This window comes from Vidua chalybeata, chromosome 3, assembly GCF_026979565.1.
Source record: "Vidua chalybeata isolate OUT-0048 chromosome 3, bVidCha1 merged haplotype, whole genome shotgun sequence".
Taxonomy (NCBI): domain Eukaryota; kingdom Metazoa; phylum Chordata; class Aves; order Passeriformes; family Viduidae; genus Vidua; species Vidua chalybeata.
Genome location: NC_071532.1, coordinates 57,869,824 through 58,014,002, shown reverse-complemented (window position 1 = coordinate 58,014,002; position 144,179 = coordinate 57,869,824). Strand labels below are relative to the sequence as shown.

The window sequence follows — 144,179 nt, the reverse complement described above, 5'->3', positions numbered from 1 at the left end:
TTTCGTCCGTGCTGCGTTTTACAGAGCAGTATGCTCAGCTGTTCTGTTTTAAGCAGTGCATCATATCTTAAAAAATATAAAGGTACATAAATGAAAGCTTATGCTCTGGAGCTAAGTTCCCAGTTGCTTTTACTCATGCATTTTATGTCTGTTATACCCATTTCCTATGGTACTATGGACCTGATTCAGAAAAGCATATAAGCATGTGCTTAATTAAGTGCTTTCCTGAATAGGTATGCTTTTCTGAATTGGAGCCCATGAGTAACTGGCATGTGGGCTGTAATCTCCCACCTGGGACATTCTGGGGGTGGATATTAGAAGACAAACCAGGTTTTTTCCTGCTTTCTGGAAGTCTCCTCCTGCTCTAGATGATTTCAGATTTTGATAAAGTGCATTCATCTGTGAGCTGAATCAGGCTTTACATTTATGGTATTCATCATTTAAATCCCTTGGTTTTGAATAAATACAGGTTGTAATTGATAGAAAGTATATTTGCATTTCATGTTAGAAAGCTAGATGCCATGGATACTCTTAAAATAAATTAAAGAAAACTTCCTTCTCAATTTGGAAATGATTTTCATAGCCTTGGTTTTGGTATTTAGTACAGCTTAGGGTTTTTTTACAGCAAAATTAATTTAGTTATTTCGATGATCATGTGATCGACTGCCCAAAGTGTGTTCTTTGGCACAGGTCCAGATTCTTGTTCTCTTTTGGAAGTGTTACAGCTGCAATAAATTTGATTTCACCCTTGATAATTTCTATAATGTGTAGTAATAATGTATTGCTGATTTAGTGTTGTTGCCTTTCTACTAGGGAAAAAAAAGGTCACAAATCACAAAATTGCAGATGTTATTATATTTACCACACTTAAGTAGTTGTATATACATGAAATTCAAATATGCTTCAAGATTTGTTTGGTGTCTAATTTTGGGAGGTTATTCGAATAACATAAACTCTGCAGTTTGCATGTTACTTGTCACTTCTGAGAATTCTGGTAGGTTCCACTGTTTCCTTTGAGGTCTCTGTTGAGTATTTAATAGAAAAAATGCAAAATAATCAAGAAGATTTGCCTCTATATTCATGAAACACAAAATATTCTTTATACTTGGCAATGTAATAGAATATTACAAGGTATATATATGCAAAAGGATCTTTAGATGAGCGGAAAAAAAAACTAGCTTTTTATTTTGGTAAGTCATTTAATTTTTTTTTTTTTTTTTGGTAAAGCCATTCTGTGGTCTTGCTGAGGTTATGCTCATTTCATAGTTGTAAAATTTCTTACAAACTGCCTTTCTGTTACATAGTTAACAACCTATTGCATTGCTCACACAGACATATCTTCACATTGTAAGCTTATTTTTTTTTTCCTGGAAAAATGGTTAATACTTTATAAACTTTGCTAAAGAGATTGTCTCAGAAGAGAAACTTAATCTGGGAGCAGAGGGGAAGACTACAAAAAGGAGAGTGACCAAATCACCCCTCCCCAGGTCCCAGTTCTTTGTGGTAATATGGGACTTTCTCCATGAAGGCTGGTAGTACTCGCTGGTTGAACATTACCACCTCTGTGTTTAGTCTCATTAAAGAAAGTTTTTGGCAGGTGAGATGGATTATGTGCTTCCCCTAGTCAGCAGTTGTTAATGTATGGGTTTGGACACTGCTTTGCAGCCCTCTGAAGCACAGGTTGTTCAAAGGCTTGACACAGTCACTGGTCCTCCTGCCATGCCCATGCGCCACCCTTATGTGGTCATTGGCCCTTGTTTTGCATATTTAAACCTGTCCTCTGCTGGAGACCCCTATTTGTAGCTCATGTACCTGGTAGCAAAGAAAGGGCTTTGGACCCCTCCCTTTTCATAGTATTTCTACCTGCTACCTGTTTTACAACCTTTTAGGAGGAGGTATCAGTAAAGAAGATACAGTTTCCTTATACAACCTTTATGTATGAGATGCTTTGATCACACTGGAGCTGCAGCCTCATTTTTGCAACCCTTGAGGTGCAAGAGCTGCTAAATATGAAGAGGATCATGAGTCATTATAAGTCATCATAACAGGAAAAAAAATTATTTCCCCTCAGGAAGTAATTTATTACATAATGGCACCTCTGTGGCTTCTGTTTCACCTATTTTTTTTTTTAATTTCCTTCTTCTGTATAGAAAAATAAGGCAAAAGGCATAAAACAACCTTTCAAGGGCATCTTTCCTCAGCTGCCCATTCAGCCTGACAGGTTTTGTGCAACCAGAACTTTCCTTTGCTTCATTAGCTGCAAAGGAAGGTCCTTCTTTCCTTTGTTGTTCAGAGCACATTTTAAATAATTTAATAAGCACAAGTGATTAAGGCATTAAGAATTAAAGTAGCTTCAGAATGAGACTGTGGTAATGGAGAAGCATTGCCTAAATTCCTAGCTGAGCAGAAAATGGGAAAAAGCCTTACCTATTCACCTAACTCCTGTAAGAGGGGCAAGGGATTAATGGAAAGAACTTGACTCAAAACCACATTTTTAGAAAAGGTAATTCAGAACAATGCTTCTTGAATTAAATTTTCATGCTCACTTCTCTGTGAGTTCATCCTTAGAAAGCAGGACATATTTTCGGCAGCATATATTTTACTAGAAAATTCTAAAATCAAAATATCAGTCCTTACTTTTTCAAGATTAGGGTCATCAGTGTCACCCTAACATACTTTCAACTCTTCATTAATAATTAAGTTTTCTGAGTCTTCACAGAACATTGCTAAATAAATAATAGAAAGACTGTAATGAAAATGCTGGTTTTACTATTCAATGGATGCAAGAAAAAATTACTCTGTGGAGAAAATATTTACACAAAATGTAAATTAATTATTGTTTCACTTTGTGTCCAGTGGATGCAGAGCATTGTTCTGTCTGTAACACTGAATGTAAAAGCAAAAATCTACTAATTTCTTGGTCTGCTGCTGAATTAAGGTAATATGAACAATTCTATGAAGATATAATTTGTGCTAAAATAATTCCACTTATTTGCTGAATTGCTAAATGTCAGGAAAGTCTTCAAAGAAAAACTGGTAAGAAGGCAATCTATTTTTAGTTGTGGTCCTACAACTATATATAGTATGAAATAAAATTATTCCCAGGGAGACAAAATTGAAGGAAATTATAATCAATATCCATAGGAGATGGAAAGCTCCCAAGAGGTCAAATAAGCTTTTCTTTTTTAAACAGAGCTTTGAGAGACTGAGCAGAATTACAGAAGCAAGTACATCTCCTTCCTTTTCCTGTCTTTTTGCTCTTCCTCTTCCACCTCTGTTCCTACTAATTCATGACTCTGGAAGTATATTGGTGGAAAAGAGTTATACATCTCATTTGGATGACAGTGTTGTTTCATGTCACTGGTGAGCATTGCTCTCTTGCCTCAAAGGGCCTGTGGGAGGCCCTGTGGCAGGAGAGTTGGAACCAGGTGTTTTCTAAGGTCCCTTCCAATCCAAACCATTCTAATGATTCTATGATTCTAAAGGGAATAAGGGCAGGGAATGCCTAACAAACCCAAATCTTTCCAAGTAAAGCAACCTGAAGTACCAAGCATCAACTGCTGTTGTCCTTGTCTGACTGGTCCAAGAAATCACTTAGGTGTGTTGTCTAGAATGTGGCATCTCTCTTCTTTTGATTTTTTTCTATTATCAGTGTAAAATGGTTTCTGTGCAAGAGACAGCAATAATTGCAATTACCAATTTGAAGGCAGGGTGGCTATGGGCTCTGTAGTTCTTCTCCCAGTGTCTTTGCATGCTTTCTGTTTGTGTTCAGTTGCAGTCATTCCTTGCTGGAGAAATGGCTTTTCCATCAGAAAAAATACAAGTAGAGATAGAATCAAGAGCGAATGAGATATGTAAGGGAGGAAACAAATTCAGCTCTGCTCCACCTGGTTTAGTGACCAGAGTATAATTTTTGATACACCATTATACTAGTGATGTCCACCCATTTTGATCTACAATAATGTGGAATTGACAGAATTAGTCAATTAGCTGCTCTCTTAAACCACTGGTACAGAGTTCTAGAGACTGTGGGCAAAAAAAGACCATTGATTCATGCAGGCTCAAATAAGTGGGATTAATGCATTTTCCCCTAGCTGTACAACAGTTAGATTGGTGTTTAAGTATCATCGTCTTTAGAACTCCATATTAATACCTCAAAATGTTTTCTTAGTTTAGTGTGAGGATACCACAGGGAGGACTTGATAATTCTTCAAGAAAATAGGATGACATAGCCCTGAGCACACAACTATACATGACATTTTCATTTCTTTTTCCTACTGTGCCAGAGGAAAACCAGAAGGTGTGTAATCTGGTGAGTACAAAAGCACTTTTGCCAAAGGCTTCTTCAAGAAAGAGAAGAAAGAATATAAATTTGTCTGCTCACTACCACATTATCTTAAAAGCACAATAAGATGTAGAAAATAATTTCTTTGTGTGTTACCTTTGTTTTCATCTGCTCTGAAGCAGATTTTTTTTGTCTGGGTTTGCTGTCAGTCCAGAATGTCAGTTTTGTTTTGCCTTTATTTTTCTCCTTTGCAATGGCACTTTTTTAGAGAAGTTACCTCTTGAAAGAGCTGGGCATGCCTGCACCACGCAGTGGTACAAAGCAGGACTACACAGCAGGGTCTGGGGTAGTTAAAAGGCTGGAAGCAATATGCTGAGCCCTGCCTGGTAAGATGTGTGGAAAGGTAGATATAGTGTGAAATGGGAGACATGAAGAAGCAGCTTTAACTGCTTTAACAACTTTAATTGTGGTGAAAATCCCAGAAATGAAATGTTATTTTTTTTCTATAAAACTGCTAATAACTACTAATAAAATTTTCAATAAAATTATTGAAACCAGAAGAACAATTAAGTGGGATTTTCCCCACTCATTTTTCAGAGGAATAAAGCCACGAAATTTCAGAAAATACACATATCTGCCCCCTCCCTCCTTTTTTTTTTTTTTTTTTTTTTTGGTGGGTAGTGTTTTCAGCAGAGAAATTGTAACTTTGATAAAGAGATGCATATTATCATATTATATTATACATATTATAATGCTTAAAATTTGACAGTGATGATAATTTTTGATGATGAAAATGGTGATTAAATGAAAGTGTAAGTGAAACCAATGCTTCAGAATAACTAAAATATAGCTATAGGAAAAGAAGATGCTACAACATGCAGTGGAACCATGGAATTGACAAAATTAAACAGTGATTTTCTGTATTTCCCATTTTAGGTAGTAGTTTTTTGCTGAGAATCTAGTCAAAAGTGGTAAAGGGCTGATGTATTAATTTTGCAAATGGTAAGAGGGGGTTAGAACAGCCCATTTCACCTGATTTCCCACCAGGTAGATGATTGCAGCATGCTGACTGCCTTGGCATTGTCTTTCTACCCCTGTGGATAGTAGATGGAGCCCAAAAAGTAAATTAGGGCTCAAGATTCTACTTAATTTTAAAAATCTAAAATGGGTATTCTAAATTTAACTGTTTGTTACAGTTTTGGTAAAAGCCAGCAGGCTGTTCAGTAAGATTGTCTGGTGATCAAAACAGCTACCAGATTTATCACCTGTGAGTCAGTGCTACCTTGCTTATTCCCAATAAGGAACAGGAGCACTGGTGGTGTGTCCACTGAGGGCTTTGTTAACAGCAGTCCTGTGGCAGAGTTCAGATGGTTTGAATGGTTCAGGGGCACCCAAGGGAAGTATAGCTTTTTCATTCAAAGTGTTTTGGGTGGTTTTGTATCAGTACCAAAATGTTTCAGTTCTGAAGGATAACTTGCACCCTTATTTGGAGCACTCTGGTGTGAACAGAATACTGCTTCAAGTGGGGGCTTTGACTGTGCCTTCTCTGTGCCTTATTCCATGTGTCTGATATATTCAAAAATTGTTTGGTGATCATGAACTTAAACACATGTGGTGCTTTTCATATACTAAATTGTGTTTTGGTAGAGTAGTAATATGTAGCAGATCAAGAGCAGGCTGCTGATCATGCTTTAGGAAAACACAGTTGCCTAAAAGTAGCACTGCTAGCCCACAAATGCACATATTGGAGTGGTGGCATCCTAGTAATTCAGCTTCCTACTTCTTCATTTTTCCTTACACTAAGACTTTTTAAAAAGTTCTGTGAGGTTTTCTGGAATGTAAACTGTCACTGTGACATATAGGACACTGGAGAAATATTAAAGAAAATACTTGTCCCCTGTTTTGAACCTGCATGTCACTGCATTTGGTGTCATTACTTGCTCTTTGTTTTGTTTGCTCTGTGGTTTATGAAACACACCTTCATTGTCAGGCCTGTTCTGATTGTGCTGCTTCACTAGCAGCTGCTATTCCATTGGATTATTTTTTAATTAATTAATTATCAAAAGAAAAACTGCATAGCATTATGAAAAGGGTAGTGGGAAGTTTGATACAGCCATCTTCATATTCCTTTGCTACCAGTGACAATTTTTGTTTGCACTCATCTGTTTGCTGCAGTTCTTGAGACCCTGAATTTGGAAATTTAGAGTAATTTTCTATTAAACTATTGAAATAGATTTTTTTTTTCTCAGCTGTCTCAGCTGCTTTGTGGTACAAGGGAGAAGTGGCTTACAATACTGACATGTAGGATCCTCACAAGTACTGAGGTCAAAGTTCCTTTGAACAAACTTGGAGCTGACCTTGTACTTCCTCATGCCACACAGAGACATCCATATACCTTTATTTATATTTGGAAGTGCCCATCTCACCTCATGTGAATTATAGTTCATGTTGTCTGCTTTGCTTATGAAATTTCTATAAATCTGTTAAATAACCTATCTTTTCAGGTTTGGACTAAACTTTTATAAATCTGTGTCATCAGCAGCATTTTTTAAAAGATGGCATAAATGGTGACATCTGGGAGCCAATTCATCATTTAATTAAATTATCCTGTAATGAAATCTGCCTTAATGAGATTAATTTTAATTATTAATTGGGAGCTGACGTGGACACAAGGCACCATAAATAATAAATGGGAGCTGCGTCTGGTCTGTTTCTAAGAAAAGACCTACTTTAGAAGAGCAGTGCTTTTTGTGAAGCTGTGTTATGGGGGTTTTTGTGCTGTTATGATGTTTATTTTGTTAAGTTTGATTTCTGTTTCAATTTTTAAGGCAGAATATTAATCCTCTTTCTGTTGAGTAACCGTTCTTTTAATATTTCATTTTATTCAATCCTTATATAACCAACCACCTTCGTTGTTCAAGAAATAAATTCTTATTTCTGTACTTAATTATCATAAGTATATTTTAGAGGTAAGCAGGGTAGGTATAGTTTATTGATGCTCTGCCAAAAATGTGTGAGACTTTGGGCTAGTCTATGCTGTCACACCTATGTTTATTAATGTGCTGTCACCTGTGCAACTTCTCCCACTTTCTGTTGTAATGTCCATCTTCTTGTGGACTACATTTGTGTTTGTATTATGAATGCTGTTTATAAGGACTTTCATGCTTGGCCATAACAGAAGTTTATCAAGGAAGTATGGATGGCATAGGTCTTTAAGGGTACCAGCCACAAATGCTCCACAAGTCTTACATGAGTGAACTTTTTGCCTTTATCTCCATTAACAAGCAGAATACCACTGTGCACTCACTTGCCAATTGCAAACTGGTTCCACAAGTCCAGAAGTGATTATTTGCTGCTCATAAAGTTTTTTCTTTTTCCTTTGGTCTCCTGGGCTGGGCTCACCTGCCGTCTGTATTTGTTTTGAAGGAACTGCCATTTGTTTTAGTTCCAGCATTTAATGAATATTTGGTTTTCCTTCATTGTCTCTTGTTGAAAAATCATTTTTCTTCAGAAAGAATCAAAATACCAAAGTTAGTACAAAAGCTGTTGATGCTGAGGGGTGTAAGTAGCAGCCTGCCACACAGAGCGGCTCTTGATTGCAATTTTTGTTTGCTACCATTGGCCTGATAGCACAACCCACATTTGGGCCTCATTGGATGAGAGAAGGAACAAATACAGAATCCCCGAATGTTCTCAGTTGGAAGCGACCTGCAAGGATAATCAAGTCCTAGGCTGAGGTAACTATCAAATTCTTCAGTGGCACCCAGGACTTGTCCCCAAAGAATTTCTCAGCTTTGTTGGCAGTGGTGACTGGAGAAGGTAGCGAATTCTAGTACCACCTTTATGTAGCCTTTCCTTCCTAGAAAACTGCACAGTCACATGATAATTATGTGTTTTTTTAGAAAGGATAAAGGAATTTTTAATCAAGTTCTGTACACTGTTAGGTACGTGATAGAAGGTGGCTTTGTTTCTTCATCCTTCCCAAACTCACATAAATGTACCATTACAGCAGCTGGATCTTATGACAACTTATCACTTGCATCAAGCAGTGGAAAGAGCAGAAATAGATAGAAATAATAGACTGAAATTACTTCCTCTCATTTTAGGACTGTTGAAAATTATTTGTAACAGGAATCATTTGCACTGCAGAGATTTCTTTGTCAGTGTCCCATAGTATTCTCAAGTGCTAAGGATTTTGGGAAGGACAGTTTTCACTCTTTTGTCAACTTTCCTTAGATTCTAAGGGGACATAATTGTTTACATAATACAGTTACATTTGGACTGTTTTTTCTGTAGAGTCTATACTATATGATAGGAATAATTAAAAATATTATACAGCATAATTATATTATGTTTTAAATAAGTAGACTATGCAATATGATTCAGTAAAATTCTGTAAGATGAAAATTAAAGAAAGAAACATAGCATAAAAGAGTTCTTTGTCTCATTTAAAAATGAATCCTAAAAATTCTGGAGAATAACCATCAAAACTTGAAGCGTGCCAAACTCTTGATGAAATTATTGTTGTTTGTTTCTTTTTACTACAAAAAGATTGGTTTTGTTTTTTTGTGTGTTTTTATATTAAAATCTTACAAATTTCTCAGTATAAGTGACATATAGGGTATATGCATTTGTATACATATACATATAGCATATATGTATATGTATTTGTACATAGCGTATGTGTATATGTAATTCTTACTTTTTTCCCAGAAAGAATTTTAGGTCTCCTCTCACTCCCCAATTCCTCTTTTATGGAATTGTACAGAAGAGAGTTAAAAGGTTTGCATACCTCACTGATGTTTTAGAACCCTCTCAAGAGAAGGATCAGTTTTTCCTGTAGTTACAAAAGGTATACAGAAGTGTTCCGCATGGAACTGTTTGCTGAGGACATTTGACAGGCTTGGGAGGAGAGGGTAGGTTCTCAAATGGACAAAGTATTAATTTGAAGATTAGGAAACAAGTGAAATGATCAAAAAAGATTGGATGACAATGGAAAGAATTACTCTTTTTAAGTGTCAGTTTAAATAGTTAACATTTGAAGATCAGAGGATTGGAGAATATTTTGGGCAAACATCACTATGTGATTTCCTTGTTCTTACACATTTTCAGCATCTGCTGAAGGCAGGATGTTCAGCTCAATGTATATTTTTTTGGTATCTTGAACATATCTACTTAAGTTCTTAAACAGAGTTGACTGCAGAAAGGTTTACATTAATTTGGATGATGTCTGAGAAGCTCGTGGAGCACAATGCAACAGCAGTCTCCCAAGCAGACTGCAGGGAGATCACCAAGTTCTAGGAATGCAGTGTGACTCACCCTGCTAGCACAGTGTGTATCCATTTGGGATCTGCATGTGCCTTCAAACTGAATACCTTGTGCCTCATTAGAGGGTCTCATTTTGCTTGGTTCTGAGCCACTGAGCTCAGTGGCCAGTTGGCCCTTCAGTCACTGTGTCCTGCTGAAATGCAGGATGTACCACTGTGTGTCAGCAGACAGGTTTATTTTCTGCATCTGGTGGATTCCTGCATACATGTGTGCATTGCAGTCAAACTTTAGGTTGGCTTTGTTTTCCAGAAGCTGATCCAAAGCTCACTGATGCTTACAGGAGTCTTCCAAGTCACTGCTGTAGGGTCTGGAGCAAGTTGAGTATTATAATATAGGGCTGGGAACATTCAAAGAAGTCACAGTTTCACGCATGCACACACACACACACACACACACACAGACTTAGATTTGTTCAAAAGATTCATTATCCAAAGGCTGTGGAGATGATTCTGTTCAACAAACTGCACATAAAAATAATGCTGTCTAGTCAGATGAGAGAAAACTCACTTCTGGCACGGTGGCTTGGCAATATCAGCTTTGGAGGGTGGGTGTGCACCCACACCCAGTGTGTCTGTATTTGCAAAGTTGTCTGCTGATCCAATTCATCTGCAGTGTCCAGGGAGAACTACTATTGCAATATTTCAGTGATCTGTGGATTTATTTTAAAGGTTGTAGTTTTCTGTCCAGCTTCTCCCAGATGCATTCAATAGATGACAGATTTGAGAGTAATACTGGCTAGTCTTTATATATTTAACACTCTATCCTATTCTTTCGTCAGGCACATACTGAGATCCGGACAAATGTTTAATATCATTGTTAAGTTGCAAAATTAAACCTTGGCCAGTGGGACACCTTCTACTTGGAAGAGTGCAGCTCTGTAGAACATTCTGGTGTTCTTGGGCAGGACAGCCATAATGCTGTGCAGTCCCCTACAATTGCCTTGGCTCAAAGTCAAAGCAATCCCCATGCTGTTAACTTAGCCTTCCCTTAACTGCTGAGAAGTGCCTGCTCCCCACAGGATGTGGACCTAAACTCTCTGCATTTGGACTTGTACCCGTTTACCTTTTTTTCCATGTTCTGTAGTCCCAGTTGGCTCCTACTGAGTATAAAATATGCCATTTGAAACCATGTTTTCATTAGGTTTATCATGCTTGCATACTGATTTGCTTTTGATCTCACAGAGTCTGTGTCTGTTCCATAATTGGTTTGTCCACATTTCCTAATGTATAAATGGATAAGGAGATTTTAGGTGAGATGTCTAACTTGCCAAGAAATTGGAATTTTTAAGTTCAGCCAATCCAAATTTCCACCCAGTTTCTGCTGTACACATGTGAAAGTAAATTGGTTTCAGTCACTTTAATTTACATACTAAAGAGCCAGAAGGAGGTGTAAGTTACTATAGGAATGGATAACTAACTTATTAATGTGTGCTCCTTTTAGCTGCATTACCTGCTTATCCTTTCTCCTCACCCTACACTGTATCAGCAATATTTTTATAAGCTGAAAAAATACTTAGTAACTTGAATTCAGAAATGATACATATAAAGAAGTAATCTACAATTGGTGAATGATACAAATGGATATAAATTGATGATTGTAGAGTCATTTATACCAGTCTTAAGGCCTGTTCTGCCATCCCAAGAGTTAAGACAGGATCTGACCTATGATGTACATGGTAGATCTGCTCTTGACTTCAGTGATGGAGGATCAGATGTTAAAAATTTTTATCTTCTTGTTCTTTTATAAGACCTTGTAGAATTAACTCAAGTCATTCAGCTTCTCAGCATTGCCTGGTTTCAGTCAAAGTGTTTTAAAGAACAAGTCTAACTACAGTTTGAACCACCCATCAGAAAAAAAAAACAAAAACAAAAACAAAAACCAATACTTTATCTTGCTTTTTATGAGTATTTTAAAATTGGATTTTTCTTAGAAACCTTCTCCTTGACAATATATTCAAGAAATATGTACCTGTCTCACGTGACTCCTGAAAAAGAACTAATTTTGCAGTCTTATACAACCTCTGATTCTCAAGTTTAAATATTAAAAACAAGGATACTACTTTTGTTATTTTGTAGAAATCTAAAATTGAACTAATTACTTGGATCAACTTGCAGTTTGGATGCAAATCAGGGTCCAAATGCAGGAAAACAATATTTAATTTATTTTATTAAAATAGGCCAGTTGTAAATAGTTTGAATGTATAACAAAAATATTTTCATGCAAGTCTAAAGGATTTATTAGACAAGAAAATTATTAATGGCAGATACTAAGTGAACTAATCATCATATTTAGACAGATTTTCAAAGGCATTTGGATACATAAAGGTATTGAATTATATACAGGAGGATTTTCATATGTTACAAATTAAATTAATTGCTGACGTCTGAAAAAATGAGTTTGAATTGACAATTAGGTTTTTTTTCCTGCTTAGATGCCTTTGAAGAGCCATGTATCAGAAACCTTCAAAATATTAGTTTGACTAGTAAAGCTCAGCTCAGCTTTAAATTTTTTGTCCATTATATGGATTGGAAAAGGAAAAAAAAAATCCCACTTTTGCGTATCTTAATTGAATTCCTTTATATTAGAGGTAGAAGGAATTTATTTCCTTTGCTTTCCTGTCAGTCTTTTAAACTGAAATTAAAAGTCTCTAGGAAAGCTCATTTCTGTGCAGGTGACAACAAATATTTTCTGAAAAACAAGCAATTGTAAGGTGTTATCCATTGTGAATTGTAAAGCAGTTACCTATTGGGTATAGTTAAATTTGTAGTTTACTTCTTAGTCTTGAGGTATATTTAGAAATTTTCCTTCCTATTTGTGTCTGAGATTAGAAATGAAAGTTCTTGTTTATATATTTAATAATGTCTCATTAACACTGTTTTTTAAAAAAATCTATTCACTCAGTAATTGTAGCAAGTTTTGGTGTTGGTATGGAAGCATGTAATTACAAATATAATTTAACATACTTGAAAGCAAATGCAAAATATTTAAATGGTAGAAAATGCCTGTACTTTGAAATGTGGCTTCTTTGACAGTTTTTGTATATGGTGGACACAAGTCTTTTAGAATGTTTTGATACCTTTCATTATTTCTGCTACCTTTCCAGGTGCTCTAATAGCCCTTTGAAGAAACTGGCCATCACTTTAGCAAGACAGACTTGCAGAAAGACAGTCATATCCACCATGCCTTTGGGCAGTTTGCATGAGCGATATTGGTGCCTCTTTTCCTCCTCAGTCTTATCCTGGTAGACTTTCAGACCAACTTAAAGTTGGAGGGCACATGAATCAGCTCATGAATCAGCTCTTCATAACCTTTCAACCTTGCAAAATTTAAACATCAAGACAAAATCTGAAAGGTGCTTCTCTGTAACCTGTTGTATATCATAATATAGAACTGCCAATGGCAGCAGGTTAGGGGCTAGGGGGTTGTTAGGGTCCCTTAGAACTCAAGGCATTCTTTGATAATGGTTATCCTGATTTATGCTCAAAGTTAGTGCATTTTAGTTGTATTTTATCAAAATATGACATCTTTGGGGTTTTTAAGTTACTCTTCAGATCTAATTCTTTCATGTTGATTAAATTAGTTGTGTGTCCTTTTATTTAACAAAGAAGCATCTATGAAAACTGTTTTAATGACTGAAATGACAAAAAAACTGTGATTTAGTGCCCAAATTTCCTAGGTAAGTTTAAAAAATCTTCCAGACTGTAACATTTTTGTAGTAACCATTTTCTGCCTTTTTACTGTTAGCACAGCTCCTCTTTATTATATTAATTCTCATTTTTGTTCCCTTTGAGATGATTTAGCCATCTGAATTTGCTCTCTGGCCTTCAGAAAATGGCTTCTGTTTAACTTAATTTTGATGAAGAACTCCTCAGCTGATTTATTTATTAAAATCTGAAATCTAAGAATCTGTAATATCTTATTAGAAAAACAGAAATTTAATGAAAATTTCAATTTTCCATTTTCAACTTTTAGGGACCCCTGATTTCATCCTTATCTGTGCTGAGGAGGTACATATGATAAAGATCCAGAGAAAGCAAGACACAGAGTTTTTTTTCATGTGGTTGGGAGCTGTATGATCTTTTCACATAGTGTCAAATGGAAGGCATGAGTTTTTTCAAATGTTTTCCAAATGCTCAGGGTTGATTGTTCATTCATACATGTGTTCTTTGAAACAGTCCTTCAGCTCTTATTTCTGTTTGATTCCCTACATTCTGTTGTGTTGGTAGCTGTTTCAAGCTACTTGTCCCCCTCTCCCCAGAATTCCTCTTTGAGCTGCTGCTTAGATTATTCTTAAACTTGGTGCACCTCCCGGTCCTGTTTGTGTTCCTCTCTCAATAACCAGCTCTGAGACAATGTGTCCCTCTGAGCTTGAAAAACTAACATAGTAATCTGTGGTTGTCACTCCCTTTTTGTCTATATGGTAAATCTTATTATAGAAACCAGAACTTTAGATTTTGTTTAACTAAAAACTAAAGTATCAGCCTCGAGGTTCACAGTGTTGAGTTTCTTTTTCAGTAAAGAAAAAAATGAAATCCATGCCTTGTGTTCAATTCTATTTGCTCAACATGCTAAGTATTTGGAAGAATTACAAAATTCAGACATGGGAAATGGAAATTAATAAAGATATGCAAATCCCCAACCCTCCTTTATGGACTGTGACAGATATAGTTGACAGATGAGTGCAGTAATGTGTAAGCAATAATGACTACAATAGAGACAGTGGGTCAAGTGATGCAATATAGGGAGTATGAAGAGAAACTGAAATACATTTCAACCTAATAAAAAGGAATATTTTTCTACCAACACATAATAAAGATTTGGAATTCACTGCCACTAGAGAACACGGGTATCTCTATGCCTGAAATTATTTCATGAAATATAAAATATTCACAAATATTAAATAGTTTTGTTTTGGTCATATAGAAATATTTGTATTTCACAATAACAAATCCCTATATATAGAGGTAAGTTTGAACTCCTTGTCCTGGCAGATTGTTCCATAACTTCACCAGACCAAGGGCTGAGCCTTGGATCTACTTTAAAAATCATCAGTAACATCCACTTCCATAAGTATTTCATTGTATCCTGTATTAAACAAAGATCTAATCTGGTAATCTAATTCGTAGTAGAGACTGAAGGCGGAGATATCACAGTTGGTATCTTTTAAACTGAGCTCTCAGCCAGCTCTGGAGTGCAGAACTCACTGAGAAAAAAAATGAAGTCTATTCCTTTTCTGTTGGCAGTGGGTCTTGCTCCACTCTCACACAGGAATTCTGGGCAGGAGGACTGCGCTTGGGACTGTCTGTTTTCCTACCCTGCCCTTCTGTGCAGGCATAGCCAGGCATTCATATATTTTTTTAAATGCATTTGGGAGGTTGTTTCAATTTTCCTTTTATCTCTTAGTTGTTTTAATACAGCATTTGCACATTCACAGCAGAGACAGAGAGCAGAGCTGCAGTTACACCCAGTAACAGGGTAGTGGTTAGGGTTGTGCCCTGCTCTGTCCAGATGCAACAGTTTTGGGCCAAATCATCATAAACCTTGCATACATGCTTTTCCCAGTCAGCCACTCTGAAGAGGTGATACCATTTTTCTTGTAGTGAAACAGTTCTGCTTTATTTTAGCTACATATTTTCATTGCCAGGTTGCATATTTTCTCTCTCTGCTGTGCACCTTAAGTTATTTAAAATACTCTTTGGTATTTTCTAATATTCCCTTGAACTCTTGCTAAAACTGAAGATATTTATAGCTGATTCATTTTGAATTAATATATGTGTGCTTGAAATGTTTCAAATCTCTGAAGTAATATTTTCATCCACTATATGCTTTTTTTTTTAGTAATATCTCAAGGTGTTTGTACATCTCTAGAAATAAGTGTGAGCAGTTAAGCCTCATTTTTAATTGCACATAGTACAGTGCTATGTCTTTTTTGTTGAAAACAAGTATTACAAATCTGGAGAGAATAGGCTGAAATTCCTGGTAGAAACTTAACACTTTTTCAATTTAGATTCCATTCTTGTGGTGATTTACACATATGCCTAACTGCACATTGTGAATTAAACACTTAGAAAAGCCAGTGAAACAAATGACATGTGAAGAGATCATCACATGCATAAGCTTTATAATAGATTATGTTGAATACTTGTATTGACACAGAAACCAATATTTTTAAAAAGTAATTTGCTTAAATGTGTATCTCCTTGTTTCCAAAAATTGTCCAAATGTAGTTATGGATGTCTGAGAGGGAAGAAAAAGGTTTATTTGTACTCTCCTTGTTGGGCCAATGACCAGAATTACCACATTACTTTCAAAGTTGAGAGAAATGCTTTCACGTACTACAAGGAAATACCATCAATGGTTTTTACTTGTATTCCATTTGGGTTTAGTGCTTGGCTCCCAGTTTGGACAGAAAATTTGTTTGCATGCAAAATTTACTGGGTTTTATTCTTTAATTTTGTGTGTTCATTCTTTTGTTTCAGTTCATGTCTTCCTCTGCAGAATAAAAAAAAAAAAATGAAGTCTCTACATTTTATTCTCAGTTTTTAAGTTTTAGGACAATATAATTTTTAAACTATACAATAAAAAACCCTCATTGTGGGATTTTTTTTTTAATTTGAAGCACTGTGTAAGTAAGTTCTCATGGCAGTGACAGAAACCTGATTTCATTAAAGCTGCTGAATCATGTTACAAAATACTATGATTTGTGATATTTTATTCTTCATTTATATGTGCAGATCTAAGTAGTAGATAAAAGCAACTTATCTGCATTTCTGCACTTGTGTCCAGAAAGAGATGATGGTGATGTAAAACAAGTAGTTCTTCCAAATGCTTGTGCTGATGCTGAGAGATTTGTTATGATGATGGAGGATGTTTCCTCTCCAGCTCTAGTCACTTGTAAGATGATCCACCTTTGAAGTTGGGGTTGGGAAAAAATTCTGAAACACTATATTTTTGAGGAGGGTGGTGTTGAAATCTGTATCCTGATCCAGATTTTGTTCTCACAACAGTGCAACCCCATTAACTGTAGCAGAATTGCAAGTGTGATGAGAAGAAAACTGGATACAGTGAAATAAAACTTTATACACAGAAATTTAATTCTTTTTTACACAGAAATACTAGATTTAAAAAAAACCAAAACACAGCAAGAGCCAAATCTTGCTACTGTAACATGGATAGTTTTAGATGGACACATTACTCAAGGAGAGTGTTGTCATAAGGGGCCATTAATATCATTGTATTTCCAGTTGCAAATCCATATGTTTGAAAAATACCAAGGGAGTGTAGAATTCTTAGGTGTTTTACAAATTTAAAAAGCTTGTAATGTTTAGTAACACTAAGTTAGTTACTCACTACACTGTAGTGATCTGTTTAGTGCCATGATATTTTGGCAAAACTATCCACATTCTGCTCCTGATTACTGGGGTGCATTCCACCAAAAAAAAAGATGAATGCCTCTAAAGAACAGAATATGACCCTGTGTTTTGCTGTGTTTCCTAGGAATAAAGAAATTAACTTAGGCTTCAACATGGAATAGCTTAAATCAAAAGGTGAATTTAATAAAATTGAAGAGAGGGAGGATTGTATTTTGCTTAAGCAGTATGTTGCCTCTGGAGGAGAAGGGAATAAAAGGCTTAGCACAGCAGAAAAAGGAGCAAGCTGCTGAAAGCTTGGATTATTTGGGGATATAGAGATGTCACTTCCTCCCTTTGCCAGGCTGTGAAATTTTTTGTAATTCCCATTGGTAAAGTTGCCAACACAAACAAAGGCAAAAATGGAAACTTCTGTCCAAGTCCTCCTTTGATGAGTAAAAAGACATAGATATTCGAGGGAACAAATTTGTCAGCACCATCTTACCCAAATCAAGAAAGACTATAGAAAATTTATCTATTAATTATGGTGAAAGATTGTTAGAATTACACTTTAAAGAAATTATTTTAGTATCAGATGCATGTCTAAAAAATGTAAAATACTAATTTGTCTGAAAGTTACATTGTCATCTGTAGCATTGGGAGAAAGATGGCTGTGTAATACTAGAGGATTTTTTTTTAAACTAGCTGTTAGCCTCTTTATATGAAAAGACTGAGACCTCAATAGTTATTATGGCTCAGCAGGACTTTCAGAGTATGGATTCTTTATTAAAACATTCGTAACATATTGCATAAAAGCTATAAGAACATTGTGCCAAAAAATTGTTAAAATTATTTTTCTTATTTTTGATATAGCTTTTGTTCAAAATGCTAAAGGACATTGGTAGGACAGTGTTTGGTAATTGCCTGAGAAAAACTGTTTCCAGTAAAGGCTGAGTTAACCAACCTGTACGATATATATCCCCCTGGAATGTCCACACATAGGGATGGAGAAACCCAAGAATTTTCACCATGTAACTCATGCTTGCTGTTACTTTTTACTTAAGGCTCCCTTTCAAGTTTTGTATACAGCAAAAATAATTTCTTTATATAAGCTGATTGGCTTCTCTAAATTTATGAAAGATAAGCTTCATTCACTCACAACCAGAACTTTTCTCAGTAGAGTTTTTCAGTAGAGTTACTCTACTGGCAATTTTTTTTTCTTTCTTTTTTTTTTAATTTATTATTTTTACCAGTTTAGTTTTAGTGCATGCATAAATTTTACTTTTTTTCATTGAACATTTACATTTTTGAAAAAAGGAAAATGGAATTTTTCATACATACTTACATGTCAAGGGCAGTGCTCTAAGTAAAAACTGCTGACTTTATTAATCCTTTAAACTGAAGAAGGCCTAAAAGAGTTTATTTGCTAGGAAAGAGTCATAGAGCGGATCTTTTTCAAAGTCAGCCATTCCTTAATTCCCGTGTCTCCCAAGTCAGAACCTAAACATCATCTTTTCCATCATGTAAAAAGCACTTCCCCTACCACACTAGATTTTGCTGCAGGCACAAATAAACAGTGTGAGTCCTAGCACGGTGCCCAGAAAGGTTGGGATCTATTGCTGCTGCTCCCACTTTTCCCTGCCCCAGCACAAAAGTACCACCTTGAAGTGGTTTGCATACCACAGCATAGGAATCCCTGCTTTGGTTGTCTCCAACCTGATATTGCTCCAGCTTTCTACTGAGAAGGTCCGTGGTAATTATGGAGGTGCCAGCCAGCTTTCAAAATGAACAGTAAGTTAAAGCAAGGATACAGCTCTTGTCTTATATGAAAAATCCATCATGCCATTGCTCAGACCATCATTTTGGTTCATTCTGTGTTCACTGTAGTAGTCACGTGTGCACAGAGGGAGGGGGGATGAGGGAGGAGAGCTGGTCCTGTCGCAGAAGGAGAAGAAAAGCTGAAGGAAGTGCTCAGTACAGGCTGTGAAGATCATAGTGTCCATCTGAAAACATGAGAGATACAGATGGACTGCATTTTGTGTACTCAAACTGGATGTTACCTACAACGGGAGGCTTGGCTGAGAGCAGTCAGATACACAGAGACTCTTACTCAGTGTCTTTGAACACTTAATGGTTAAAAGGAGGCAAAATGGGGCCTGATGATAAGGAGCTCAAGTCAAAAAGTCTAAGTCGTTCAACCTCTTCCTTCTCTTGCAGCTCAAAAGTTGCAGATCCACTTAAAAAATTGAAACTCCTACTGAACTGTCACATACAGTCTCTCCTGTACTTACTTAAATAAACTTTTTATTTGGTCATAAAATAAACTTTTAAGATTATACTGGAGTTGACTCTAGAGCCACAAATAAAACTAACTTTAAGATTCCAGGGTTGAGATCATATTTGTGCCTAGCACTGATCACAAAACACGTTACTCACCTTGATTGTAGCCCTAGAAAATGTGGTGATAAAAACACATAATAATTAGCAGAGGTTTGAATGAATACTCTTACCATTTTTTTTCTCTTGGATGCCTTTGAGAGATAGAGTGTCATATATCAAATTTCCCTAACAAGAAACTATATGAAAAATATTTTCAGAAAGTTTGCACCTTGAACAATGACATGGATTTTGTAAAGCTCAGATTTTTTTTTATTTGTTTATTCCAAGTCAGAATTAATATCACAGATACTTAAAATGGTGGATGCAAATGACAGGTAAATGAGTAATTTTTAGAAAAAGATTCAATGAAAACAGTGGAAGTGGAGTGGAAGATAGAGACAAAATACTTTGTTTCCAGTTGCAACAATTTTATTGTGTTGGTCATTAATGTTTCAAGTTAAAGGCTTGATATTTTGGTTTGAAGGCTGAATTGCAAGACTGCAGAAATAAATCAGAAATTGCAGGTGCTGAGAAAGCAGAAGACAAAATAGAAAGACCTCTAAACTTTTATTTTAAAAGTGGTGTTTTAAAGCTCTTTCAGGAATGTTAATTGTAAATATGTACAGTTTGTTGCTCTCATAAATTTGTTTACTATGTGTAATTCTTATTTATGTTTATAAACTTTTTCAGTTACCACTAGAAATCTGATATGATCAGATGTCTATTTTTTCTTTGAACTTAAAATTTAGCTGGCTTCCATCTGGTTTTCAATTATTTTATTGAGATTTAGAATCATAGAATCACAGATCTTCCTTTCCATATGTTTTCAATTTTTTCCTCTGAGATTTACTCAGTTTTTTAGTTTTTGATAGCAGTTTCAGTTGTGGAAAAATGTTCATGTTCTTAAATGCATCTGGTATCCACTGTTTTGTTATTGTTCTCTGTTTCCAAGAAGAGTCTCTGCAAGGCCGAGGTGAACAAGGAGAGGGAAACTGGTGGGGACTGTGATGGAACCACAGACTTTGCTCTTAGAAGCCTCAGGCTGTTCAGTGCCCAGGCAGAACATAACACAGCTTTAGTGGTGGCTGGAGAGTCTAATAAATACAGCATCATCTATAGATAGAAATATTAGAATATGAATGATTTTATTTTGATCTCTTGATTTTACAGACAAGTCCTGGAGCAGGTAGGAGGCACTCATGAAATGAAATTCAAATGGTAGTTTTTCTTTCCATAAAGTCTGATGAATTGCCAAAAATACAGCTCAGATAAAACAAACAAACCTAAAGTTACAAGCCATCAACAAAGCCATCTTGGAGAGGGTTGAAAATTTAAATCTAATTTAAATTCTTGAAAAAGCACGGTAGTTTGGATCTGGGAATTTATCATTTATCTTTGAGCTAAAAATACAAACTAACAAGAAAAGGTAAAAGCAGTTGAGTTAGTTTTTTTGGAAAAGCTAGGCATGTTGGAGGTGCCATTATACCATTATCCGTTCTATGGCTAAAATTTGCCATCCCCAGGGCCTGTGGTGGCTTGCCAGAGCCAGCCAGCCAGGGAAACGTAGACAGACCCCAAAGAGGGGAGAATCAGAGCAGCTCACTTGATCAAAGCATCTTCAAACTCTCTGAATGCAAGATCCACTAAAGAATTCAGGAAGGTACCTACTTGTCGATGAATTTGATCTTCAGTTATGAAACTGTTGACCAACACAAGATCTCAGAGGCATCCTTTTCTCCAAAAGTATCTCTACTTGCATTCTCCTTTTTGTGTTTTTTATCATTCTATTGTTTGAAAAATATACTGACTTAAAGCATGAAGTGGTTGTGGTGGTTCTCAGGATGTATTTGAGAAGGTTGCTCAATGGCAACAAAATCTGCTGCTGCTGCTGTGTGTTTTTCCCTGCAATGTACGTTGAGAAATACTTCACGTCCTATGATGAAATCTGGAGGAATAGTAAAAAAGCAACTCACTTGCAACTTGGCAATGTCCATTTGTGACATTTCTTAAAATGTAAGGCTTGCTAAAAGGTTTTTGGTTTGGTAGTCTCTGTTTTGCACGCAAACAGTGAACAACAGCATCTAGTACAACGTTTACAACAGGAAAAAGTAAAATCAGAAGTAATTTTCATTTCTGTGGCTCTGAACCAAGCAGTTTTGGTTGCAGAACTAATTGAGAAATTCAAAATACTTAACATTTAATGCTTTCATATTTTCTGAAATTACTGTAATTTTTCTTTCCTAATGTCTGCTGTTTTCCCTTCTGTTACATTTGTGTCCTTAGAATAATGTTGTAAATAAAGAGCATGAAGAAACTTCTGATTGATATGTCGATAAAAAACATCTTCCCATTAGTAATTTCAGTTTGCAGAGAAGTTAATCCATCACAGGGATGTTGGGACAGTGGTTTCCCTGTCAGTCAGTCTGAGAAAGGAGCACATGCTGTGGATGTAATAACTTTCTCTGGTCATCTCTTAACGCTATTCGTTTGTGCACTAAATTCTGGCATAGAAATTTTTTATCACCACTATGTGATAAACACCTTTACAAGTGTGAGGGACTGTACTTTGCCTCCAGGCATCCAGACCTGACAAACAATAAAATTGTCTTGTGTAACTAGGAAAAGGAGGAAGGCTGGTGGTTGTTTCCTTGGTCCTTTGATTCTTGGTGTTTTTGTGGGACAGAAGACAGGAATGATATGGTGGCAGGGAGTAGCAAACAATCTGCTTTGGCTTGAAACTGCTAAGTGAGGACTTCCTGCACACAGAGGTGGGCAGAGGGAGTTGTGATGTGCTCCTTAACTGTTGGGGGGGTCCAAGCCCGGGCTGGTTTTCCTCTGCCTGATGCCTGGGAGAGGAAGAGACAAATTTTGTTCCTTATCTGCCACTGCGATGACTCTCCACTACTCTGAAGACTCTCTGCAATTCATTGAGTAGGACTGGAGCCTTGGAGCCCCCTGTTCATGTACATCCTGGTGCTTTCAGTCTTCTTTGGCAGCATTTTCTGCAATAGCTTTTTCCTTTGTTTCCTTTCTTTTGGTGCCAAAATCCCCAACCAATCTTGATTAGCCACCTTCCACATCTGATGTATTGTTTCAGCAGTTAAGAATGAGCTTATGCCCAAAGCTAATGTCAAAAACATCTGAAAGCTGATAATGTTCTCCCCAGTACTTTAAATATGCTTCAGTGGGTTTTCATTGTCAAAGAGGTGGGCTTTCATTATACCACACAATGCAGTAAAATGAGGATTACTTGGATTTCAGTGCATGAGATTATAGCAGCTGACAGGCATCTGTTTAAGGAAGTATATTGTATTTCTAAGCACAAGTATTTTATAAAAATGGAGTGAGATTTCACATGAAAAAAACTTTCATATTTAAACTTCATTAGTAGGTTTACGTACAAAAAAAGGCATCAGGGAATCAGGATGGATGTATTTATTAGTGGCCCGTATAGTCCTGACAGTCCATTCTAATAATAAAGCGTGGAACCTGTGAAATGATGGCACAAATATCCTAATCTGAACTGACATGGCTTTCTAGCCCAGTTCATCAATCATGTTTTATTGGCTTTAGCAGAGCCAAGCTGCTATCTGTCATTTTGAAGCTGCCGTGGTGACAAAAAATGGTGCCGAAAATGTGCTACAGGTGTAACTTTCACTCAAAGAGCATTTCTGAGCAGCAGTCAGGCTTGTGTTTGCATGGGGAGAGAGTGCCATCTTCAGTTTCACATCCTCACTGAAAGGAGGCTGAAATTCCTAGTGCTGCCCGATGGCTAAAGAGTGAGGAAAAGTACTGGTAGAAATTTGGAATTCTTAATTTTGTAAGACTTCTGAAGGAAAATACTAAACACCGTTTCCTTGTCCTTATTTTAAGATACAATTAATTTAGATCTATCTGTTGTGATACGCAATTTTCAGGTGGTTTATTCTTTTGGTTTGCAGTGCTGTATGAAGAAAACAACAACTGCCAGTTGGATCACAAACCTCTTGTTACCAGTAGCAATTGTATGCCTAGGAAATGAGAGCTAGGAGGCTCTACACTGCTGTGGATGTATTGTGTTTTGTAAGAGCCATCAATTCTGTGTATTCTTTCAGCCCAGAACTGTCTTGGTGTTTTCGCTGGGGTCCTGGCACTTGACCCTTGTTTTTCTTGGCTCTGTATCATTTTACAGCAGAGCTTGAGGACACTCCTCGTCTCTTGTTTCCAGCATGTTAACATATTCAAGTAAATATTATCTGGCACAGGCACATGCATTATCCTTCTGGGGAGTATTTGTAAAAGTTTTAAATCCAGATCAAACAATGACATCCATCTTCCTTCCTCTTGAATTTTTTTTATTCACAAGATGAATGTTGCTGGCAAAACTCTTTGATCTTTATAAAGACTTTCTTTTGCTAATATTCACAGACAAGGTAAGCAATTATAAATACCTGAATTACTTGCAGAATATATGCCCAGGTATGACTATTCTGTATATTTTAACACTTAATATGCTTTGCACAATAAGGAGCAGATGTGTCACAGCGACAGCAGGCGAGCAGGGACCAGGAAGGTGGTTTCATTAAGAGAGCCTTGGGATAAATGCAGCACATTAGATACCCACTGAAAGACAGGAGCTGTTGATGGGGTGACCTCTGAATGCAAGTCATCTTACTATAAACAGGAGGGTGTGGAAAGCCATTGGACAGAGCCAAGCTTGTTTACTATCTAGATCTCCTCCTAGTTAACTTAAGTAACTGGACTGTAACTAGGCTCGGCATGGCAGTTCAAGGAAGAACAAAGTGTCTTCAGTTTTCCCAAGTTTAAAAAATCCTAGCTGACTGATGCAAAAGCTTTTTGGTCCTGAAAACCTGCCTGCACACCTTAGCTGCTCTACAGTGGAAGTTAATTAGTGTGAAACGAAACAGATATTCTCTCTTTTTTTTTGTCCTGGAAACTGACTTTGCATATCTGGGGAATTGGTTTCTGTTCTTCAAAGACTACTGAGGTAAGGTTATGATGGATTTTAAGTTGCAATATTGATGCAAATGTTGTTTAATGATAAAATGGGAAATATAAAATAGATATTGATTCCCATTCAAATTTGGCTCTGAAAAGGAGATTTGATTTTAATTTCTGTAGTAACAGTTTTGAACTTGGTTTAGGAACAAGGTATTTATTCATGGTGGCTCTAGAGTGCAGGAGTTTAGATAGCTCACAGGACTGGATTCATCGGGCTCTTTAAGGAGCAGCTTTTGTTTTCCAAAGGTAAACAAAAAAAAGTTTAACAGTACTTGTTAAGTACTGTGAGAAATAAAATGTGTCATTCTATAATGTGCTGCAAATATCACATATTGTCAAATCTGTGAGCAGTTCCTTGGTGTGTTATTCAATAACATATTTATTTATCAGAGGCACTTAAAGGCCAGTAGGCTGAGACAAGTGACTAGACATAAGCTGAATTCAAATTAATTATCCCTAAACTACAAAAAATGTGGATACAATAAAATAAATTTATTTTCCTAATATTTGATTCAAATCCATTTATTTAATCTCTAAGTTGATTAGACATGCATTTGGAACAAATAAAGCTGAAGGGCAAATATGCTAAAGCATCGGTCCTACCTCCTCTAAAGTTTGCTGTCTCTGTAATGTCATCTATAATTTTAATGCACTTTGCAATTGAAGAGACCATTTAAAGCTTTCTTCAGGGAACCCATGTGCATGTGCTGCTGTTGTACTGAGATGCTGTTTCCTGCCGTGGGATCCGCGCAGCAGCAAGAGCAACAGCGCAGAGGCCACGGTGGGAGCTGGCATGGGGGTTACTGCTCCTTAAATGTCTGGTTCATTCAGGGAAACTCAGCCAGGGTTCACTCGGGGAGTGCTGTTTTATTATCCTAGAGCAGCAAGCAAAGTCCCAGGAAAGAAAGAGCAAGGCAGTTCGGTTCAGCTGTAAACAGGCATTTACAGCCTTAGGGATCTCTAATAGGTAGGGAACCTCTTTGGAAGAAAAATATAAATTCTTACCAGTAAGAGCCAGTAAGTTCTTCGATTTTGTTCCTGTGGTCTGGTAAGCAGCAAGCAGAAGGATCCAGTTACATCTTTCTTTTCTTGTTCTGTTCACTCTTTTCTGAAATACATTTCAGCTAAACAGCTTTCGACTGTCTGAGTAACTTTTGTGCCGTTACAATTTCTTCTAAAGTAAATAAAATGTAAATTTGAAAAGGGTATATAAACCAAGTAATATTTTAAATGCCTGAATTAAAAAATAGTTCTTGCCAAAGCATTTTTCCAAGATGATTTGAGATTTATAAAGGTATATCTTGTTAAATGGTACAGCAAATAGCAGCAACGTTGTGTGAATATGGATAACATCAAGCAAAAGAACTTGAATTTGGCTTTGGAAAACATCTGCATGTTTGTATGTTTGCATGATCACGCACACGCATATAAATGCATGTTAGAGTGCGCATACAAGGAAGTGAATTCATCTGTTACAGAAATTAGAAGTCAAGGTTATTTTCTTAAACAGAATGTGGTTTGTGAAAATGTCTGAACATATTGTTACATAGAAGAAGCAGATGAAAAACCACACTGCATACTGTCTCGTTCACATGCTTACCTATAATTTTTATCTTTTTTTTCTGTTCTTTACTTTGCAAACAGCTATACATAAATTTTATTGAATTTACATTTACTTTGGGAATATAGAGGAAATTATTAGCACTTTGTTCAGTTTTAAGCTTTGAATTGTAAAACTTATTTAGTAAATGTTATTAACAAGGGATTAAAAATTTAACATGTTGTTTCAGAATTTTTAAATAAAAGGAGGGCATGGCTTATTAAATTTATGCACAAAAGGTATGTAAGCAGTTTGCAGAATTTAATGCTGTAGCTAATATGCTACTTTCTTCCTTTTTCTGTTTAATTTTATTAAAGATATTTTCAATCATATTGCTGGAAAAAAATAATATACATTTCAGTAGTAGCTCAACAGGAAAGATAATATCTATGTGGTTTATTTCTCTTTGCAATATTCATTCACTGCTCTGAATTAATACATGATTAAACAGTATTCAATTATAAGTAAATATCTGCAGAAAAGGTGAAGATTTTTTTAAAAGCTGATTTTAAGATGGATCCCTTTTTAGCCCCAGAAGGATGCAGTTAAAAATACACATTGAAGAAGAACCTGGATTGATTTAAACAGCACAATTATTGTATTGTTTGCATTAGGTTGCACAGAAATCGCTAGGCAGAGTCCCAGGATAGTAAAATTCACATATTATTTTACATAGGGTTAATCGATAATTTGCTTCCTAGATATTGAAGAAAAGTCCTTTGCTTGTTCTCGTAGTAAATCTGTAATTGCTCTTCACATTAATTTCAGGGATAAATCATGACTTATTAGTCATTAAATGACTTTTACAGTCAGATAAGTTTGCCTGCTCATCTGGTATAACTCATAGTAAAACCTTTGGAAGGGAAAATAATCTGAAGTGATTTAACATAAACAGAGGTTCTGTGTGTATTATCTGTATTTATTTGCACACATGCACCAGAAGTTGCTTTTGTGTCTTTACATGAACAACTGAACAATTCTTTTCATCAAGGGTGTTCTGGTGGATAAAATGAATTGTCCCATTATGAGATTTTTGCTGCACCTGAAGTATTTGTACTGCTATCCCAGGTGAGCTCTGCATTCAATTAGAGCCACAGCTAAAAACCAAATGTCCATGTTGTTCTGAACATTCAAACTGTTAGCTCTACTGAAGCACAGTTTAACTTGATTGATACTTGGATTTTAAAGCAAATAAGGACTAACTTTTGCCCGTGGCAAAATATCTTTGAAGTTTTGTGCCTGTGCCGAGGCTGGATTAGCTAAGTGATAGCACTGGGGCTGGGACTGTGACCCTGTTGTGCTTGGCAGGTTGTGATAAATGGGGGAATCTTTCTTAACCTCGTGGCCAAAACATTCCAGGATCAGGTTGGGGAGACAGGAGAGAAGGGAGGAGAGTCTAAAGATGCAGGAGATTTGGCATGCTGAGCCAGAGACAAAGGACACTTGCTCACTTGTCTGGAATAGGGGTGAATGCACAGAGTCTTGTGGGAAGAATGGCTGCAGATGAGTTAAAGATATACTTTATTGTACTTTATTGTAACTCCCGGGCATTGCCCTGGGTACATGAAATTCATCTGTCACTATGACGCTGTCTCTTCATTTTTGTTTTGAATGCTTTGAGAGTTTAGGGAATCTTGGTTGTTATATTTTCCTAAACTAAAGAGGTTTCTTTCTTTAATACTTGAGATGGGTATATAAAACCATCCAAAATAAATTGGAAGAACTCCTTATTCCAAGTAATTGCCTGCTGGCTAAAGAATTTACTGGAGGACAGCAAATATAAACAAAATGGTATGAATTTGGAAAAACAAACCCCGACAAAGTAAATTGATTGCTTCTGGAAAACTAGTTCAACTATTTTGTATATAAAACACCTTTAAAATTAAAACATACTTTCAAATATTTTAAAATTATACATTTTAATGTAGCAGTGTTAATAATAATGATAAAAAAAGAAAATCTCTTTGGATGTACTAAAGACCTATAGTGAGACATTACCAGTCAAATTTTTAAACCTGAAAAAGAGACAAAATTGGCCTACATGTGAGCTGAAATATGATCTGTCAAGTGGTTCCTTCTTGTGGCAGTATTTTAAGAGCTGTATTACTTCTGATGTTGTCCCCCTTGGCTAATAAAGAAAAACCTATTATTAGCTGATAGTTTGAGATTTATTTACATACTTTATGCTGTAAATACAGCTATTCTGACTAGTGCTAAGAACTACAGCATAATGCAAGTGACAAAACAAAAATTAAATATTCTTAACGTAATTTCTAATTGTGGCTGTTGTTGTTACTAGTATACAACCAAATGCATGTTGTATTCCTGGGTATGGATACTATTAATCATTTATCCTTTTATTATTAATTTCACTGAATGGTATTTTAGCCCTACAATATTAACAGGGTTTTTAATGAATGTTGTGTTAGAAATGCTCATTAATATTTAAATAATCAAATCTAAATAATTTGTATAAAAACTAGTCTCACTACATAGGAGTTTGCTTCTGTGATGCTTAATTGCACATAGTAACTATAGTGCACAATAAGTGCAGTATATTTTCCTATGCATTTATTAGAAAGGATTTTATCTGTAGTTTGCCTTTGCTAAATTATTCTTCTTTTCCTTATATCCCTAAAAAAAAGGAAAAAAAGGGAAAAAAAAGAAAAAAAAAAAGGACTTTTTTTCCTAGCAGCATTTTCTTCACTTTTACTGACATGTTCCAAAGGCATTGAAAATTAAAGTAACCAGAAACAAAATAAATTTGGTTCCCTGATAATACAAATTAATGTGAATAGGTCTTCCATTTATATCCAGTGTTTGTGAGATTTTACACTGCAGCACTGTGTGTCCTTTTATCTGAAATTATTTTTTCACCAGTTGGATAACATTTGGGCCACAAAAAATGGATTATTTCATTTTCACCATAAAGTAGTTTGAATTACAAATAATCCTTTGCATCCTTACTATGAGAGAAATAGGCTACTGAAGTTCTTAGTTATCTGATGTAGTTTATAATTGTTAGAACAGCTGCTAGAAGTTGTTGCTAAAATTCTAAATAAATTAGCTTCAGTAATGTGGGAGAACATAAATGTATGAAGCCAGGAAAAAACTCAGCTGTTCACTGTTAGCGTACAGATTTACTTGGTAATTTTCTCAGTAGACTATGATGTGCACTTATTACCTTCTCCTTCCACTTTTTTCAAAAGTTTTGGACCCACTTTTAAAAATTATTTGTAGCATAGTCATTTGCATACATTTAAGCAGGTGGTTTTAATTGGAATAACCTCAATGCATTGTGCAAAAATACTAGTGTCGTACAATTAGCTGATGACTTCAGCTTGGGCTGTTTTCATAGACCAAATTATATCTTCATGATCAGATTCATAGATATTATCTGTGGAAAAGTCAGATATTTATAGCTGAATACCTTTGATCTACTACCAAGAGAAAAACTACCACAGAAGAGCAGAACCCTTTTTATTGTTGGGGCTTTGTGGTAGGTTTTTTCCAGTTTTATTTTATTTTAGTATTGTTTTAACATAATTCCCATCTTCCACAATGCTACAGGACTCTGCCAGCCGTTAATAGGTAGGCAGGTGCTGGGCTAAAATCATGTTCATATTACCTGCTCATATTACCTTGTTCATCTCCTTCCAACCTGTCTTATTGCTTTGTCCACCTGTTGCTTTTTTGGCATTAATTGAGCCTCCTGTCCTACTAAGGCATATTCAGACTGACCTTCATTATTCTGAATTGTTGCATTGACAGTAACAAGCCAAACCACCACGATCTGATTTAGGCCTAAGCTTAAATCTTTGTGGGATTGTCCCAAGGTTGGCAACCCCTCTGTGCTCAGGGACTGCCTTTTGCTGGAGGAGTGAATACAGCATCACCTCAGGCAGCTGTTGCTGAAGCCCATGCAGAATTTGGCAGAACTGGATCTCACTCTGCAGTCATTGCAGTTGGTCACAAAGAGCCTCTTTGCATCCTCAGGTCTCTGCACACATATTCAACATAAATGTGCTCTTGACTTTCAGGGTTGTGAAGCAGCACAGTGAATAACAGGTATTTTTACTGACAAAAATTATCATTGTTTAGATAATGAAGAAGTTGGATGTTCTTAATTATCTGTGAACTATGCTCAGATTCATTTTCTCATATTTCTGGTACTCTAGGTCAGTTACAACACTGTCAGCTGGATATGGTTGTCTCTCCTGAGACATGAAGGATCCAAAAAACAAAGAAGTGACTTGAGTCCTTCTTACTAGCTGCACACTGAGAAGTGTACTGAAAATCTGAAGTAGTTTCTCTCATTTTCTGAAGGACCTGTGCAACGTTACCTCTGATTCTGTATGACATATGTGTGATGGACAGGTCTCACAGGGTGGATTATGCTGGCAGACACTGCAGGTAATAACTGGTCTCCTAGCATTACATCTGGCTCGTACAGCTTGAGTAAGACCAAGAGTGAAGAAAAGTTGGCTGAAAAGCATCTGAGCAAAACTGGCAGCAGTGAACTAGTGGCTAAACTTGGAAGAGCTTGTAGGAAGAGCTTACCATGTTGTCTGGAATAATTCAAACCTCAACCTAGGAACTTTGGATTGCCAATAAATCCAGTTGTCATGTAGCTGAATCCATATACAATGCTTTCAGTGCGCCCAAACTATTCCATCCCATTCTGTCAAACCATGATCTGAGTCAGGTATTCATTCATTCTTAAATTGGTTGTACTTCTATGAGGATTTCAGTGCTTCAAAACGAATTAGTATAAAGGTCACATCAAGTAAGGGTATGGCGAACACATTAGAGCTGTTTTTCTCTTCCTGAGCTTTTTGAATATAGTTCAAAACCACAATCCTTGTCTTTAAAGTCCCTTAGCTCTGGGATGAAGAATGCAGCTGATGCGTATGCTTCTCCAAGACAGAGAAGGTAGTGAAACTGATGGTTTTTCAGACCTTGCTTACTTAACACTGACCCAGCACTGGTGGGCTAGCTCCCAATACAGCTATGAAACATATTTGACCAAGAATAAGGCACATTTTCTGGGGGCTGATCTCCTTTAACCTTAGCACACGGCAATATGTATATTAAAAACACAGAAGACAAACAAAAGAGTACAAGGAGAGTAAAATAAATTCTTTGGTAAATCAGAATGTTTTACATGTATGTATTTCATCATCTGTAGTGGAGATGAGTATTTGAGAGATGTGAGATCATGTTGTTTACTGCACTGGGGTATCAATATGCTCCTTGGTAAAAAACAGGATAGTGAAATACAGAAAGGAGATGATCGACAAGGCCATTTGTTTAAATTTCGTCTAAGTGAGGGATGGAAAAGTTGTGACAAGTGTTCTTTGATCTCAAGGGGAAAGAGAGATTATTTTCTGATGAGGCAAATGAGTCAAGAGAGAAGTTGTCCTTTGTTCCTGTGGGGGTCAGTATGTAAGCTCTTGGGTGAACTAAGGGGAAGCTGGATTCCAATGAGACACCAGCATTGTCAGAACAGAAAAGTGCCTTGAGGCAGAGATACTTGACTTGTGGTGGAGAGGTCTGCATTAGCAGTAGAAATACTGTACTGTTCCTCATACAAGTTGGTTTCCACATGAAAAGAAAACAGCATGTTTTATTATGCTTTATGGCACAGTACTACAGGCCTTTAACAAAATAGCTTGAAGTATTTGCATGATCTATTTGCAACATGGCCAAGTTAACACAGCCATAGGAACATTAACTTTTGAACTTCCTGACTTTCATTGCTTTAAATTTCAGCTTCAAAGTTTACTCTTTTTTTCTTTGCATTTGTTGGCCCTGGTTGGTTTTGAAAAGCAGGAGGAAAGAAAATAAGTTCAGGTTTTCTGAGGAGGTTCTGAATTTTATGTATATAACAGGGGATGACTTGGTATTCCTTTGAATATTAAATGATACCTCCAAAGCAGTTTCGATACATCTAGTGCTTACAATATTTCTGTGGAGCTGAGGAATCACAAGATGAAATCTAGAAAGCATTGCACAGCATAACTGATTGCCTGCATTTCAGTATATTGTTGTTTTGTTTTTTGATTTTTTTGGTTTTTTGTTGTTTTTTTTTTTTTTTTTTTTTTTTCCCTGAAAAAAGAGCAATTGTATTTGGGAATGCTGATATTTAAAAAGCAAACACTTAAAAAAAAATGTGTGATTGCAATAAAACTGCAGGACATCATGGGAGCATAATTGAACTAAAAACAGTAAGCATTTTTCCATGTCTAGATTAAGAATGGTATCTTCTAGCTATTGCCAGTTTGGAGATACCAGGAATACACCAGGAAGATACCAAGGGTGCACTAGCAGATCCAGCTTCACTGAGATATACTGTTGACTGGAAAAGGCAAAAAAAGCCAGAGGTTTGTATTTAGGTTTGTGTGGGCATTTTTAAGAGATTATGGGGGTGGGGGGCAGGGAGAGAGCTAGGAAAATAATGTGAGAGAAAGAAAAAAAAAGAGAGAATGAGAGAAAAACAGTGCTAATGCTTTAGTATTTTTTCCTGAATCTGAATTTGCTGATTAATGAGCTCCAGGCTGGTGGAGTTTCCAAACCTTTGAACATCTGAATGGGGAGCTAATTCCTTCCTTCCTTTCCTTCCTTTCCTTCCTTTCCTTCCTTTCCTTCCATCTTCCCTTCCCTTCCATCTTCCTTTCCATCTTCCCTTCCCTTCCATCTTCCTTTCCATCTTCCCTTCCCTTCCATCTTCCTTTCCATCTTCCCTTCCCTTCCCTTCCCTTCCATCTTCCCTTCCCTTCCCTTCCCTTCCCTTCCCTTCCCTTCCCTTCCCTTCCCTTCCCTTCCCTTCCCTTCCCTTCCCTTCCCTTCCCTTCCCTTCCCTTCCCTTCCCTTCCCTTCCCTTCCCTTCCCTTCCCTTCCCTTCCCTCTTTTCTTTTCTCTTTTTCAAAGGGAGCCAGGCCCACCCTCCCAGCTGCAGGGAAAAGCGTTCTCTGAGCTATTAGGTAACTCAGGCTGAAACAAAAAGTGCCATTGTAGTATGGCATTTGCCCTGCCTGACCCACCAGTTAAGGGAAGGCATATTTCCTTCTTTCATTGTACACAAACAAACAAAAAGAAAAAGAGAATGCCAGTTTTTCCCACAGTGCATGCATAAATGCTTTTCAAAATGTACAAGTTAGTACTTTATAGGTTCCAATCGCTTAAATCATGACTTGACTGTTACACTGTTACACCCTCTGATATTTTTAGTGCACTTGTGCCAAAGGCAGTTTAAAATGTGTTTTTAAAATGTTTGCAGGTATAAAAGATTTTTAAAATGCTTAGAGCGCTGAACTGTTTGGACCCATTAGTCATGTTGCAAAAACAAACACATGGGAAACCTTTCCACTAGGAAGAAATTACCAAGGAAGGAATGTTTAGTCCCCAGTGATAGCATATGAATAAGAAAATTGAGGAGTTACAGTTGTCTCAGATCTTATCAATCATGTCACCTTAATGATACCTTCATTCTCTAAAACTTCTCAATAGAAACAGAGTTTTATATTTTATATATATAAAGCTTTCTGATTTATGTTTTACAAAGGCTTGTGTTAATGATAAGACTGTGCAGTGTGCTCAAAAGAAATGATCATTATAGTCTCATTGGAGACATGAAAAAGGCATTTACCTGGATTGATTAAATTCCCATTAACTTCAATGTGTATGCAATGTGCACGCCAGCAAGAGTTCTAGTGTGTCACTGCTCATCATTCCAGCCTGGTGAAATAAGATCTAAATGAAATGCAGCGCCTCTTTGCAGCTCTTTGGGCTTTCCATGGACTGGTTCCTGGTTTGTCCAAACTGTTCTCAGCAGCAATTTGTACAGCTGAGGCTCTAAAACATGCAACTTCCATGGGAGCCATCTCTCTCCATTGTTATAATCATTGTTGCCAACAAAAAGGATTTCATGGAGGATGTCATGAGGCACACAGGCTTTGTCTCTCTCTTTTGCAACACCATTCCATTTCCTCAGTTTTTCCCAACTACCTGCATTTCAGCAGGTAAGTGGAGAGTAGAAGCCATTAATCACAGTTAATTTGGTGTAATTCCCCTCTGCCTGAAATGGATGACTACTCTAGGTCCAGTGAAATACATCTGTATCTTTCTGTTATATGCAAAGGAAGCCTTATGTGACAAGCCTAGACCGATTTAGATGCCTGAACTGTAGGTATTTAATACTAAATATTTCCCTTCTGGATTAGTTTTCCTTGCGAGTTAGGTGTTCCTCTCCTAGTGGTTCTGATCAAAGTTACTACTGTAACTTCATGATGCATTTCATCGAGAACAAATGTATCTCAGGAAAGGTTTGCATGGAAAACAGAAGTGATGGTGGAACAGCAGTGACTTTTCTTGTTCCCATCCCTTGCTTCACCCCTTAGTGGCATGGAAGCATATCTGATGTCTTTGAATATGAAGTCTCCTCTACTGTGCTACAAAAAAATGCAAAGGTCAGCATCAGCAGTCTGCTTTCATACCCAAAACTTTTAAATAATTTGCACTTTACTTTCATTAAAAAAATGTGTATTCAAACCTCAATCTTGTTTTGATTAGAGTTGTCAATTGTAGTTGATGGCATAATGATTTCATTACTAAGAAAATAGAAGAGACCACTGAATAGCTAAACCTAGTTTAGGTGGTAAGCAGAAATGTTGTTTCCCCTAGAGAACTAGCTCATATAGACTTTTATTAAGAAAAAACAAGCCAACAACCAAAAACCTCCTTTAAGAGTGAATTTTAATTTAATTAATGTAGCATATTTTTCCTCATTCTTCCATTGCAATCAGAACTCTTGTTTTCAGATCTGCTGAAATATGACAAACCTACTTGAGGGTGTGATTCAGATAAAGTACAGCTATGTACAGTCTTTGCACTGTAAAAAATAGGGGGGGGAAATCAATTTTCTATTGCTTCAAGTTCTTTCATTCAAGAGTAGGATCAGCGTTTTGGTTTTTAACCAAATGTAATAGAAATGTAATTTAAAATTGGTTGTGCACAACTATGTTGTCTTACGTTTTCATATGCATTTTAATTTCATTTAATATTGTATTTTAATACAAATTTTAAATTATATAATTTTATTATTGTCACTAGGTTTAAGTAAGTGAAATTCTTATGAGATTTATGGAAGTGTGGCAGAATAGTGAATTACTGTGGAAAAAAATTCAGAATTTGGGATTATTTAGAATTCTTTTTTGAGATGTTTCTCTAGGTCTACTCAACATATGTTTGGTTTTGCAGAAGCTTCATTGAGATTTTGTCTTCACAAGGCATACATAGCTGGAGTATTATTTGAATTCAGTCATCAAAAACTGCTTTACTTTCAAGAATATTTGTTGTTCGGTTGTGGGTTTTTTTAATTAAATCTAAAGCATGTGTGTTTTCTGCATGGCTACAATTTGTGACTAAATCCCAGCACTGTATCTGTAAGCAAAACCTTGCCCTGTTTTTGTTGGTCAAGCAAATGACATTATTTGTTTTGTGGTATCAATGACGTCATGGCAGCAAAAGAAATCTTTGACAAATGGTATATACAAAGGCATTGAAAAGACAGTCTCCATTAAGGTATTTGTTGTCAAGATGGTTATAAAACTCCATGTAAACACTGTCAAAGTCAGCATCTAAAAAACATTTCAGGAGAACCACTTTTCTTTACTATTCATTCTCATTGCAGTGTCACTAATACCCTGAGTCATATTCTTCTACCTGGTATTTCCATCAAGTTGTTCCCCTGCCTGTGCCATCCTCTCCTAGAGTTGTTCTACAGACATAGTCCCTTCCCTGGACAGTGAGCAGAGATGGGTCAACTTCCTCCAGAGTAATTCGCTGTAGGGAGTCATTGAGGCAGTGGAAGTGCACTTGCTCTGCCCATATTCCAGAGCAATCACGCAGGCTGAGGAAGCACAAAGATGTGATTTGAAGTTGTCCTTGGGTCTGCAAGAAGTACTTTTCTTTCTTCATTCTTGTCTCCTTGATGTTAGAGTCTCCATAGCTCCACCATGCATAACTGCTTCCTCCAGGCCCAAAGCATTGCAGGCTCTACTCAGCCCTGTTGCAACCCTACTGATTTAGGAGGGATCCTCAAGGCCATAATTGGTGCAATAGATGAGGGAACTCAGCAGATTCATTGCCAGAATAATTTAGTGCTGATGTGGCAAGATTTTTCAGCTGTAAGTGTTAGAAGGGATTTCTCACCTGTGTTGCATTACGAGTTTAATACCACCAGTGTGTGTGTGTGAGAACACCTCATGGAGCAGGACCATTTCATGGTTTAACATTTAGTGTAATGGGGTCCAATAAAATCATGTTAAAAGATGTTAATGTTGCAAAGAAAAACATCAGAAGCAAGGAAATGCCAGAATTAATATGGCCTGTGGAAATTCAGCTTCTTACATATTATGGTGCAGATCTTATTACCTGACATCCTAGGCTTTCCAGGGGGTGTCTTTTTTTCCAGTGAATGTATAGTTAGATTTTTCTTTTAATGTTCCTCCCTCTATCTTTGTTAAACATGAAGCATCCAAAGCCCAATTAATATAAAATCCTTCATCATGTAAATATTTATCATATACCTTTATTGCAGTTCTTTGCTGCCTAATAAAAGCATAGCTTTTTCACAGTGACCTCAAATTATCAGACACTTTTAACAGTGTTCATATTTGAATTCTGATGAACCAAGTCAGGTGAAAGTAGAAATCGTATAAAACTTTGATTATTTTAAATAAAAGTTTAAGCCAAATCAGACTTCCATTTTTCTACATAAAAGTAACATTTATACACAATCTTCTAAGTTCAAAGTAGATTTTCCCAGCTTGGATCATTGGTTAGGTCTTCTGAATAGCTGGAGTAGCAGAACTAGTCCATTGCTCTGGGCAGACTGGTCACTAATGACTTTTGTAATGAGTTTCACAGATGTCTGATGAGTGCTCATGTTTGTATTTGTGGTGTTAGTCCCAGATCTAGAAGAGAGGAGAGCAAACTGTGGTGTTCCATCTCAGCCAGTCCCAGTATTCTTCTGCTGCTCACACCACACCCCTACATCTGTCACATTTTTTTCATTTGGCTTCTCGTCTCCTCTAGTTTTGCCACCATGGAGAGCCCATTCTTCTTTTGTCCCCTGATTTCCGTTCCCTCTCCCTGTTCTTTTTTTTTTCTGGTTTTCCTCCCTTCATTTGAGTCCACAAGGTACTGCCTGGGTACCCTGTACCCAGGGTACTGCACAGTGGGAGATGGAACTGACTAAGCAAAGAGGGACAGTTTTGATAGTGTCACATTTACTGATGGCATGAGGTTCTCCTGGCACTCAGAAGTAATCCTAAGGCTTGTTCAGCACCAGCATCTTTGAGATGGAGAGTATTCAATGCAGATAGAGTCTTCAGAAATTCAGAAGCCAGACTGCAACAGGAGTTCACCAACAGTGTGACAACAGGCCTTTTAGAATCTTACAAACTGAAATAAATGTGGACATCATTTCACAGAAATTATAATTCCTCCCCCTCCCCTTTCAGTTTTGGGATTTTGCCTCCAACTTTCAGGCGCTGAAGCCAATCAGCAGCACGATGACGTGACATTCAAAACACAAACACAACAATCTGTTCTCAAAAATTTTTGTATTTAAAGGTTTTTAGCTGAAACTTTTCAAACATTTTGTAGCAGGCAACCAGAGCAGGAAAGTTCAGTGCAGTTCAACAGAATTCAAACTGAAACTTGAATCTTACTCTTGTGAATGATTCTCAACATGCATTTAACTAAAATGGTGAGAAAACCTGTGTAAACAGAGAGGGGGGAAAGGAAAACAGATCAGGAGTAAAGAAAAAGTTCTTTTTATAGCATTTAACACATGAGAATGTAAATAAATGTGGTGTTAGTGAAAGTTAATTATTTTGAAAACAGTCAGCAAGGCAGATTAAGAGGTAAAACAGTCAGCTGAAGACAAAGGAAACCATATTTAGTCTTTGATCAGACATTTTCACAGTGATTTTCTGTTCACCTTCAAGGGTGGCATAATTTTATGAATAACAGAATTTGTTTTGCTACTTGAGTAGCCTTGAAGAGAAATGGTGTTCATTCCATATGGCCACTTGAAAGAAAATCCCATGCCTGTTCGTCCTTTAAGAAATAACATTTTTATTTATTAAATCTTTTCTCTCAAAGAGGGACCCTAAAAATACACAATTAAGTTTACATTTAGTCTCAGAGGAAAAGCCAAATCTATACTCTGTGCTTCTGCACATTTCTTCAGATAATGATCATAGATGAACTGCATGACAAACCTGAAATATCCCCACTTTTTAAGCATTCTGCTTTCATTGCAATATTCTTAAATAAAAAATACTCACTTTTTTTTCTCCCCAAGTTTGTTACATCACACAGGAAGTGAGTGTTTTTGATACAATTGTTCGTGGCTTTTCTGCTATGACGTTTCAACTTTTATCAAAATTTATCAGTTGGGGTTTTTGTTGGTAGTTTTTAGGTTTTTTTTTTAATGTTTAATGTTAATTTAATGTTTAATGTTAATTTATACAGATAAATTAGATTGCTTTGTAATGTTGGTCAAAACAAAATGCAGTAGTAGCGTGAGCTATGGTAGGAAAACTCGTCTGTGAGTACCCAATTACTGCATCTCACATCCCTGCCCAGGAAAACCAGGGGTCTTAATATATTCTGTATATTAAAAGTGCTCGGATTATGTTAATGTGTCCTGCAAGTATCTTTGGGCTTCTGTGGTAGTTGCCCACCACAGGGTGTTGGGCTGATTAAAGTGAGTCATTGAACTTTCCTGACCTGGGGAATGCGCTCTGAGCCCTAATGCAAATGTGAGAGACAGTGCTACTGGTGGCAACCACAGAACAGAAAAGGAATTGGAAAGGAATGTATAAATGCCAGTAAATTTAAGAGCAAGGAGATAACAAAAATATGCTGTAAGTGTAGAGGGATGTGGAAAAAGAAGATCTATTAGGGTTTATACTGTATAGCTACTAGGCATATACTTATTTTTCTAATTAATTTTAATTATGTTATTGTATTTTATAGCTCTAAATACATTATGTTTTCAATCATTTTAAATTATATTTTATATGCGAAATGAAAATATTATTTTTCTGGTCAAATCTCTGTAACTTAGTTGAGACAAACTGCCCCTGAAATTAAACACGTCCTGTCAAGGAGAGGCTGTTTGTCATTTCAGTGTCTTTAAATGATTTTGAATATATTTTTTGAACAGTTCCCTCTGACACTGACACTCAGGAAACACTCAGTACAGTAATCTGAATAACTATTTCTCATGTTTGTGTATAAGGCATACTGAAGGCATTTTTCATGGTAGATGGTCATATGCTTTTTTATCTGAAGTACTTTACTGTATTTCAGATCTTATGCTACTTTAATAACAATGTGATTAACATAAAACTATAGCAATGGTATTTGCACCTGAGTGTTTATGAAATACTGCCTGTCAGGTTTGAGTGTCATGCTCTATGAGTGGCTCATCTCTATGAGTGACGTTCCATGGCATTCAGCTAAGGGAACCTATATATATATGATATTTAGCATTAGTCTAGTCCTCTTTTCTGTTTGGCCGGGTGAGAGTTTTGTCATTTGTCAGTAGCTTCACGTAAGTCAAAGTCACATTTTTTTTTCTCTGAAATACTTTTAAAGTAGCAAAAAAGTATAGAAGAGTTTCTTCATGCAAGGTATCCTGAAACTTGTCATTGAACTTGCTGGTTGTAAAGGGAATGGGTTTTTTTTATTGTGTCTCTCACACCAAGTGAGCCCCAGTGAGTGATATTTCTAGGTGGCTTTAAAACTGGAATTTCGAAACCTCCCACAGAGCCCTGGATTTTGCATTAGCAAGCTAGTGAGCAAAATGTTTTTTCCTCAGCTGAAAATGCAAGTAATTTAGATCACCAGAAGGTATAATTAAATTTTTTCTGGAAATCATGAAGATCCCAAGGAGATACCTAATCTGCAAAAGAAAAGTTTTATCATTTTTTTTGACAGTGATGGATTTTATCACCTCCAATCATCCTACAGCAGTGTATTGTGGAGATCAAATTGGAAGCTCAAATTCCTTTTATGTCCTTTTATGTATTGTAAATATGAGTGAAAACAGTGCATGTATTCATTGATGCAATAGGAAAATATAGTTAACATACAGTTAGCAGATTCACCAAATTAAAAATACCATATGAATTATTTAACTAATGGTGTGCTTTGCCCTAGAACCTGGTGTTTATTATTTTGAGCTTTAGCAGGAAACAGAAGCAGTATCAATTGGGAAAACATTTTTTGGCCAAGCTGAGAACAGTATGGCTTTCTCATTTCAAAGAGGGGAACCTGGTTCTTTGGTTTCTTTGTTCCTAGTTAAAGACTACTCCCCAAGCTATTTTAGCTGAACATTTAACCCACTAATGGAGCCTGGGGAAGTGCAGTTGGCAGCTGTTCATGGGATAATAATGAAACACACTGTTTAGTACAGCAAACTGCTGCTGTAAAGTGCGGGAAATATTTTATAGAGATCCCTGTGAGCAGGGCAGGATCCGCTTTAAGTTCTGCTGGAATGGGGGGCAGCAAGAGGAAGTTGTGTTTCAAGCGAGAGTAACCAGCACTGCTTTGCTCCTGCAGGTAAAGAAGCCGTGTCCAGAATCTGATGGTTCGGAGCCGCAGAATCCCAGGTATGGTGCTGGAGGGCCGACGTCGACTGACTGTGGTGCGGTGGCAGAGACCGAGGCTGAGCTGTGCCGTGGATGTGTAACATCAGAGCCCCGGAGTTACATTTTTCAAAGAACGAGTGGTTGGATCAGTTGTAATGGTTTTCACTCTGGAAAAGGTTTTTTTTTCCCTTTTCCTGGCCAAAGATGCAGCCTAGAGTCTGGGTTGTTGAGTTTAGATGATGGCAGAACACTGAATGGTCGCATTCAATTAAGAAAAAATTCCAATTATTAAATAGTGCAGGGAAATCTGTGTGATTAGATCTCACTCTATTCAGTTATCCCTTTTCTGCATATCTGAGTTTTGAAGTTTATTGAAAATATAGTTTATTTCCAGTGTGGAAAACGAATTATTTATTTAGGAAAATTTGCCCTTACCAAAACTTCATTTTGTTTTCACATGTGAAAAACATGCTGTGTTCATAAGCTGGAAAGAAGCCATACATTCCTTTCTAGCAGAGTCATTTCTAATATCATGTACATGGGAAAAAGGAAATGGATTTAACTTCCATGTTTTGCACATGTTTGTATGTGTAATGATAATTTTGAGCAAGTGAAGTAGTAGCTGTTTTAGAGGTGCATCTTCCTGGTCGTTAGTAAACTGGTGGATAGTTTTCTTCAGCATTTAGTGAGTGCCTTTGTCTTGCTTCTGTAAAGAAGACTATTTCAGTGTCATAAAAGCTGAGAAGCTTTCATTGTGAGGGGAGAGCCACAAAATAAGCCTGACATTTCACTAACATTGTCACTAAAACTCAGAAAAGTTAAATAATTCAAGGTTTGCCCCCTAAACCCATCCTTACCTATATCATAACTATATTCCTTAATTATTGCAGCAGGATTCTCTGGGATTCACCTGCAATATCCAAGGCCTTTATAGTATCTATGCCTTGAGCTGCACTGTGCACCATCTGAGTTTCTTGGATTAGGACATATCTGTTATTAATATGTGTTTTCATTTGGTTTGGTTAGAACTGAAAAGGGAAGAGATAGTTCAATGTCCAAGAATGCTTTCAGCATAGTCAGTGGCAGTTTTGACCTGGACTTCAGTGGAAACCTACTTTGCCCTTCAGTACTCATAACTTGTAAATGAAAAACTTACCTTCTGTGCTGCTACTTTGGATTAAAATTTATCATAAAGGTCAAGTTCTTTCTGAGTATTTTGACACCATGGACAATCCCAGCTTGGCATAGCACTCATATACAAGTGTGTAGTTTAAAGTGTTGTGATTGCCCAAATCTATGAATTCCAGTCTGATGTAATTTCATCAAAGTGTGATGAAAACAAACTGCAGCAAACCTGAGGACCCAGAATGCAATGTACTGTTACTATCTCTGCACATCAGGAAATTTCTTACAAGCTATAGTTAAATTCTTCATGCTGAGTCTGAGGAATAAGATACTTTTTTTTTTCTTCTGAACGTGCAAGAGAACCCATGTTACCAATAGTCGGTCAGGTAGTTTTATTTTTTGAAGTGCATTTTCCAACAGAAACACTTTTCATTTTGAGCTCTGCACCTCAGCTGGAGGTTATATCAGATAGAGTTGAAATTAGTGTTTCAAGCCTGAGTATATGTAATGCTGTGTATACAGCCTGAAGTGGGATTTTTTGGTTGCAATGTGACTTTTGGTCTTAGAGAGGAATGTCTGACAGACCTTGGGCTGGAGCAGCACTAGAGGGCTCTGTGTGGCACAACACACTTCAGAGCCTGGAGCAAGGTAATTCTTCTCTAAACAAGGCTTAAGTGAAAACACTGCACATAAAATGAAACATCAGCATAAAAATGAATGCTGGAGACACACAGCCTTACAGAATAGCTCCTGGCTTGGGACCTAAGGCCAATATCATTCATTTATTTAGCTAGCTTTATAGTCTGTTAGTTTTGGATTTGAAACTATTACAATAAATGCAGATGGAAAGTGTTTTTACAGTAGGGAAGTAATTAAATTGGGTGTGGGAACTTTGTCAGGAGAATTCTTGGAGTGACATGTGTGTATCAGCAGATTCTTTGTCTTGCTTGGCCTGGGTTTGTCTTTTAGAAAGAAGCAGTCAAACTGCAGATGTGACTACTAAATTTTTTTAAGGGATGTACTAACCTATGCAGCATATAAAAAAATGCTTTTCAGAAGTGACCAGCTATACATGCAGTAAAAATCAACCTTGCCAACATTTATTTAGAGAAAGTGCTTGTTGTCTTAACAGACAGGTAAATTGCACAGAGGGAGAGGGATCTGTGGTTAAGAATTGAGGTTATGGTGAGTAGGCGAGTTGTAAACACAAAGGGAAACATATGACTCTGCAATGTCGGTGACAGACATTTTGATTCACAAACAACTTGTCTTACAAATTCTGTCAGAGTTTCTTGGAATTTTTTTTATCAAATCCCTATGAAGGGGTTCTGAATATTTCCTTTTATACCTAGGTGGTGGCATTATACCTTACAGTGGTGGTATTGTGGCTGTATCAGTGTTATGGCATTCTTTCATCATCATTCTGTAGTAAAAGCCAAATTCACCCTTGAAGCCTGGATAGTCATCCAGTAATGCAAAATGCTTTCTGGGGATGTTGGTGTGTGACACAGAGGCAGTGAATACTTGGTACTGGCCGACTGTTCCACCACAAGTCTGGAGCAGGCAGGAGCAGCATGATGGACAACTCTGACATGCTGGCCTTCTATCAAATTCACTAGCAAGGTTAGGGAGAGTAGTTCCTGTCTTCACAGCCTATAAACATACATTGCTCTTAATTTTCTTATATGACAGGCAACTTTAAAATGGGATAAATCCTGAGTGTTCTGAACAGCTCCTACGTGAAATTTGATGTCGTACAAGAATTGCTGAAGTCTAGTGCAGTGCTTAAAAGTTAACTTGTTTGCAGTTATCAACGACCTTCCTTTTTACTTAAATAATAAAAAAGCCATTTTAATTCTAATAAGGAATAATTTTGTTGCCCTAAAACTTGTGAGCTGCACTTAAAACCTCATACCATGTGACCTTTGGAAATGCTAAAATTTGTGTTATTCTGAAGTCTGGTAAAATGGTAAATATGAAGTCTGAGATTCCTGCTCACACTCAGCAACAGCATATTCTATTTGGCCATGCACCCCAGAGCAGCATCTTTCTTTGACATAGCCGTCTGCTTGATGAATGCATCTCTCCTACCCCCAAATCCTCCTTCTCATACCACCGGGCCTGCCACAGATTCCACTCTAAGACCAAAGTCATGTCAGGAATTGAGGTATGGGAGTAAGTATTGTTTTTTCTGGGCTATAAAATGAAATAGGGAGGAGAGAAATGAAATGAGGGAGTGGAAGTCACTGCAAAAGGAAATTCAGCAGGGTCTTCTACTTCTTCCTTAAAGTTCACTGATTATAGGGGAAAAAAATTTGTTTTTTACCATCTAGAGAGGATGGAAGACTGCAGCAGAATGAAGAGATTTTTCTGACACCTTAAACACAGGGTTTTTTTTTCCTGGAGGGGTAAAGGAAAATGGCTGAATATTTCACATACTTTCCTTCTTTAAGCTATGATATTTATGTTGTGATGAAGCTGTCTATAGGAAGAAAGGGAAAACTTGAAGGTTTTGATGAGTAGTTTTGTAAGTTAGGGATAAATGCTGACAAATTAACTTAGGAATACTTAGGATACACAGTGTCAAAAATACATTTCTTGTGTATTTGCAGACAGGATATTTTTATTAGTGAGTTAAAATTAAGCCCTGTAGAGCAAGAAGCCCTCCACTTTATTGCATTATTTTTACTACAAACCTGTAGATCCAATATTTCCAGTAGTATTCATTCTTCCTGACTTTTCCTTTACATACTCTATAAAAAAGTTATAAAAGCAAAGAAAAAAGAAATTAAGCCAGTCTTAAGTAAATCCTCCCATTTAAAACTTTATCAGATGCTGTAAGAAGAGTGTAAATCAGGGGCACTACCATTACTGCATTGAAACTGGTTAGATGGGGTTCATCCCTATGTGTTACCAAACTACAAATTCCCCAGTGATGATCACTGGTGAATATTGAATCACATGCACAGATCAAGTTGCCAGATAAAGCAGTTATCCAAAAAAGCACACAGGGATTTTTTATGTGTTTAAAAAGGCCTTCAATATTTCAATTTAATATGGATTTCAGTGAGGTTCTTAGCGTAGATGGCAGCTGTTCATCAGATTATTGCTGTTCTGTTCTTCAACACCCACGCTTCTAGCTGCACCACAAAGTAAGATTTAAAAGATATGAATTCCTGTTTCTGTTTCATCTTAGAAGTCTTTCTTAAAACTTTTGAATGTGAAGTAGGCTTTCACATTTTCTCACTGGTCTCATTTTGATACCTACTCATGGTTTTTAATTGGTCAGGATACAGTGTACAGATACACATCCAGAGACAATTATTGTCATTAATGCATTCACCAGTAAATAGATGGTATTGAATGTTATGAGAGCTACCACAGTTTTCCCACAGTTTGTTTCCTCTGCAGTTTGGGCTCACTGTTGTGGATGCAACGTTCACTATGTTCACTGGATCTGAGCTATGCTAATGCTGCATGTATGCATTACCAAACAGTGTTTCCATGACCATTCATACACTTTAAAAAAAATTAAAATAAAAGTAACATATATTTTCTGCATCTTATTCCAAACAACCATCTTCATCCAACAAACAACCACTGAACCATCATGTTTCATTCTCATTGGTTTCAACTAAAATACACCTGAGATTTCTTCCACCAACTAATTCCCTCAACAAGACTTTAACAGTCTTATCTTAGAATGATCACAGTGATAGTTCATTCTTTCAGTCAGGCATTGCCTGGCCTGTATTTACCAGATCTAACACTGTAACTCCTGAGCCCAAATCCAAGATTTACAGGCACCTGACAGATTCTGTGATGAAGCTTTCATGCCTTTTCCATGACTTTGAAAGCAGCTGACTATCTGCATACGCCTTCCTAGTAGAGTGGGATCAGCAGTGCCTTCCCATTCATTTGCAGTTCAAGAGATGAGCAGCATTATTGTTACATAGTAAAGAGGGGTTTGCAATTGAGCTGCTGAGCAAGAAAAGCTAGCAATAGCTATGGAAATTGTTATTAAAGTTTCAGCAATTATAATACAAAAAATAAATAGTATTCATTGTACAGTAAAAATTAGCAAATCAGTCTACCTGGCTTTCATATGTGTTATATAAACACATTAGGCTTCCTAATTTTCTTCTCATCCATGTCTGAGAAGCTTTTTTAGAAGGTAAGGGTTTGTTGTCTTGTGAACCATATGTAGCTTATCTTGACCAGAGGATAATGCTTTTCTGAGTCAGAAGTGTAGCTCCACTGTATCCCATACTGAATAATCTGTAGATCATTATGACGTGATAAATGGGCTTCATATGAGGAAATTAGTTATTGAGAGGACTCTGATTTACACTTTGAAGGTGAGATTCCTTTGATCCTGAAGTAGACATGTAAGGTAGGCACTTTTGAAATGCCATTTATTTGAACTTCTTTCTACTGACACCTTACTGTATCCCTCTTCCCCTGGGAAGCCATGCAGACTCCACCAGCAATCACCTGTTGCTCTGCTGATTTATTGTAAGACCAACTAGATACACAATTTGACCAAAGGCAATGAAAGCATTTCTTTCTATTTTACAGATTCAGCATTTCTGCAAAACTGGTCAATTCCAGAAGGGAATACCTGCAAAAATAAGATTAATCTTTAGCCAGGAAAAAAGACTTTTTGACTGGCTTCTGGTATTTCTTGGACTTTGAGCAGGCTATAAGGAGAAACAGACACAGCGAAACAAATTTTCTATGAAAAGACAGAATAATTAAATTGAAAGATTGTCATAAGTAATTTTGGGGACTGGAAGAAAAACTAGTTAACAAGAGGGATGGTATATGCCAGAGTATAGCATTCATGTCAGTGAGGCCACTACAGTTACAAGCACTTCACCTAAGAGAAATGTTTGGCAGGATCAAGCATAAACTACTCAGTCAAGACACTGACTGACAAAAAACATACAACAATTTTCCAATTTTAAAATAACTACATTGTGGAATAAGATTTCTCATAAAGACTACATTCTGGGACACACAGACTTAGCTTGCAGAGAATGTTTTATACAAATCTGGTACTTATTAAAGTTTTGTGCACTCATTTAGTCTGCATGCCACTTAGGCAGTTGGAATCAATCAAAATAACGTGTTTGGGAGATGATTCTTCACATACGTGTAACTGAGTGACACACAGCAACCATGACAATTGTGCTACAGTTCCTACAAGGAGTAGTGCCTTGTTACATGAATTTTATTTTCAGGCATGTAGTTTTCAGGCAATGCAAGTCTCTTCTTTTTTTTTAGGTCAGTCTGTGTGGTGTCTCTCTGCCATCTGAGCACATTCTTTAACTTTAGAAATTCAGTCTTCTGATTACCCAAGGCCTATTGAAGCTGGTCACTGTCTGCCCATCAGGTTTTGTTGGCTCTGGTTCAAGCTCCCAAAGAGTTCTAAAAATGTGTATGATATATTTACAGAAATTATAATAATCTATTTAGAGTGCAAATACACGGTAACTGATGACATCACGGGGAAGTATTTTAATGGTTTATATTAACAGATCCCCATGGCTTATAACAATAAAAATAATGTATTTTTTTATATTTCGTGTCTATTAAAAATTCCTGGGGTTTTTTTAAATATTGGGCATCACATACTTTCTGTGATATTAATAATAATTTATCCCTGTGATCCCAAGCCAGATCATGTCACTGTTAAGATTTCCATTAACCTGAGTCAGTGATAGGTCAGACATCGGAATGAATGAAAGTAATAAAACCTAAGGGGTTTTTTTTTGTCTGTTTGTTTGGTCCATTTTGGTTTGGGGGGGTTTGTTTGTTTTATCACCACATTGAAAAAAAATTGGATAAACAAGATTCTACTAAAAGTGTTAGTGGAAGTAATCTGGCGATTTTGGAGATCAAAGTGCCTTGTGATTTTTGAGTTTGCTAAAGAGAGCAGGATTTCTGAATTAATTAATGTATCCATCAAACTTTTATAATGGTTGAATCTGCAGGAGTATCTTAGGGTACATACTGGTTTTGAATTAACAAAGGTAACCTAGGATTACACGTACAAATGTTTTTGCTTGATCCAGTAGTCTCTTAGAGCCTTGTCCTAAAATTTTAACTGGATTTTGAGGCATAAAATAACAGTGTTTGTTCTTCTTACCTGTGCAGCATATGTAATCACAATGAGAAGGAGCTCTGTTTCTTTCTCCCGTGGTCTATTTTTTGCTCTGTCATATCACATTACAGCAGTACACAGGAGAACTAATTCAGACTCTCCCAGCTTCTTTGACCTCTTGTTTACTCTAAATATATTTTACCATTCGTGAGCCTGGATAGTAAAAGTATTTGACTCCACTTACTTTGCACTTCAAATATAGCTGAAAAAATTCCAAGAAGAATGCAGACAATAAGAAGGAAACGGCCAATGAGATCCAAATCACCTGTTCTGAGATTGGTTTGCTTTTTACATGAATCACATTTTTTCTCAAATATTTTTAAGCGTAATTTCTTGGCTAGATGTTTCACATTTTAAATGTTATCAGTCAGTCCCGTGTACTCAGTAAGCATTTAACTAACACCATGCAGTTATTATGCTGTGCTCATATTTAACATACCAGAATTCACCTCTTTACCATCTTACATGGCCCTGATCAACCATTAGAGAAAAAATAAGTAGGAAATCAAAATAGAATTGTCATGGTTTATGCCCAGCTAGCAACCAGCTAGCACTCAACTTCACCCTCCACACACCCACCCCAGTGGAATGGGGAGAAGAATCAAAAGTAAAACTTGTAGCTTGAGATAAAACTTGAAACAAAGTAAAATATCTAATCATAGTAAATAATAATAATAATAATAATAATGATAATAAAAGGAAAAAAAAAGTACAAACAAGTGAAGCATAATAGAGTTCCTTACTGTTTGCTGACTAATGCCAGACTCTGTCCCAGAACCCAGATAATCCCCACTTCTGCGTAACTCCTCCAGTTCATAAGCTGGGCATGATATTCCATGGTGTGGAATATCCCTTTGGTCCATTCAGGTCACCTGTCCCAGCTATGCTGCCTCCCAGCCTTTTTTTGCATACCTCCTCACTGGCAGAGCATGAGACAAAAAAGAAAAAGATCCCTGACTTAGGGTAAACACAACTTACCAAAACCAAAACATTCTCATGCTGAATCCAAAACAATGCTGCAACAGCTACTGAGAAGAAATTAACTCTCTCACAGCTAAGGACAAGAATGAACAAAAAAAAAAAATCCAGATAAAAAGAGACCACATGCAAATAAGGTGATTGAGGCCTCATGTAAATAAGGTAATTGCAAGTTTGCTTTATTTTTTCCTACCATGTGCATCTTCCACACATTACACAAATGCATGTGTAAGCCTGCTGTAATATTTTAGGCTTTGCTTCCCCTCCTTATGTTAAGACAGCCTTATCAGAGAGCATTTCTGTACCTCAGCTCCCGCCACACTCAGCTTAGTCTGAGCACCAGTCAGTGTTGTTCTCCTCTGGGAGCAGAAGTCAGAGGATCCAGATGACAAGGAGGGAAAGAGGCTCTTCCATAAGCAGCATCTGGCTCTTTGGCAGATTTGTCAAGCACTTCTGCTAATGGGTTTGGATTTGCCCAGGGGTCTTTTATGTGGTTACATTGCAGATGGTCTGTCTGTTCTATCTTCTCCTTTTGAACACTTTTATTACAAAAAACCCCAAATTGATAAGGTTCTTTATAGGTCTCACAAGATGCCTGTGCAGGCTCTTTTCTGTTAGTCATTGCAAAGCTTTCCATATATCCAAACGTGTGTCTTGAGTTTTGTTGGCAATTCGGGATTTAGTTCTCCAGTTTAACTGTCAAGTGATATAATTTACTGTGATCTGAGTTTGTATTATTGTCAAATTTCTTTGGAAATTTTTTAATATCGTTTGTAGAGCAGAAGTAACTTTACCTCCCCTTAAAGCATGAAATATACTTGCCTTCCACTAGCCATCCACCTTTGAAAACATGAGTTTAAATCTGGTTTTGGTTAAATGTGAAAATTACCATGATGGTCTCAATCTAATTCATAGGGGATTTGTGTCTGCCATTTAAGAGAGGCCCAGGACTGAAGCAACAAGTCTGTGGGAAGGTATGCTTGGCAGAGCTATGGAGAAACGCACATCCAGTGCCCAAATAAATAAAGCAATTCCATGGATCAACTTTTTAACAGAATTATTTATTGTGTAGTGCGAGTGCAGAAGAGGGCAGAGAGGGAGGACATCCTGTTTGGTGAATTCCATTTAAGTTCTCTTTCAATTTATAACTAAATCTCTGTCACTTTAATTTTTAAGGGTTTTGGGATTTTATTTGCTTTTCAGTGAGGAAGTAATTGGCAGGTGACTAGACATAAGATCATGTTTTATTCCTATGTTATTTCAGGCTTATGTCTTATTTTCCTTCTAATTATATAGATTAAATTAAATAGAAAATAAACTCCTGTGCTCTCAAAGATGAAGTGCTTTTCATGAGTTTCTCAAAATAGTACCAGAGAAGCACTTTCATCCCTCTTAGCATTTCATTATTATACCATGTTTCCCAACAGCAATATTTTAACATTTGCTGAGAAACAAGAATAAATGTATTATAAAAAGCAGTCATGTTATTATGAACATCTCGCACCCTGCCCTGTCTCACAAACCAGCTTCTTGGGGAACCAGTGGGGAACGTGTGCTAAATGCAGTAAAGTTGCAATCTTGCATCTGCAATATAGATGTGGATGGACATAAAAACCAATAGCACTGTAGAGCTTGTTTCCTGCTACCTTGTTTTTCCCTCAGTACTTGGACAGAAGTGGACATTTAATGATTTTAAAAGACAAAGCATTATGCCCATTTGGTGTAAGCTGTGTTTTGAACAGAGGGAGCTCTAAAGGAGGGTAACCAGCAGAGAGGCTGGTTCCCAGGGCTGCTGTGTGTGTGCTGGGGCAGTGAGGGCTCGAGTGGTGGCTCTACTGGTGCCCTGCTCCTGTGGACCTGGCCTGGGGGCTGGGTTATCAGCATGCAGGCTGAGCTGGAAATAAAGGTGTTACAGATTTGCAGCTGCTACCTGCCCCTTCTTGTGGCCCAAGGGGATAATTCAGGCGAGGGGAACTGTGCCCCAGAGTTCTCAGCGACACGTATTTATTAACTCTTAGAAAAATCACCTACTTCACCCCAAATGAAAAAGGTGTGTATACTTTAAGTTTCAAATTATAAAATAACTTGGGGAAATCAAACAGCAAAGCAAAATGAAGTGTAGTCATTTTATATCAGTTGTAAAGAGCAGCCAGCATCGGTGCATTTATCAGAGCATCATTCTCTCCTTGCTCAGGATAATGGAATTTGTTTTGAGTGTAATTAGTTATGCAAAGTTCTTTTAGGTTCTTCCAGGCAATAAGGTCATCTTGGGCAAAATGACAAAGGATGTGTGCAGCACACCTATTGTAGCTTGCCATCCAGAATGGCTGTACCCAACTACGACTTACAGTGATCAGATGCTGAAGCAGTTAAGGCATCAGGCAGTCAACAAGTTGCATATATTTGTTTTATATTCTAAAACAAATTCATTGTTGGGACTGCGATTAGAGGACAGAAATAATTGCTTTTGACATAAACTGTTTTGGAGCCAAACATAATGTGCTCCACATGAGGTAAACTACAGAATATTTATCTTGGGAGCCAAGATTCAGATCAGGTTTAACTTATAAGGGGAACTTCACTGTTAAAAGTGAGATGTGTTAATGTTTCCCACGTTAAGACTGCTTGCCAGTAATTCTCTGTATATTGTATTTACCAAGAGAAGTTTCAGAATGTTTGCATTAAAATATGAATAGAACATGAAAATTAGAAGTTTTTGGCAACTCCTGTATTCTGCCTAGCCTGTCATCATAACCCATCTTTTCTGGAAGCTGATGAAGTTCTTACAGGGCCCCTGTACTGGTGGCTAAAGAAATTACATTGAAATGAGGTTTGGTCACTCTTCATGCAGCACACCTGAAAGAGCTTATTTTGCTTTGGACATTTCCTGGTGAAGAAGACCATGTTACAATAACTAGTTTGAAATGTAACAGACATCTCAGTTGAGGGTGAGTCAGACACAACCGACCCGCTGCTCTTTTTTTAATGAAAATATGAGTTCATATTTACATCATGCTGTCCAGGTTCCACTGAAGCCAACAGCAAAATTCCCAGCCCTTCATCCCGGATTTCCCACTTTTATATTTGCTTAAATATTGTTTGACATGAATACAGTTAACATTATTATATTTAAATTCATAATATTATCACTGCAGTAAGCAGTGACATTTTGAAGGCTGTGTTTTACAAAGAGCAGATTAGCAACAGGCAGAGCTGATCATCTCCACATTCCTCTGTGCATATGAGAAACAGTCTTTGTTGCTCAAATCAGACTCAAAACCACCACCAAAGGACTTTCTGAGATCCTTCAGTCACTCGATTTGTTACCTGTTCCTTATGTACAGCCAGGTCACCTGTCAGAGATATAGAAGGGACTCTCAAATTTCCAGCAGATATTTCAGATGTGACTCTGAGCAGTTGTTCTGCAGAAGTAGTGGCATAGGGGGGAAGGCCACAGGCTTGCTGTTTGCATTCCAGTCATCTCCACAGAAGTGTTTGTTATTTGTTTATGACACAGCACATTATGTTGTCAGAACTACAGCATTTGCAAGTGCCTGTCACATCTGGAAGCGATCAGAAGCTGTTGGGTGAACTACTCTTTGAAAATGTGGCCCTGGGATCCAAAGACTTGCATTTAGATCTTATGTATCTGTAAACTGGTAGTTTATATTTCGTGTAAGTTGGGTACTTGACAGCTCCCCATGGAACTGTGCTGTCATTATCACTTTTGATTTACTTAAATACTCGCATAAGGACTTCAAAACCTACTTTAGAATTTTGTTTTGTTTGTTTGGAGTGGGGTTTTTTTGTTTGTTTGGTTTGGTTTTGTTTTTGTTTTGTTTTGTTTTGTTTTGTTTTGTTTTTGTTAAGTAGCAGGTGCCTGCATATCTTTATGTGTTTTCTGTTCACATGCCCAGGCTTGGGATGGGCCAGTCTCTATCTGGAGTAAAAGAATTGACCACCCAGCCCCTCATTCTGCTATTCCTTCACTGGTCCTTGACCACTTACTAGTTTAGATGTTCTTTCTCTGGTTTCTGGAGTGGTTTTCTCCAACCAGCTGCCTTTTTCCTTGAGAAGATGCAAATTATCTATTCAGACACCACATTGCCTCTTTCCAGATATTTCCTCCAGTGATTGGAGCATAAACCCTAAGCCAAAATTGCATCCCATCAAAACTGTGACTGTCACATTAGGATAGCCCAGAAAAGATATCTGAAAGGCTGGGATCCAGCTGGCCAGAAGGATAGCTTTGCCTTTTGTGTGTGCATTAGTCTATTATATCAGAATGGAACAGTTTCCCACATAAAACTATCATTTGCTTTCATCAACTCAAACCAATTTTAAACTTCAGAGTGGAGAGATGATATGGAAGAATAGCATATAGAAAAAGAGCACCTCCCATTACTTACCTTTTCAGTGTCAGCCTGCCTCTTTCCCTATTCTGAATCTGTGTTTTGTAATTGAACAAATCCTGAGCATAGAGAGGGTGAGCTGGAAGATAATGCTGAGGCAAATAACTTAGTATGTTCCACTCCCCCTGATTTGTTTTGCTTTTTATTTATTTATTTGAATCATTGTTGTCTTTGGACAAGTCGGCTACATGCCCAAAAGTAGAATCCAGAAATGGCTCCTAGGTGTTCTGTGTTTTATCCAAAAGTATGGAAATCCAAATTGATTTTAGCTTGTCTTTTAATTGTGACAGGGAAATGACATTCATTCCCAATAAAAGTCAGAAAGCAGTGAAAAATGTTTGTAATGTGGATTTGTGTCTGACTGAACTGTGCTAGAATAGACAGTTTTCTGTGGCTTTTTGGAAACCACATTAAATGACATTAAACTGAAATAAAATGTCTCAGTCAATCAGAAACAAGGGGAGCCATGCAGTTACTGACTTTTAAGCAAATAATATTTTTCAGCAATTATGTAGTACAACAATCCAAGCCGTCCAAATTCATTGGTGTGTTTAATAATCATAAGAGCAAAGCTAAACTTCTCACTTTCAGGCACAAGAAGAAAATACCAGTTTTTCTTTTACGACAAAAATAAACTTAAATTTTTAAGCAATTATCTTTCAAAGTATTTAGTCATATCTTCTCACTAGAGTCACAAAGAACAAATACATATATCTTTTTCAGTAAAAAAATTAATATCAGCTTCTTACTAAAGCAATAGCCATATACTAGATTAACAAAATCTTCAACTTTTGGCAGTTGTCCCTACGGTGAGAAAAGAGGGAAACATAGATTTAATAAAGACAACAACTATCTGACGCCTAATTGTTAGGAAGCTCAGAGAAGCTCAAGGTGGCACAGGGTCAAAAAAGGGAGGGTGATAGCAAAAGCTTAACTGGGGAAGTGGGAATGGGGGGTGGGGAAGATGCTGCAGTGCTGTTTAAAGAAATGTCTTTTTCTCTAGCTGTGTACAGGGGCAAGCTACAATGCTGGCCTTTGTCACCAAACCCGCTCGCCCGCTTTCTCAGCTGAGCCCTCTGCACCAAGTACATCCCAGGCACTGACACTGTCTGCCTGTCAGACAGCTCCTGTAAAGTAATACTGTCTGCAGAAGGGTTTTTTCTCCTGGTATTAGTCTTGAATAGCCAGGTGAAGAACAATAGGCAGGAAAGCAAAACTGAGATACAATCACAACTTGGGCCCTTTTTTGCCCCAAAGAATTACCTAAGGAGTCCCATGCTCTCTAAGACAGGCAGTTTATTTGAGATGGAAAAATCTATTGAACAAAATTAGGCACTTGTGAATTTTCCTCAAATTATTGTTCCTATGTACTAAAAGGACCCTCTCCACAGTGCAGTTATTGCAATATCTGGGTATGGGTTCTTTTCCTGTGAGCTTGAACTCATGTGCTGGGAAGCTGCATGGTGATACTCAAGCTTATAACACATAGTCCGTAGAGATTCTGGTACAGCCCTTACTTTATACTTACAGTTTTGCAAAGCTCAACCTTGTGATATATTTTTTTATTATTATTACCTGTGTGGTATTCCTTAACATGGTAGAAAAACTTGGATGTTTTAATTCTTTGTTTTACTAAAGGTCCCTCTCTTTGATACCCTCTGTCTGACATTGGTTGTAGATTGATGGAAGTATTTTTATTCTTGGAATATGAGTGTGACTTTACTTTTGCCTTTTTCCATTACTTTTTTAATATGAATGTTGACACTGTACTTACAAACACATAAGAAACAGAAATTATACAGCTGTAATCCACCTCCTATCCCCAAATGATTGCAAAAAGTTTAGCACTTGTTTTCTGTATTCCTAAAAAAAAAAAAAAAGCTATAAAATAAAACTCTGAGGAGAATTTACTGGTTTTATCAATATAACATGACATTATTTTACTGCTTCTTAGCACTGTATTGCTTTGCAAGTTAACAAAGGAGGCCTCAAGGAGAGAGGGAAGGACGTCTTGCTAGTGTCCAGTACTATTATTTGCTTTTAAATCTGGCAAGCTTCCAGAACTTGTGTGTTGGAGGAGCAGCTTTTGCGATATTGTGCCTAGAATAGCAAAAGTTCTGCTATTTTGGCCATCTACTAAGCTTAGGGAGATCTATAGGTGGGCTATAGATGAGCCAGGGAAAACAAAAGGGGTAGTTGTCTTAACGGAACAAATTTATTTCATTAGTTGTGCTCTTCCTTCCTTACCTTTTACAGTGACAAAGAAAATTACAAAGGCTGCCATAAACAGCGTAAAAGCACCTGGAAAAGAAAATACTAACTTGTGTTTTGGGGTTGATAAAATGATTGGAAATGTTACTCATTTGAGGAGGTTTTTTTTGGCTGTGTGTTTTGTTGTACTGTTGGTGAAGACCGTGCAAAGGTGTTGGGAAATTTTTTGTTGTGTATACATTTAAACAAGTGCTTTTGTGTATATAGAGTACCAAAGAATTATTATAAGATTGGATGTATCTGTGTGTTAGTGCACATGAATTTGTATACAGCTGTATATTCCCTGGAAACCTGTCCATCATCCAGAATCTCTCTCTCTTCACCCTCTTTCTTATTGCCCGCTTAGCCTTTGAAGGGTTGGTGTAACTTCTTTTTAATTGCATTATTTACAGTTCTTGTAGCTGCAAGTAAAGATGAAAAATATCTGGTCTAACTATGAATATGATTAAATAAAATCAAACAAACTCAAAAACAAAACCCCAAAACACTAGAAAAAAAGCCTTCGTAATTGTGGTGTTATCTAAATTACTGATTGTTTTAAACTTTTTTGCAGATTTTATGTAGATTGGACAAATGACATTTGTGTATGTGCATCCATTTTGATTGTTTTTGTCAGAATAAAGGTTTGTAGAGCTAGTTCAGACTGATTATGAAAGACAGGTGAGCTCACTTGTCCTGTTCAGAACATGGCTGAAAGATCTGCCTAAAAAAATCTATGTGTGAAATGGAAAAAAAAAATAATCCACTTGTCTTCAAAACAGTGTAGTTGATCTGAGAGTTGAGCTGATACCAGTAGAAAACAGATTTAGCCAAGTTTGAACAGTGCTCTTATCCAACCTTCTTATTGCACTAAAAGTTAATTTGAAATAAAGGGAAAGTTTGCTTAATTTCAAAACCTCCAGGGTAGCTAATAACTTAAATGGACAAGAATCCACATTTCTGTGAGAAAATATGGAGTGTTTAAGAATTGGTGTTACAACAGGAGGGATACTAGTGAAACGAACCTAACCATAATAGTAATAATAGCAATAATAGCAATAATAATAATAATAATAATAATAATAATAATAATAATAAATGCATATTTGCCTCAGTGAATTTTCATGAGATTCTGCTAAAGAAATGTATGCGGCAAATTTCCTATCAAAGAATTTTAAATACTTTAAAATTTTTTGTTATGATTATTTACAAACTAAATTAAATTATTCAATTTTAAATAGCCTCCATCTAGTCCTTCTTTCAGTTCTCCTGTAATTTGGATTTGCTTCAAATTCTGCACAAGGAAATGGTATCTGTAAAATATTCTGGTTAGGCTGGAATTTGAAGTACTTTGTTTTCATATTAGAATATTTATTCTCTTATAAACTTTTAATAAATTATTTCATACTTTTGATCTTGTTGGTAAAAAGGGTTGAACTGGCTTATGAAGCAAAAAGTTTAAATTTTTAAACATCATCTCTTTCAAGAAAATTAGGTAAATATGTTCTACTTGTAGAATTAATAAATAATCAATGGAGCTACAAGCTGTGGAAGGACTCCGCTCTTAGTCCATCTTAATAATACTTAAACTGGAAATGCAGATGTATAACACAGTTATAGCAACCCAGATTTTCTGAAAATAAATTTTATGTCTGCTGAAGAAAAGCAGTGCACAAATGAATATGTGATTGTTATGAAGGGAGGGAAAAAAAGAGGCATTTTAAAAACAACTGTAGAAGCAAGGTTTGGGCTTTTTGCCTTTATAACAACACAAGTGAAAGCTATACGGAATTAAAGAGATGCAGTTGTTAAATGGGGCAATCATAATTAGTCCTACTTACACCTTCCTATGCAAGGTTGGGTTATGGTGCTGGGCTGTGCACTCTGGTGGTCTGGGATGGGGCACAAATTCTATTCATCCACACTTGTAAAGATGGGACAGAAGAGGGTGGAATTTATCTCTTTGGATGCTGTTCCTTAATTCACTTCTGAGCATAGGCTAACCCTTGAAAAGATGTAACTTCAAGCTGGGGAACAGAATATGCTGCAATGTGAAAGGTCCAGAATCCCCACACAAATGTATTTTTGATTCAAACCTTCTTCCGTTGTGTAGAGTTGTCTACAGGTTGGAGTTAAAGCCCACTGAGATCTGGGAGACTGTTCTGTGAAATGGGATGTTTTAGAGACTTTTCCAATAAGCCTCTGAAATGATGCACTAAGCATGTACAAATACCAACTTTCAAAGACTTTAAGCACAGCCAAAGTAGAATATAAGACAAATCTGTCTTGACAGGTTTCAGGTTTCTGCTCAGAAGCTGGGAATAATGCAAACCTTCTTCAAACAGTCAAGAGACAATTAAAACTTACTCTTATCCAATCTGTTTCTTGACAAAATGTATCTTTTTATACAATGTAGAATTTTACTTAATTATTCTAAATGCAGTTTGAGACATTACAGGAGGTGGAAAACTAAAGCTCAGTTATGTGCCAGGCAGAGAAACAAAATATGTAAAATACAATTGCACAGTGTAGTTTTTTAAGCACCTTTAACAATAAACTTTATTCCACCTAAATTGGATCACTCTACATTTACTAGAAAGCAGTCTTTTATAAATAGCTGCATAAACTTAAAAGTATTAATTACTCCTTCAGAGGTTTCTCTCCTTCAGAGATTTCTTTTAAACTTTTTTTTAGTGCAGGAAAGCACATACTGAACCTGCTTCTGATTAAGTCAGTGAAAGCAGGACTCTGATAAACATTTAGTTTGACAAAATGAATTCAAGATGTTGGAGTTACTTTGTCCATTTTACTAAGCTTTTTTCCTGAATCCTCCATTCACTAGAAGATAAGATTTTAGTAAGTCTGTAACATCTTCCTGAGAAATTTTTAGGCTAAAGGTAAACTAAATGCATCCAGAAAAGTGAATTGAGTTATATGTGTTACACAGAAGGTAACGTGTAAGGCACTTCTGTAAATGAATCACATAGGGATATATTAAAGTAATCCCTGTACTTGTTCACACAGGATGGAGCACCCAGGATAATACAAGGTATACACATGGTTTTGTGAAAATTTTATTGGTCTGGATATCCTTTTTATTCTTAATAGTCTACCAATAAGTACGAGATGTCTTTTACTCCTGCAGAAAAAATGTCTATTTGTGAAGGCACTACTTAAAAAATACTTTTAGTTAATTAACTTGCCATGTCTGCAGATGGGATGTCATTTGTTCCAGAAAATAAATTAGGGCGATAAAAATACTTCTATAAATACAAATACTGCACAGAAGCTTTCGTGCTTGTTTGGAACAAAAAGTATTCATTTTACAAAATTTGATTGTTTATATTCTTTGCCAAGAAAATGAGAGTTAGTGGACCTAGTTTTCTGATTAAAAAAATATCTGATTTGATTAAGAAAATCTGATTCATTTGACTACGAAAAGTGCTTAAAAGGGATACTTCTTAAAAAGACTAGGTAGGTGAACCAGTGATTTTGCTTCTAAAATGCTGCTGGAGTATTTGCATCTGTGGCAATGATATATGCCTGTCTGAAAAGAAATTGTTGTAACTTTTATGCAAACCATGGGAAAAAAACACGTGTGAATTTTCTAAGCTGGAACTGCCCATTAGGTATCTGTGTGCTGATCATACTTCAGCAGGAAATCATATTTAAAACTGCCAAGTGAACACGTGGGGAGCATTACACTGTATATGCAATGAAACACACATTGTTTATTTTGTGTCGCATTCTTCTGCTCCCTTAAATATATACAAGACGGAAACCCATAGACTTTTTTTAACCTTTAGCTGCTATACTTGTACAGAAACTGCTAAACAAAACCTACCAGACTTGTAAACAACCTGAGTTCATTTTATTTCATCTAACACTGATCATATTTCCAGTAGACAATAAATATAATGTACTGCTGACAGGTGTGTAGAAATGTATATACAATTAGATGAAGAAATTGGGTTCAATGCAGTTCAAATCTCAGTTTATGTCTTTGCATTTCCTTGAATATGGCTGTAAAATTCTTACCTGCTGATGCATGGCCTGCAGCAGTATCAGTTTTTTCCTGCTCATCCAAGAGTGCTGCTGGGCAGGCTATCCTGCCAGTGGCTTAGCCAGTGCATCTCATTGTTTACTCAGACATTCACTTGAGTAAATGGGATTCTTTGCTTCATGTGGCTTTGGGTAAATTTTCTATTTGTTTTCCCAGTAGAGATATAGTATTTCCTACATTTTCTTGAATATATTCAAGACATGAAAGCTCTGAATCTCTGTCTTGGGTTAAATTAATGTAATGTGAGGGATTAAATCATCCAGGAGATCAGCAGAATTACGAGTACAAAAGCCAGATAATTTCATTTTCTGGAGGGGAAAAAAGCCAGATGCAGCCAGCAGACCCATATTTGATGGAAAGGTAGTGGGGTTTTGTTTGTTTGTTTTTCCACAGAGGACGATGTGTGGAACACAGAAGATAGGCAGTTTAAAAATGAAACTGTAACTAAATTCTTAAGATGTTGGGTTTTGCCCTTAATGATTTGCCATAGATTGTCTTGGTCAGAATATGAACACCTGGGAGATGTTGTTGTAACTGAACTATTGCAACTGTTCATCTCTTTCCTCTCCATCTCAGCCTTCTACAATGTAATAGGGCTTTTACATCCTCTGAAAGTCAATCTTTCTGTTGGCCTTTGGAGTATACATATGGTAGATCGTTCTCTTGTTACACATGGGCTGGCAACTTTCCTTATATATAGCAAAATTGTTTCTCTGGGGAAAAAAATCTGTGTAATTAATATATAAATGAAGCAAGGAGTAGGTGAGCACACACTGCAAATTGGATTGCAATTACCAGTCTAACAAGAAATGTTCCTTGTCTGCTCTGTCTTTGTCTGAGAAAGGCAGATCTGTTGTCACTGCTTAAAGCCGTCTACAGGCCTCCAGTGTAACTGCGGGGCTGGAATTCATTGCAGTCTAAATCCACTTGAAATTTTGCAAGCTTCCCAGAAATTACGCAGAAGAAAAAAGTATCAAGAGATCCAAGAAGAATATACACATTTGTAGGAGTGAAGAATTTTCCAGATGCACATGAAAGTTCTGTTCATTCACTCATATGGGCTGTTCCTATAATTTAGTGTGGATGCAGTAACTGCTGGTGGTTGGAATACAGATAATGAGAGGCAGAAGTTCCTGTTCTGACTTCCTTATGCACGAACTCTGTGATGTGTTTCAGTGGCAGTTTCACAAGCCTGTGTCACCTCATAATATCTAAAGGAAAAGTGGAAAATTGTGGCATTGCTGCTGTTAACTACTTTCCCAGGTTTGGTAAAAAGCAAAAATTTCAGAGGAACCTGCACTGATTTGTTAATCTGCATTGCAAACTCTCAATATTAAATAAATAAATAAAATTATTATAGAAAAGGCAGATTATATTAGATACTATCACAATGCATTAATACCATCACCTTGGTTTTTAACAGGTCTATGGAAATGCAGGATCTAGCCAGTCCTCATAATCTTGTTGGAAGCAGTGATGCACCGGGTAGTTCCAAACTGGATAAATCAAATCTCAGTAGCACATCAGTCACAACAAATGGAACAGGAGGTAAGTATAAGTCACAGCTGGCACACAGAAAGTTTTGGCTTGTTTTTAGTCATATGCATTTTTTACCATAATTTCAAGAATGGCCATATACCTGTTTACAAATCCAGCAAGAATGATGAAAAATTGGCAGTTATACAAGTGTCAATTTCTAATTCCAGCATCACTTCTTTGATTTGTACCAACCGAAATAAGAGGCAGAACTGAAATAAGGTGCAGAGATGAAAAAAGGAAAATTTTTGAATGGTTGATTTGAGCACAGTGTTAAATGTTTGTTTATACCTGTTGATATACAATTATAAAATAAATTGTATTTTCTGTGTCATACGTCCTTGATGAGTAATAATTTACTCTTATACCCTGAGTTACATGTATTTATGTTAAATTAAAATCCCTATCAAGAGAGGTGCATCAAAATTAGATGTCTAAATCTAATCAAATTAGATTAATTAGATCTAATCAATTACCTAAGTCTAATCAAAATTAGACTTAGGTTTTTGTTTTTTTTTTTTTTTTGCTGATGAATTCCATTTCTCAGGAGGTAATGAAAGTTGGTAATAAAGAGATTGTTAATTTTCCTCAGCAGTAACTGGTCATTACTGCTGTAGGTTATACTGTAGCACTGCCATACAACTACAACGCAGATATTCCAATGCTTTCAGATAACCAATTCTACCACAGCAGTAGGAGGCAGGGTGCCACATTCTGAGGTGCAGTCCATGAAAGTGACACCATGGATATGAGTCAAACAGGAGTTCCTTCTTTAGAGTTTATGCATTACTGTCTATTTTAACAGTTGGCACTAAGAAAAAAATTTTTGTTTGTTCTTTCTGGCTACAAGGAAAATCCACTTACATTTTATTCACTTACTCTATTTAAATAAAAGTCTGTCAATGTCAATAACGAGTGGATGTGCCTGGGAGGGTAACTGAGCTCTGCAAAGAAGGGCTGAACCCTATTTTTAAACAGAATCCTTATTCCAGCATAAAGAGAAGAGAAAACTTCAAGCATGCTATTAAAGAATACTAGTAATTGGATGCCTCTATATTATATAATGTGCATAAATAAACCAGTTAAAATAATACCCATAAAACCAATACAGTTCTGTTAAAAGGCTTGACTTAAAGTACCAAAACATTGCTTTGCCTTGAAGACTGTTCATTTACACTGAACAGACACTGGGAAAATGAACTGTTGTACCATTCCTGTTCTCAGGAGACAACATGACTGTGTTAAATACTGCAGACTGGTTGCTGAGTTGCAGTACTCCCTCTTCTGCAACAAGTATGAGAGACCCTGGTACAGTGCATGCGTGTGTGGTGTGCCTCCCTGACTGCTGTGTGACATCTCTCTCCATTTGCTCTGATTTTTTCTTACGCAGTTTGAACGTTCTTATGGGGTTCCCCCTCACCCCAAGAATTTTTTCCCTACCCTTTCTCAAACGCTTTTCCCACAGCCAGAAAACTGTTAGGAAGTTGCCACAAGCAGTTATCTTACAATGCTTTGAAAGTCATTTGGTGAGCAAGGAGAATTTAACCCGCTTATAATTAGCTTAGCTGTCTACATGATCTGAGTGACTGGGATTGTCTCGTGGTGTTCTGCATTGCTGGGAATTGCCAGTAGTCAGCACTGGTGGAAATCAGACCGATGGAATTTTCACAGAATGCCCATTTGCTTTTCTTTTGTTTTTAAGTACAGTATTGCATGATTACCTGAGCACAAGTCAAGGTTGACAGTATTGTTCTTACTCCTACTAAGAGTTTAATTATTAATCAAAGCTTATGTCTAATGTGCTGCCACATGTAACTTGCCACTTTACAAAATTTTGGCCAAATTTTCCAAGCTGTTGTTTTCATTTATGAGTTTCCTGACATGTATTATTAATTGTCATAAATTGTAAGGATTAATAATAACTGTATTTATGACATCGTTGCAGTACATATGGGATTAATCATAGATGTAAACATGGATCACTCACGTTTCTCTACAAGTCATTACAAAGGTGCTTAAGTTGTGCAGGTTTAAGACTAAAGTTAGGAAGATTTGAAAAACTTGTCCTTTTAAAAAATCCCTAAGAATCAGCTTGCCATTTGTAAAACATATGTGCAAAGAAAATTTACGAAAAAACAAAGTTGACTTGAACACAAAAGATCATTTGCACTAGAATAAGTTGTTCCATGTGAATGCTTCTGCTCAATTACAAGATTTTAAGTTCAAGGAAGACTGAGATAACTTGGGCTGTCACCTCTTTTAACTGTTCAGCATGTTCAGGTAAATGTGGAAGATAACAATTTAAGTACTAATTATTACTAGTGAGGAAATACAATGTGTTACTTGTATTTAATCTGATTTTCCATAGGCAGTAGAATATTTAGAATTGTGCTTCTTGTTGAGTATATCCCAAGGAAAACTCTTAAGGCTTGCTAAAAGAAAGAGGAAAATCATTCCTGTGACAAGCTGTGTGGTTTATTGTTTTACATGAGCTTTTAAAATCAGATATATTTGCTGTAACTTCTGTTGCACTTGCTTGTCCTCCTTCATGCATAGTATTAGCACTTCTTCCCCCTAAAACTCTGCATTCATTTTCAGTCCTTAACATAGAGGAATGCTTTAGAGAAAATAAAAAAGTGCTCAGCAGAATAGCAGTCTAATCTGATCTGCTAAGTCATTTCATCAAGGTCTATTGTAGAAGTTGTTGCTTGTTGGGAGCTGTATTCTGATTTAGCCTTAAAGTAATGAAGTTTGGACAAGATCCCTGGAGGTCATTTGGGCCAAGAACTGCTCAGAGCAGAGCCAACATCGCTGTTAGATCATGTCGCTCAAGGCAGCATTGAATTTTCCTCCTACATCTAATTGGATTTTTCCCTTAGTGCAGCTTGTATCTGTTCCCACCTGTTGTTTCCCAGGGCACCTTTTGAGGTGAGTGTGCCTTTGTTCTTTGTCATCTTTGCACCTTCCCATTAGATAGCTGCAGGCAGCAATTAGCTCTCCCCTCATCCTCCTCTTCCTAGGACAGAACAAGCCCAGCTTCTTAGGTCTCCTTGTACACCACGTGCCCCAGCACCTGATGATGTTGGTATCACATCACCTGTCACTGTGTTGTCATGGTCTAAGCCCAGCTGGCAACTAAGCAGCACAGAGCTGCTTGCTCTATCCCATCTGAAAGCAGAACACGGGCTGTCGTCACTGCTAGCAGCATTCAAATGTATTTCCATTTAGAGGTTGCTTTTCATTTTATTTTCATTCTTTCAATACATTAAACAAACAAAAAAAAACCCATTTCTCTTAAACTGATGTTAGATTATTTTATTTTTCCTTAGTTAGCTTTGTGCTTTTTCCCTTCTTTATTTAATGACTTAAATCATAAAGAAAAATAAGTAATAGTAAAAATCTCCAGCTACACTGAGGAAGGACCTTCATGAATTCCTTACTGTCATGAAATCTGAATGCAAAAAAGTAGAACTGTTTAAAGTCAAGCACATACAAAAACAATTTCTATAGGTATTTTCCAACAAAATTCAATGCCAATATAATGATTTTCCTCAAGTACAGGAGAGTGTTTCTTTTGTTTTAGATTATTTGCTTGACAGGGAAAGAAAAAAGATGATGTCTATTCAAGCTGATGGCAGGGCAGTGCAACTGGCATTAACCAGAACTAGACACAATTCTAAACTAAACATTTCAATTAATGACTGAAGTTTTTGTTAAATATAACAGTTAAACACATACTGTCTTCTTGGATGCAATACTGAACTCTTGTAGCTCACTATGGAATAGTGAAATACCTTCTTGAACAGAAAGAGATAAAGGTACTAAAAAGTACTTTTTTTTCATGTAGGTAGATGCCCAGACTTTGCAGAAGTACATAGAAGCATCTGTGTGTAGTAATCAGCAAATAAATTAATTTAGATAGTTTTGATACTTCAGGCAACCATACATGTTCCACACGACTGAGAGGTTTAATGGAGGCCATCATTCTGTGACAAATGACCCTTGAACTTCTTGATATGTGCTTTATTGATATGATGAAAATAAAATCACATCCATCTCAAATAATTATAGAAATAGGAATGACTGATTACTCTATTGCTCTTCAGAATTACTTTTTCATTTTGGGTTGTTTTTGTCACAGCTTTTTTTATTTTAATTGAAAAGAAAATAGCTAGCAAAATGAGGAGTGCATGACAGCTTGAAAAAATGTGGCTAAAATTCTTCCCTAATGATTCCATATTGAATTAATATCCTTCTGCTTGCAGGGAGACTATTTGGACATGTTAGTTTTATGAAAAAGAAACAATAATGAAAAGAAGTTTACATTCAAAAGACACACATTCAAAAGTTTTTAATCTCAGACAGTAGATGGAAAGATACAACTGTATAACTGAAACCAGAAGGTATTACCTGGTTTGTTTGGCACTGGTGCACTGTCAATTCTGCAAGGCACTCTACCAGTCACAGAGACAAAAGCATCCCAATTTCTCCTGCTTGATCCAAACAGGTGCCCCTTTGACTTCAGCACAGGTCACTTTTACAGTTGTAGACGTCAGCAGCATCCCATGTGACTTCCTGAAGTAAGATCCATTAGGCAGTGTGGCTGGAAATGGGATGTGATTTTGTAGGAGAGGTAGCTCGCACAGGGCTTCTCACAGGCAGCTTTACTGGTAGCTGTGCAATTTCTAATGAACAATTCACGGTGCTCACAGACACAGGGAAGAAAGAATAGCAGAATGGGTCTGTAGGTGTAGTTCTGGATGTTTTTCCCATGAGGAAACAAAATCCTTTATTTATCTCATGTACTCCCTTTTCCTCTGCAGACTGTATGAGGGTTGGTGAGCTTGAGGGCAGCTCAGGCCCTACTTGGACTGAATCAACCTCTGGAAGTACCTCTCTGTCTCAGCTAAACATAAAGGGAGATTAGTAGGCACCTTTTATACACTTGATTTAGGTTACTTGAATCTGTGCCACAGTTTTTAAATACATTGCCAGCTCAGAACATGAAATTCCCCCCTTTCCCTTTCTGTTGCCAGTGCAGTCAAATGTGGATGCAGTGATGTTGACAGATGAGAGCTTTGGTCAGCTTAGCTGAGGCCTCTCAGCGGCGTCAGGTAACCAGCTGGCAGAGAAAGTCTTTCCTTGGCGTATGTTAGACCTGCTGGGGGGCTCTGCCAGGTTGGCTGTCACAGCAAAGGCTTCTTCACAAATCCCAGGCTGTGCCCTTGGAATTTGGATACCTGGCATGCAACTGTGGTAGTTGCTTGTGCAGGTCTTCATTGCCTCTTCACTCTGTGGCCCTGGGCACCAACCTGTGATATCCATAAGCATGTGATGAATGTCCATGCCCAACTCTAACTGACCTTCATGAAGAAATTGTGTTAATATCTTGAGGTTTCCCTATTTGCCAGTCAGACAGCTAATAGGACCTGCAGCGTATCCTCTACTGCTGTTTCTTACCACATCAACTGATTCTATTACAAAAGTCCATGCCAAATGTTCTGTCCAGGTAACATACTTAATTACAAAAATCTGTATTGGCTCTGTGGTGCTTTTTATGCTTTCAGTTACAGCTTGGATGGTAATACTGAATGATGATCCCTAAGAAATAAATTTGAGTTCAGAGTAGACCAAACTGTTTGGTAACCTCTGATTAAGAAGCTGACTTGTCATGGCTGTCATTTGTGTCCTACTCTAGTTCTTTGGCTTTTTTCTTTCAAACGTCTTTCTTCTGTTATGAAAAATTGCTTGTGGGTGACCTAGCTCAAAAAGGCCCCCACAGACTCTGTAAAAGGGGAAAGGGAAAGAAAACATGCTGGCACTGTGAAAATAATTTGCTTCTGTATTAGCATGAAACCATAATTGTTTGTTTTATATATAATTGTTTTACTTGTCAGGCAAAACTATTTTTGTTATGTGCTACATCCCTTGACAGCTCATGTTTCCTTCCTCTATGCTACTCTTAGGGTATTTTTAGAATCAATTAGATTTATGTTGAAATCTCCCCAGAAGACATTCCAGTTGCTAAAACCAATAGCTGGATGAGTGCACAGATACAGAGCTATGTAGATAAATGGGCATTCCTGTCAGATTCCTGTCGATTGTCTCAGTATGGTAATAGAGTGAAGGTTGAAGCTGTTGCACGTGTGCTTGTTTGAGCTGGACTGCCACTAGTGAGACTGGCATGAGGACTCCAGTACAAATCTAGAAGTCAAATCTCATGTCTACTTTTCTCATGTCTACTATTCTTCTATGTAGTGTCTCTTCTTGCAGTCAAAACAGAACCCATGAACAACAGTGAAACAGCAACAACAACTGGAGATGCATCGCTTGACACTTTTACTGGGTCAGGTAAAGCCATAATAAAATGACATTTTGTTAGATGTACATTAATGCAGCATTTAATAATCATCACCAATGAACATCTGCATGGAAGCAATCTTCACAAAGCTACTATAAAATTTTATAGTATTTTATACCTAAAAATAATGATAATAGTAGAAATAATAATAGCTTTTTTATTTTTGTAAATGCAACTCAGCAATTTATGTGAAGTGTGATCTTAAAGAATGCCTAATAATGATGCCTAAGACAACTGCTGTTTGCAAAAGTCTCAAAATAATACTGTTATTATGGTATATCTTTTATTATTACTGGAGATCTTTTTTCTCAGTGTTAGTCTTGTATGATATTAGGGGAAAAAAAGGGATTGTGTTTGTAACAGCAATGCTAATTTGAACAGTTTCAAATCTTAAGGTTTATACCTCAGTGCTAATCCTTTTACTCCTATTAGCAGTGTGTTAGTTTAACCACTGACCGACCAGATTGCCATGTTAGTCTCTTTCCACTGGGATGAGCTACTCATAGACTTCAATTACTTCTCAAAAAAAATCAAACAAACAGTGGTTTAAGAAGATCCCTAGAAATTATTAAAATGTGATGAACTGTGGAAAAGTACAGATAATCAGCCTTCTAATCATTAAGTTGAATCCTGCTAATAATAATATTAAAAAGGAGAAGAGGGAGAATAAGTTTTGCATCTGGAAATATGGTAATGGCCTGACTGAAAGGAAACACCAAAGCGACGAATCACCACTCCACACTGATGCTACTGTTATTTTGGTAGACTTAGGTAGTCAAGCCCTATTTAAAATATTTTGGAAATCAAAATGTTTCTGTGTAATTAATTATTTTTAATCAGATTTTGGAATTGTCTTTTAGCCATCAGTTAAACCCAAAAGTTAATTATTCAGAAAAGTATTTATAACTCTTAATACTTGAAGAAAATGTATTTTGTGAGATTTAAAGTGTTTACTATTTCTGATTAGAAAAATGCCCTCATTTTAATTTTCATTGTCCTCATTATAATTATACAGAGAGCAACCTCAGCTTAAAGGCTAGGAAGTTCCATAAAATTTAAATAGTCTGGGCAAAAATTTAGCTTTTCTTTTTCACTCTGTTTTCAGTCAATGCTAAAATTTTGTTAGTAATAATGACAAATCATATAATATCCAACTCTATATGATTTTTTCACTCTTGGTGAAGTTTTATCAGCTTCTGCCATGTATTTAAGGCAGCTGAGTTTCATTCTATGGCTAAGGCAACATTGGAGTGCCAAGAATTGCAGCCTTCAGCTCAGGTTTAGATAACTAAGCAACAGCTTGATTTCCCCAGGTACCACTCAACCATCAGCTTCCACTGACTTCAAAAGAAGTCTTGAGATCTCCTCACTTTGGATGTTTGGAAAGTTGGTGCCTCAAAAAATAAAGATTTAAAAAAAGGAGGAATTTGAGCTTTGCATAATCCTTTTTTGCCTGTTAGCCACCTGCGTACTCAAAAGAAATACAAACCTGATTCTCAATTTAGTGTGCAAACTCAAGCATTAAATGAGTACAGTCATTCTCAGTGGGAAATCAATAGTCTGCCTGTCTGGGTGATGTGCAGTCTTCATCATCAGAGCAAGACACAGAGCTGCCCTGATAATGCACTCAGCCTTTCATAAAGATTGAATATGTTACTTTTGCTTGCCTTTTACTTGTATTCCAAAATCAGACATTTTTTCCCCTCTAATCTTATGAGAGAAGTACTAAAGAGTGGTAAAAACTCAGCAAAACCAGGACTTCTTTGAGTTTTTAGCCTAATTGGTTAGTTGGGAAATTTAGTAGGTTGCCAAAACCAGTAAATGCTGACTAGTGGACAGTTGTTGTTTCAAATGAGCCACCTGTGACTGAAAAAATGCATAGCAAAGCCCAACACCGAACAGTTTGTTTTTTCCTTAAAATGAGGGACATATATGTGTTACTCCCAGCTATGGCAAAGTTACGATGCCAGCACTTCTCTGTATTTTATGAAATAATACATGGGTGAAAAGAGAACTCCTGGTACTGAGATGCATTTGAGAATCTGCCAGAAATCCTCTCCTTCAAACACTCTACCCATCAAAGTTGATGTCAAAGGCAGTCAAAACACGGGACCTGTCCTGGAACTTAGCAGAAGGCTCAACAAGCCATGGGGGGTGTAAAGTAGGCATCTCTGTCCCTAATGACCAGCTCTAAGTGATGGTCAAACAGATTGTGTCAGGTATAGGACAGGAGAGACAGATTAGACTTCACAGAAAACTGATTCTGTGAACTGTTGATTGACAAGATAAAGCACATAGATGTCTTGAATTTAGAGTGGCAGTTCTTCTGGGACTGGCTGTAGCCCATGTGTTGCAGCTCATGCTCAGGGCCCTGGTTCCCCTGTGCTGGAGAGATGTCCTTGGGAGAATCTGTGCCTCTGGGCATGGGTTAGCCAGGTGAGGAGTCACGTTGTGCCCCCCCTTTCCTCCTCCTTCTTCTTCAAAGAGGAGCAGTTGGTAATTAGTGTCCTCAGTTTGCAGCTCTGTGATTCTGCAGCACACTCCTACTGGGGTGGGCATTCACAGGACTGGGAGAGGTGCACGGCCCTTAACTGAGATTTCCATGCACTGTGAATTTCATGCACAGTACAGCAGCTGCTGTAATACTGTGTATATATTGCTTACAGTAGTGGATTAATTTGAGGACTGTTTTATCATTTTAGTGGAGTGGAGAGATATTTGATGTTCTCATAGTTTTTACTTAGTATTTATTGCACACATACATAGAATACAGTTTATAGATATAGAAAACAATTTCTGAAGATTATGAAGGTGAAGTTAGGAAATATTACTGCTATTTAACCTACATTTGGTTTCCTTGTACATAAACATTGTGATGTTACTTAAATTAGGTCCTTTTAACCTGACCTTTTTGCACAGAATTTTCCAGATGTGTAATGAAAATATATAAAAACTCCAGCCCATATTAATATACTGAACCCAACATGCTATTAAAACAGTTAATGGTTATTTAAATCCTGCACAACCACCTTGGCCATTTGAACTAAGAGAGTAACTGGTAAGAGCTGGCTGTCAGCTTGTCCCCTCTGTGAAACAACGTTAATGGGGACTGGAGGGATCAAGGGTCTTATACCTGCCCTGAAGGGCATTCCTCTGGTAATTTCAAGTTGTGAAGTCTTAGGAATATTTGAGTTTTTCAGAGAACAAACAATTTTTTTTTTTAACATAAGCAACACAAAAGAGCATTTATCCCTGTTTATATAATGCCTATATAAAGTGCCACAAAACCCACAGGAACCTGCTTCTACCATCTCCTCCACTGCCAGCAGACCTCAGAGAAGAGATGTTAGAAGGTATCTAAAATTTCATAATCCTTAGACTAAGCAGTTTCATCTTTGAGATACAGATGTGGTCCACAGGCTCCACTCAGTCATAATGTTCTCTTATGATAGGCCTTACACCCTGTAATGTTTTTCAAACATCTCACAGTCCAAAATGTAGTGGACAAATTGCAGGGACAAGCTACAGAGAAACAATGAAAAGAATGGATTTTTTAGCCTTGCCTCTTTCTCTTCCTTACAACTGGTAGTATCATCAGGGAAAAAGGGGGATAAAACCAAGGAAATTTAAAACCAGACACATTCCAAAAGTATTTTATTTTCTGATCTAAATTTTAAAAATAAGGAATATGCAGAAAGAAAAAAAAAGGCAGGCAGGACAGTTTTTGCTGAAAAGTATTAGGTTTTGATAGCTCAAGTGATTTAAATGAATAGTAATTAATTTTTTTGTAGTTTACATAAGGTGGAGTGGCATGGTAAATGTGCTTTAACCAAATTGATTAATTGATTGAGCTCTCATCCAGCAAATGATCAGACAAAAAGTGTGGCTTAGCAGTATGGCTAAAATGATCCGATAAGCCAATAATGGATCACAAAAGTTCCTTGCCCTGAGAACCACCAAGGTCACTCTGCTGCTATTGCTTGTCTTTAGAAAGGTCACAGAGCTACAACAGGGAAGATTAATTACTCATCAACCCTTAAATAACCAAGAGCATTCTTTAGAGCTCTATGAACCAGTTACATTGATAGAAACAGCAATAGGTTTGTCTGACTCTGGGAATAGCTGCCTGCACATGTAGCAGATTGCTCTAAACCATGGAAAGGCATTCTGAAAAAAACCCTCAAAAACAGTATCCACACAAAACGAAATTTAGCAGATTTCCATCACAGGCAAACCCTCAATATCTTTTCAGACAGCAACTCTTTTATGAAATCTAATGGCACTTCTTTTAAAAGTTATTATACAATTCTTTACTTTCAAGACATACTTGACTGCACATTTTAAGAAGTTAATTGTTTTTCTTCTAAAGTATTTTCCTTTTAAGTCCTACACATTCTAAATACATTTAAACTATCTTTAAAAATATGAAGTTCTGTGTGTGTTCAAAGCAATAGATCTGAGAGACATTAATTAGGGCTGGATGTAGAAATGTATCATGTTTCATAAAATAGTTCGGAACCTAAACCTATTTGTCACTTATAAAATTCTGAATGTTCATTTCTACTACCATTATGAATAACTCAGGAAGAGGGTACACTTTGAAGTACAACTATGATTGATTAGACTAAAGAAATTCCAGTGCTTCATTGTGTACTACTTTAATCTTTTGAAAAGTGAATGAACAGCAGATGGCCTAATAAAGACACTCTGTATGTTTGCCCAGTATGGATTTGCTCTGAAGGGATTGGTTCAACACTTTAGAGTACATATATTTGGAATACATCTGTCTTAGTCAAGACAGATGGCTAAAGGAAAGGGAAACTTCCAAACACTTGGAATGAATCCAGTGTGAGCACTGCTTCTGGATGAAATTTTAATGGGTTATGACTATTGTTCTGTTAGCTTTCTTGGAGAATGCAGCTGTGAATAGTATAGATACACACAATTTCGATGGCTACTGAACAGGACTGTTTATGCATACTTTAAAATAAAAATGCTGTTGTTAGGGGTCATATTCTAATTGTCCTGTTTATACGGAATGGTAGTTGCTTTCTCGTGCTCAATCCAGTATCTTCCATCACCAAGCTAACTAAAATTAGTCACAACCATATAAAACATGCTTTTTCTATCCAGTATTAAAATTTAACTTCTAGTTAATGTGAGACTATAAAGGTATGTGTATGTTACTTCAATCCCATGAAATATGTTAAATCACAAGATTCTCTTTAACTACTCCTTTTATTACAACTTGCAAATTTGAAAGATCAACAGTGTGTGTGGATCACAGGTGATGTATGAAATGCATGCCTCTGCAATATACTCAGAAATAAATGTGTTAGTCAAGTTGAGAAAGCATGGCACACCCATGCTAACTAAAGAGTTCTGCACAACAGTGAAAAATGTGGAAGTTTTAAAATTCTTTTTTTACGATGTTGTGATTCTGGTGACATCTGCTTCCTTGAAAAGCTGTCCATTTCAATGGGCTTCTCTGTTAATGTTGCTGCTTTAGTTCACACTGTGTGGCTGTGTGGGTCTCATGGTGTTTCTAACTGCTGTACTCTTTTTTCTGTTTTGCAGTAATAACAAGTAGTGGCTACAGTCCCAGATCAGCGCACCAGTACTCTCCACAGATATATCCCTCCAAGTTAGTGTCTGCACCTCTTCTAGTCTTTCATAGACCTTGGCTGTGGGCAGTTTTGTGGTTTGTTGCAAACAAGTGTTCAGCAGGAGAAACAGAGAAAAAGGAAAATTCTTAAGCCACGGTACTGGCTCTGGTACTGGCTCCCTCTCCAACTTTTTTTTCCTCGTTTGTCTACAGAGTAAGATCCTGCTTTGTGCAGTATTGCTGCACAGGAAACACCCTTGAATATCAGCACATAACAGAAGTAAAATAATCAGACTATTGCATTCTCAGACATCAGCATATTAACAGCATGTACAAGGAATCTATATAGATATATTTTGGAGAAGTCAGTTTATATATAGAAATCACAATTGCATGCACAAGTTGCATATTAGGGGGTAGCCCTGTCCCTGACCCTTCCAAGGCCAGCATTGCCAAACACTTCCAAACATTCCACAATCATGAGCCACCCTTTCCTTTTTCCTCTCCAATATCATAAGATTTAAAAATCAAATAAATTGGATTAGCTTTTAATCTTATTATTTTTAAGCCAACGGATGTTTTAGAAATAGAAAATTTCTATGTGCTTTTTTTTTTTGGTGAGGGGAAACTGACTCTTGGGCAATCACATAAATCCAGGAGTGGGAACTTTAAGAAGAAACACCAAAGATGTTGTATGAAACTGCTGCAGTTGGTAGTATATTAGTTTGCTTGTCCTGTGATCAGTGTTGTGCACAAGGGTTCTTGATTCCAGTATGCCATCTGTTTGTTTCCATTTATTTGATACAGCTATCAGTGTGACTTTGGTACAGAGAAAACATTGAATCTAAAGATTCAAGATTCTTTCAAGTTTTTTTTTAATAAACTTGTAATCTTATGGTGGTAGCCAAAATTTATTAATGCAGAAAGTAGATGCCTGAAGTAAGAGCCATCATTCCACTTTGAACAGGTTTTGGCAAACTATATTAGGTACTTTTAGCCAAATACATTACAAGGTTTAATAGAATTTTCAATCTACTGTTACAATTTTTTGGCATCTAAATTAATGAGTAATCCTTTTCTGATATAAATGCTGCTAACTGTACTGAATTAATTAGAAAGAAAAGAAAATTTAAAAACTGGAATCTGAAATTTAGTCATGGCTTTTAATGGCCAGGTTTCAGTTAGCGTAATTCTGCAGAGTGTGTTTATTCAACTCCTGGTCCATAAAGTCTTATTTGACTTACAAAACAATCCAAGAAAAATGTTTCTCTGTATATTTTTTCAACTCTGGAGGGCAAAAAATTTAAACTTGATTTTATTCAATCTCTCTATAAAACCTCAGTGTTAATAAATAAAAGGGCATTTTTATTTCCATTCTATTTTCCTAGCCCATATTTTCCGAACATTTAAAGCCCATCTGGTTACAAAAGTATTGCTGTCAGTATTTTTTATGTTGCTCTCAATGGGAAGGATCCATCTCCCATTGAAGCTACAGGCTACATGTCTGTTGAAGCAGAACCTACACAGATGACATAATGTACTAGCTTCAACATTCACCTCTGTGTTTCCTTTACTCTTCTAGTCCAAGTTTCCCTCCACTGGATTAAAAATGTGTGGGGGCTTTTCTAATTGAAGAGTTCTGATCTCAGCTGAAAGATGTTAAACCCATATAAAGACATGCAGCAGTGGCACAGCCCACCCAAAAGTGGACACAGTAGCTTAAGAATTAAATTGTAGTGATGGGATAGCATAAAATATTTACTATGCCTTGGGGAATGTGGGACAGAGTGTCTTTCAGCTTATTTCAGTGGGGGATGGAATAAATCCCAGAAGAGGAGCAGTTGGCAGAATAATGAACTGCCTTTGGACATCTTTAAACCTTTTTCTTTACTTTATTGCTTGAATCAACATACAAAGTATTTGTTGCCACAGTAATGCTATTTTTCCTGATATTTAGGCCCTATCCGCACATTCTTTCTACACCAGCAGCTCAAACAATGTCTGCCTATGCCGGACAAACGCAGTATTCAGGAATGCAGCAGCCAGCGGTCTATACAGCCTACTCACAGACAGGACAGCCCTACAGCTTACCCACTTACGGTATTTGCCCACTTATTACTTCACTTTACCTACAACTGAAAGCAATGCCGACTGGAAAGTCTTTTTGCTTTCTCTTTTTGTTTTCCCAACTGTAACAAAATATTTTAAAGAATCAGTTGAAAATTAATTTCTTATACAGATTTGGGTGTAATGTTGCCAGGCATCAAGACGGAAAGTGGGCTCTCGCAGACCCAATCTCCTCTGCAGAGCGGGTGCCTCAGTTACAGCCCAGGGTTTTCCACCCCACAGCCAGGCCAAACACCCTACTCCTACCAGATGCCAGGTGAGTAGCCACCTCTAAAATTTAAAGCTAAGTATTTCTTCCCAGTGCTAATAAGCATATGTGTATTCATTTTGATCATCTGTTACTTCAGATCTCGGCATGGAATGCAGTCCCTACTTGAGCCTTCTTTTGGATTTTTTAGAGAAGTGAAATCCACTAATTTTTTTAGTGGCAGGACTGGAAGCACTTGTTATATTTACTAATATATACAAGTCTCTTTTCCTTGTTTTTTGTGTTCCTGAGTATGACATGATTTGATACTTGTTTCGCCTTGGATTAATATACTTTTTTAGAATTTCTCCTTAATTAATATTTATTCTTTCATTTACTATTCAGTTAATAATTCATTGATTACCCTCTGGTCATTGATAACCTATTTTATTTGGATAATTTTTAAGCCTTTTATACAATGGTTAATCTTCTCCATATTACAAACTGCAATATGAATCATCTGATTTATGTTGAAAACAAGGACATGCTTCATTACAGATTGATTTAAAACACCCGGATATAGTCTTTTTAAAAGGCATTTGTTTCGCAAACATAACACTAAAGTATTAGAAATGAAGGCAAAAGAGAGAAACAGTGTTTGAGGAGAGGTGAGAATGCAATAAAGTGAAAATTCTTTCTAAATTGGTGAGATAACTTCCTTGCATGGTGTGGAGAGTAGCATTTATGTATGTGTGGAAGTAGTATTTAATTTCTTTTAAAGTTTCATTACAATGTTTTATACTTTAATGGAAAATAAAAGTGGTTTTTTTTTGGTTCTTATTCATCTACATCTTAACATGGAATAATCTAATTAGAATTTTCTTTTGATTCACTAACAAGTTCTCACAGTTAATTGTATTTCTTAATTTTAGGTTCTAGTTTCACACCATCGTCCACTATTTATTCAAACAATTCTGTTTCAAATTCTACAAACTTCAGTAGTTCACAACAGGTATGAATATTACCATTTTTATTTGCCAGTTACAAAAGGACTTACATAACTCCAGAGATAGCATGTTATTTTAATTTAGATCTGTTATGCTGAATGAGACGCACTGTCGTTTAATGCTACTTTCTGTGGAAAGTGATCAAAATCTTACTGGAAGCCTAGTTATATATTTTAACACTTAAATATTTCAGCAGCTTCCTGTAGTCTTTTAGTAAATATCTTGAAATTAAAAAAAAAAAAAAAAAAAAAGCTAAACCAAGCCTTCAAAACACTAGCAGAAGTCATATGACTGTACACATAGAAATATCTAACGGGAAAAAATTCATTCATTACAGTGCTTAACTGAGTGCTCTGCTGCATCTGCTGTTTCAGGATTATTCGTCATACACAGCTTTTGGCCAAAATCAGTATGCACAGTATTACTCAGCATCAACATATGGTGCATATATGACCTCAAACAGCACGACTGATGGCACTTCATCATCATCAACCTACCAATTACAGGACTCTCTCCCTGGCTTGACTAGTCAACCAGGTACAGATCTACATTCAGGTGAAAAAAATTTTTGTATTTTATTCGCTGTTTTTATAACAACAAGATTTTCATATTCAGCTTGCATGGATATTGATATTTTACATTTGTGCCTTTCAGAAAACTTTTATCATGTAAACCACCCAAAATAAGCTTTTTTACTGTTTAGTTAGGAAACCTGTCCAGTTTGTTTGCTAATTAAAGAAAGCTTTTTGCAGACTGAGATTGTTGTCTGTATCACTGGCAGTGGAACAATGCTGTTTCCACCTGTACATTCTGAAGTATTGCTGTGACGAATTTAAAACAAGATACTATTTTTCATTTAATTATGCCTCAGCCATGCTGGCAAGAGCACACAGGCTTTATTCAAATGTGTACAAGCCACACTTGCTAATTCACTAATTTAAGTAACCAAGAATAGAGAAACTAGCTATTAGCACCACAAAGAAAATTGTATTGAAGGAGTTGAATTTGCATGAAGAGCATTTTCAGGAGACATGAGGAGGCTCCCTTTGCCTGCCCAGCCCTGCCCTCTTGTGCACAGCCACCACAGCACAGCAGCCTGCTACTTGTATTCCTAGGGCATCCCTGGAGGGTTAGTGGCAGTTTTTAATTTTTCTTCAGCACTCTTAGAGCAGTCTCTTTCAAGGGCACCAGCTTCACTCATCCAGTGTGCTCAGCGTCTGCCATTTCTAAAAAGACTAACAAACTGGCTTTTGGATTAGGCCCTGAATAGGGGAGGAATTTATGTTTTAGTCACAAAATCACCTTATTGCATAGATCTTCCTAACAACTGCACCATCTTATTTAAGATACAGTAGAAAACCTAATGTATTATTGTAATGAATTTATACAAAGGAAAGGTAATATTCTGTAGAATGGTATAAGCAAGGACTCACACATAATATAAACTGCTTAAATTTGCTAAAAATATTGGAATTTTAACTAAATTACTTGAAATTTTTCCTACCAGATGTTTTCCTCAGGCTGATTTTTAAAATGTAACAGTGTATGTGTTTGTGGGTGTATGTTTGAGATGGGGTAGGATATGGATATGGATATGGATATGGATATGGATATGGATATGGATATGGATATGGTATGGAAGAGCAATGGGGAGATACATATTCCCTTGATTTTTGATGAAAAATGTAATGTTATTCAGCAGTCTCAGAATGCAAATCTAGGAAGAACCTAAAGGTAATGTGAAATCAAGTGAAATTTCAACAGGTGGAGGATAGACAAAAATCATATGTAAAGAATTTTAAAAGGAGTATGGAGTGTACTCACAAGTGACATGTTTTGATAACTGTTTATGTCCTGTGTACTTTCACTTGCTGCTTTGTTATTCCTTCATATTCTTATTTGAGAAAATCACACAGTTTCCCATGTTGTTTCTCCCTTAGGTATCTGTTTCCTAGAAACGCTGTCTAAATGTATCATGTATTTTTACAAATACCATTGGTATTGAATAGAATAGGCAAAAAAATGGAATCTTAAATAGTTTGAGCATTTTGAAAAAGTATTCACAGGCTTCACATCTGTGAAACAGTAAGGGTTTTTCTTGGTTGTGGATTGTTTAACCATATGAGCTTATTCTCTTGTTAAGTAGGTTGTGCATCTGAGTTTAACAAATCCGCTCCCATCTGCTCATTTCTATGAAGGGTTGCAGTGATCATGCGGCCCTCTGCTGAGAGTGAAACACCCACTTTGTGAATGCATGACATGCCTGTGCCCTTCTGTGTCACAGTAAAAATAAATTTCCATTGGTGAGGGGCAGTGTCTTGGAGATAATTTCAGATATCATAGATCATACTGCAGTCCTTTAGCACTCGCTGTGTTCTCTTGCTGTCGTACAAGTCCTTAAGACTTACTCCAACAAAACCTGAGACTAAACACAGCAAGGCACTTCATTCTTCTGGCATCTCCACTAGCTGTTAATTCAAATATCTAATCAAAGCCTCTAGTGCCATCTGCACATACAGGATTTCTCATTTGCATAATAAAGCCCCATCAGATCAAGAGTTAATACCAGCTACAGTTTTATTTATTGACAATGTAAAGAAAATGAGATGAAAATTGATATAGACTTTGCTCTTTCTGCTATTCATGACAAGAAATAACATACTACAAGTCAGAAAAAAAAGCAGGCTTGTAATGTTGAAGCTGTCTTCTGGCTGCTCTGTCTGGTAAGGATAGGTAACAAAAGTCAATCCATAAAGAAAGTATGAAGGGGCTCAGAAATTCATCCATTCCACATCTGCCTTAAACCAGGGACTTCCCTTCTGAGCTTACATTGAGCCAGCCTTCTATAAAGATTTTTCAAAATGCACTCATTACAATGGAGTATTTGTGAGATAAATAGGTGTCCGCTAGGGCACTTCATCTCAAACAGGGATAGCTCAGATGGACTGGGAGGTGAGGCCTCACGTTGAGTATATTTGATGAATACATGAGTACATTTAATCTGGGGCAAATAAAACTCTAGCAGAGAATGTAGGCCTGGATAAAAGCTTCATGTGAAAGCACCTTGCTATCATATATCCAGGGTTAGGGGAGGCAAATCACCATAGGATATTAGCTCCCATACCATTACTGGGATGCAGCAAAGCTTAATTTGGTACCTACAATGCAGTCACCCTTTGCAGCTTCTCTGGGAGATGGCATTAGGTTTGTATTCAGACTACACAAATTCTTTTTTTCCTTCTTAAGTCATAGAACTGTGTTCTAACAAGGAGGAGGGGATGTTCACATCATTAAATTAGAGATGGGAAGCAATGTCCTAGATATGAAAGACCACCTTCATTTGTAGTGTGGTGCCATAATTCCCTTTGTAAGTTGGTGCTGTAATTCCCTGCCCTCTAGCTGGAGCTGCTGCAAGGTCTCCAAAGCATGAAAACTTCATATTGGACAAGTGTATGAGTATGTGTAAGAATATCTGTGATAAAGAGGTCATTCCATATTCTAGTTTTAACATTTTCCTCCTCTTTTCTTGGATCACTGGCACTGCTCGCAGTCCCAGTGGGAAGAGGGAAGAGGCTATGAGGTGTATTTATTAGGCATGTGCAGAACATTGAAAAAGCTAAAAAATTTCAAACGTATTAAAAATTTCTGTCTATTATGAGCTGCAGTAGGAGCTCTTCATTAAGGTAATGTTTTCAATACTCTTTGGTACTAGAATTTGACACATTCTTTTATGTTACAGGGCTGAATTTTTAATAAATTTCCATTTTATCAGCATTGACCTCATTTCTAAAGCAAACAGAGGATAAGAAAAGTGTAGTTTCTCCTTTAGACTGCTGTAGGTAAAAAGCAAATCAAGCAATTAAGCCTACAGTTGTTTAAAAAACTGCAGCACTGACTTCTGCAGTTCTAAAATAGATGCATACCTTGCATTCAAGTAAGAGACAGCTGCTCATTCTGATTTAGAGATTAGTGTAATGAAATAAAGTTGGCTTTAAATATCTAGATTTTACAAGGAACAGCGATTAGTTACAGTACTGATAAATAGATAATTATGCAAGCATGTACAACATTGACCCAAGCAGAAGCCTGGAGCAACTGGTAATGGCTCATGCTAAAAGAAAATTGGATTTATTTACTTCAGTTGTTGGGTAATTTCAGAGAAGATTTAGAAGAGGAGTTTTTTTAATATTTTATTTTTGGTAGATTAGAATAAACACAGTCATTGAGAACAGATGTTTTAATACATTACTGTGGAAATGAGTCTTGATTTTGTTGCAACGTGTTGAACTGTTATAAATAAGAAGACTTTGTGGTAAGAATGTAAACATTCATCTTCGCTTTCTTAGTTTTTGCTTCTTCTTTCTGGGGATTTGGTTTCATACAATTTTTCCACTCAATCAGAAAAATCTAGGAAACTATTTTTGCACTGAGCTCTTGCACACTCAGAACTTATTTTAAAGCCATTTTAGTTTTTTGCTGCACAGGGATTCTGATTTGGATGCTTCTTGTACATTTGAAATTACCCAAGTACATTTTGCTGTTCTTATGGGGAAAGAGCCAACATAATGTGATCCTTATTGATTGCTTCACTGCCTGCTGTGACCTTGCTGACATCAACACCATGCTGGGAATAGAAATGAGTAGTCAACAAGAACTGTCTACTCTCCCCACTCTTCAGGGATTTCTGCCTGTGTGTCTTGTCCTTTCTCTGCATATCTCTATGAAAAGTCACTTAGCCTCTTTTACTACATGCTCAGCCCCCTTAACTGTCGTGGTGACCCTCACCTGGACTAACTCCAGTTTGACAATATCTCTCTTCTACTTGGGGACCCAAAACTGCACATTTTTCCAGATGTGGTCTTGAAAGTTCAGAAGAGAGAAGAAAAATCAGTCTCCTTTATCTGCTGGACACTCAGTGATGCTCTTTAGTAAAAATGAAAAAATAAAAAACCAATTCCAACTGAAAATCAGATGCATCATAGATGATTTTTGGGAAATGTTTCTACCAAGTGTTAATTTATTCTGCATATTTGCCATCATGAGCACTTTTAACAAATATTACCCATGCTCAATTACAGACAGCTCAAGGACTCTTTTGAATCAAAATCTGTAGAAGATGTCAGATCAAAGCTGGACCCTTTCCTCCTTTACTGGAGAAAAATCAAATCATTATTAATAGGATAAATTAAGAAGGAGGGTTTTTTGTCATTTAGCACTCAGGAACCTAGCCAAACTGCATTTAATGCTATAAGTTTTGAAAGCTGAAGATGCTAAGCCTCGTTAAATGAGTAAGTCAGGGATGGGCTTGAGTGTGGTTAAGACCAGCTATGCCATACCAGGTCAAAGACCCTTCCAGCACATCTCTGTGACAGTCCACAATGCTTCATACTTAGAGAAAGACAATCAGAAACAGCAAGTACAACTTCATCCTCTTTCAGGTACTAACTGGAATATTGCATTTAATATTATGGCTTTCGTCTGACAAGTTATGGGCTGAGGTATGGTGAAGAAAAAAAGTGAACTTGACTAAAGAGCAGGTGACATGAGAGGAGGACATGAAACTGGAAGCTGCCTGACTGTTCTGGATCATGGATGAGTGCCAAAATGTGTTCTGGTAAAAGTAAAGCAGGACTTGGAAATAAGTCTAGCTGAACTGAAAACATGGGAAATTAACTACTTTAATTAAAAAGCACTTCATGCTTTGACAAACCATTAGGATGACTTCTAAAATACCCTGTCTTGGATATATTGGTATTTTGCCTGGGCTCATGTGTATTTGTGTATCTTCAGGTGTATATGTGTCATTTTAACTTTTGTCTTATTCTGCTAAGGTTTATAGTGTTTCATTAGTAAAGCCAAAAGTGTGTGTGGCATCTGCTGATCCCATCTACATAAGATAAGCCACATTATCATTCTTTTTATACAACATTTTTACATGTCTCATGTCATTGAGTTTGCATACAGACACGTTGAACTTTGAGGAAAAAAGTTGATTATTTAAAAATCCAGTGCTAATTTTGACATGAATGGTTACCTCTACAGGGGAGTTTGACACAGTGCAGAGCCCCTCCACGCCAATCAAAGACCTTGATGAGAGAACATGTAGGAGTTCTGGGTCTAAGTCTCGGGGTAGAGGGCGGAAGAATAATCCATCACCCCCTCCGGACAGTGACTTGGAGGTATGTCTGTGGTAATTGATGAATGTTAATGTGGAGGTTTCTTCTGATGAAGTGTAAATTCTGAATACTGCAGCTGTGAAAATAGCTTAAAGCATTTTAGAAGACATTATGGACTCAGTCTTACTAACTGAATGTAACGGAGAGTAGTAGCTGTTTTAATATACATGCACAGTGAGACTTTACTGTTCTACATTACGTGTCTGTCAGTTTCTTGTGCAATAGAACCACAAGCCTGTACTCAAAAGTGTCATGTTTTCTTTTAGTTTTTGAAATAGGAAATCTCAAATATATCACTCAGCTTAATTACATGTATTTATGGATGCAATGTAATATGCAGGGTCATCTGGCCATAGCCTTTTAAATATTTAGGCACCAGTTTTTGCTTGTGTTTGTAAATTATATCAGCAGATCTCAGTGAGGCAGCTTACCTCAGTGAAGTTATGGCTGTGCCTTGCAGTGACAGGAGCAGCAGGAAGAAGCACAGTGCCTGTGTGTGTAGGTGACACTCCAGCTGCAGCACCAGGGACATGTTGTGCTGCCTGCCAGTGCTGTGTGTCCCCTGCTGCCACTACAGAAGTGCAACAAGCCAGCAGCCCTGGCCTGCCCCACTGCCCTGCCTTCACTGACCAGCCCTGGATACAGCACGAGACAAAATTGTTGCTGGGACTTGGCTGGCCACACGGCCTCTCCTGGGGTAGCAGGGTAGGCTGCACGGCTAGGAACTGAGTGTAAATGCCATTGCTTTTGTACAAAAACTTCAAAAACTTACTTCTTTTTTTTTTTTTTTTTTTTTTTTTTTTTTTTTTTTTCTTTTAAAAGGATTTAATTTTTCCAGTGAAAAAGCTAACTTCTTACATTTCAGGGTTTGTTTTTGTTGGTTGGTTTTTTTTATTTATTTTTTTTACCAGTGAGAATCCAAACAAGTGAAATTGAATGGATGAAACTGAGTTAAAATAATCTGGTTTATCCTACAGTATTATTTAAATTCTATATGGCAGTGGCTTATAGCACTTTTACCCAAGATTTTAGTTATACAGCAGAAATAAAAAGAGTCTTGAATCAATAAGACTTGCAGAGAAGTATCTTGAAAGTACTGTTTATCCTTAACAATTATGTTTGACCCCCAATCACTTTTCTGAAATCTCTATTAGAGAGCTTTTGTGAAAAGCTTTTCAGAGAACAAAGAAGAAATAGTTGATGAGTTTAAAGTTACTGTCTTTTGACTTTTTACCATGCATGATACACTGTTATTGCTGATTTTCAGAGAAAGCCTGCTCATAAGTACTTGGTTAAACTTTTAGAGTCAGTTGATTTTTAGTCTCCCTGGGTGGTGTGGTGGTGGGACTGTTATGTTATTTGTTCAATAATATTTTCCTCTATTCTGTTTTCAGCGTGTATTTGTTTGGGATTTGGATGAAACAATCATAGTTTTTCATTCGCTGCTTACAGGATCGTATGCACAGAAGTATGGCAAGGTATGTGAGCTGTGAATTTTGTGTCAATTCACTGCAGCTATCTGGCCTGACTATGTACATGCTTTTCACCTCTGTGTTCTTTATGGCCCTTATGGGTGAAGTTAGAGGTAAAGTGTACAGTAAACCCCATTTTCAGAGGGTTAATGTGAAGAAGTCAAGGAGAGAAATGAGACACAGACCCTGAATACAATACATGAGGCAGGGCTGAAGCAGATGCTGCAAATAAGAGGAGAATTTATAGAGGAACAAGGATGAGGTTCCTGACATGCGTTGGAAGAGACATTGCAGGGAGATAATAAATGAAGTGCATAAATGGAAAAAACTGACAGTATCTGGAACAGTAGAGGAAGAAAGAAGAAACTGAGCTGGTGGGTGAATTTACCAGGAAATTTATGAATAGGATGAGTAAGAGTCTGACTTATTTCAATGCCAGCTGCAGATGTTGTTGATGAATACTGCATCATTTGACTCCCCACCTTTTTCATTGAATTTTTGGTTCTCTTGGCTGGTTCTGGGATGAGTAATGCTGGGGAGTGAAACCCTCTCCCATGTGGTTTTAAGCATCCTCTCTCCTCCAATGAGTCCAAAAGGAGTTCAGGTCATAGAGCTGTGAGTGGGAAAGCAAGAAGAAAAGCGAGGGAGGCAAAGAGAGGCAGTGGCAGCCTGCAGGAGCTCCGGAGCTGGTGCTGGGAGTCCAGGGAATGGCTGCTTGGACAAGGTGAGAAGGGTCTGGTGTATAGCAACAGGAACAGACTAATGGGAGAGGTAGAGCTAAGGGCCTGGATAAAACAAAAAATCAAAACAAATATGTGGAAGGAGGAAAATGGACAAGGGGATGTCAGTATGTACATATATTATTTTCTCTGTGCTGTGCTGTTCAATTGAAATTAATGCAAATGTATTTCTTTTTAAGAACATAACCATGTCCATATTGTCTCGGATAAGGGGTTTGTTTAGCATGTTTTCAGTTTCTTTATTCTAGCCAGAATCAGAGAAAAGGATGTGAAAAACAGTACATTACAGAAATGCTTTTTACAACCCCCTCTCCTACCAGTGGGTTAGAAATGTCAAAGCCAGAACCTGTGGATTGTAACCAGAGAGGGGCCAGTCTTCCATGCAATCAACATTTTGTGGCGATTTAAAAATAAAGCTAACAGGAAAAGTCACAGGCCAAGTGTAAAATCTGAATTTCTGGAATGCTAAGATAAGGATAGGTACTCATGTTTTGTAAAAAACAGCCTTCCTTGCTTTGCGGCTTCCCAGTGCCAGCTCTTTGCACTTTTCAGTACTCTGTCAAAAATCCTTTTCTGCTGTTTTTCAGACGTAACAACAGTGACTGTCAGAACCATTTCCAACTAATAGTTATCAAAACAAGAGAGAAACCTAGCTGAACATGAACTTTTGAATCACTTTGAGAGTAGCCCATAGACTACCACAGGACTTGCTGAATTATCACAGTGATAAATTTATTTCAGTCTTTTTTGATTGTGCTCTTTGGATGTTTCCAAAATCAACTGTAACACATAGTTTTAAAAATCAGAGCACATTTTGTAGCTCACAAAACACCCGTGGATAACTTTGAAAACTGTCTTGGAAACAGCAACAGAAATGTAATTTCTCTTGGTAAATTAGTAATGGCATATTAACAGATAGTAGTACTGACAGCAGATAAAGTCTTATATAAACCAAAAGTGTCTCAAGGGTTAGTGAAATTAATGTAGTTATACTGCTGAGATCAACATCAGTAAACAAATGTTAAATGCCATGGATGACAATGAAACAAATGGTGTGGAAATACAGAATTCTTAAGTAAAATCCTCTTTTTTCTTTTTTCTCTTTCTCTCTTTTTTTTTTTTTTTTTCTTTTTCTGGTACTGATAGGTGACATCCACACAAGTAGGGAAAGGTATTCATTTCCAGACCCTATAAAATAAAAGTAGTAGACTTTTTCCTTACTGCAGTGACTGCCATTGCCATATTTACAAAGAACTTGTGTGATGAGTTATTACCAGTGAAAGTCAAATATAAATATTACTGACTGCAAGGAAGCTAGAGCAGTAGGAAAGGGAATACAGGAAGAGCTTATAATGGGTAGACTTTAGCTTTTGTATGTCATTGTAGTGTTGCCTAAATTTAAGGTGTGATGTGTCTCAACCTAAGTGCCTAAGAGGTTAGAAATGGGAGAAGTGAAAGATCACACAAATAGACTTCACTAAGCTCTGGTACATAACATGTTTAGCACATATGGTCCTTATCTTTTCTGCATATGATTTACATCTGTATACAAGGTCTTAATCCAGACTGAAGATTGGATTGCTATGAGAATTGGGTAGCTATGAGAGTAAATGCTCCAAGAATTGTGAGGTTGTCAGCAGAAGCCTTGTTATCGCATAGGTCTTTCAAATTTTTTGAGAGAACTGTTTATCTTGGAAAGGTGGTATAAAATTGTTGCCTAACAATGAAAAAAGAAAGAGGGTAGTGCAAAATAGTGGAGATAGTAAATTTTTTAACTGTGATGATTTGCTGTCTGATTTTAAAAAGTAAAAGCATCTAATGTCACACAGATGCTCAGCTGTGAATAACATGTTCTTCCACATATATTTCAGGAGCCTATTTTGTATAGGATAGTCAAGGTACTCACAAAAAAAGAGAAACTACACCAAAAAAAAAAAACCCACACCAAAAAACACCTTGCAGGACAAGCAGAATTTTCCCCTTCTCCCATTTTTAATTTTTTACATGAGAATAGTGTGTTGTTAAAGCAAATGTTGCTTTAAGGGAAGGCAACTTCTTACACCAAGTGTTCTCACTTCATTCTCAGAAGGAGTGAGATGCTGAGTTTAGAGCTAGTGGGAATATACAAACAGGCAAGGATATTCACCTTCAGTTCTTTCTCATGTACTCATTAACATAAAAACTTTCATTCCTTGTTTTCACCAGCTTTTTCCTGTTTTTTTGAGTACCAGGTGAAAAAAAAATCAGGAATTAGTCTTTTAATTTCTCTGTTCTGCTGCAGTTCAGGCTGCATAGGGATGCAGTGAGAGGAGGCACAGCCTGGCATAGGGATCCACATGTGAGTGCAGGAGCACTCAAGAGCTGCAGTTGTATCTGGAAATAAACACTTTCAAAAGATTTCAACAGTTTAACAAGTGGTTGGAGTAGAAGAGAAAAAGAAAAGTCAAACCAGCATCTCCTTAGGCGAGGAGGGCTTTCACTGGCTGATATTATTCGGAAGGCCTAGATCCAGTAGGCAAGTTTCAGGTTATGTATTTGTCAAGAGAACAGCAGATTTCTGACTTATGCCTAAGGATTTATAAAGCTGAGAATGGACACTCTCCTTGGTATATTCTTGTTCAGCACTTTGCATGGAATGGTAATTATTTGATGTCAGAATTTTCTAGGACAATTATTTGATGTCAAAATTTTATAATAACCATGCTTAAACAGAATTAATGATTTGCTGAAGGATGCTGATGTAAGCATCTCATTTAAAAATGGGGCAAGTTGCTGCTGCTTATCTAGAGTATAGCTTTAAACCCAACTGAACTGGGAGAGATTTGGCCAGAATTTGGCCAGTGTATCACTTCTGCATTTAAAATATAAAGCTTTCCCAGGAGAATATTCCATGCCTTGCTGCTGTCTACCTGTGGCTGTGTCTCTCTGGCTTTTGGTATATTGGCTATTCTACTGGACTAAGTTAGAAAGAGAATAAAAACTATACTACACCTGTGTTAGGTTTCAGGAAAGCTGTGCTGCCTTCCAGCAGTAAGATCACCTCTCACTTTTCCCCTCATTTGCTCATCTGCTTTGTACTTCATGAAATCAGTACACTTCTATTTTTAATTACTTACTGCAGTAGCAAATTGTGAACATTGGCATTGGAGCTGTTATATTATGACTTGTGTGGATGATGATGGTTTTTGCAGCTGAGCACCAGTTGACAGATATGGTTTTCTACAATGCTGAGCTCTTAAGTGAGCATTTGTTGATGTGACAGGACACAACAGATGACATCTGTTAGGAGATGTCATCGTCTCTTAAAAGTTTATGAGGTACATTCTTATTCCCTGTGAACAGTGTGTATTCTTTGTTCCATTGCATTCCAGTTATTCTTGCTGGTTGAAGGATGATTAAGCTGGAGTTTTTCTAGCTCCAAGCGTTTATAGTTTATTCATTTCTCCCAGGTCAATCTAGAGGGCAAGGATTCTCAGATAAATGCTGTAACTCAAAGTGCAACTCTCTAGTAGAAGAATAAAATTCCTTTGTGATCTTAGAAGACGGAGAATGTGATTTCTAAGTGCAAAAATCAAAACAAATCCACACTTTATGATCATATTTTGCCATTTTTTATAACATAGGAAATGACAGAAAGTTGTAAAGGAAGCCTCATTAAATACCTTGTACACTTCTTTGGAAAGGACTCAGAAGATTTTTACTACTTACTGTCTGCTTGTCTGGTCATTAAACAAAAAAGCTTTGTCACCATTAACACCCATGATGGCACTCCCAAATTCACTCATAAATATTCTCTTGTCGACCTGTATTAATAGTGTATCTCTCATCACCTCCAGTTGTCCTCTCTATTCACTCCCTCCTTGTCTGAGATTGATTTTCCTACTGCCTTCTAGAGAGCATGGAACAGAAACTCCCTATGGAGTACGTGAGTTTTCCTTCATCAGCTATGGTTATCAAGAAGAGATGTGTTCTCTTCCTCCATCACCATCCACATGAATTTCTCCTGGGACAAGTGTCCCCTCTGAGAGAGTGAGGACTGAACTTAAATCTGAGATTCCTATATAATATAGAGAAGTCTCTTTAAGCTAAAATATTGGTACTTAACATTAGCATTTCCACTTTTTTCCAAGGTCATTTTTTTTAAAGTCTGTTCAGGACAGCCACCCATTGAAAATAACTTCTTAAAAAATTTCTTGTTTTCTTGCTTATTTTTAAGGCTTCATGAATGCAAATTCCTGTCACAATGAATCTACTTGACAGACTATTTATCTCTTTGTTTTCCAAGGTATTATTAAAGTCACTTTGGTGTTTGCAATTTTTTTCCCAGGAAATGAAATTATTTTGAATGTGTGCTGAAACCTGACATTCCAAGATAGTATTAAATACATCTCTTCTACTAATGGACACTGAGCTTTTGGGGCTTTATTCCAGTTACTCTCCTCTTGATCAAAACATTTAAGTATTGGTCCTCCCAGGATATTTTTATCTAGTCTCCCAAGAGGCATTCCAATGGATGGACCAGTCTGGTACAGAAGTCCACAGACAGACAGTCTGGCTCCAGTCTAGTGCCTTCATCCTAACAAAACTGAAGTAATTTGTATTTAGGTGTACAGAAGTGTTGTAGCTGGTCTGGGTTCTTCTGCACACTAATGATATCTGGCTAACATCATACCTCTGTGGGCCAGAGAGTTGTTCTTTGTTCTGTGAATTTTCTGGGGAAAACTTCCAGATTTTTTTTAATCCTTTTTTCCTCTGTTGTGTGTGCTTGTGCAGAGTAGCACAAAATACAATTTTAACAGAAGTTCAGTCTGCCTCTTACTAAGTTTTTCAATTTGCTGTGCTAAGGTCTGTATCAACTGCAAGTTTCTTGCTTTCTTTTCAACACTCAGTCCTTTGTGCCACTTGAATCAGTCTGTAACTTCTGCTTCAGACTGAAAGACAGTAAAATTATGATTGCCATGTTCCTCCATATTGTGCAAACACTATAAAGCCACAAGACCCTTAAAAATCTGCTTTCTTGTCTATTTTTTCATGTGGCGGAAAGAACTTAACATGGCAAGAGCAGATGGAACATAATTTTTAATTCTTGTTAAACAGTTGCAGTGCAAAATTTTGGCCAATTTATTAAGGGAAGAACTGTTCATATCTTGAGAATTCAATTCCAGCAATTCTCCCTAGCAGAAGTTGTACAGGGAGATCCCAGACTGATTTTATGTTAAGCTGAAATGAATTCCCTCTGCTTTGCTTTATTTTATTTTACATACTGTACCTAGCAATAGCCTTCTCATGCCTTTGTCAAAACAGGAATTTAGGAAATATAATTTTAATAGTAATAGTCAGGCATAACTGGTTACAAAACAACTATTAATAAGAAAATCATAAGAACTTTGTCACATTTATATCTCCCAACTATACTAGGCAAGGCAGGAAATTGTCATACATAGTTGGTAGTTTCTGTAAAAACAAATTGAATTATAACGGAAAATGTTATAGGAAATTTCTGCATTCAAGTCTGCTTCTATCCAGGAAGGGGTAAAAAAGAGGCTGAGAATTAAATATCTGAGATTCCAGCTTTGGAAGCACTCCAGTGAATAACTTATATAAATAATAATGAGTTACCACCTGTGCATAAAATAATGCACATGCCTTAGTATTCATGGGATTGAGGTAAAAATGTGTATTGCAAATACCCTCTGTTATATTGTATCTAGGGAGAAAAGATTTATAGTTTACAATGCGCAGAAAAGAAATGCAAACAAAAGAAATGTAAACACATGTTTATAAGTGATGACATTTTGATAAAAGCATTATGGCTTGATGAGGAATCTCATGAGTCCAGGATATTTTGGTGATTTGTATTGTCAGTGCCTAACATGAATTTTGCTAATATGTTAATGGTGTTCCTTAATCATCCTCTTGGAAATCTGACCTTTGCACTTGGTGCTGCCTTCAGTCCTGTGACTTTCAAATCCAGTAAACATTGCTATAGAAGACAGCATGGATAAAATTCTGTTCCTGTGTTTGTTTTTTGCTTCTGAAAAGTAGTCTATATCAGTTCAAGGGTTGACATAAAAATATTTCCTTTCACTGCCAGCGAATTGGGTCTAACTTTGGACCGTTACAACTTCTTGAACACTATTCTTCCCTGCAAGTATGAGTTTTTCATGAGCAACAGTCAAAGTATGTCAGTGTTTCAGATGTTACCATTAGTTATTAACTGCTTGAATGCAGAAGCCACCTTTTATTCCGTCATTGCAAAGCCCTGGAGTAGTGAGTGTCTGATCCTGGTTGGGAAGCCTTTCATCCTAATGGTAACAAATGATCATTTGAGGTTTTGTGAGATTTTGTTGCTAAATGCTGGTAGCATTTAGACTTTAAATTTCAAGATATTTAAGAAGGGATTTCTGAAAACTTGCTCATGTTAGTCAGAGTTTAAATGATGAAATATTTTTTTCATATTTTGATGAGAAGAGGACCGCATGTGTTTTAAAAGTTCACTGCAGTTTTTGTGTTAAGCATAAAAAAGTTAACGGAACCCCACAAGCTCAGGCAGATGATTAATGCAACAATCAAACTAATTACTAGATGTCAGCAAAGCACCAGGGACTGTTACTCTAAACCAAATGTAAGGTAACACAAATCTGCTTTACCTCTCTCCTAGCAAACCTAGGAAATTTGAATTCATTACCTTGCCTTAGCCGTATGCTCAATGCTCTCAGACAGTGTTATTGCTGATCCAGAGATTCGTGGGTCTTGCTGAGGCAGAGCAATTTGAGAGTGTGAAAGACAACCTACAAACAAATGCAACATTTTGAATGAATCTTATCCAGGGACAGGATTCCTGTGTTTCATCAGCAATAAAGGGATGATCTACAGATCAAACAACAAACTTATATATGCCTTCCAAAGGAATGTATGTTCCCACATACATCTTTTATGAAAAGCGCCGTCCCTATTTCCAGTCTTCTTTATACTTGTTTCTGTTTATATTTATATATGTGTTTATGGCCACCAGGTTTTTTCCTGTCACTTCAGCCAGGTTGCAAATTGCTCGGCTTTAAAAAATTTGATTTTTCAGCATCCACAACTCTCTGAATTTTCTCACAAACAGAGGTTAAGCAGTGTCTTATTACAGCATTATATTAAAATAGCTTAATACTGAAAGGATTTCAGGGAAATTTCTTACAGTGTTAATTTTTCAAAACACTTTATATACATCAATTTTTAAAGTAATTCTACTATAACTTAGTGGTATATAATTAGCTAACTTTGTTTTTGTTTTTTAAGGATCCACCCATGGCAGTGACCCTTGGACTGCGAATGGAAGAAATGATTTTTAATCTTGCTGACACACATTTATTTTTTAATGATTTAGAGGTAAGAGTCAAAGGAATGCTAGCACCAGCATTCCTGATTTTTAACTTAGTGGCTTTGCTGTGCATTAGTATTTATTGTGTGTGACATTTCTGCCTATGTAGTTTTTGGGTTTGTCATACTCTCATCAGATAGAGGCCAACCAGGTGGCACTGACTTCCGGTGGCACCAGAGTCCTTCTGTGAAACTCAGTGAGAGAGAGAATCTGCAAACTACTCATTCCTTTCTTTGTCCTGTCCTTTGGTTTCCATGTATGTAAAGCTGTCTGCTGTCATCTCCAGGATGGTAACATACATGCCTCACGTTCTTTTCTTCCAGTTCTCAATTTGCTTTCAGTGGGTGCCCTCATCTGACCAGAACAGACTGTTCTTCTCTTGACATACCTCAGCAGCCTTTTGGCTACAGGCCCCTGTTACTTGTTCAAATGTGGAATATTCTTTATTTACCTCAAAGAATGCAGCATCAGAGAGCTGGGACTGTGATAGATGTTCTGATCAGTGATTTCTCTTTCCAAGGTAACCAGGGAATCAAGGTATTGTCACAATATACCCAGGGAATACAATTTGGCAATTGGCCAGAAAAGGGAGAGACCTTTTTCTAGGAAGTGCCCTTGTGGGCAGCTCACCTCTCAGAAGCATATGGATGGACTCTCACAGGGAGAGTGGTCTGGGAAGCAGGTTTGTCAGCTGGGCTCCACAGGTTTTTTATTTCACTCTTAGAGTCTGGGTCTGTTAACACAGACAATGACAGCCTACAACCATGTTTCACTCAAGACACAGAGTGAAAAACAGTTTTCAAATTAACCTAGGGGATTTTCAAACCTTCTGCTCGTCTAAAATGGTTGTTTTCTTACTCAGAGTAGATCCCAGACTTCCCTCCATGGACAGATACTTGCCATGAATGGAAGCTGGAAGACTTCGAAGTTTTGTTTAGAATTCCAGAGAAAGGTCTCTGGTGAGTGAATAGACAAAATAAAGAAAAGTTCAATTTTTCCATCCACTGGGATATTGATTTTGTCTTTTTGTTCCTTCATCAAGTAGGCAGTAAGAAAAGCAGAGGGTACCAGTTTGGGGTTGTCTTCATCATCCCTTACAGATCTCATTTATTCTTAGCTCTTTTTAAGTCAAGAAACTGGAATCTGCTTCACCTCACACCTGAACTGCACTTCCTCCTTGCAGCAGCAGAAACCAAAGAAAGTAAAGCCCTGGACATGCTTTTCTCAGCGTGTGCTTTATTGCAGTCCTAGTGAGACAACTCTTGACAATTCAAGTACATTCACTGAATGTTTTCTTCTGGCACCCTCTACCAGGAAGAGATTCCAAATAAATTTTTCAAAGCATTTCTTAAATTTATTTTTTTACCTTTGCCCCTGCATGTTCAGAGTTTATGTGGCAGGAACAAAATTCAAGCCATTCTGTAGAATCTGTTCTTCAATGTTGTGCTGAGTTCAAGTGGAAGAGTTCAGCAAAATGGAGCTTTGCCATACCTCTTTATTCTTGCTTATGGCCATTGAAACTTCATTCCTTTCTCTCATTATTTATTTTGTCTGTAGATCGCAAGTTCAGCTGTCATAGGTGGATCATTACATTTTGGCTAATCTTCATAGGATGGTTTTAATACCCCTGTCCAAAAACTCATATGCCAGCTCATTCCATAGCTTGGAAAGTTCCCAGTCTGAGATAAATAAAAAATACTACTTGGGAGCTGTCTTAGAGAGTCTCGTAAATCAATCAGTTTGATTTGATTAAAAGCAATTTATATATATATATTTAATAATCACAATTTCTACAAGAAATTTAGTACTTTATGGCCCAGAATTCATCTTGGTCTCAAAACCAACTCACAAAATCACCAAAATTCCAAAGTTCATGTGCTGAAATGAGTTGTATGCATACACTTCGGTATGTGCGAGAAGACCAGCAATTTTCTGTCTTCTTAGCAAATAGGATAAAGTGCCCAAGTATGTAGAGGCATTCTTTAATATACTGATGGATAAGCTTGTCTGTTTAAATCTGTTTGCAGAGCACATGGCCATTACTGAGTATTGCAGTGCATCTGCATGATGAATATGTAATGAATTCTGAGAACTCCCAGAGTCTGACTTGGGTTCTCTCCCTCATCTCCCCTCCTCTCCCCAGCTCTCTTTCTCTGTCTTCCTCTCTCTCTGTCCTCCCCCAGGGGAGCAGAAATGAGTCCTGAGCTGCTGATGATCATGACCATTAAGACATGACATCTTCAGTTCTCACTGGAGGAAGTGAGATAGTCCTTTATTTGCCAGGCAGATTGCTTATCCGTTCATCATGTCACTTTTTCAGTGGTGAGGCCTCAGATTCCACACCTTCTGTCTTGCTTTCATCTTCAGCCCACAGTACACCTCGTGGCTCTGGACATGACAACTGTAAAGTACTACTGAACCTGTGTACCTGTAATGTTTACTCCAGTCACTACATCCTCTAAACTTTCTTTTTTTTTTTTTTTCCTGTCTTTCTTGGTTGCAAACACTCCACAGCAGGTTCTAGGAATAATAACCAAGTTACTGAAGTTTTCACATACAAAAATGAAGTTTTCCTTCCTCTATGCAAATCCGTGTCACTGCAGAACTGTTGATGCAGAAATTCCAATCTGCTGAGACATTCTCTGCTGATCAGTAACCCATGTTCTAATCAGCCAAGCTGCATTTTTATTTCAGGCTAGGCTGTTCTCCAGCTACTGCATTCTTAGGGTATAAATTTTAGTTACCTTGAGAAATATCACTTGGGAGGGCAGTTGGTGTTTTGCCATGAAAATAGGCGTCTGGTGTTCCAGAAAGTTCACGTGCCTAAACAATGCTTAAGGATGGGACTCAGATTTATAATAATGGCCAAACTAAGGCATTCTCTTTTCAACCGGGTAAGGAGTAAAATCGAGTTTTTCTTCATATCTCAGTATTAATTCTAAGACAGCATTTAGAAATGTTGGTAAGGCTTATTATGCACACCAAAAAAAACAATTTCTGGAAATTGCAAGTAGTAATTCAGACATGAATCTTCCTACTCCATTATTCCACTCCACTTTCAGGTCAGTGAAAAAAAGAGTATTCATTTCAAACAAACTGAATTATATTTCAATTTTTATCATTATCCTATCATATTTTAAAGGAGATTTTGTCCTTTTTTTCTCATTAGAAATAGAAATGAAAAATTAAAAATTGGATTTAGGTAAGTCTCAGAATTTGGGAGGCAGTAACACTAGTTTTAACAGAGACTGAATATATATATTAAAAGGTATTTTCAGTATAGCCTAAGAAAGTATAGTAGAGTTTTGTGTTCAGCGTGGTAAGTCAGTGTTTTTATTGGATAATGAAATTACTGTCCAGTCCAGGATGATAAGTTTTATCAATGATGTATCAAATTTTCAGGCTCTAAAAATTGCTGCAAAAAATTGACTGCATTCAGATATAATTTAGATTAGTATTGCTTCAAGCAAAAGCTAGATATTATGCTTAGATTCCTTTCCTGTATTTGCTCTAATAGGAAATGTATTTTTATGTTTCTTAGTTTTGACATTGCACTGACAGCCACTGTGACTTGAGCTTAACCAGTACCGTAGCTGATGTAAAAAATATTTTACTTTAATATTTAAATTGACAGAGAATTTGCTTTCTTTCCTTCTTTCCCATAACTCTGTGGTGTCATTTAAAAGCAAACTCAGACGTAGTGTTGTGCCACCAATTTCCTTTTTCTTTTGAGAAAAGTGGAGAACTATCTCAAATCTGCTCAAACTGCCCACTTCTTCTTTTTCTATGGCCAGATTTTTCCACACCATGTAAGTGAATTTGTAAAAGGTAAATGTTTTAGTTGAAGTAGATAAGTAAACAAGAAAACAAAGTAAAAGAAAACAATGAGTGATGGGCACATGAGCTTGTTTCTTGGTCAGAAAATGTGTATTGCCAGCACATAGAGAGGAGATGACCCATAGATAGAGAGGAGAAGAGGAAGGGGGAAAAAGAGGAAGTTGGAGAGTGCTGTTGGGTTTGATCTACTATATAACACACATGTTAACTCCTATATTAACAAGTATAGTATCTTGCAGGGACAAGGAGGTGACTAATCAGAAAACTGCATGGTTCTCTCATCCTGTTTCTGGAGTCAATCACAGAATCACAATGAACCAACTGTGAGACAAAAAAAATTAAACAGCTGAGCTTTTGCCGCCCACTCATATTTAACGTAATAATGACATTATCAGCAGAACAGTTACCTAGAATTTTCAAGGCTGGAACAATGTAGCTGAAAGGCTTAACAAAACCCAAACAGCAGCAGACACTCCTTATCCATCAAGGCTTTTGTGTACCCTCCATTTAATTAGTCCACCTTCATATCCATAGGATTTTTAAACTTTTGAACTTAACACTTTTACAAGCTCCAGGGAAATCTGTGAAGGTGATAGGGAAGCCAGATATTGCCCAGACGTTGCAAAATACAGAGTCATAATTTTTCCCAGTAGGATTTTTTGTCTGATTTTTGAGTTCCTATCCTCCACTGGGTGAAGCACAATTGCATTTTTTTTTCTGGACTGTAAATGATGAATAAAGATAAAGAAAATATCCCTTTACTTTCTCTCTTCATCTGCTATTTACATCCAAAAGAGTAAAGTATTCTACAGCTCAAGATAATCTCCTCAGGCAGAACTAAAAAAATTATTTCTCCAGTGAGGGGAAGAATGCTTCATTCCTGTTCCTTGAACACAGCTCTATTATCCTATCTTAATGGATTAATCCACATAAGCAGAGACTGGCAACTCTTTCTTTTAGCTTTGACCCAATATTTTAAATTATGATTGCTTGTATGATGCAATGAAATTAAGTATTTGAAAATTAAATAATATGTATTTTTAATACAAAATTGCCCTTTTTTAACAACTTAGTTCACATGAGTAATAGTCTCTTAAGTTTTTGTTCATTGCAAAGCAAACAAAGTAGAAAGATGAAATGGTAATTCCCTAAATTCACACTCTAAGAACTTGTGGCTTACACATTTAGAAATCAGTCCTCTGTTCAGATTTATCCTTTATCTGTACAATTTACCACTGTTATGAGAAGAACCTGATAAGTGTCCAAACTATTTAACTTTTATGCCTGTTGAGGTTCACCATCAATTGCTTTTAGTGAGTGAGAAAATAATGTTTATATGATTTTCAAGTATTGTTATACTAGGGAGCCTGCAAATGACATTTGCAATTTTTGTGGCTTTAAATTTAAGATAATTTTACTCCTAAAAATCACACCAAAATTGCATATTGCTTTTCTAAAGGTCTGTTTTAACTAGTGATATGGAAGTGAGTGTAGAAGTTGAAGGTTATACTATTTTAAAGATGTTGACAGCAGTAGGAAGCTGTGGGTGTGCACAGGCTGCCACCTTCTGGTGCAGCCAGTGGCCTGCACCGCTCGTTTCTTATCTGTGCTAAGGCTGTGGGGAGCGCAGAGTCATTCGGGTTGGAAAATACCTCTAATATCCCCTAGTTCAACCATTAGCCCAGCCCACCGTGCTCGCCACTAAACCGTGACCCCAAGTGCACTCTCTGCTAAGATAAATTTGTCATTTGGGTTTGCTTTCTTTTCTTTCTAACAGGAATGTGATCAAGTTCATATAGATGATGTTTCTTCAGATGATAATGGACAAGACCTAAGGTAAGATACAGAAATTTTTTTTCTTTTTTTTTAAGATGAAATAATTTAAGCATTTACAGGAATACATTGTATTTATTTTTACTGTATTTTGGGTGTTTGCAGTACCTACAGTTTTGCAACTGATGGCTTCCATGCAGCTGCAAGTAGTGCAAACCTTTGTCTGCCAACAGGTGTAAGAGGAGGGGTTGACTGGATGAGGAAGCTGGCTTTCCGTTACAGAAGAGTAAAAGAGTTGTATAATACTTACAAGAACAACATAGGAGGTGAGTTCAATTATCAAAAACAACTTTAAATGCTGATCAGTCTAAGCTGCATGGTGATGAGCTGCCACTCAGGGAAGGAGCCTGGGAAGCCACAGAGGGAATGGACAGTGATATGACTGAACCAATGGCTGTTGAAAGCTACTGACTGTAAAGGCAAAGCCACATGCTGTTGTACACGGGAAATGCAGTTGGGAAAACAAAGCAAGCTTCCATTTAGCTTCCACAGAGCCAATTTTCCTCCCTCAGAGCCAGCTAGTCTTACCTTACTGATTTGTTGAACTACTTATTCTACCTCAGATTTGCTGTTGCTCTAGGAAAGACATTGTATAGTTTCACAGCACAAATTGGTTGTGGATGGCCATTTCCACCATACATTTTCATGATCTGGTTGGTAACAACACTGTCACCTAAACTTTCTGCAGGGTACCTGCTAATCTCTTTTCACCAGTGGATGCAAGAATATTCTATCACTTATATGGTTATTGCCATGCCAATAACCCCTTGTGTTGACTCTGTAGCTTACACAGTTTTGTCTCCAGTAAGTCCAAATTTCATTTGGGACAAGAATTTTGCTGTTACTGTTTTAATTCATGGACTTGCTTATGTCTGCACTAGCGGATTGTAGGCAATCAAGCAGCAGAGCCAAAAGAATCTGCTCTGGAGAGTCCTGTGTGCCTTGCAGAGACAGACAGCCTACTTCTGAGGAGGGAAATGTGTCAACTGACCTCCTTAACAATAGACTGTGAGGACAAGGAATACTTAGAAGTCTTCAGTAATTGCTACAGTCATGTATTTTCACTCTTAGTAATTCAGTCTTTCCTTACCACAGGATGAAGCAGTAGGACCAAAGGGTGGTAGTAGTGGGCTGAATTTCACTTGCCCTACTTTGCCCTTCATTGGTGTTGTGAATAGAGTTGTTATATATTAATAATTCTTGAAACAAAGAAAGACCAAAAGTTTACTGGATTTTCTTGTATCTCCTGATGCATCTAAGATTCTGAAGCTGCTGCATTTCATAAAACCTTTAACACCGATAAGAGAACAAATCCAAGAGCACAGGACAGGGAAACACACTGAGAGGAACAAAACATTGCAAACAGAGTGCAGATATGTAGTGCACTGGATTAAGGTTTTTATTGTCTCCTACATATCCTTCATCTGAAATATAAGCCATCCTTAATGGGCAAGTTTCTTCATTTGTCTTCCACATCTTAGCATTTTTAGTAATCTTCTTAGCTTATCTGTATAAGTTTATTTCAAAAGAGCTGCTAGAAATTATCAGAAGGCAAGATTAATCCATATATTTTTAGGTTGTTTCACTTCTGATTTTTGAAGTCAATCATTATCACTTGTTGCGAAGACAGTCATCATCACTTAGAGGGTGTGAAAGAGAAAAGGGATACTAAAGCTCAGGAAGCCTATTTCCCTGCTCTTCCATGACCAAATCTACCTTTAAAATACCTTGGTTCCAGCAAATTCATGTCTCAACATTCAATAGGCTGGGAACTTTTAAATGTCTGACAATTTATACCCAAAAAGAGATTTTGAGGACTAACTTTTAAGGACCAGCTGAGATATGAGAACATAAGATGTGCAGCCATTTCAGGCTCTAAATGCTGTAAAAGGGACCAACTACAACAGGACATGAAGACCAAGCCATCAGCAAACAAATGTATTTCTGTATGTGTACTATCTGCAGAGTCATAAGGGCATAAGGGCAGTTTTAAATGGTTTTTTCTAAAGTTATCTTCTTTTGTGACCATCTTCACCTATGATCCCAATGACATGGATCTCCTTGTCACTGCCTCTAATAATGAGAATAATGTATGTGGGAGGAGCTGGTTTAAAAATATGTGTTTCTGAAAGGAATACTTTGAAATGAAGCCTGATACATAAAGAAATGCAACTAATTATTGTTATTATTATCTGAAATACTATCTGACATTCCTTCATATAGTGAAGTACAAATAAAACCTAAGATTTCCTGATCATTGAAGACAATAGATTTTCTCTTTGATATTATTTTCAAGATGTAGTAGAATTTAAAATAGAAACAATGACCATAAACCCTATCTGATACAGAATTTAATTCTATTTTTCTCACTTTTCTTACATTAAAGGACTCCTGGGTCCCGCTAAAAGAGATGCATGGTTGCAATTAAGAGCAGAAATTGAAGCTCTGACAGATTCCTGGCTAACAAATGCACTTAAGTCATTATCAATTATCAGCACAAGGTATGTATCTGAGTCTGCTGCAAAAAAAAAAAAAGTTTCTAGACATGTAATGGATATTTTTTTACATTTTAAATTACAATAAATTAGTGCCTTTAAAGAACAGAGCAGGTCTACTATGACTTTTGAATAGCACACAGGAAAATTGGAAAGTGGTTTCATTTACCCTGATTCCAACATTTACTAAAGATAGTATGAAATGTCTTCTCAAAGGTGTGTACATTGAAAGTGTATTGTAGAATTCTGAGACAGATTTTAATTTATTACTTTGTGGATAGCATTCTCTGAACTCCACAGCTCTCTGTTCTGTCCTTCAATGTTTGTGCCTATTTGCAGTGCTACCTAAATACTGTACAGATACCAGAATATAAGGGCATTTTTCTTCTGTCCTTCCAAGCAAATCAGTATATCTTAGTATAAATCTTAAGTTTTCATAAGAGCAAAAATCTCTTTTAACTCAGTTAAAAGTCTGAGTTCCCAATATTGGGACATAAAATGTATTGTTCCAGAAACATTGAACAAAAAACTTAAATGTTTTTCCTTAAAAACCGTGAACCCTGCTGCTACTTAGTAAGCCATGCAATATTTATCTTTCCAGAAATCCTAAAAAATCCTAGTTTTAAACCACAAAAAAGAGCAGCATTAAGTAATCTTGCTTTCTGAACATGTCTGGGAAAAGACTCAGTGTCAAGTGGAAAGACACAAAAACCTTAATTTCAACATAACAATTTTTGCAATATGCTTATCTCTTAATTGTTTATTTAACAATGTGTGAAGCACTTCAGGAGGAAAAAAGTAACAAATTTGTGTAAGCTGTTGTGTTTAGCTCTGCATTTCTTTCTAAATTGTTAGTCTTCAGAGAGACTTCTGGTAACAAAATTGAGCATTGGTGGATGAGTCTGGAAAATTGAAAAAAAAGTCTGTTATCCTTCACTCAGGATTCTTAAATAATAGTCATGTCTTCAAAGAACTGTACAACTGTAAACCTTCAGAAGCTACCTGTGAGTCAGCTGAACATTCCTGTTAGGTTGTTAACAGGAAATTGAGATATATTTGTGATAAAGGTGAAAATAGCAGCCTAGGGCCTTGCTTGGAATTTGTGGAAATGCCAGAAGGAAAACTCACAGGTATTTACTTTCAGCTCCACGTCCACATCATGATCATGCTCATGTTCCAGCCTGTGAGTGCCTGAAGTATCTCGGCTCTGAGTTCTCTGGCCTGCACAACTTCCCCATTCAAGTTTTCATCCTCACCATTCAATGCTAGCTTATCAACATGATCATTCTTATCTCTCCCCCTCTTCAGAGATAGTCTTACTCTTGACACTTGAAGAAAGTGATGCCATTGTGGAGAAAAGTGTAGATAAAAGATAGATAAAAAAGTAACAAATCATGTTTTTGTATTCTCTTAACACTTTTATTTTGCTGGTAACTACTGACAATTAATTGCCAGCATGAAAATTATGCTTTCAAAACATTCAAATAACTTGTTTTGTAGGTTGTTGATGGTCTTAAATATCTGTATTTTACTAGATCCATCTTCAAAGACCTAGTTTGTATAAACCATAGTGTAATACTTCCTACAAATCAGGCCTACATATTTTTAAAGGATTTCACCAGGGGTCTTATGTACATTTTCTGTAAGTGATGGTGCTGAGCAGCTCTACTGTGTGAATGGAAGTAAATGTTGAGGGATCATTATGCTCTCCACAGCTAGTTCACCTCATCAACATTTGGGTACTGTTTTAAAACTATGTAAACTTAAACTATTTCTCTTATTTTAGGAGTAATTGTGTAAACGTGTTGGTAACAACAACCCAGCTTATCCCAGCACTTGCAAAAGTTCTACTATACAGCTTAGGAGGAGCTTTTCCTATTGAAAATATATACAGTGCAACCAAAATAGGTAAGAAAATTATTCTTTCATCCATTCTGACTACACTGCATTACCTTTTTTTTTTTCTTTCCAGTAATGGATGTATTCCAAAACACTTCCCTGACACTTAGCAGTTTTAGTTATGAGATTTAGGCATTGCATGTATTCAGATGTGTTTATGTCAAAGAATTCCAAATTCACCTTATTTTCAATGATGCCTAAAGGAATAGAGGTTCTGATTAAAAGCCTCAGAAACTCCTCAGTATGGTGCAGAAAACAAAAAACTTGCAGAAGAGAATGAAGAAAAGTTTTTTGTGAATTCAAATCTGAGCAGAAATCCTGTTAAATTAGCCTCTGCTCTGACCTTCAGATCTATGCAAGCCAGACCACAGCTTCACAAACCTTTTCCTGAGGCATAGTAGGTCAGTGATGGGAATGACAGGTGTTACTGACAGAACCTGTGTTGCTGGATAACAAAAGGGCACTTCCACATTCTGTTCACAACTGTGTCCCTTTTGTGCATTATGGTTTGGAAATGTATGGTTTCTGGAAATTGCATCCAAAACTGAAAACCAAGAAAAGCAGTCATTCCTGAGAAATGTGATGCAACGTACAATGAAATGACTGATAATTTTGCGGATTTTACCAATCAGCAATTCAGGAATGCTTCATTTCTATACCTACGACAACCTTTATAGCATGGAATGTGTCACTTCATTGACAAAAGCATTGCAATATGTTTCATAAATTATTTTCACAAGGGAAAAAGCAGTGCATACTCTAGCAGTGTCAGGCAGAACTATTACCTCAGCCATCATTTAATTAAATTTTTTCATTACTACATCACTCATTGTTGCAGATACATTAGAATTAAAATTTCTACTTTCCTTGTAAGAATATTATTACAATCACAAGGAAATATTTAAATTCAATTATTCATTTGCTAACCTATTAATTTTTGCAGTGCTGCTAATTCCTTTGTCTTAGTGGCTTTCCTGTAATGATTAAGAGATCTGGTTTTACCTGAAACATCTTAGTGTCACTAAGGGAATCCATTACTTCTTACCAGATTTGGCTCTAAATCCCAAGGCTGGGAACTTTTTAAAAGTAGCAGTAGCAATGTCTTACGACTGCAAAAATCCTCTGTAAGGCTTCACCATAACTCACTTGATAGCTTGAATAAATAGTGCATTGTTTTTCAGGCAAAGAGAGCTGTTTTGAGCGTATAGTGTCCAGATTTGGCACTAACATAACTTATGTTGTGATTGGAGATGGCCGAGATGAGGAGCATGCAGCTAATCAGGTAACTTCACTCTGAACTCTTATCTCATTTATCTTCCAGGAAAAGAAAGTTGCTTTGAACGAATAATGCAAAGGTTTGGCAGAAAAGTAGTATATGTTGTAATTGGGGATGGTGTAGAAGAAGAACAGGCAGCAAAAAAGGTAACCTGTCTTCTGAAATGTTGGTGTGATACGTAGCTACTAATGCAAGCCTTTCTGTTTGCATTTCTGTCAGTGTTGCACAAAATGACAAATAATTTCAGTCCACAGATGCAAGCCAACAAGAGCATGATGAGATCAACACTTAGAGCAAAACGAACCATTTGGATTCTAGCATTTGCTTCACTTCACTTTGGAAAGAAAAAAAAAAAAAAAAAAACCAAAACAAAAAATTATTTTTAAAACAGATGGAAAAATAATGCAGAAAAAATGTCTGACAAACTTCAAGCAAATTAAAAGATAAACAGAAGAGATAGAAAGGGTTATGATATGATGGTTGGGAGGTGTTTTTCTTAAAATGCTGAAATTATGAATGCTTCAAGAGAAGTGTTACAGAGAATGTGGAAAACATCTATAGGACTGTGCAATTTTTTTTTTTTTGCTAAGATAGATGAAGATCCATAGTTTACTGGGGCAAATATGATAAAAATATAATTTGCTTCAAGAAAGACATATCTGCTAAAGGAAAAAGAACATAAGGTAGAGATTGTGCACCAAATCTGTATTTCTAAAAAACTGTTTCTTAGTTTCCTTATTATGATAATTCAAGTTTAATTTCAGTAGAAAAGTTTTTAATATTCAGAAACATATCAAATTAGTAATTTTTGCCATGCTTCCCAGTATAACCCCAGGAAGTGTGCAGAAATTGATTTTTTTTGCCTCACAATGTCTGTACAGGACCAGTAATGTAAATCTTATTGTGCTAGGAGTAGCAAAATAAAGCACTCTCTTAGCATTGGAGTGGAGTTGGGACACTCTCTTAGTAGTTGGAGTGGAAACAAAATGGAAATAACCAAAATGCTCATTCCAAATGGTTCCTTAATATAGGTACAGTACTGGTGATGGGTCCTTTATAATTTTTTGCTAAACAGTGGTGGTTGGACTGTGGGCTTTCTGGTTGGGCATGCTTTTTCCTTAACATTGGCTATATTGCATGGATAGATGTAGAATTCAGAGAGATGGATGAATATAGCACATTTCAAATAGATCTAAACACAACATGGTAGTATGTAGTTTTTTTTTTTTTTTTTGTTCTGATGAGCTATTGAAAGAGAGTAGTGTGTATACCTGCATCTCTCACAGACACTGATGCTTTCTGCAACACAAATTATATTTTCTTAAACTAGAAATGTGTTATTTTCTTATCCAAAGACATTTCTTTTTCTGCCTGGATGGAGAAAAAATGTAATTCAGCTCTGTTTTGAAGTGCTGAGTGAGAAGCATCTTTTCATGGAAGTCATATAGTCCTGCAAATGATGATTCAGTATTTTGCAGTCAAATAGGTGGAGCATTAAGTGATTTCCTATTAATGCTCCTTTGTACAGGCTTGCGTGCTAACAATAAGCAAGTAACTCTTACTAAGTAACAGGCATTTTTCCAAAGAAACTATTAAAAAAGGCTATCATTTAATTATTTTAACTTCAGTTGAGCTACTAAGCTCAGATCTATTTTGGTCTGATTTTTGTCAGTACTTGAACAGCAAAAATCAATCCAGAAACACAGTGGTGTAAGATAGGTGCTGGTAATCTCTAACTATCCTTGTGTGTCGTGTGCTGCCCTGTGTCACAGTGTTCATCTTTCCTGACCTTTTCCCTCCTCTAACAAACACAGCACAACATGCCTTTCTGGAGGATATCCAGTCATTCGGACCTCTTGGCTCTCCATCAAGCACTGGAACTAGAGTATTTGTAACTGAATTCTAAAGCTGGTGATCCTTTTATATATATATATGTATATATATATATATACATACATATATATATATATGTATACATATTTCAAGTACACTGAATTTTTATGTGTGATTCAATGCCTCTGGCTTTACACATATGAATTGTCTTAAGAAGGGAAGAAATATTTGGAATTAAAAATTCCAAATTGAAGAATTCAGATTGCTGAATGGAGTTAAAACATTAGTGCTACATAAGAAAGCTCTATGGTCTTATACATGCAACGTTTTTAAATGAATTAAAACTGTGGAGGTTGCTGGTACACACCAAGTGAGCCCTGACAGGAGTGAACAAAGGACTCGAGCTGGCAAAGCACCAAAACGAATTTTCCAGCCAACGAGGTGGTGTTCAACAACATTCCTCAAAATGGGATATATTCTCAGCACTGAGGTTTGAACCAGACTTTAGCCTACCTAACCCAAAAAATCTGAATTGGAATGCACTCAGACTGTATAATGACAATCCTGTCTAGACGTGTAATTTGTGTAAATTATTGATGAAAATAATTTACTGTGACTTTATTAGCAGCTGATTTTGGAAGTGGATGCAATTTTTCTTTCTTTTTTTTTTTCGGGGTGGGGGCAGGGGAGGGAAAGGGTTATATAATATTGTCTCTTTTATAAGTTTGGCAAACAGAATGTGCATATGATGTGTTGTGCCTTAAAGAGAAGACTGTGTTTGTGTGTTATAATGTAATTTTGGTTAAAAACTCTGTAGATAAACAAAAAAACCTTTGTGATATTTTTTGACATGACCAAATTTGAAATTCAAAGAAATCAAAGAGCAGGGCTGCACCAAAGAATTTAAGTATTTGTTGCAGTAAGAAAAAATAATAAAGCAAAGTTTGTGTTTTTATTTGGATTCTGAATAATTCCACTGATTTTTTGAGAAAAGTTAAGAAAATATTGGGAGGTTGATACTGGGGACCGCTACCTGGAAAGGTAAAAGAAGAAATAATGTTTAACACGTTCAGCATCATTTCTTGATTCTCCAGCAAGAGAACTAAGAGCCATATTCATTAATTACCAAGTCCACTGAAAGCCATACAATGAGTGCATCTGCTGTGTATAACAGAACAAAGTTCCACCCAGCAGGGAAAGTGTTCAGGTGGCATTACTAGAAGGTGAAAATGTGGAGTTAATCCCATATGGGGAATAAAACGCAAGTTCATTAGGAATGAAAAATTACTAAAGAAGCTCTCATCTGTCAGATGTGGAAATTATGCCACATTTAGCATGTTCAGGATCAACACAAGCTGCTGAAATTGCTGGCTTGATGACATTGGCCGTTTCAGGAGAATAGTCCACTTTGGTAAAGAAAACAGCATTTTGGTAGCTTTTCCATTCTGTTCCACATTTTTGTGTGTTTTGTTTTGGGTCAGCATTATTTTCCTCATCCATTTTTTGATTGCTCAACAAAATTACACAGGGACAAACCTAAGTGTTTCTGAATCAGAAATTTCAATAACATGCCAGGCATCTGGGGAGAGGATAAGAAGTGATTTTCATGCAGAAACATTGAGAAATATATCACCTTAACTTCCATCATTTCTATTGAAAGTTACAAACCATACAGCAACAATTACCTTGCAAGTTTTGAACATGCTACCTTTCAGCTATAGAAAATGAGCAAGATCCATTAAGGGCACACAGGGCCCTTAATGTTCCGTGTGCAGCTTGAGCACTCCATAAAAACAGTTACCAGGTAGTAACTTTGTTCATTTAAACTTTGTTGAGGTTTTAATAAAGTTACTTGGTAGGTGAAAGCCTGGAAAGCTACAAGTCCAAGGTGAACTTCTCTATAAATTTATAAAAATGGATTTCTTTGCTGTGTTGGAATTGGATATACAAGTCACCACACAACAAACTAACAATAATTTTTTGTCACCGGGCAGTTTGAAGCCATCACATGAGACTCGCCACATATGAAATCACTGTAGACTAGGTAGATATTTTCATGATAGATTTGTGTGTCCAAAACAAAAATAATTATGCATACCTTCTTTATATTTTCAGTACCTGGAAATACATGTCATAAAAATCTGTAGTACAGCTTTTTTAGTTTTTCAGGTGGGAAGAAAGTGTTTCTACTGGAATGAGAAAGAACTTTGAAGCCCTTCTCAAGTTCCAGCATGACATAAAAATGACATAAATGATGTGATAAAGCAAAAAATTTGTTCGGTTAACTAGCTTTTTTCTCTTCTTTCTTTTTTTTTTTATTGTCATGTCGTATTGTTATTTAAATGCATGAAGTAATATTATTTCTCGAGTTATTTGTTCAGCTTTTTAATGTTCTTTTCCTAATCAAATGAAAGAAAAAAAAGTAGCCCAGCAACAGCTGTTGGTTCTTATTAAAAGTTTGCAGTGCCTTCATTGGAGTTGTGCTTAGCTTTCTGTGGCAGATATGGCTCAATTAATAAATGGACTTTAGAGAGGAGATGGAGGCAAAAGGAGGGAAGTTTTACAGAGGATGACAAGGTTCTGTGTGCCACCATAGCAGACGTAAATTGTTAAAATGAGTAATCCATACAAACGTGTATCCAAAGAAAATTCAAGGATGTAGCTCAAAAAGCTTTGCAATACTAAAACTCTAAAACAAAATTTCAGAGAATGAATACTCTCTTGCTAAGCAAAAATTGCTATATAGCTTTAAATAAACTTGTGTAGTACATGCCTGCCTTGTAGAGAGAAATTAGTCTGATATGTTTTCCTGCATAAACAATACAGAGGAGAAAATAACCAAGGCAGAGACAGTCATGCCAGACTGTTCCAGATGGGCCTAAGAAGATTAAACTGAAGGTTGGTCACTTTGACATTGAGTGCATTTTAATTCAGAAGCATATTAATCAGAAACTACCTTCCCTTCAGCCTCTCCTCAACAACAAGATTGAGCATAAGGTCCCATTTGCAATTATTTTGGGCAAATGAAATATAGAATAAAATGCCTTTTGCTGAAAAAGTTCTCAGTACAGAACCTGAACATTGAGTATGCATTTGAGTGGTCAGCTTGCAAAATACAAATACGGCATGATTACAGTCATGGGATAGTATCTTAGACATAACTCTGTGCAGTTCAGTAAAAGAGGGCAGAAAAAAATAAAAATTATGCTTATTTTTAGATGCCTGTGAAGATTGTGCACAAAGATATGGGTAGCAGCTAGCTCCCAGATCTATTCTTATTTGAATCCAATGCGAGCAGCAGTGTTTGCATCTGAAGCAGATGCAGAGTATGTTCCTGTGTGTAAGCATTGACAAGAGAGATGAGGCCAAATCAAAGTCCTCTAAACAAGCACTCTTCATCTTGGGGCAGATGAAATTTTACATCCCATCAGAACTGCAGAGTTTATGGAGAATATAGGCTTGACCCACAATAGAAAGACTAGGTTTTAGCGGTGAAGTTGTATCCAGATCCAGTGTTTCAGTTCAAAAGTCATCTCTGCTTTATAGGATTGACACCAAGCATATGCTGTAAATGAATGTGGTATTTAGTATCTCTGAAGAGGAGCTGAAGTGACATTAGCCAAAATCCCAGCAATAGCAGCATTTTGGAGATTTAAAGCCAAGGATCTCTGTCATGTATTAGCAGATCATAGTTTATTAGGGCCTACCTAATTTAAGAAAAATGTAAATTAAAATTAAAAGCTTGTAAAATTATGTACATCTTTACTATTTCTCAATAAATACACTTGGAAGTGTCATTTTCTGCACTATACAATGTTGTAAGTTGTTTGGTTTGTGGTTGAAAGATGCAGTGTCTCTTACAGGAACCGAGTGTGAGCTGGGACTCTGATGTCCATGCTGCCCTTGTCGCTCGTGCCTGGAGAAGCCCTGAGCCCATATATGGGTCTGGTAGACACTGGCTCACCTGTGGACTGTGCCTTGCTCCAGATGCAGCCTGAGAGACAATTAGCAGCTCTTTGCAGTGTCCTTGAGACAAAATACAGAAAAAACCAATTTGATGATGTAGACACACAGTGTATGCATTTAAGTACCTATGCCAGTTCACTCACTAATGTTATGCTAATACCTTTTTGGTCACAGGCTGTTCAGGAGACAGACTGGGCTACTGAGGAGCAAGTAGCCTGTCCAGTTGAAGATCACCCTCATGAAACTCTAAATGTTTTTGAGAGCAGTACTTCATTTTTTTAGTGAGGTGCTGAATTTCGTTTTGAGGCTGTCCCTCCACAGTCTGCTAGCAGAGGCCAAAGTGGGATCACAGAATTGTCAGCACACTTAGATGTGACATTATGATCCTGGGAACTACATGGCAAGTGGCAGAGCCTTGGTAGCCACAGTGATTCAGCCACAAGAAGCAGCTTGTAAGTAGTGGACTTCTTTGCAAGGGGCTAGATTAAAGCATGTCTCTTACAAACACAGCTGTTCTGTCTGTACATCTGTTGCCTTCTCAGTTTTAGGAACAAAAAGGAAGATCTATCAAAAATCAAGTGGACAAAATACAAAGAAATCTCATCTACTGAGCAGACAAACCCATAGTAAACAGTTTTACAGTGTGTCTCCCAAATAAGTTTGCATGTGACTCCAGAGAAGAACCATTCAGTAACATTTCAGAAGAGTGAGATAAAAGATAGTCAGAAATTGGGTGATAGCACAACATTACCTTCATTTCTCATTGCTGAGAAACTCAGTGCTCTAAATGGCTATCATTGTGCCTTGCACATGATGTTCACAGTGATGAACTAAAGCAAAAATATCATACTGAGAGCATTTACGGGTGGACTCTTCCTCATTTGGGTGCAAAAAGGCTTCTTCGTCATTATCCGTTACCTATAAAACTCCTCCAGAAAAATGCACTTTAGGGTTGAGTGGTTTGATTAATTTTTGGTTTTTCTCAAACAAATAATGGATTCTGAAACATTTTGGAAATGTTTATAAGTTTTGGAGAACTTTTTTGATTTTCCAAAAGCCTGGGTAGTAGAAGGAATTCTGAGAAAGTAAAAACATCATGAGTTTGTTTTTCCATGTTAGTTTCTCTACAAATTTCAAGGTCTGATTTTCAAAGGACTGAGTATCTAACTTGAAATAACTAATAAAAAATGAATCATTTGTTTTTCTGGTTGGGAAGTAAAAACAAAAAGAGAAGAAAACACCAGAAAGTTTCAGAAATCAATTTTTTAAGTGGACAAGCAAAGAAACTCCTTTGGTACACAAAAAAAAAAAAAAAAAAAAAAAAAAAACACCTGTTTCTCAAATTTTGTGGATAATTTAGGGATCAGACATCCATCTAAACATTATTAAAAATTTACATATTAGAATTCAGACTATTAGAAATTCACATATTCACTTCAGTAAACATGAAGGAAGAGAGCGGAGGGGTATGAAGTACAGGATTTATAGGAATTATAAGGATTCAGGCTAGAATGGAGCTTTATTCGATTCCATTTTTCTGCCTTGCTCATAGTGTCTGGGAAAATGGAGTGCAGCAGAGAGGCAAATGGAAAGTGATTCATGTTTCTTACACTACTATACAATCTACTGTGCCGTTTACCAGGAAGCACACACTTTTTCTACATGGAAAAAAACAAAAACAAGTGGAGCTATTTGGAAAATATTAGAAAATGTTGACTCATTGAAACCAAAATGTGCTTTGGGAGCACACACACCAATGTCAGTGAATGGAACATTTCTAGTCCTATTTAGAGAAAAAGTGAATCAAGGGCCCACCACATCAGCCAGAAAAACAGTCTGAGCCACTGCAGGAGTCTGGTGACTGTGGCTCTCAGCTGACATATCAAGGTCCTGTTCTTTGCTTTCAACTTGTCTGGATTAGGCTCTTAGTTTTTAGCTTTCTGACTCAAAACAGTTCTAATTTGGTCCAATTGTGAAGAGTAATGTTTCTAAAATCAGGGGGAAAAGAAAGATAAGTGAAGAAAAGAAAAAAAAAATAAGCATAAGGAGATCATGTCTAGTATTATGAGCCTTCTGGATAGTGGAGCAAACTCTTAGCAGTAGGACACTTAACAGTAGGACTTTTTGCAGGGGTTTTTTTGGGTGGTGTTGGGGAAGCCTTAGCTGGCAGCCAGACCCCACCCAGCAGGGACTGCTCAGTGCTGGGGATGTCTGGTGCCAGGGGAGGCCTCTGCCTGTATCTCACTATGAGCAGCCTGTAAGTGTTACTTTTATAAGGGTGTGCTAGCCTCAAATGCTATTCTTCTCACATGGAAAGCTTTTTGTTTGAATTGGTTTTATGGTACAAGCCATGACTGGAGCATGTGTTATACCTCTGCAGCTCATGCAAACCAGAAACTCTTAATGAGTGCTGTTCCTCATGATCACTCATGTTTAAAAGCAAAACAAAACAGGGAGGGAAAAAAATGGGAGACGGAGAAAAATGGAGCCAAGTGTGGAGGGCTGTTCGAGTCAAATGGCATGTACACATTGATTTATGAAATGCAGTTCGATTCTCAATAATCACCACAGACCACTGACGCATGGCAGCTGATGGAGGTAGGGTAATTAGCAGAGCCCAACCTCTCCAGTTACTCACTGGGAGCTAAAATGAATTTATTGCAAGCTCTGAATAGTCTTGATGAGGAACATAGTAATGTTCAACATTAAACTGCCTGTTGGACAAAACAGATGCACTGTAGCCACCTGACCCCCATAACCAGTCAAAAGGGGAGACAGCCAATTCTGCACAGGTCTCTTCTCAAGGGAGGCAGTCACTCCACTCACCTGGCCACTCACCTTGCCTGCCACCATTCCACTGGGGAGAGGCAATGACCCAGGCAGCATCACGCCTGGGTGTAGCCTCCAGGGAGCTCACCCCAAAAGGTAACCATGCACTTGCCAGTGTTTTTATTTTTCCTCTTTACCAAAATGCTTACAAGTGAGTTTTCTTCTCTGGTTAAACTGTAGTTCCTCAAAGGAAGTTTACTTATAATGGAAAGGCTGACTCAACCTTCACTCTAATAACCAGGAAAACACAACAGTAAAATGAAACAATAAATCATTGCTCTGACAGTAATGAGGCACTTGCTTAGACATTTATCTGTCCTTTTACAGGGCAGTAATTTTATGGTTGAAAAGCCTTGGGTTAAACTTTGTGTCTGCAAAGAAATTGCCGAGCCCTAGCCAAAATTGCCTCATTGAGCAGATGGTAACATTGTACATAATTAATGTATTCATTTTCATCCTTAAAAACTAGTAAATGCAGCATATTTGAACTTCCTCCTGAAAGCTAAATTTATTATCTACAAATCATTGAGCCTGTGCCAACTGTTTCAAGGAGATTATGTCCTGTCTTTCCCGTTCTCTAACAGTTTTTCACTAATACCACCTGGGTGGCTCTTGTCTATAAGAAACTTCAGTGCAGACAACAGCTTTCTCCTGTCCCTTTTGTTGCTTCATAGGTTTTCATGATAAACATTTCTTTCCTTCACCTCCAAGCTGAGAGGCTGCCACGTGTTTGCCGAAAATGACTTTAAATTCATCAGCTCTCCCAGACCTAATAAAGTGACGTGTTTACAATGCTAAAGGAAATCAGGTGCTTTAGTGTTAAAGGAAAAAAAAAACATATTTATGTAGTGTTACAGTAATACTGTTTGTCTGGCCTTTCTCAGCCTATTCATCACCCAGCAATCTCCTCACAAAATGCTGTGGAGTCTGTGTGCTTCAATGCCATGCAACAGTAAGTGCAAATTCACCATAAATCATGTATTGCAGCGGCCTCCCCCTTGGCTGCTTGCAACTGCTGCAGTGGGGCACATGTAGGGAAAGAGTCATTCCCCAGGCATGTGGCAGTGAGGATGCAGCAAAGGAAACCCAGTGGCAGGTGGGTACTGCTGCTGCATCTCCCTTCTGCTTCTCAGGTAAATCCCATTCATGCTACTTGTCCCACTACACCCCACCAGGAGCTGCAATGTTCTACCACTGAGCAAGCCTAGGTAAGAGCTTTGTGGGACACAGGAGCAGTTTCTGTCTTCTCTACTGAGTGGAAAGATGCTGTTACTTTGTTCTAACACACAGGTAACTGAGGCACTAAGTGATTTTTGTTGACACATCATGGCAGGACACGAATCATACACCTGAAATTAATCTCAACTCTTTGCCCTTACCTGTTGATAAATCCTGTATCTATTATTCTCTGGCTAAGGCCCCATGAGACTTCATTAATCCTTGTTGAAACTTTCCATTCTGCTCCATGTGCAGAAGTCTATAATGAAAGGGTTCTGGATTTTAAGAGGAAACAACACTCCTTACATATGAGCAGAAGGAGATACTGAATTTCTAAGTAGTGTTTAAACCACATTCATAGAGATGGGTAGAACATATAAATCTTTAATTGGTAGCTTTCTCTTGTTCCCCCCCCCCCCGTTGAACAACAATCAGACTCTACATTGTGGTTTTATGCTAGAAAATATCTGGAGAACATGTGATTCCTTACTTTCTTCAGCTGGCTGTCTTCACTGACTTTTAGTCTTTCAGTGGTAGTTGTGAGTTTAAATATCTTTTCTTGCACCTGTAGATATCAGAGCCAGTAGGTCCTTCATTCAAGTATGCAAATCTACAACCACTCGGCACTCAAACTGACCACTGGGGTTAGTAAAGGAATCTTGTCTCTGCTATGAAGACTCTGTGGTAGTGATCTCTGCAGTGATGCAATAGCAGTGACCTCTGTGGTGATACAATAACACCACAGAACAAAACATCTGGCTACAGAAAACAGCCACTGGGCTCTGGGACAACAGTTCCTTTTAAATGGTTTTAATAAGATGAGGTGCATAAAGAAGTGGATGACATTGTTTTGGCATATTTCTGAATTAAAAGAGGGTGAACCTCTTTATCTCTGGTAACCATGGATTTCAATATTGGGATGCATTACAAGAAAAATATTGTCATGATAAATCATCGCATTATACTCCCAGCCTTGTAACTGGAAGTCTTTCTTGACTCTCACAGCAGTAAACTGCTCCATCTGTCTCCATGATGTTCTGTCATCTGGAGAGGTGGTGTTTTCAGAATTTTTATCATTGTGGATTTCAGGATAACATAATGAATAGAAGAAGCCAGAACTCTTGTCACAGTGTTTGATTTATTAGAACAATAAAATACAAAACAAATGTGTTGATACTTGCTTTGTTGGGAAAATCAAACTGAATAACACAGCAGACTCTCTAATGTAATCCTGGCTGCTATGTTTCTTTCCTGTTTCTCAACCTTTGTACTTAATCCAGAGTTCCTCGGTGGTTTTCAGCATGTAGGTTACTCCCCGGTGCAGAGCTTTTCTCGTGGTCCAGCTCACAATTCCATGGCTGATCAGCTACTTCCCCTTTCACAGCAGCTTCGTACTATGTAACCCTAATGCCTGGTTTGGAAAACCCACATACCGTCATTTAGGTTTGGCTTCTTCAGTGTAATAAGGGTGACCAAAGGAAAGATGACTGCATTATTTTCTACAGATATAAGCAGATGCTTGGAGCACAATTAGGAGTTCCAAAGCTGTAGCTGTGGGAAGGTTACTCTCCACTTGCCTGCTTGCAATAATTTCTTCAGATAAACCTATCTCCCCTGCAAGTGTCCATATCAGATCTGATTGGACCAACCATCCAGGAGCTGTAGCCTGTCTACTTATAGCAAGTGGCATGTCAGAAAAGGGTAATTGTACTTGGCAATGGCAGTATATTTTTGCTGGTCCCTTCTTCCTACTCCCACCTTTCATGAGATTAATTTTCTTGAATATTCTCTAGTGCATAGCTGTGCATTCAGCAAAGATGCCTGGGATAGCTAAAATAAACATTTAGGTATTTCACCCTTTCTTGACATTTGCTGATGGAGTATCTCTGTTTATACAGCATTTTAACAATTTATTTCCAGAATAGTACCTAATGCACTTAGTCTGCTTTGTAACTATTGTGCATATCTTAATTATAATCAAGCATTTGCATTATTTCAGGTTTATTGTTTTTCTTTTAAAACCAATGTTAAACATTTCATTCTATTGATGAGTGTGCTAACTGCTTCCAGTCAACACAGAACATTGGGTCCAGGTATTTAGACAGATTTTCAGCTGTCTCATGATGGCCCTTGCTGTCTGAGATTGGGGGATGCCAAAGACTAACCTTTTCATGATGATTCAGCAAGTTTAGTCGTCAAGAGGTCTGCTGGTTTTGGCTGAGTATTTTTTTTCCTCAGTGGCAGGTATGGGGCTGTGTTTTGCATTTGTGCTGAATCCAAGGTTGATAATATAGAGATGTTTTTGCTGTTGCTAAGCAGGGTTTACACAGAGCCAAGGCCTTTTCTTTCTCCTTTTGTACTGCCACACTGGCAAGGGAGTGGGGGGTATGTGGGAAATTGGGTGTAGACACAAACAGGACAGGGGACCCTGGCTGATATAGGGATATTCCAGACCATATCACATCATGTAAATAATGTTAGGAGAAGAAGGAGGAAGGAGAGACATTTAGAGTGATGGAATTTGTCTTCCCAAGTAACCATTACAGGTGATGGGGCCCTGCTCTCCTGGAGATGGCTGAACACCTACTTGCCCATGGGCAAGCAGGGAATTAATGCCTTGTTTTGCTTTGCTTGTGTGCATGGCTTTTTCTTATCCTATTAGCCTGTCTTTATCTGAACCCACAAGTTCTCCAGTTTAAACCCTTCTGATTCTCTCCCCAGTCCAGTTGGCGGGGAGTGAGGGTGTGGCTGTATGGGGCTTGGCTGGGGTTAAATCATGGCAAGGGAGTAAAGATCCATTTCAGCTCAGGATTAGTACACCTTTAGGACTACTCAGGCATCACCCTAGAATGTGGCAATAATGTTTTGGAGGCCATTTGAAAAGAAGATTGTGCTACTTGACCCATTAACTGAGAGGTAGCAAGTGTCTGAGAGTTACTTGAGAAAACCTCCTGGAATTGCTATCTCTAAAGCTGATGGTCATCCAGTAAACTGAGATTACATGTGTGTAACATTACCCAAGTGTCAGCTCCACAGCATGCTGTCGGCAGTGAAAGCTTCTCAGAGTTGTGTAAGCAGTCTTGTGATTTGTTTGAGAGATGAGGAAGACATGCACTGTAACATTTGGCCTCGGCTGCAAGACGATGACTTCAGTGATGGCAGACAATCCAGTAAGTGCATTTGTTGATACAGTATGCCTCTCGGCCAGGCAAATGCTTCCGCTGTAAGCCAAATTTATGTCTCAGACAAATTGCATAATTTATCAGCAAACCAGACCAGACCTATTGTTGTCTACAGAAGAGAGCCTTCAGAGATGGCAGGAGTATGGTCCAAAGAGTTTGCAGTGCAGTCCGTGTGGCTTTTCCAGTTCTCAACATTAGAACAGGCAGAGATAGATGGACAGATTGGGATCTCGGCAACTTTACCACCCGGTGCTTAACAAGGTAATGAGGACCATAGAGACAATGCCAGGAGACATTCCATAAGCTCCCTGGAGCCAGGACCGGATTTTCAAAGAAGCCAAGATTAAAACACAGTATTTTCCATGAATGAGTTTCCTTTCTACTGAGGTCACAGTATACTGAGAGTGTGTAATTCAGCTATCTGCAAAATGTTCCTATACTCTCCCTGGTTTAAAAAAAAGAGCCAGCATTCCCATGCTCTTCTTGCAGAGAGACTTTGTGCAAAGCACATTGTCAGCAACCTTAAGCAAGCTGTGGCCCTGTCTTTTTTTATACACGTGTTTGGGGTCACACATTTTCTCTACATTGATTCATTCTAGAAGAAACAAGTGAAATGGAGCTGGTATGACAATCTCATAGGTATCTGGTATTCTCAAATTCCTTGGACCTCAGCCATTTAAATAGGCTTATTCATAGCATTATTCAGAGCAGTTGATGGTCTCCAAAGGACTTTGCCAGTGCTAGTACATCTTTCAGCAAACTTCAGTTCAATTGATCAAGAGCATCTGTCGGGCTGAAGAGAGATGGGAGGCCAAATATATTCAGATGTTTCCTGAAAAATAGGATAGTACTGAATGCCTCCTTCTCCAAAGATTTCTAGCTATAGTGACTTCTTGAAGTCTTTACTACTCATAATTTTGGTAAAATTGGTGGAAAGAACAGAAAACTAATGTCAGCTGCAGTGTTTCAATAGCAACACTTCTGGAGTTACTTTACAAAATTCTCAGTTGTTACCATGTTTTTTCCATTGTCCATTTTATTCTGGAAGCTGACTGAAAATTATTGGTAGTAGCAGATACCTAGGTGTTCTGAAACAGTGAATAAAATTTGTACTCGTAGGATATAACAAATTTTTGAGCAAATGTCTTGACAGAAGACATCCATAAAAGATTTGGATAAATGTTTTATAAGTCCCTAGATCTTCTGGCCTCACCACTGTGCAGTCTCTGACACAAACACATTCATACAAATGGAAAGCAGATTACAACTTTTTGTTTTGGAAGGAGAATTGATCTTATTATCATGATGCTCCAGCACAGAATTTTGTGAAATGCTTTGCCAACTCAGACATCAAACAAGTAATAGTGAAAGCACAGACTAATGCACCCGCTTACTTTCTGGGCAGACTAGTAGCCTCAGATAGGAACATTACTGGTATCGGTCAGAAAAACGCCAGTTCTGTTTCTCAAAGGTGACTTGGACTATCTGTGGAATCACAGAATATTCTGAGTTGGGAGGGACCCAGAAGGATCATTGAGTCCAGCTCTTCAGTTCATGGCCCATACAAGGACCAAACCTACAACTTTGGCATTATCAGCATCATTCTCTGACCAACTAAGTTAAGAGTCCAGAGATGTTTCAGAGGAGTAAAGGAACTGATAAAAGAAGACAAATCCAGAGATTAATTTCTTGCCTTTGAATTTCAGGAAGGAAGGAAAAATCTTTTCAAAACAACCTTGTTTTTGTTATCGTTCTTCAAGAAAAGATAAAGTAGAGGGTCCCAGGGACCCATTCACTTTCACCCTGTGAGTCCCTGTGACTTGAGGGTGTGTGGGGGAGGAGATGTGACTTGGGACCAGCTAATGGAGGAGAAGAGTTTGGGAAGTGTGGCCCCTTCTTATTGCCAAATTTAATCAGGTGCACAAAGAGCTATGGGGATGAAACTGGGATGAGAAAAGCACAGGGTGGAGTTGGGACAGGGCTAGGGGTTGTGCAGATCAGGGCTTGACATCCATATAGTCAATTTTTTGCAGCAGCCGTTGGGGTACAAGCTGAGTACTTGGGATATTAGTTTCTGAATTGTGATGCTTGAAAGCAGTTGTCTTCTTCAGCCATGGACTAGTGCTGAGATGGACAATGTCAGCCTCCCTTATCTGCTTCACACTGAACCCCACCAGAAAAACATAAGTTATTTCTCCTGTCACTCAGCCCCTGGTAGCAGAGATGAATCATCATGAGTGGCAGGTGAACAGCGATGTGATTGTTCTTGCCTAGAATAGTGAAGCCTATGAATGTTTGCAGTCTATTTCCCCTATGTTTTTTTTTTTTCATATAGGTTGATCCCAAGCAGATATTGCTGCTTTGAGCCAGCTTTTCATTCATCTGTGTCACCAGCACAGAGTAATTTCAGCCTGCTTTGTGGCCTGTGTAGGGCCTGACCTCGAAGTGTGAGGAGCAGGGAGTGGCAGCGGACGGCTGGAGAAGCAGGAGAGATGCTCCATTGCGTGGCAAAGCACAGGCGGATCACCACGACTCAGGTGATGCCACAGGCTGATCCCATTGCTGCTCCCCAGCCTCCAGCCATCGAGTTTCTCCTTCAGCGCCATCTTATCAAGAAGGAGTTGTACAAACGCGGAGCTGAGCGTGTTCCGGGGGAGAACGGGACGATCGCTCGCTGTGGTTGTGGTTTGTGCTGCCACAGCCGTGTGAGCTCCGGCTGCTCGTCGGCGGGGAGATACTGCCATCTCCCGACGCCGGGCTCCGGATGATGGAGCGCTCCGCGCCCGCCTCCCCTGGGGATGCTGCGGGGAAAGCAGCGCGGGATGAGGTGCGTGCGGACCCGGGGCTGGTTCATCCATGTGCTGGTTTCAGGGCGGGTTTGGAGAGCCGTCCGCAGACGGCAGCAGGAGGTCCCGCTCCGGGCCGCGGGGTAGGAGCGGTGCAGTGCGGTGGGACAGAGGTGACCGCGAGATAAGCCCGAATGCAGCGGGAGCCCGGGAGGCGCACAGAAGTGCCTGAAGCTGAAAACTGAGCGGGTTGTCGCAGGCCATTCCTGGCAGCATCATTAACAGCAGGGTAGACAAGAATCAATAAATTGCGCGTGCCCTGCCCACCCTCTCACTGCACCTGTTCCACCTTCCCGAAGGAGAATGCATTTAAAGGAAACAACAGCGTAATTTTACACTCCAAAAAGACACGAATATGTGCTGGAAATCAGCAGAAATTCATGCACCTTTAGTTTTATCTCTTACAAATACCATTCCCACTGAAGCAAACCAAGCTTGGGAGACAGAGCTGGGAAAACGCGTTCAGCCACTGTGCCTGTCGCTGCTCCAGCACACGGGACCGTCTGTGGGACGCCGCTGGAAGTGCAGCTCCCTGCTAAACTGAAGGCCAGCAATTCCCAGCAAAAGCGCCAGGGGTCATTCCACTCTTTAGCTCCACCTTACAACAGCTTCTCAGCATACAAACCCTAGCAAGCACCTCTCCCCTTTTCCTCTCCCTCCCTCTGCCTACGATAAACCTGAACTGCAAATAAGGTTGTGTTTAGACAGGAAAGTGGTGGGAATATTGTCTGAGTAAAGACAGGAGGATCTATCCCGGTGGAAAGGCTTTTCAATGGTTTACAGTATTTGCCTGTAATTGTACACATTCCTTGAACAAATCACATCCACTCATTTATTATCGTGCTAAACAACGCAGTAGGTCTAATACACAGGTGTGTCACTCACCCTGCTTCAGGCTAGAGACATCTGCAATAGAATGTGATTTTTCCACACAGAATTATGTTAATGCAACATCAGAGGTAACCAGTTTGGGGAGATGAGGAGAGAAGGAAATACAGTAAGAAAAATAATCTGAACAAAATGTTCACCCAGTCATGGAATAAAATTACCAAGAACAGGTGTTTGCTTTTTTCCCTGACATAAAAAAAAAAGAAAAAAAAAAGAAAAAAGTGATTTTTTAAAGTTAATAATTAATAATTCTTTTTTAAAAATTAAATATTTCTCTCCACAGTTGGTCATAGTTTGATTTGAAAGGCCTGAAAATCAGTGGGAACTTTCCCTGGGCTTTAGATTGTGTCCCATGTGTCAGCTGGATTTATTTGTCATGGGAGTAGTAATGAGGAATAAATTGAGGCTATAATACCTAGGGCTTTGCTTCAAGTTAAAGCGGGTTACACATGTGAAAAATGTGTACCTCCTCCTGTCAACTACTGTGAGTGTTTTCCATGTTAAATGCAAGGTGTTTGAGGCCCACAGTCCCACAGGAACAGAGGTGCAGGTTTAGGGGAAGGTAAAAGCTACACACACACACACACACAGAAACACATTTTGTGCCACTTTTCTATGGCTTAGTATTTCATCTCATACATGAGCAATGCAGTACACAGGATTGATGTGCTTCGGGCAAAGAACTGAGTGCTAGCCCAGCCATTTCCACCAGAAAGTTAACCTCTTCCTTCCTGACCTTCCTCTGCACTCCACCTACCCACTTCAAGAAAAGGTAAATCACTCTTCTCATAGATATTTTCCGCCCCAGGAAAAATGATTAGAAAAAGAAACATCCTCAGTTCCCAGTGTATATCAACATATGAGTTTTGCTGTTCTCACAGTCTTAACACTTATTTGCTATAACAGGCTCTGGTACCTCATTCCATGTCTGCCCAGCACTTACCCAGATAATACAGCCTAAAGTCCTTAATGGATGCCTAAGATTACACCATGTCGGCACTCACTCCCTGGCTTGTCTGAAAGTTTTTCATCATCTTGGCCAAGAGTTTCCATTCTTTTTAGTCTCCAGAAACATCAGCAACCCCTATGCAATTTATTGCAGTTTATAGTTTCTCTATATGAACGTCACTTCCAAAATATTCATTAGTAAAATTAGTCATTTACAATAAAGGTTACATTTTTATAAGAAAATGCAGCAATTCTTTATTAAGCATCTGGATTTTTTCAGCACCACTTCATAATGAGGATGAGCTTGAACTGGAACACCTGATCTAAACCCTCTTTTGACTTTTGGAGAATGTCAGATCCAAGTTTTTAAGGGCTGGGATTGTCTTCATTTTGAGTCTTCCACAGCTCTGAGCACATAGTTGGCACTTAACAAATAAACAGTAGTAATCCAGAGCTGGACCAGAAATTAATGGCTAGACTGCCATTTATATTATCTGCACTTTATAAAAAATGTATACGTCTTCCACATTACCCATGCTACATCAAATGCAATGCCTTCTTTCTTTTGTAACCATACATGATTGCAATTAGAAAATATAAATTCCAGCCCACAGCTCATGGGGTCGCTAGGGGAAAATAACATCCTTCATGTGGCGTGAAGGATAATCCAGAGGTGTGATTTGGAGTGATGAAATGGCTTTTAGATAATGGAATTGTCACAGAGAAACAATAACTTGAACTATGGCAGCACCTGCTGCAAAGCTCACCTGGGCAGAGGCTCAGTGTTTGACCTGCAACCACACCTGGCTGGGAAGAAACAAGCTGTAAATGACACAAGGGAAAATATGAATTTGTGACTGTGTCATATCATGGAAATTAATCCATGTCTGATTCATTCCCAGCTCTCCAGGAGGACAGAGAAGGTGGCTTACCCAGACTGGATATACATGGATACAGCTTCATATCAGCACTCTCAAGAAAATGAGCACTTTGTGTATGTAACAGTCTCACGGAGCTTCCCCTTGCAAAGGATCGCCTGCCAAAACCTTCCTGCTAACATCACTGCTATTTTACATGACCTGGGGTTTAGGCAGAAGTGTCCAGAATTGTAAACTAAAAAAAAAAATAATTATTGAAAAGAACCGCATGTTGTCCTCCTTCAGGAAAGAGAAGTGCAGGGCACTTTTTCTTGAACGCGGAAATTCAGTAGGACAGCAGCATTAGTTGCAATCTGTATTACTGTGGTCAAAAGCCTATACTACATTTTCCTTAGCATCTGCTTTTGGATGTTTGGTCTCCTCTGTGCTTCACAGTGGAAATGAAGAAACTGTGAAAACTTCTGGCAGTTTGCATAGAACAGAAGGAGAGAACATACATGGAAAAGTGCTCCAGCAGAGATGGAGTAATGGCAACTGATATGCAGGGGGAAGTCATAGGAAACAATGCAATATAACTTGTTCCAGCTGCCTGAGCAATCACACGGCCAGTGCCAGATGTAATATAGCTCTGGTTAGCATGAGCTGAGATCTGGGATAGCCTCCAAAAGCAAGGACAGGGAGAAGAGAAGCAGCAGCTTGTTTGTGAACAAAAGACTAAACTATTTGGTTGCTAAAATATACGCAAAGGAGGTATCCCTTCTCTTAGCCCCATGTGCAAATCACATCTAATCTGGGAAAAAGACAAAGAAAAAAATAATCCAGTTTGTGGTTGTGCTGAATTCATTTGATAAACACTGTAGACCATGCTAAATGGGGAGGAGAGCTTGGACAGTGTTCTTTTTGTTGGGCAGCAGTTGAGTCTGATGTTTTTAACAAACTTAATTTTTTTTAACTGCATTTTTAAAATGTGAATCAACTGGGACAATTCACAACAAGGCAGCAGCTGTAAGACCCCCTCCATTAAATGTATGGAACGTGGATGGTTAGACCCTTTAATGATTATGCTGTGGGATGGTGGGCTTGAATTACCTTGGGACTACTTACCTAAGGTGCAAATTACCAAGGACTGTGGTAACCGAGGCTATGTGCCAAGAGAACAAATAATCTGATTCTGAACTTCCCTCTACTGGTATTTAATCTAAATCTATCTCAAATCACTTTATACTATGTGCAGTCATCTCCATGACTGTTGAGTTCACCTTTCTCCCTGAGCCATTTAGATGATGAAGGAAACCTAAGGCTATAGATCATAGATCTGATATAGATCAGATTGCCTTATCCATCCCATTGCCTGCTTCAAGAGCATGGGCAGAACAGTATCAGTCCTCTCAAAGACAGCACCAAGGCTGCATGATTGCTACCCTGTGCAAATGCAATCGCAGTTTGTGATTCACTGCTTAGCTCTAGTGCAAGAGCTGTGCAAGAACATGGGCAAGACAGGCAGCAATTTGAATGCCTCTGCATAAAAGTCTTGCAAAAGAGCCCTGCTGTAAGGAAGGATCCTTCTGACTTGGTTTCCAGAACACATTAAAAAAATACCTTCAAGATGTTTTTCCATCATCACCATTCTCAGCTAGGAAAATGAAGCAGGACCAGATCACTCAGTTTTGCAACCAGAGGAAAAAAAATCTGAAATGCAGAGTTAATTCTTCAATGTAGCAGCAGCGTGGGCTTCCACAGAAAAATCTCTACTCTATTTGCAATTTCAGAGCGCTGCTGCAGTTATTCTTCCTGCAAACATGATCAATTAACATATACTTGTTAACATTTGTAGATGCTGCCACATAATGTAGATATGGCTGCTCCTTCCCCCGCAGACACAGACACAGTCTATTTGAGGGATAAAAGCTGCTGCTTTCCTACAATCAAAATGCCATCAGTCTTACTACTATCAGATCTGCATAGAGTTCTAACCACAGAAACACTTTACATTTATCACCTGGCATGTGCCACCTCTGTGCCCTTTTTCCCAGGGACACCACTTCTGTGGAAATATTAATAAATGACAAATAGCATTTGTGTAATCCTGTGAAATGTTTTGACTACCAAAGTTGTTCTATAGCAGTTCATTAAAGGACACATAAAGTATTTAAGTTTACATTTTATAAAAAGATCAGGAATGCTCTGGCTGATAGCTTTCCTTCTATTGAGCATCTGTTTCCTATTTTTTTTAAGAGTTTACAGCAGTGGTTGGCTAATTCTGCACTAATAGTTAATCTTAACTGGATCAAAACATTGTAATTTCTTAACAAAGGTTAGAGAGTGTCCTTCTAACACAGCTTCCTATGGCTGCAACCAGCAATGCCTGTGCATCAACATCTGGCTTCAAAATATTAAAAATGATAAACACTTCCAGATACAATCCATCTGGTCTCGCAAAATTCTACATATGCATAATTTTGCTTTCTTTTTAAAAACCAAATACAGGCTTAGTTTGTCCCTGTTACATTACTGAAGAATCCTCCTCCTTCTAAGCGTGGGGCAAAGCCCATGATCTAGTTCTGTTGGAAGCGGACATCTGTATCTGGCTGACTGCTGTGTCTAACATTGGCTGTGTTAGTAAGCAACAAGCAGAGATTCTTTGTCTGATTGGCATATGGTATCTGAGTGAATCAGAAGGAAGGCTGCAATGAAGAAGTCCTCATGAGCAGGGAAATTTGCAGTGCTGGCTGCGATCAGGCTTTTGAAAGCTGTTTGCTTACTGCCCACCTGCATCGTGTCAGTCCCCTCGAAGACAGCACCAAGCCTGCAAGATTTTGCTGCCCCATGCAAATGCAGTCACAGTTTGCAATTCACTGCTTTGCTCCAATGTCTCAGGCTTCCCTGAGCAGCATATTCCTTGGCTCCAACACCTTGCAGGCAGGTCTGCAGCACTTCAAGGGTCAGAGCATTGGAAGGGAGACCACCCCTCTCCCTTTTGGCCCAAGATGCTTCCTGTGGGATGGCTGCTGCCGCTGTGACTAAACAACATCGGACTACTTCCTCTGGCTTCTCTCTCCTTCCTTTTCATTTTACATGCCAATTCAAGGATCTCTTGTCCCTGACTGTTTTACCCAGATGGAAAGGTTATTTGTATTTCATATGCACAAAGAAATAACAAATCTTTCTTGCACAAATAGCTGTGTGCAAAGTACAAAACGTAGTTGGTTTCATTAGTTTTTAATTAATGATTCTACTTAGTGTTCAACATTATGTATATAAAGAAATAGTGAAATGAAAAATAACATATGGAAATTAATAAATGTGTGGGAGATCAGTCTTCCAAGTCAGAAGTTCATCTTATCATTTTTGTGTCCCTCAGTGGTCTACTTTGCAACTAAACAGTACTTTTCCCTGAGCTTTTAAAAAGCTAAACAGGTTCCAGTAAGCTCTGAAGACATGACACTGAACAGGCCTTTCACCCCCAGAGTGCTCCATCTTAAAGCTGAAGAGGTATCAAGTTGGGAATTAACACTTCTTTCACTCTTTCAAGATTTTACTAGCTCTGATGAGAGCATCTTTATGTTAATAACAAGGACAGCATTCTTCAGACCAGGATAATGTCCAAGAGAAGTCACTGCAAAGTTGCCTGCTTTGATTTGGTTCAGAGATACCTGTGACCCCACATTCTGTTGCACAATGCCAATCAAAAATACAGTAAGTGGCATGGCCATAGCCTGAATGGAATGGGTGAAAATGGCAACCACAAAATCCAAAATATTAATTTCATTAAGGAAAAAATTCCAGTCAGGCCAGCCAGTCTAAATGCTTCATTACATTCTCATGCTCATTAGTTGCATGTATTTCTAAGTCCAGTTTGAGGCCAACTTTTCTGAAAGACGAGACACAGTGAACACCATCTTAACACTTTGCCTAATCTGTCATAACTGATGTGGGTGTTGCTAATGTTTCCTGGAGTGACGATGGCTTGCCAGATTCTGAGAAACAAGAGCACAGTCAGACCATAGAGTAAGCTGAATAAAACAGAAGTCTCCTGCTGCAGAACTTGCATATATATCTATATAACTGAAAAGCTTGGGTACAACAAATCAGTGAGAAAACCCAAGAGCAAACTACAAGCAGTTAATGTCAAACAAACCCCCAGTTACCCACAGCAGCCACCAGAAAGCCAGGCAGAGAGGGCAACTCTTCTTTCTTGACTGAATCTGAGGCAGCTCTTTTTTATACTGTTCACACCTATAGCTTCCTTCCCTTTCCATTCATATTTTGAAAGATATTTGAGTGAAGCTTACCCTTATTTTGAAAGATGCAATGGCTCAGTCTTGACAACAATTCTTTTATTTTCAACTTAAGATGCCAGAATAGAGTTTGCCTATTAGGGAAATAAATTCTCAGGAAAATATAGGTATTGCCTTAGGGTTCTTAATGATCCTGACCTGCCAGAGTCACAGAATACAACCATCCCATTACCATCACTGTGTCACACTAGAGTCTAATTAATTTGATCATTTGATAACAAAACCACTTAATAACCTTATGTAATTCATAGGGTGACAAGTGACAATTTTTTTAAGAGGAGGGAGTAGATATTCAGTATAAATTGCTTCTGAACACCTGCTATCCTGCCTCATTCCTAGGAGCTGCATAGGGCTCTGTTCTCTCTGGCTTGTCTGGGCACCTATTTCAATGTAAGGGAAATTTCTATTTTTGAGCAGAGTTCTTGTAGATATGAGAAGCAAGTGAGAGATGTGATGGCAGTTGTCAGCCCTGCCAGGAAGGGATGCTTATAGTCCCTAAAAGGAATGAGGCTGCAAGATGAGTCAAGATTCAGGGTTCAAGATTCAGAAGAAATTAGAATTTTAAGCAGTTATTTCAGTATTGGTGTGAGGGTGAAGATCCTGCTTTCCCAGGTGGAAAGCAAAGGTTTCATCCTCTGATTCCTGAGAAATAACACTGCAGTGGTGAAAGCAGTTCTTGAGTTTATTTTAAGACAGTCACTCACCACAAAGAAAAACACCTTGAAAAAGGCACTTGGGGAATCCTAATACTTATATCTGTCTTAAAATGTTGGTAAAGTTATTAAAATAAAATAAATAAAAGATTACATTGAATGAAGTAGTCTTACCCCTTAAGTTTGCCTCAGAGATACCTTTATCTATTTGGCATGATTTCAACAAACTATGATTGACCTGCATAGAGGCAAGTGGCCTGTATTGAGATGGAAGGTCAGTAAGTCTGAAGCTACAGATTTACTAACGATTATTTTGCTTTACTACATACACACACAAAAAACCAACTGAATAAATTTGAGATTGTTTGGCCAATTTTATGGTCATGATTTTTTTTCTGCTGAATAAATTTGCCACCATCCAAGTTCACTGAGAAAAGGATGTAAACACAATATTAAATGTTTTGTTTGATATCACAGAATAATCAAGTACACTGTATATTGAATTGAGTTGACCTTGGAAACAGGAGTCTCAGAGTTATTCATTGAATCAAGACAGCCAAACTTTGGCATGATCTTTATTAGAATAAATGTTGTTGCACAGTTAAATATGCCAAAGTATCTCTAGAAAAGGCATAAATAATTGCATAATTCAATGTAGCAAACAAGCTAAGAAAATAAAATAGCCTCAGCAAATAAACTGTTTTCCCAGGGAGCTTACAAAGAGGAAAATAATCAAATCAGGTATTTGCATTTCCTTATTCTCTAGTTCTTAAAAGGCATTTTTTCCCTTTATGAAACAGAAATAGTTGAGTCAGAATCTAGTTTTGTTTCTGTTGAGACTAATAGCAATAGCATGACTTCCGTAGTAAGGAAGCAAATCCATTTTGCCAAAGAAATGCTGTAAGAACTTATCCATACTCTCTGACATGAAGATAACATTAGCATTTCTTTTCTGTCTGATAGAAATGTTTTAGTATGAACTTCATATTTGGAAGTTTCCCTGGTCTGATCTCAAGATCCCTGAAGAGTGATGGGCTAAAATGATTTCATATATGGATTAATGAAAAGAAAAGCAAACAATAAGAAAATTATACTGGCTTCAGATTTATCTGCTCAAGTGTCTAGGCTGCTGCAAATCAATTTTAAATTGTGCAGAAACATATAAAAAATACATTGCCTCTTTAGCTGCAATTTTCCCCATAAGCCTTCACCCAAATTTTAGCCAACTAAGTGCTGGAAGGCAGAGTAATATTAACATAGAGACAAACAGGATAGATATGCAAACATACAATCCAGCTGCTAGAAGACTTTATGGACATTCATGAGTATGAACAGTTAAGCTGGTATTAAGAACTAAAGATCTTCATTGTTCAGTGATTAATTAATTAAGCACTTAATTAAGCTCCTCAGTTCCATTTAGCAACAGATTTCTGTCCATTCCATTTTTATTACATGTTTCTTCAATTGTGCAGTTCAGTCTTATAATAAAGGAGTGTATTTCATGTTCTGGGTAAATATGTAATCTCTATGGGATCATTCATTTGAAAATTAGCTTGGCACAAATGCAGGGCAGAAACTAGACATTACCTTTTTCTGTGTAATTCCTCCTGTAGATATTGTTATTGCACATTGAAATTGTCTGCCTATAGATTATTCAGGAATCTTGATCCAGATCTTTTCCTTCAGTAGAACTGTTTAGGTGCAATACCACATTCAGAAAGCTCTTTCTGATCTATATTCAGGTCACATAAACCAGAAAAGGAGTTAAGACAGACAAACTGGCTGGGCTGACAGAAAATCCCTAACAGAGATGCCCAAAGCACAGTCAAGCCTTGATGTTTTAATTCCAAGTGATTTCATTAATTTTTGCAGATTTAAGTTCAGTGAGCGTGTACCAGTGATGAGATCAGAACTATGCTTCCTTGAAATCAGCTCTGCCCTTGCCTACTTGCATGTTACCTCTCCTCCAGATAGCTAACAGAGGCAGATGAGAAGGTAAAGTGTTTGTACCTCACACACAGAAATTCTATTGACTAATACATTAAAGTAATAAGGGGACGCAATTTAATCTCAATTTTAGGGGTGATTGCTCAGAGAAGTGAGAAGGGAATCCTGTTGCAACACTCCATTGATCCCAGTTGCCTGTCATTTCATCTAGAAGGGAGGCTTCCTATTCTTCCCTCCCAAACTTTGAAGACTGATCTCTGAATAAGGGACAACTGAATTAGATCAGGTCTCCATGGCGTGAAGGGGGTTACTGAGATTTCATGTTGATGAATGTCAATTGTGTGTATATGGTCAACCCCTGGACTGGATGAATTAAAGATCCCTGATGGTCTTAACCACCCAGAAACTTTGCCGCCCTCAAAATGCTCCTTTCTTACTGGGAACCTGGAGGATGGGGAATTACACAGTGTCTTCTCCAGCTTGTATTCATTCTGAAATGCAAACACAGACTTTGGCTTGTCCTGGTGACTGCACTGTCTGCAGACATCTAGTTAACTACCAAGAAGACCTGCAGAGTTGCAGGACTGTGACAACAGTGGAGATACAAGCATTGAATTGAATGTGTGAAGCCCATAAAGAACTACTGGAAGTTAAAGCTTTGCAGCTGACTGCTGGTCACACGTGCCCCTCTATTGCCTGTTTCAGTCAGGAGGAGTAGCAGGAACATTTGTGGGTTTTGTTGCCTAAAGACAAAAAACTCTTTGTGAAAATATAAAATCTGGAAACAAGCTGGCTGGTGAAATCAAATAAAATATTGGCTGCAAATCAAACACAAGAAAGGTATTGGTGAAGGCCATGTCACACACAGAGGAACACAGTGATACTCAGATTTGGAACCTTTCTTGGGCTGTGGAAAAAAAATCAAGCCTCATTTAGACAAAATATATTCACAACTAGACAGAGTTCTGCTTTGTTTTTGTATCTTAAATATAAGCATTGATGTGAGAGGGCATTGATGACTAAATGAAACTGTACTTTTGCTTTTTGTACAAAACTACTGCATTTTCCTAACACCTATCCCAACCACATTACCTAGCAACAGCTGAGAATGTCAAAGACTGTCTCCTCTTAAAAATAAAAAAGGATGTAATAATATTCATATGGTCTCTCTTGCTTCAGAGGCCAATCTTTAAATTTCAATGAAGTGACTCTAGGATTATCACGTAGCTAAATATATGCCCCAAATGTCATCTTTACTCTCCATTAAGAAAGAGTTAAACAAAATGTTTCAATGGAAAGTTTAATAACAAAAGACATTTATGATGTTTACTTAAATTTTCTGGACCATTAAGTCTAAATGACATGACTTATTGGATGCTATATCTGGCCAAAAAATCTTTTTGACCAGTCTAAGTTTTACTACATGCTGAGCTGCCAGCATACCTATTAAAAAAATAAAAAAAAAAAAATTAAATATAAATCTATGGTCAAATCCTAGTTTTCTCAGTGAAATCTGGATTCAGAATAGCCATTCATGCCAGAAAGTACCTTTTGAAGTTTACATTAACATGGATATTTATTTATTTTCCCTCTGTAACAATGACAGTGGTTGAAATAAACTGTTTAATTCTAAATAGAAAACACATCTGCTGTTTCTGCATTGTTTGTGGTTGCTGGAGGGGTGACAATTTAAACCAAGTAGCACACATGACATTTTAAGTGAGATGTTGTATGAGGATTTGCAGCTGCTGTGCTTTTCTATTTTTCTCTCGCCTAACGGCACTGCTCCATTGCAGGGACTGCAGACTTTTCCATCCCCAACACAGCTGTCAAAGGGAAAGTTTATACATATCCTTACATACATGCATGCCTACTTGCATAGGTGTGATATTTTTGACATGCTTGTGTTCATCTCTTTTGGGGACAAGAGCATTTTCTACACCAACTGGGATCTTGGAGGTGAGAACATCACTGCGGGGCTCAGATTAGGCCAGACTTTGCTGATGACTAGGTGGTGAGTAGGAGCCTTAGAGCTCCAAAAGCAACCTGCAGTTAAGTCCTGACACCCTGGCATTGGACAATATAGCCCTCTTGGAGATCAGTGTGTTGGAAGGACCCCTGGACAGCTAATTTTTTGGTGCTGGAGAACAACAAAGCAGGGTCTGAGCTGGCCCTGTTCTCTCTGGCAACCTCCCCATTATCTCAAGGCTGCAGCACAGCAGCAGAAACAAATAGAAAGTGCCACAGGACTGGACTGAAGAAGGTAGTCAGAGGTTAGAAAGGCTGGCCCTGCTCCAGCCAGGGAAGCTGTGAGAATGGACAGAAGCCCTGGCTCCCCACTAGCATCTCATCTTGCCTGTGGGGGCTTTAAGGTGAGGTGTCATCTACCCTCCACCCCAGATACATGCTGGCTGAGTAGCAGACCTTAATTTGTGTCCAAGCAGCTCAGAAGTGTCAGCCCGAATCACAAAGGGTGAGTTGTACCTCTGAATGTCATGCTGCAGTCCCAACAGCTAAACTACAGTTAATTCCCTTTTTTTTTAATCCCTATAGGTGTTTAGTGTCAAGGATGTAATTATCCTTTCAGGTTAATGAACTTGGGCCTAAATAAATGAAGGTTACATTTCTAAATACTTTTGATAGTCCTGAAATTTTGCCTTTTCACTAAGCTGAGACAGTGAAACTCCCTTCACTCCCCTGTTCCCACACTACTTTATGTTTAATAAACCCCTGAGGTTTGACAGTGCAGCAGTGCAATCCATTAACCATAAAAACAGTGTGGGCTGATATTTGACTCCTGTATTATGGCTGAAGAGACTAAAATACTCCCAAGTAGTGTGAAAAGCTTAGGCACGCACCTGAAGGAGGGCTGGAGCCCATGAGTTCCCAGTACACAGGCTCCACTTCATTTCTGCCAGGTTTTTTTTCAGTTCAAAGAAGGGTGTTGGCATTTTCTTTTGCCAGATCTTAATAGAGATGAGGCTTCCCCTTTCTCTGGAAAAATTCCTACCTTGGATCTGAACAGAAATTTATGACATTTTCTTTGCTGTTATGGGATATTGTGTTTATTTTCCTCTGTTGTCTCTCAGCAAAGCAAGAACTTCTCTTTGGGTCTTATGAAATGTTCTGAGTGGAGCAAATTATTTCCCTTGGGAGGGACAAGATTGCAACAAACTGCAAATATTAAAAAAATAAAATTCCCAGAGAGGAGCCTCAGTATCAACCTCCAGGTCATCTTCCCCCATGGCCCTCTTGGCATCATACAAACTGAACTTTGTCCTGCCCTAATTACTAATGTGCCCAGTCCAGTCTTTAGAAACAAAGCATAAACACACCTAGCCAAGTGCAAGCTTAATATAAATGTGCTGCCTCTTCCTCTCCTTACACTTGTGAGAAATTGTTTGTGTTTTAAGAGGGAGGACAGGGAAATCAGTCCCAGGTCAGGTCTCGCTATAGCCCTGCAGGCAGGGAGGACAGAGGCCAGCTCCAGTGCAGGAAATCCTCAAGCACTGAATTGCCACATGCTGACAGGGATGTGCAGGCCCATGTGCTCTCACAGGGTCATGGCATGTTTGGGTTTTTTCATAACGCTGGCCCCCACACAGCATCCACAGAAAACGAGGCCATGGTTTTCTTTCAGTTCAAGGAATCACTGGACTGCCAAAGAAACCACATAACAGCTATTCTGCAGATGAACTCAAGTAATGGCACAGCACTTGGGTGGCCATATTTATACTGGGCTAGCCAGGAATGTCAGGATTTCAGCATTCACAAAAAATGCACTTCTGGCACAAACTATCTCTGTCATTTCAGCTCCACTCCTCAGTCTCAAATGATCCATATTGTTAGGAGAGCTTTAGTGTTTGGAGTAGCATGTGTTTCCCCTCTCCATAGGTTTTGGGAGTAAGGAAATGAATCCTGCCCAGCCGCTCTCTTCGGCAGTTCTGCTTTCCTCTAAGTAAGCAATGGCAAACACGAGATGGGAGAGAGATACATCTGAACTCATGCAATCTGTCACAGCACAGCATCTCCCAAGCACAGGCTTTTTACCCTTGGATCTGTCCCATCTCTGTCTGCACAGCCATATTTCAAGGATTTGTCACAGGTCACATCTGCCAGCAATCATGTGGAAGAAATATAGAAAACGAGCAGCGTGCATTAGCTCCACTGTTTTCCTCCTGCACCACTCCTGGGCTCTTGACCAATAGACAAACTCCCATGCTGAAGACAACCACCCTAATCCCCACCCCAGAGAAGCAACTGGGGAGTTGCCATGAGGCTCAGCAGATATTATTTCAGAGGGGCAGAAACCTGTGAACCCCACTCGTTCAGGAGGAGTTTAGGAGGTGAGGTACAGCCTCACAGGTCCCCAGAAACATCAGCCCAGCAAGGAGACTCTGAGCACTGCAGCGAGCAAGGCCATCCTGAAAACTCACTCAGAAGTGTTGTCTAGGAAAGATAATAGTGAATTTTGGACTTGTTCAGGATTCCTGGGTATCTGCTGGGCCAGGGGAATCTTATTTGTGCTCCCTCCTACCTAAGTGCCTCGTTCTTCAGAGCCCTGGGCCTCCTTGGCCATGCAAGAGCAGATTGGCTGTACCAGTCCCCCCAGTGACTCCAACAACTCTCTGCAATATCAGTTCAATTGCACTTGATCTATACAGCTCATTTACACTTAGGCACAAAATCTGGTGTACTTTAAAAGCCTCAGATTTAATGCATGTGCGCAGTGTACCTTCAGATCAGACATCTCCTGAGATGTCTATTCTTTTGTACATGGTTTCTAGACCAGGAAATCCCAGGTAGGAATATAGATGCCCTAACTATGGTTAAAATAGACATATAAGTAACTGCTGTAAATTGAAAGAGGAGTGGCACCAGCTCTTCAGAATAAGACTATTCTTGTAGATCTTTTAATCTTGATGCCCTGTCAACTTGGACTGTTGTTCCAGACTACTTTTTCAGAATTGTTCAATTTCTCTGCACTATGGAACAAATAACCAAGGAAGATTTAAAAACAAAACAAAACAAAAACCACTCAACAATCTTGGATATTGGAGTACCAAAATCAAGCACTTCCAAGTGAAGATTAATTTAATCCTTCTAAGTTTTACCATCACATAATACCAGCTCCATAAAATAGTACAGATGTTCCTTGTGACAATTTAGGAGCTTTAACCATATCTGGAAAAATCTCTCATTGCAAAGGTTTCTAAGTATTAGAGGACTTGGTAGGATCTCTTCTTTGTGAGATCAATGAACCACCAATGCCACCTGGTGTTGACACAAATATCTTTTTAAACATGGAAGCCTAACACACAAAAACATCTCTTCAGCCAAGGAAGTAGGCCAAGTGTTTAGGATACAAGATTTGCCAGAGTGCTTAGAGCTGAAATGGAACTAAGACTCAATCTCTTAGCAGTAGTTTAGTGTCTCTTCTACAGGTTTTCTCTCTCTTTTTTTTTTTTTTTTTTTTTTTTTGCCTTTTTGGGTTTTTTGTTTTGGTAAATTGAGTGCAGAAGAAAGACCTGCACATTTTCCATTGAACACTTTTCACAAAAGAAGGAACAGTAGCTTAAAGTACCAAAGCTTATTAAAACATTCATACCAAGGCATTATTTTCTTAACAGAAAATGTTCCATAGGCATGCCATGAACAGGAAATATTGAACCCAAATAACATACAAACAAACAAAAAAAATCTTCAAAATCCCAGTTATGGGAAACTGAATCCAGCTCTATTCAAGCTCATGGTAAGTTTGCCAGGTGTTTCCAGGGAAATGTAGATTTCATCTGTTTCATAAAGAGTCAGTTATGAACCACAAATTTCAATTAACTAAACCTCCAGGCATAAGGATTGACAAATGAAAATCAGGGAAATCCATACACAGTTTAGTGTCATGTTTACAAGTGTTATCCTGGAAATAGGGCTAGAATGGGAAGACTTACTGATTCAAACCAACTGCAATCCCTAAAAGCCAGGGTTAGGCTCAGCAGTAACATTCATGCATCAGCCACCCAGCTGATAATTGATAACACAATTTGTAATTTGTGTTGTTTGCCCCTCTGAGGTGTCTTCTTCCACTCAGTAATGGTATATTTGAAGAGCTAGTAGGCAGAAAACAGGGACAGAAGCACTTTGCACAAATCATAAAGTCCTTTAAAAATCAATCTCTGAGAGCATTCAGTGGTTTTGCATATGACCCAGCCCCAAAGAAATCTTAACCTGTGCAGTTCAAGTTACTCCAAACAGAGCTGTACCACTAGTAATCCATGTGGTATGTGAAGCAGGAAAATTTTGAAACATTTGGACTTCTGTTAAATCTCTGATAATATTTAGATTAAAACCCCTTTGAGGTATGGACAATCTCCTGCTGTATTTATGGAGAGCCTAGGAAAACCTGTGAGGGAATGGAGAGCAGACTGAGGCAACTTCTCTGGGTCTATTCCAACGAGAATTTCTGTTTCTATTTCTGCTGCTCCTACCACTGAAAAGGGTGACTCAGATTATACTGAAAAAAAGTCTAGGAGCAAAATTGGTTATCCATGGGCCATTTCCATATATAGATTGGATACTAATATGACATAAATTTTATAAACCCCTCTGAGTAAAGAAGTATAAAATAGAATGGCTGCATAGCACCAGGATTATCCACAGAAGCTGTTTCTGCATGATACTTTTTTTTTCCCAGGGCCCTGCAAATTTGGGACTAAGCCAGAAGTAGATGTTTCCTCTGGATCTGGCACTGGATACACAGTGCCAGTGAGAGCAGAGGAAGCCTAGGACCTTCTTTGTGCTGCTGCTCTGGTGTGCGCAGATATCATGCTGTACTGCAGTTTTGCCCCAAGTAATTTGTTCAGTATTCAAAAACTTCAGCTTTCACCCCTGGTCTCCCTGGCTTGGTACTGTGAAGGTGGGTTTCTGCTCCATGTTAAAGAGAGTGGAAAGGGTGGGTGTAATCTAGGCTTACAAATTCCCCCGCACCTGCTGCTTATGTCTCCCGAAGAAAGCCTTGCTGAAGAGGTGCAGCAGTGATTCGCAGCAGTGATAAGTGGGAGCTCAGGGCATGCTTTGGAGCAGGCAGGGCTTCTTAGCCCTCAGTGTTTCAGTTAATACAGAGAGCTCCAAGAATTATGCCAATAAATACAAATGCTTACAATTTCTTTTCACCTTAGTACCTTCTCCTTGAGAGCATGTTTTCTTCTCTGCCAGCAGTATGGAAATACACTTTTTGAAGTCACATCAGTTGTTCTAGTAATTTCATAATGGTCACAGAAGTGGTAATCCCTTCTCTTACAGATGATGAATCACCTGAGTGGTACTATACTGTTGGGAGGATTACAACATCCAAAAGCTTTGTAACATCCAAGCCTCAGATTTTCTAAAGCCCTTCAGTTTTACCTATGCCTCCCTCTATCCATTTCAGATGACAGTGTGGTTTTAGGTTTGGCTGGATGAGTTACTGAGATGGGATTCATAGACAGTTGCAGTACCTGCTGATTGGATTTTCCACAGCCCTGTCTATTTGTCTCCTGTTCTGGTTTTCATGTGGTACATTACACTACAGAGACTGTAGAGCCAGTCAGACTGAAAGTGTGCATGCAGTTGTTTGGATATTATTTGCATAGACATGTGTATGGAATTGGTTAGATTCATGCTCCCAGATCTAGGCACTAGGCAAAACTCCAAATTGTGGAGGTAGCTACCTACCCTTTTTTTTGCCTGATCTGGATTATATCCTGGAAAAATCAGGAAAATTCCTTTGCACCAAGGTATTTTCTCTGATAACTTCAGAAATTTTATTCATCAGTATACACTTCCAGTCAATGGAAGACATTTGGTCCTGACTGGATGCAGCTGTCAGAAACAAACAATGACACATGAAGCTCCAAGAGAAGACTTTTAATTCTAACAGAACATGTCCAGGAAATACCAATCAATTCATATAGTAACTGATCATCTTCACCCTTAAAACCTCATGCTAACAGCTGTGCACTGTCTCTTCTTCCAGAAATGACTCCAGATCCCTTTTGACCTGGTGTATACTATTCACTTCTATTGTAGATTTTGGCAGTTTGCTTCATACTTTTAATTATACCCTCTGAGCAATGAAAGTCATCCTGAATAGTTTACAGCCCATGCCTCATCTGCAAGCTGTAACCTCTTTCTTTGGAATTAGCAACAAGTCACACAAACTTTTATTTGAAACAACCCATTCCTTTTCTGGTGTATACTGGACTGTATTTCCGACAAATTCCTATCCATTCCAGCTGCATTAGAACTTGTCTTCATTCACTTGAACCCAATGTAGATATTTACTCCACAGATCTTAGACTTTTAAAGCCTGAAAAGCAATTGTATTATCTAACCTAACTTCCTGTAAAATTAAGATGTTAAAATTTCATTAGCTATTTGCAACGTGAGCCTTAACACATTGCACTGACTAGAAAGTATATTCCTCTATTTTTACTAAAAGTTAATATGAAATACAGTCATTATTTCATTCCTCAACTTCCATATTCCTTATACAGGCCTGTACATGACTCCACAAGGTATTAGGCATTGAAGAATCACATCAAAATTGTCAAAGGGTTGTAATCTTTCCCTACCAGTTTTCATGTATCCCTAGAGGATCACAGTGCTACAGTCTGGGACAGAGTGTCTGGAAAGCTGCTTAGCAGGAGGGGACCTGGGGGTGCTGGTCGACAGCTGGCTGAACATGAGCCATCAGTGTGCCCAGGTCCCCAAGGACAATGCCATCTTGGTCTGTATCAGCAAGAATGTGGCCAACAGGACCACAGCTGTGATTGTCCCCCTGTACTTGGCACTGGTGAGACCACACCTTGAATCCTGCGTTCAGTTTTGGGCCCTTCACTTCAAGAAAGACATCAAGGTGATAGACTGTGTCCAGAGAAGGGCAACAGAGCTGGTGGAGGGTCTGGAACACAAATCTTACAAATCAGGAGTGGCTGAGGGGGCTGGAGTGTTTAGCTTAGAGAAAGGAGGCTCAGGGGAGACCCTATTGTTCTCTAGAATTGTCTGACAGGAGGTTGTAGTGATGTGGGGGTCAGTCTGTTCTCCCAAGTAATGAGCCACAGGACAAGAAGAAATGGCCTCAAGTTGCACTAAGGGAGGTTTAGATCGGATACAAGGAAGAAGTCATTCACTGAAAGGATTGGAACTGGTTGTTAAGGGAAGTGGTTGAGTCACCAGCCTTGAGGGATTTTAAGAGATTTGCAGATGTGGCTCTTTGGGATATGGTATAGTGATGGGCTTGGCAGTGCTGTGTAAATGGTTGGGCTTGATGATCTTAAAGGTCTTTTCCAACCGAAATGATTCTAAATTTCTGTGATTCTATACATAATACTTTAATTTTCTCTTGTTTCAGTAGAGTTTTGCTGCAATCTGTATGCACTCTCTGAAATAGAAAATTACATTGATTCATGGAAAATATTATTATCATACTTTTTAATGGAGTTTGGAAGGGATCTTGCTAAGCTTATTTTCAATTAAAAAATCTTTTAGATGGAGGTTTTTGGTTTTTTTTAATTATTTGGTTATTATTGTTGTTTATTGATAAAAATACTCATCTTCAGATGAGAGAAAGCATATTAAAAGATTAATCTATTGGGAGAGAAAAAAAATTCTAAAATGGTCCCAAAAATGTGAAAAGGAGATATTGGAGTTGTTTTTGAAGAGGAGTTTTATATCTTTCATCTGAGACCTTGCACTGCAGACAGTATCTACAAGGGTGGCAGTCTCAGATGCTCAGGCTGATATTACAGAGTTAATGAGAAATTTCAGATTGGCTTTCGAAAAGGTATCTCACTGTGAGATACCTTTTCCTAAAAAGCAGAGACAGTTTATGTTGAAAATAGAATAGAAATACAAGAATGATCACTCCCTGTCCTGTATTTATATCACAGTTCTCAAGTACTTTGCCTGAGTGTAAGAAATGAGGTAAAAGGTCAAAAGCAGGTCTTGTAGGATTTAGTAATTTTGCAATATTTGCTGTATTTAGAACATAAAATATTCTTCTTCCTCCTCTATCTTCCACTCCTGCATTTTATTTCTTACTTTGGCTAAAACTTGAAAGCTTAGCTATCTGTTAAATTTTAAGTTTGATTTTAGAAGCTCCTTTGATTTCAAATAATTTTCAATGCTTGAGGAAGCTGTCCCAATAAGTTGGAACTTTGGAGATTATGTCCTACACAATTTAATAAACAAAGCTGTGGCATAAAAAAGTTGCTTAAATCTACAAGAGAAGTAAATACACTATTCCAGCTGAGGGACCCAGAGGGCTCATTGTTATGATCAAGTGGGTGAATTGCATAAGCTATTTCCATATCTGAAAGTTGAGCTTGCCCTAATTTATTTAGGAACTTGGAGTGAGTAGGCAGTATTTTGCTATTAACTGAGGTATAACAATCTATACAAATGTCAATCCAAAGCCATAGAAATATGATGTAGGAGTGGCTTAGTCATGCAGTATTACAACATTTTCTTCCCCGGAGGAAGTATCAATATAATATCTCATAAAAATTCTTTAGAATGAGCATTTTCAATTCTGTTATTTTCTTCTTCTTTTCTACTATTGATATGAACTGGTCTCCCCCAGATTATTATGTGATTACAAGAGAAATGTAAAGAATCATAGAGTATTGAATTATTATAGACTGACTCTTGCCCTCTATCCTACTTGTTGTAAGCTCTGTTATGCAATTGAGTGTAGTGACATAAATAGGATATTGGCTCTCTTTATCTTTTTGGAAGAAGTTATAGTGTATTCAAAAGATTTTTGGTATGTGAGTTACTTTATCTTCATTATAAAAACAACTTGGATGTGGGCTCTGCGGGAATTTATAGTTTCTCCATGACACAATTAAATTACAAATGTCTCATTAGAGACTGCCAGTGTACCTCAGATAACAACTCTAAAGTATTCATCTTAAAGCTCATTTCCAGATTGTTTTTCTTTTGAACTCATTGTACTTTAGGATTGTACTAACTTTTATGAATATGTTTTTAAGGGACATTGTCCTTTAGGGCACGCCATAAATATTGGTGTGCTTGGAAGAAAAGTTGTTAAGAGTCCAGAGAGCAGAATAAGGGGAGAGGCTGCAAAAGGGAAGCATAAAACCAATCAAAGTAGCTAAGTCCAGTTATGAAAACTTTTGTCAAGCACATGATCAAGAAAAAGTAGTCTTGAATGCACAGATATTTTATCCACTGCAAACTGCAGTTATATCACAATTTCAGAAGATGAAGCAACTAGAACAAGAAAATATACTTGCTGTAATTCACCTCACAAAGAAGTTTGACACCATTTATTCCCAATACTGACGAAGTTTTACAAAGTAGCCCCTGCAGTGAATGTTTTCTTGTATTTTTAGATTTTTCTTTTGTCACTAGTAACACACTTGATTATTGAAAAAGTAAATATTAATGAATTGGAAATTAACTCTTTTCTCCAAACTCTGACATTAGGTAATGAATCTAAACATCTAACAGAATAGACTTAGATTACTTATTGGTTTGGGTTATTTTTTTTTCCTAGCTCTTAGAAAATACCACAAAGCTGTATTATTCTGTCTTTCATGTATTCCAGGAAACGAATAAATCAGAACAATGCATCCTTTGAATGAAAGCTCAAGAAAGAATTTCTGATCCTCTGAGGCTGAGGCTTTGTTTGTAAAGAATGAACTACTGTTTAACATTAAGTAGAGGTAACCTACTTAAATTTAGTTCTCTTCAATGACTGCACAGGTGAGGGAAGACACCCATCATCCTGCTGCTTTCCCTTAATGTGTCTGTCTGAAGGGAACATAGCACATCATCTGTGTAGAAAGGAAGAAAGCTCTAGGTTCTCTAGAGTAGAAGAGGTTCTTTATGTCTTAATACCTCTGTTCCCTTCCTCCTGACATCAAAGAATTGAACCCAAAGCAGTATACTTCTCAGAAATCTCAGAAAGAAAATCCAGCAGTCAGCAAGTTTGTAAAAGAGCCTTCTCTCTCACACTTCAAACAGGTGATCCATCTATTTTTGTAATGGTCTCATGACTACAAACAGAAGAGTGCTTGGCTCTTCTGTTTCTGTATTTCTCCCTTAAACTGGATGATACCATGCACACTGGCTACTCTATGTCATCTGTGACACACACTTGACAATCTATGTCATCAGCGCCATTTCTTGAAACAGTAATAAATGAACGTGAGAAAGAGTATGAGTTAAAAAAAACCCCAAAAAAACCCAAAACAAAACAAAACAAAAAAAAAAAAAAAAAAAAAAAGAAAAAAAAAAAAAGTGTCATATAGCTGTTAAGATTATGATATCTTAATTTTGTTGAAATTTTCCATGAGTTCATATACTGTTCGGAATTCAGAGGCTGGAAATTTTAGCAAAATTTGCTACTGTTAACTCAGGTATCAGTTATTTCCTGAAGATGAATAGTGTGAAAGAACAGGCACTGCTTTTTGCAGCAGTTTATGACCTCTATTTTTCATCCATCATTTTTTTTTCTCCAGAAACACAACAGTACACAAATGTTCAACCAGTGTAACGGGAAAGAGCATCAGCACTTTTATTCAGAGAGTATAGATATGAAAATAGAAAGTCAAAATGCAGATATGTGTGTGTGGGGAAATGATTCAAGAATCAGTTTACACAGCACTCCATTATCCAGTAACTGTTAATATCTGGTGCACTCCAGCCCACATGTCTGTGGAGAAGAGCTGACACATACAACCAGTTAAATCTCAGAAATCAGGAAGCAAAAAGAAGGAAATAAAGGTACTCTAGTCTCATAGATATTTCCCAGCCTGACATATAAGTGTTAGAAGCCAGCAGCGCTGTACTGCTATCTCTTAACAAAAAGATAGCTTTTGGTCCCCTCCCCTACATTTGGTAATTCCAGGAGAGGTTGCATGTGCTTTATCAGATTGTGGCTAGTAGTGACAAGAGTGATATAGCAGTAGGCTTTATTAAGGACGTTAGGAATGTTTAAAAGTGCTAAGCAGGCCAAAAATGCATTTAAAATATTCCAAAGGCAAGCTAAGAGAAATGGCCTTTTGGATGCTTTAGAGCAGATTCTCCAGAGAGCTCAGTATCTAACAGCTCCTTCTTATATACTTAATGGCAAGGCTGGGCTTTCCAGAGTACTAAGCTCCACAGCCTGATCACGGGATTAGGAGCCCTGCCCAGCTAGAAGCTGGATTTTCATTTTTCAAGCCTAGATTTCTTTGCAAGTTCAATATTGAACTCTCAGGGAAATATTTTCCAATTATTTGTTTTATTAGGAAAATTAAACAACCCCCCTGTGTTTCCTGGAAGTCTGGCAGGACTCACACTGTGATTGTAGACAGATAATGTCCCTGCAGATCAGGTCTTGCACTATAAAGTAAAACTATACGAGGCGAGAGTTACCTGTACTACCTGGCAGTAGTATGGCAGTATGATTAGGTATTATAATATTGTATTTAAATATTCAGACACAAGCAACAATCTTTCCTTTATATTTCAGTAAAGGAAAGATTTATATAGCTATAAGTGAAACCATTCTTCTGGAATAAATACAATTCTAAAGTTTAGAAATCCTCAGGCTATTTTCTAAACAAAGATGTGGGAAACTATTACTGTTTATATTAAATATTCCCATGTGGATCTTTTGGTCTTTGTGGAATATGAATGGCAATCTCTTGTAAAATCCCTACTGCAGCTGTCAGCACTTTTATATGAGGCATCCCAGACACAGAGAAGAGTGGAGCATGTATGTGTGTGGGACATACCTGTTTCCCTAAGAATTCCTCACCCCTCTGGTGGCAGATAGGTTTTCTGAGGCTACACAGATATCAGAGGAAAGTCACTAAAGTGATTTTTCATAGGGGAGGAGATGATAACGCTTCCTTATTACCAGCTTTTTGAAACAGGAGAACTACTCCTGATTTAGAGAAGAAACTTGAGACTAAAAGGTTTGCCCTGTACCACAGAGTGACTCTTCATTCTCACAAGCCCCATCTTCTACAGTCAGAGCACACACTTACCAGCTTCACCTTGAACCTTCCCATTTTATCTGCTGCCTTAATATAAACCTGACCCAGAAACCACCTTCTTCTTTGAAGCCTAAATTAATTCCTGGACTGTTTATAACTATTTCTGCTTGTGACAATATTTTTCATCTGTTTAAACTTTTCCTCTTCCTAATTTTTCTCCTTTTCCTTCTTAGTGTATTTGTAGAAAGTAACCTTGTCCTCCCTTAGGTTTCACTGGGTTGCTGACCCATGCCAAGCTCTTCTGGCCTCTTCTTCTAGGCCAGCCCAGTGGGCCCTTTGGTAAGGCTGTTCAATGAGCTCTTAATCACTCCATGAGCTCTTCTCTGCTCTTACTCCTGGCATGTGTGTCTACTCATAAATAGCAAAAAAAAGAAAAAAAAAAGTTCAAAGTACACCAGGGGATCTCCTCACACTAACTTTGAGAAAGCCAGTCCCTACCAGAAACTGATAAACTACAAGTTTGCCTTCTCATGGTCAAGAATTCTTTACAATTTCCACAGTATGTTTTCATTCTTCTATTATTTCCAGATGATAAGATCTAACTTTATAGCACTTATACAATTAAGTGAGAGGTGAGTCAAGGCCAGGTTGTTTGCCAAAAAACAAGTAAAACTCAAACACTTCATGTCACTGTTTATTTTCACACTGCTCTTGAAGAAATATCTAGGTCAGCTACACCAAGTTTTGACTTCAGCATGCCTTGTATAAGACTTAAGCTATCTTGTTTATACCTTTTGGGATGAATTCTCTAGATATATTTGTAGCCTAAAGTATACTTACTGGTGAGAATTAAAACAGAAATCAATATTAAAAGTTCTCTGTTTTTTGTGTATAGAGAAATATAAAGCATTACTTATATTGCGTGTATCTGATATTATTATTTTACATCTACAAAAAGAGATGTTCTTATTCTATAGGAAAAACTGTTCCCTGAAAATCAATGGTAAAATTCCTGCTGAGTTCAGTAGACCAGGATTCCTTCCAGAATCTGATTTACTAGTTCACTGCATGAATTGTATGCCAAAGTAGCTTTGCTGAAATCACAGGAATTCCCTTGGCATGAAAGCATTGAAATAAGAAACAATCTGAGTACAGAGAATCAAAATATTTTTTTACAGGA

General features: G+C 37.7%; 1 protein-coding gene across 1 annotated transcript; it reads left to right on the top strand.

The window, feature by feature from the left end:
- The first annotated feature begins 67,422 nt into the window (after positions 1–67,422).
- Positions 67,423–105,570, top strand: EYA4 (EYA transcriptional coactivator and phosphatase 4). The gene is made up of 15 exons (XM_053938009.1): positions 67,423–67,492; positions 73,080–73,146; positions 75,065–75,207; positions 75,368–75,490; positions 76,354–76,433; positions 76,803–76,974; positions 82,465–82,607; positions 83,999–84,082; positions 92,104–92,193; positions 97,800–97,858; positions 97,961–98,121; positions 100,242–100,356; positions 102,137–102,258; positions 103,571–103,671; positions 105,340–105,570. Exons 1-15 carry the CDS (start codon positions 67,429–67,431, stop codon positions 105,418–105,420), a joined length of 1,605 nt encoding a protein of 534 aa, XP_053793984.1. The 5' UTR covers positions 67,423–67,428; the 3' UTR covers positions 105,421–105,570.
- Positions 105,571–144,179: the final 38,609 nt, after the last annotated feature.

Excerpts from the sequence above, each read along its gene's own strand:
- EYA4 (XM_053938009.1), top strand. The coding sequence starts at position 67,429 with ATGAACAACAGTGAAACAGCAACAACAACTGGAGATGCATCGCTTGAC. Across the intron at positions 75,491-76,353 it reads CTACTCCTACCAGATGCCAG|GTTCTAGTTTCACACCATCG; the intron begins GTGAGTAGCCAC and ends TCTTAATTTTAG. Across the intron at positions 76,975-82,464 it reads TAGTCAACCAGGTACAGATC|CTACAGGGGAGTTTGACACA; the intron begins TACATTCAGGTG and ends GAATGGTTACCT.